Source organism: Paralichthys olivaceus, chromosome 15, assembly GCF_024713975.1.
Source record: "Paralichthys olivaceus isolate ysfri-2021 chromosome 15, ASM2471397v2, whole genome shotgun sequence".
NCBI lineage: Eukaryota > Metazoa > Chordata > Actinopteri > Pleuronectiformes > Paralichthyidae > Paralichthys > Paralichthys olivaceus.
In genome coordinates, this window is record NC_091107.1 from 5,001 (window position 1) to 143,671 (window position 138,671).

General features: G+C 43.0%; 13 protein-coding genes and 1 long non-coding RNA gene across 26 annotated transcripts in view; 5 read left to right on the forward strand and 9 right to left on the reverse strand.

Annotated features, from left to right (window-relative positions):
• Window positions 1-9,173: 9,173 nt before the first annotated feature.
• Window positions 9,174-11,235, forward strand: LOC109643977 (uncharacterized). Its single transcript, XM_020109242.2, has 3 exons — window positions 9,174-9,298; window positions 9,404-9,611; window positions 9,724-11,235. Exons 1-3 carry the CDS (start codon window positions 9,209-9,211, stop codon window positions 11,106-11,108), a joined length of 1,683 nt encoding a protein of 560 aa, XP_019964801.2. The 5' UTR covers window positions 9,174-9,208; the 3' UTR covers window positions 11,109-11,235.
• Window positions 11,236-11,544: 309 nt separating this feature from the next.
• slc23a1 (solute carrier family 23 member 1) lies at window positions 11,545-21,607 on the reverse strand. Its single transcript, XM_020109239.2, has 14 exons — window positions 21,524-21,607; window positions 19,961-20,131; window positions 19,723-19,880; window positions 19,567-19,655; window positions 18,724-18,791; window positions 18,446-18,627; window positions 18,226-18,346; window positions 17,264-17,420; window positions 16,165-16,312; window positions 15,969-16,074; window positions 15,546-15,675; window positions 12,596-12,739; window positions 12,397-12,492; window positions 11,545-12,274 (listed from the first exon to the last, which is right to left on the reverse strand). Exons 1-14 carry the CDS (start codon window positions 21,539-21,541, stop codon window positions 12,030-12,032), a joined length of 1,833 nt encoding a protein of 610 aa, XP_019964798.2. The 5' UTR covers window positions 21,542-21,607; the 3' UTR covers window positions 11,545-12,029.
• Window positions 21,608-26,507: 4,900 nt separating this feature from the next.
• pwwp2a (PWWP domain containing 2A) lies at window positions 26,508-33,568 on the reverse strand. The gene is made up of 2 exons (XM_020106897.2): window positions 30,418-33,568; window positions 26,508-29,411 (listed from the first exon to the last, which is right to left on the reverse strand). Exons 1-2 carry the CDS (start codon window positions 31,344-31,346, stop codon window positions 27,572-27,574), a joined length of 2,769 nt encoding a protein of 922 aa, XP_019962456.2. The 5' UTR covers window positions 31,347-33,568; the 3' UTR covers window positions 26,508-27,571.
• Window positions 33,569-34,042: 474 nt separating this feature from the next.
• oatx (organic anion transporter X) lies at window positions 34,043-41,339 on the reverse strand. The gene is made up of 16 exons (XM_069539778.1): window positions 41,202-41,339; window positions 40,654-40,845; window positions 39,476-39,640; window positions 39,322-39,395; window positions 38,570-38,699; window positions 38,377-38,480; window positions 38,137-38,291; window positions 37,857-38,025; window positions 37,631-37,754; window positions 37,431-37,546; window positions 36,689-36,743; window positions 36,386-36,545; window positions 36,152-36,260; window positions 35,941-36,019; window positions 35,048-35,175; window positions 34,043-34,855 (listed from the first exon to the last, which is right to left on the reverse strand). Exons 2-16 carry the CDS (start codon window positions 40,678-40,680, stop codon window positions 34,693-34,695), a joined length of 1,758 nt encoding a protein of 585 aa, XP_069395879.1. The 5' UTR covers window positions 40,681-40,845; window positions 41,202-41,339; the 3' UTR covers window positions 34,043-34,692.
• A 5,919-nt stretch (window positions 41,340-47,258) lies between these two features.
• LOC109642212 (deoxycytidine kinase 2) lies at window positions 47,259-49,757 on the reverse strand. Its single transcript, XM_069539363.1, has 8 exons — window positions 49,516-49,757; window positions 48,865-48,983; window positions 48,707-48,790; window positions 48,452-48,561; window positions 48,188-48,335; window positions 47,909-48,024; window positions 47,666-47,765; window positions 47,259-47,584 (listed from the first exon to the last, which is right to left on the reverse strand). The coding sequence occupies exons 1-8, from the start codon at window positions 49,616-49,618 to the stop codon at window positions 47,558-47,560; spliced, it is 807 nt and encodes a 268-aa protein (XP_069395464.1). The 5' UTR covers window positions 49,619-49,757; the 3' UTR covers window positions 47,259-47,557.
• A 225-nt stretch (window positions 49,758-49,982) lies between these two features.
• Window positions 49,983-52,987, forward strand: mat2b (methionine adenosyltransferase 2 non-catalytic beta subunit methionine). 2 transcript variants are annotated; one of them, XM_069539362.1, is made up of 7 exons: window positions 49,983-50,094; window positions 51,267-51,461; window positions 51,546-51,660; window positions 51,741-51,893; window positions 51,963-52,156; window positions 52,229-52,342; window positions 52,529-52,987. In XM_069539362.1, exons 2-7 carry the CDS (start codon window positions 51,273-51,275, stop codon window positions 52,703-52,705), a joined length of 942 nt encoding a protein of 313 aa, XP_069395463.1. In that variant the 5' UTR covers window positions 49,983-50,094; window positions 51,267-51,272; the 3' UTR covers window positions 52,706-52,987. The 2 variants fall into 2 exon arrangements, with proteins under 2 accessions (XP_069395463.1, XP_069395462.1); XM_069539361.1 differs by having other exon boundaries at window positions 50,018-50,201.
• A 656-nt stretch (window positions 52,988-53,643) lies between these two features.
• Window positions 53,644-55,353, forward strand: pfdn1 (prefoldin subunit 1). Of its 3 annotated transcripts, none has more exons than XM_069539365.1 (5): window positions 53,644-53,813; window positions 53,955-54,076; window positions 54,645-54,811; window positions 54,994-55,078; window positions 55,210-55,353. In XM_069539365.1, the coding sequence occupies exons 2-5, from the start codon at window positions 54,044-54,046 to the stop codon at window positions 55,291-55,293; spliced, it is 369 nt and encodes a 122-aa protein (XP_069395466.1). In that variant the 5' UTR covers window positions 53,644-53,813; window positions 53,955-54,043; the 3' UTR covers window positions 55,294-55,353. The 3 variants fall into 3 exon arrangements, with proteins under 3 accessions (XP_069395466.1, XP_069395467.1, XP_069395468.1); XM_069539366.1 differs by having other exon boundaries at window positions 53,655-53,813; window positions 53,958-54,076; XM_069539367.1 differs by lacking the exon at window positions 53,644-53,813 and having other exon boundaries at window positions 55,213-55,353.
• Window positions 55,354-55,434: 81 nt separating this feature from the next.
• Window positions 55,435-58,527, reverse strand: ttc1 (tetratricopeptide repeat domain 1). Of its 2 annotated transcripts, XM_020106891.2 has the most exons (8): window positions 58,388-58,527; window positions 57,437-57,904; window positions 56,940-57,000; window positions 56,731-56,843; window positions 56,620-56,656; window positions 55,885-56,033; window positions 55,744-55,798; window positions 55,435-55,672 (listed from the first exon to the last, which is right to left on the reverse strand). In XM_020106891.2, the coding sequence occupies exons 2-8, from the start codon at window positions 57,893-57,895 to the stop codon at window positions 55,548-55,550; spliced, it is 999 nt and encodes a 332-aa protein (XP_019962450.1). In that variant the 5' UTR covers window positions 57,896-57,904; window positions 58,388-58,527; the 3' UTR covers window positions 55,435-55,547. The 2 variants fall into 2 exon arrangements, with proteins under 2 accessions (XP_019962450.1, XP_019962451.1); XM_020106892.2 differs by lacking the exon at window positions 55,744-55,798.
• Window positions 58,528-62,373: 3,846 nt separating this feature from the next.
• tmprss15 (transmembrane serine protease 15) lies at window positions 62,374-73,255 on the reverse strand. Of its 2 annotated transcripts, none has more exons than XR_011246153.1 (27): window positions 73,020-73,255; window positions 72,822-72,946; window positions 72,368-72,435; window positions 72,026-72,168; window positions 71,319-71,444; window positions 71,126-71,245; window positions 70,821-70,917; window positions 70,516-70,619; window positions 70,219-70,359; window positions 69,995-70,147; window positions 69,801-69,906; window positions 69,562-69,712; window positions 69,339-69,480; window positions 68,963-69,052; window positions 68,746-68,871; window positions 68,522-68,665; window positions 68,303-68,413; window positions 68,081-68,204; window positions 67,502-67,597; window positions 67,275-67,324; window positions 65,849-65,920; window positions 65,569-65,745; window positions 65,105-65,286; window positions 64,657-64,752; window positions 63,450-63,589; window positions 63,189-63,243; window positions 62,374-62,585 (listed from the first exon to the last, which is right to left on the reverse strand). XR_011246153.1 is itself a non-coding variant. In XM_069539354.1 (27 exons), exons 1-27 carry the CDS (start codon window positions 73,129-73,131, stop codon window positions 62,470-62,472), a joined length of 3,135 nt encoding a protein of 1,044 aa, XP_069395455.1. In that variant the 5' UTR covers window positions 73,132-73,252; the 3' UTR covers window positions 62,374-62,469. The 2 variants fall into 2 exon arrangements, 1 of the variants encoding a protein (XP_069395455.1); XM_069539354.1 differs by having other exon boundaries at window positions 65,601-65,745; window positions 73,020-73,252.
• Window positions 73,256-73,599: 344 nt separating this feature from the next.
• On the reverse strand, window positions 73,600-87,609 carry csf1rb (colony stimulating factor 1 receptor, b). 4 transcript variants are annotated; one of them, XR_011246155.1, is made up of 23 exons: window positions 87,374-87,511; window positions 85,621-85,856; window positions 84,425-85,423; window positions 83,942-84,247; window positions 83,322-83,458; window positions 83,057-83,219; window positions 82,560-82,938; window positions 82,153-82,268; window positions 81,951-82,059; window positions 81,481-81,641; window positions 81,302-81,411; window positions 81,011-81,137; window positions 80,612-80,716; window positions 80,419-80,529; window positions 80,040-80,199; window positions 79,333-79,394; window positions 77,165-77,253; window positions 76,837-77,005; window positions 75,594-75,705; window positions 75,340-75,439; window positions 75,148-75,274; window positions 74,967-75,078; window positions 73,600-74,883 (listed from the first exon to the last, which is right to left on the reverse strand). XR_011246155.1 is itself a non-coding variant. In XM_069539355.1 (22 exons), the coding sequence occupies exons 1-22, from the start codon at window positions 87,426-87,428 to the stop codon at window positions 74,822-74,824; spliced, it is 3,093 nt and encodes a 1,030-aa protein (XP_069395456.1). In that variant the 5' UTR covers window positions 87,429-87,609; the 3' UTR covers window positions 73,600-74,821. The 4 variants fall into 4 exon arrangements, 2 of the variants coding, with proteins under 2 accessions (XP_069395456.1, XP_069395457.1); XR_011246154.1 differs by lacking the exon at window positions 85,621-85,856 and having other exon boundaries at window positions 84,425-84,691; window positions 87,374-87,609; XM_069539355.1 differs by lacking the exon at window positions 85,621-85,856 and having other exon boundaries at window positions 76,883-77,005; window positions 84,425-84,691; window positions 87,374-87,609.
• Window positions 87,610-91,795: 4,186 nt separating this feature from the next.
• LOC109642778 (platelet-derived growth factor receptor beta-like) lies at window positions 91,796-107,121 on the reverse strand. Of its 3 annotated transcripts, none has more exons than XM_069539358.1 (29): window positions 106,947-107,121; window positions 106,596-106,650; window positions 106,399-106,490; window positions 105,797-105,856; window positions 105,617-105,711; window positions 105,341-105,536; window positions 105,012-105,269; window positions 102,450-102,580; window positions 102,272-102,353; window positions 102,076-102,150; window positions 101,772-101,955; window positions 101,582-101,697; window positions 101,385-101,496; window positions 101,209-101,308; window positions 100,991-101,099; window positions 100,643-100,737; window positions 97,748-97,880; window positions 96,843-96,947; window positions 96,176-96,280; window positions 95,983-96,085; window positions 95,597-95,700; window positions 95,187-95,302; window positions 93,662-93,784; window positions 93,464-93,575; window positions 93,119-93,218; window positions 92,911-93,016; window positions 92,724-92,823; window positions 92,437-92,575; window positions 91,796-92,354 (listed from the first exon to the last, which is right to left on the reverse strand). In XM_069539358.1, exons 4-29 carry the CDS (start codon window positions 105,852-105,854, stop codon window positions 92,240-92,242), a joined length of 3,072 nt encoding a protein of 1,023 aa, XP_069395459.1. In that variant the 5' UTR covers window positions 105,855-105,856; window positions 106,399-106,490; window positions 106,596-106,650; window positions 106,947-107,121; the 3' UTR covers window positions 91,796-92,239. The 3 variants fall into 3 exon arrangements, with proteins under 3 accessions (XP_069395459.1, XP_069395460.1, XP_069395461.1); XM_069539359.1 differs by having other exon boundaries at window positions 106,596-106,644; window positions 106,947-107,105; XM_069539360.1 differs by lacking the exon at window positions 105,797-105,856 and having other exon boundaries at window positions 106,947-107,086.
• Window positions 107,122-110,459: 3,338 nt separating this feature from the next.
• On the forward strand, window positions 110,460-127,122 carry LOC109642777 (arf-GAP with Rho-GAP domain, ANK repeat and PH domain-containing protein 1). 2 transcript variants are annotated; one of them, XM_069539369.1, is made up of 26 exons: window positions 110,460-110,540; window positions 111,399-111,481; window positions 111,570-111,601; window positions 111,842-112,282; window positions 112,673-112,771; window positions 112,856-113,048; window positions 113,131-113,244; window positions 113,436-113,540; window positions 113,951-114,011; window positions 114,110-114,230; window positions 114,569-114,833; window positions 115,438-115,637; window positions 119,465-119,550; window positions 119,662-119,844; window positions 119,956-120,024; window positions 122,603-122,702; window positions 122,831-122,887; window positions 123,933-124,056; window positions 124,196-124,295; window positions 124,409-124,610; window positions 124,869-124,914; window positions 125,039-125,217; window positions 125,327-125,440; window positions 125,659-125,764; window positions 125,918-126,059; window positions 126,255-127,122. In XM_069539369.1, exons 2-26 carry the CDS (start codon window positions 111,399-111,401, stop codon window positions 126,294-126,296), a joined length of 3,264 nt encoding a protein of 1,087 aa, XP_069395470.1. In that variant the 5' UTR covers window positions 110,460-110,540; the 3' UTR covers window positions 126,297-127,122. The 2 variants fall into 2 exon arrangements, with proteins under 2 accessions (XP_069395470.1, XP_069395469.1); XM_069539368.1 differs by having other exon boundaries at window positions 110,461-110,540; window positions 125,327-125,530.
• LOC138413767 (uncharacterized) lies at window positions 120,299-124,172 on the reverse strand. Its single transcript, XR_011246156.1, has 2 exons — window positions 123,906-124,172; window positions 120,299-120,783 (listed from the first exon to the last, which is right to left on the reverse strand). It is a non-coding gene; the product is annotated as an uncharacterized lncRNA (long non-coding RNA).
• Window positions 127,123-131,701: 4,579 nt separating the features above from the next.
• The window catches only part of LOC109644389 (A disintegrin and metalloproteinase with thrombospondin motifs 2-like), a 17,926-nt gene continuing 10,956 nt past the window's right edge, over window positions 131,702-138,671 (forward strand). Inside the window, exons 1-5 of one of the 2 annotated variants that reach the window (XM_069539371.1) lie at window positions 131,702-132,024; window positions 132,495-132,985; window positions 134,762-134,936; window positions 138,050-138,147; window positions 138,236-138,319. In XM_069539371.1, the coding sequence (XP_069395472.1) occupies window positions 131,826-132,024; window positions 132,495-132,985; window positions 134,762-134,936; window positions 138,050-138,147; window positions 138,236-138,319 (1,047 nt within the window). In that variant the 5' untranslated portion in view covers window positions 131,702-131,825. The remainder of the gene's footprint in view (window positions 132,025-132,494; window positions 132,986-134,761; window positions 134,937-138,049; window positions 138,148-138,235; window positions 138,320-138,671) is intronic. The other variant, XM_069539370.1, reaches the window with a different exon arrangement.

A 138,671-nucleotide genomic window follows, 5' to 3' on the forward strand; every position in this document is an offset into this window, starting at 1 on the left:
GGGGTAGCCAAAATCCAGAGTCTCTGGCATCCCCGAAAATAGCGTGTCCGCAGAGCCGGACGCGGACACACTTGGCTATTACCCCCTTGCCCTGAACCGAACCCTAAAGTCGCTACAGTCTGCACCATATGTGCTGACGCCACACACGTGATGCTCAGAGTGGGCCCAGTTGATTGCCATGTACACAGTGGTGGCGTAGTTTGCACTGGGCTAAGAAATCCTCCATTTCCTAGTCTCCTCTCTGAAATACAACAATAGAATGAAATACAACAATACAATTAAATACTTGTACTACAAATAATGGTAACCGTACTGATGACATGATGGCCGTGTGATTGTTAACAACAGTATGTAATAATAATAACAGTATATAATGATAACATTTATAATATATTCAGGAGGAACGATTTTCACCTCCACACTTGGGACATTTTCACTTCTGACTGCTCCATTCGCTTTTAATGGGGAGTCATTTTTCACCAATATCTCTGGAACCGTAGGTCGTAGAGACTTGGAACCACGATCTGTCTGACATTATTTGACCATGCTGAACACACCAGTCTTGTCCCAGAGTCTCTATGACCTTCACAAAAAAAGTTATCCTGAAAATGACTCATTACTGCCCCCTGGTTTTCACCGTTAATACCCTTCCAAAGGTCGTACAGACTCGGGGATGGTACCAAATGGTTGGGGATACCCAAATTAGTGGAGGCGGAGCCAACTTTCAAGTCTCTACGACCTTCAGACAAATGTTATTCAAGAAGGGCCCACTTCAGTGTGGTTATCATCCTGTACCCTAACCCTAACCCTAACCTCAGTGTGGTTATCATCTTGTATCCTAACCTTAACCATGTCCCTAATCCTAAACCTAACCAGTTTATCTTCTGCCCTAACCCTAACCCCCTAACCTCAGTGTGGTTATCATCCTGTATCCTAACCCTAACCATGTCCCTAATCCTAAACCTACCAGTTTATCTTCTGCCCTAACCCTAACCACTCTATCCTGTATCCTAACCCAAACCGGATTAAAACTAAACGTGGGCACTTAATTCTTGAAAAACTGGAAAACCAAAAACATTTACCCTAACCCTCTTCTTAGATTATGTATAACAAAGTTAGTTGAACACAACCCAGGGCTTGATCAACCCTGGCGGGGCCTCCCTTCGGTAAGGGTGTCTAGTGGTAATGGCCGAAACACCCAATGATCCTGAGGTCCACTACTGATAATATGTTCAATTAAATAATATTAGGAACCTATAATAAATACTACAATCAATAAATGAATCCAAACAGGTGAAACAATCAATAGAAATCAATACATTTTAAAATACGTATGTCCAAAACCTAAGAAACATTAAAAAAAACTAAAACACGTATAATGAAGGATTAAAAATGACGGCAAAACTTAACTGTACTGTGAAAAGACGTATGTCTTAACACAAAGAAACAGAAAAATCCTTTCTTCTTAAAAGCTAACTCGACCGGGGGATATGTGAGAATGGAGAGTATTGATAGCGTACATGGGCCAGTGCATTGCCTTTGGCTCCCCATTTCAACTGCCCAGTCGTCAGATGTAGCAGGAGGAGTCATCGAGATATCTCAATAAACCTAACCCCCTAACCCTGAGAAGAGTCTGCACGAGCACCTGTGATTAATTCACACACAAATAAATAGACAAACAACAATCACACAGTAAGCCAAAATGAAGACGGTGGAGGACCACTGTGAGATATGGAAGGCAACAAGGCCATCCCTGTCAGAGTATCTGGGACCAGGGAGCGTCATCCTGGGGGAAGGACAGAGCACCCCCCGCCACCCTTTATAGGACACAGGCTCAATTCCCCTATCCTAACCCTCGCTCTCTCTGCAGCTACAGCCTTGTCTGTCAATCACCTCCTAAAATAGAAACCTGCAGTCTGACACCCATTCTCTCTCTCTCTCTATTTGGTTCTATGTCTCTCAACCACCTCCCCCCTCTCTCTCTGGACCTGCAGTCTGTCAGCAACACTCAACAGTCTGACTCCACCACTCTTACTCTCACTCTATGTATCTGAACTTCTTTCTCTCCCATAGCACAGTCATTGTCAGTTTTCTATCAGAAAAACTTATTTATCAAAGAACAGGAAAACTTTAACTTCCCTGAACCAGAACCAGCTCTGATGGACTAATTACCCTAAAAACATTGTGGGAAAATATTATATCATGAAATATTGATTTAAAGTTTCAATTGGGAAAACATGAAAAAGAAATCCTGCATCTGGACCAAAAACCTGGATGACACCTGGTCCACGACTCTGACTACTTCAGCCAAGACCAGGATCTCTATCAGGATCTAAATATGAATCTATGATTGGAAGTGATTCCGTCAGTTCCTGTTGAATCATCATCAGAATTTGATCCAGGAACAGGTGAGAAAAAGTTCAAAATTTTTTATTGATTAAATCTATTGATATCCCTAATACGTTTTTTGAATATATGATTTTAAACTTAAGTTGGGAAAACAACGTTTGTGCATATATGTATATGTTCACATGTTTTTTCTAAATAAAGGTTAATTTTTTTTAACTTTCACTATTTTTACATTACAACTGGAAACTTTCAGTATTTAAAACTAATGAATTGTACATGAATACAAATTTAGAATTACAATAAAATGGGTTTCGAGTTTAAAATTACTTATTCTGTTGCAGAAGTGACATCATGTTTTGATTGGCTGTTGGATAAACTAATCACTTTGGTGATGAGAGCATGAATATAAAAATGTATCTAAATGTGAAGATCAAACAAAAATAACCAGTAAATCAGAAATTGAATACAATTAACAGTGTCTGTGTGTGTGTAGATGAGGTTTAACCCTTAAAAATTGACAATAATCAATATTAATTAATGGTAATGGGCTTTTTGAACTGAATCATTATTTTACTCAGGTAATAAAATGTGGAAGGGCAATAAAGAAACAATCACGATGACAAATGATTCATCATATGATAAAAACAAACTGAGTTTGTGTCAGAGAAAATAAGATTCACATTTGTTCACTAACCCCAATCTTTGTTTTTATATTTTCCAAATTTTCGACAGAAACAGACAAACGTCAAAAACCTTCAGATTAAAAAGAAAGAACTACAATGAGCAGCAGAGGAGGAGGAGGAGGAGGAGGAAGAGGAGGAGGAGGAAGAGGAGGAGGAAGGAGGGAGGTCTTCCTCAGTGCTCACCGCTGCCCTGAAGTTGATCTGCTGCCTCATCATAATTCACGACTTCCTCCTGAATTCACCTGTACTCGTCCGTCTGAGGCCAATTACCTGGACATCTCCTCCAACATTCACTCTGAGGAGGAAGAGTGTATCAGTGACTGGTCAGAGGAAGATCTTTCCCTCTATTTCTCTCCATCAGTCATCCTCCCATCAGACGATGAAGACTCAGGTCCAGAGAGCAGCTTCAGGTGTGTTGATGTTGCCGTTGAAACACAGGTAAGGCTGATTTTCATTTTATTCTCATTTTGTGTTAAAGACACTTTTATGGAGTCTTCCTACCAAACACAATGCACTTACAAACAAAGTCAATGAATAGACATGTTTCTATAACTCAGTTAAAATATTTGAATTCAGGCAAAAAGTTCACGTGACACATTGTCATGAAATCCAATCAGGGCTAAGAATGAAACTGACCAGACTCAGGTGATCACACAGGCCACTGGTCAGCCAGTGATTTCAACATTATTGCCAATTAACAGTCTTAGTTCAGCTACTTTTACTTAACTCATTAATAGACTGAACATGTTAATAAACTCATTGTTTGAGTTGAGTTTGATATAGACACTGAACATGTAATAATATTTCCACAGAACCTTCTTCTGTTTGACCATTTTTTAATTACATTCGATTTGAGAATTATTGACGACACTGGTTCTGGACAGAAATTCTATTATAGTCTGTGTTTATCTGATAAAACTGCTTCCTTCTACACTTACCTCTCAGCCATGTGTCAGTACAAAACAGGAAACTTTACTCCCACACTAGTTGATAACTTTGTTAATAGAACAGCAGCCTCATTAAAAACAACCCTTGACGCTGTCGCCTGCTAAAAAAGAAGAAGGTGAATCAGAGGAGATCAGCTCTTTGGTATAATTCTCAAACACGTGTTTTAAAACATCACAGAAGCTGGAGAGGAAGTGGCGTTCCACCAGTCAGCATGACTTTCACCGAGCCTGGAAGGATCGCCTGATGAATCACAAGAAAGCACTGAGAAATGCCAGAACCTCTTATTATTCATTATTAATAGAAGAAAATCAGAACAACCCCAGGTTCCTCTTCAGCTCTGTAGCCAGGCTGACAGAAAGTCACACCTCTACTGACCCATCTATTCCTCTAACTCTGAGAAGCAATGATTTCATGAGCTTCTTTACAAATCAAATTATAACCATCAGGGATCAGATCCACCACCTCCTCCCCATGAAGAGCACAGATACATTGTCTGGTCCTGGAACCATAGAACCAGATTTATGTTTGAACCACTTCTCTTCTGTTGACCTTCCTGAACTGACCTCATTAGTTTCATCATGTAAACCAACAACTGGACTTTTAGAGTCTGTCCCAACTGGACATTTTAAGGAAGTTTACCCCTGATTGACAGTTCCATATTAAATCAGATGAACATTTCTTTGTTAAACAGCTACGTACCTCAAGCTTTTAAAGTAGCTGTAATTAAACCTCTGATAAAAAGATCCAGAGGTCTGAGCTCATTACAGACCCATATCAAACCTTCATTTCTGAAATCCTAGAGGAAGCTGTTGCTAACCAGCTGTGTGACGACTCAGATAGAAACGGTTTGTTGGAAAACTTTCAGTCAGGATGTAGAATCCATCACAGCTCAGAAACAGCTGTTAAAAGTCACTAATGACCTTTTCATGGCCTCAGATGATGGACTTGTCTCTGTCCTCGTCCTGTTGGATCTTTATGCAGCGTTTGACACCATAGATCATAAGATCACAGAGACTAGAACAACATGAAGGGATCAGAGGAACATCAGACTGGTTTAAATCATATTTATCAGATAGATTTCAATTTGTTAACGTCAACAATGACCCCCCCCCCCATGCAAATGCAAGTTAGTCATGGAGATCCACAAGGTTCTGTCCTTGGACTGATACTCTTCACCTTATATATGCTCCCTTAGGCAACATCATGAGAAAGCACCACATACACTACCATTGTTACACAGACGACACCCAGCTGTACATTTCTATGAACCCTGATGAATCTAATCACCCCATATATAAAACAAGTCTCTAGGACAGCTTTCTTCCACCTGCACACTATTATGAACATTAGAAACATCCTGTCTCAGAAGGACGCTGAGAAACTCATCCATTTGTTCTCTAGATTAGATTACTGTAACTCTTTATTATCAGGACGTCACAGGAAGTCTGTGAAAAGTCTCCAGTTGGTCCAAAATGCTGCAGCACAAGTGCTGACTGGAAGTAGAAGGAGAGATCATATTACTCCTGTCCTAGCTTCTCTACATTGGCTCCCTGTAAAATCCAGAATATCAAGATCCTGCTCCTCACATTTAAAGCCTTTTAAAAATCTAACCCTTCATAATCAAAGAGTTCATAACACCATACTATCCAGATAGATCAGTTCGCTACCAAAACACAGGTTATCATGTGGTTCTAGAGTCTGTAAGAGTAGAACAGGAGGTAGAACCTTCAGCTACCAGGCTCCTCTCCTGTGGAACCAGCTCCCACTCTGGGTTCTAGAGTCAGACACCATCTCTACATTTAAAGTTAAATTAAAATGTTCCTCTATGATAAAGTCTATAGTTAGTTCTGGACTAGTCCTGAACCGTCCTTTGATGAATAAGGTAGGCAAACAAAGCAAACAAAAAATCCAAAATAAAGGCAAAAACTTTAGCAAAAACAAGAGAGACACAAGGAAACACTAGAGACTTACTGGAAACAACAAGGAGTGGTGAAAAGACACAGGGACATGGAACAGCATCTCACAACAATGAACTGACAAAGACATAGGGAAGCACAAAGACTTAAATACACACTGAACTAACGAGAAACTGGAGACAGGTGGCACAGGACAAACAGGTGAGCCTGATGAGGGCAGGAAGTCCAGGGGGACAACACACACAGAGCAGAGACTACAAAATAAAACAGGAAACAGATGAACACAGAGAGGAGCACAGAGGAACATGGAGAGGAACAAAGAGAGGAACACAGAAATGAACACAGAGAGGAACACAGAAATAAACATATAGAGGAACACAGAGAGGAACACAGAAATAGACATAGAGAGGAACACAGAGAGGAACACAGAAATAAACATAGAGAGGAACACAGAGAGGAACACAGAGAGGAACAAAGAGAGGAACACAGAGAGAAACACAGAGAGAAACACAAAGAGGAACACAGAGAGGAACACAGAGAGGAACACAGAGAGGAACACAGAGAGGAACACAGAAATAAACATAGAGAGGAACACAGAAATAAACATAGAGAGGAACACAGAAATAAACATAGAGAGGAACACAGAGAGGAACACAGAGAGAAACAAAGAAATTAACACAGAGAGGAGCACAGAGGAACACGGAGAGGAACATAGAGAGGAACAAAGAGAGGAACACAGAAATGAACACAGAGAAGAACACAGAGAGGAACACAAAGAGGAACATAGAGAGGAACAAAGAGAGGAACACAGAAATGAACACAGAGAAGAACACAGAGAGGAACACAAAGAGGAACACAGAGAGGAACACAGAAATGAACACAGAGAGGAACATAGAAATAAATGTAGAGAGGAACACAGAGAGGAACAATGAGAGGAACACAGAAATGAACACAGAGAAGAACACAGAGAGGAACACAAAGAGGAACACAGAGAGGAACACAGAAATGAACACAGAGAGGAACATAGAAATAAACATAGACAGGAACACAGAAATTAACATAGAAATAAACATAGAGAGGAACAAAGAGAGGAACATAGAAATAAACATAGAGAGGAACACAGAGAGGAACACAAAGAGGAACACAGAGAGGAACACAGAGAGGAACACAGAAATGAACACAGAGAGGAACATAGAAATAAACATAGAGAGGAACACAGAAATGAACACAGAGAGGAACACAAAGAGGAACAAAGAGAGGAACACAGACTTGAACATAGAGAGGAACACAGAAATAAACATAGAGGAACACAGAGAGGAACATAGAAATAAACAAAGAGAGGAACATAGAGAGGAACACAGAGAGGAACACAGAGAGGAACAAAGAGAGGAACAAAGAGAGGAACAAAGAGAGGAACACAGAAATGAACACAGAGAGAAACACAAAGAGGAACACAGAGAGGAATATAGAGAGGAACACAGAGAGAAACACAGAGAGGAACATAGAGAGGAACACAGAGAGGAACATAGAGAGGAACACAGAGAGGAACACAGAGAGGTGCACAGAGGAACACGGAGAGGAACAAAGAGAGGAACACAGAGAGGAACACAGAAATGAACACAGAGAAACACAGAGAGGAACACAGAAATAAACGTAGAGAGGAACACAGAGAGGAACAATGAGAGGAACACAGAAATGAACACAGAGAGGAACAAAGAGAGGAACACAAAGAGGAACATAGAAATAAACATAGAGAGGAACACAGAAATGAACATAGAAATAAACATAGAGAGGAACAAAGAGAGGAACATAGAAATAAACATAGAGAGGAACACAGAGAGGAACACAGAGGAACACAGAGAGGAACACAGAGAGGAACACAGAAATGAACACAGAGAGGAACACAGAGAGGAACAAAGAGAGGAATACAGAAATGAACACAGAAATAAACATAGAGGAACACAGAGAGGAACATAGAGAGGAACACAGAGAGGAACATAGAAATAAACAAAGAGAGGAACATAGAGAGGAACACAGAGAGGAACAGAATGGGACACAGGAAGCAAAACTTAAAACATGAATCCAAAAGTAAGAAAACACAATCCATGAAGTGAAAACTCTCTTTTACACAAGAGGACTAAAAACACAGGAGACATGAACCATTTGGCATAAGTAAAGCATCTTTTGTGTTCATGTACTTTAATGATTTTTGGTACCTGTTTGATTTGAATTTAGATACTGTGAAGAGTGGTTTGTTCTTAGTAAATCTACATTGTGGATGAGAAAGGTATTAGTGTGCTGCATAATATTTCCTTTTTTTTACCCTAACCCTCCTTTTTGAAAATTCCAAATTTTACTATGTTGTAATAAACAATAGATGCCTGACAATCTTAATCATGAATCCAGCTTTGAAAATTTTGAAAAATAAATGATCTTGTGTTTCAATTTCTAAATCACAGTAAAAAACTAATGTTTTAATGTAAAATCTTTGTCTAATATATATATATATATATATATTTATCCTCACAGTGAAGAGAGTTTCTTTAGTTTCTTTAGCAATAGAGAGAAGTATCCAGTTATGATTCTGTTTATAATTTCAATCAAATAATCGAAGTGTGAGAGATACAATTGTTCTTACATTTACAGATGAGGTAACTGTGAAGTAATGACACTGTAAAGCAGAGGGCCTCTCAGTGAATTCATCATTGTCTTTGGCATTGCTTCAGTAACTCTTGAATTTTGTCAAATTTATGACAGAATCCATGATGCTCCAGCAAATTACCTCTTGGATCCATCAAATGCAAAATAGTTGAGCAAAATAATTTGAGGCTTTTTAAAGACTTGTAAAATCAACTTGATATTGGCCCATTTAAAACTTCACCAGGAGAAAACACAAGACCTATGTCCACTGCTACGATGGTATCATTACCTGTCTGTTGCTCATGTGCGTACAGAGGAAGTTAGTGCACAGGCGCTCGCAGGCGTCCATCTTGTCTGCAGACAGGTCAAACTTAATAAGTAGAAACAGGAAGTAAAGCCAATAACAGACACTTCAGAAAACAGTCTAAAAATAAGACAGAAAATAAAAAAGAAATCGGAGAGTGATTAAAAAGACAAAAACTAATTTAAAAAATTTTTAATTTTCACTTTTAGTTTTTGATGACTCATAAACATCATCAAGCATCAGAACTTTTCAGAAATAAACATTTACATTTAATTACATCAGTGTTTTATTCATCACACACCTGTCTATCTCTCTCCCTACCTGTGTGTCTCTCTACCTGTCCCCTTTGTGTTTTTCCTGTTCAGGTGATGGGGCAGGGTGGGGAGGGGCTAAAGATGGTTCCTAAACGGCAGATTCACCTGAAGAAGAAAAACAAGACCAAGAAAATGAATGATGAGGTAAAGAATGATAAACTACAGGTACCTGTCTGTCTGTCTGTCTGTCTACCTATCTGTCTGTCTCTGTCTCTTTACCTATCTCTATCTGTCTATCTACCTGACCAGGTGATACTGAAGAATGAACCTTTTGAAGGGGGACGAGCAAACAGTGATATGTCAACCAATGAACTGTTCTGTCCAATTGTCCATCATCGCCCTGATCTGTTGCTACGACAACACAGTATGCCCACCTCATTCCCCACACGTCCGATGATCTGCAGTGATGTCGACAGCTGTGGGGTCAATAGGGGCCTATATGCAGGAGCCAGTCCAGGTAACTACATCTGACCTTGTTAGAGAACTCCACCTTTTCCTGTGGTGCTCAGGTAACTGTCTGTGATGAGCGTGGATGGTTTATTCTGGTCTATTCCTATTTCTGGTTTCAGGGTTTCTGATTGGAGGACAATCAGTGGTGCAGAGACGTTTGCAAAAATCTGTCTCCCTGGATGAAACAAAAACAAAGATGGCATCGTGCATCATTAAGAGTGTGCTCTCCAAAAAGATGCAGGTTGAGGAGATCAACACGAAAACATCATACCTGAAGAAGAAACTTGCAGCGTTACCTCCGGGAGGAGGAAAGGAGGAGGGGCCAGGTGTGTTTAAAGCTCCGGTTCACGTGGTGAGAGATGTCAGAAGTTTGGTTAAAAACACATACAGCCTCTCGTTCTCAACAGCAACAACACCTGAGGAATTCAAACCAGCAAAATTCAAGGTGGTTGGTCAGGAGAACAGCCCACCTCCTACCTACCAACAGGCCGTAGGGGTCAAAGGTCACTCCACCAGAGGACATGTTTCGAAGGTTGCTGCATCTTTCAACAAATCCTGTGACAGAAATCAGTACAATACATTGAGTCATCCAATCACACAGCAGAGACAAGGCAGCGAGTCAATAATAGGCAGAAGAAGGGGAGGTGATGTCATGCTTTTAGAGCCACCCCCATCCACATCTGCAACTGTTGGCCTATCAGAAAGAGCTGAAGGTCACCAGGCAGGGGCCTCCATCCTCTTTTCTGCTCCTCATTCCCCCTCCTCCCCCAGACACCCCCAGGTAAATCAGCAGGAACAGCCTTCCCCCCAAGGTGTGTCTTCTCAATCTGTCCCCGACCCCCCCCAGCAGGTCCAAACCTGTTTCTACACGCCCTCCTCCCAACATCCTCACCTGAGGAAAGTGAGCTACATCCGCACCTCCCACAACTCCATCCAGAACACCCACCTCCACCAGAGCAGGTCACCTGGAGACACCTCGGACCAGACCAGGATGACTTTCCCTCCCCCAACTACCAGGATGGCAGCAGACCACAATGTGAGTGCAGTGACCCCGCCCACATTAAAGAATAAGCAGCAGCCTTTTCTCTGCAGTTTCCCGAGTTCCTTACCTGCACAGGTGAGAAATGACTTCCTCATTGACATCCCAGGTTCTGCTGTAACACCTGGAGTGGTCTTCGGTGGCCCTGCTCCATTTCACATGATGTTAGAGCCAAATGGGCGGTATTGCTATGTGTATACACACCCACAACATCATAGAAAGATGCTGTTGGATCCAGAAACTGGACAGTTCATCCAGGTGTTCCTACCTGGAGCAAGCCCCACCCCCAACACTATGTTCCCCGTTTGTCATGTCAACCCCGCCCCTGCTGTGATAAACCCCACCCCCACTATGCTACAGACGAGCAGAGTCCATCCAGCCATTCTCTCAGTGATGAGGTTCCAGCCGACCCTGTACACCACCCCCTGTCTCCCCATTACCCTGCACACACACACGTCACCATGATGGCTATACATATATATATATATATATATATAAATAATTACACACATATAAATAATTATACTGTTTTACATATATATGTTACAGTTACATCTATATGTATGGATAGATGTAACTGTAACATATATATGTGAAACAGTATAATTATTTATTATTATTTGTATAAATGCAATCCAACATTATCTCAAGGCACTTAAAATAGTGAGGTCACCATGATTTTATTATACTTCACATTTTTCTTTTTGTTGATTTGATGATTGATTGTTTGATAATTGATTGATGATACAACCAGTAGTAAAGGGTTAGGGATTAGGGTTAGACGAATTGACGAGCAGATAAAGTGAAATAACCTTTATTGATTTTGTCTCCTCATCTTCTCATGAATATTCAGTAGATTTTTATAAAAATGTACAAGAATAAATTCAACATGTTTTGTCATGTTTTGAAACATTTGTTTTTATTTCAGTCAAAACAATTTTTTTTTACACAAAACTTTCATGAACATAATATTTTTCTGTGTTTCACACATTTAAAAGAAGTATTTCACATTTGAATTTGATACAAAACAAAAACATAAAATATAAACAATGTACAAAAGACAGTAAATTATGATTATGGAATCACTATTGTTTTTTATTTTAACATAATTTGTGATTAACTGACATTATTGATGCACATCATTAAACACCTGATGGTAAAAATGATTTGTGTCATTTTTGTGATACTAACAGGTTTTAGTTTGTATTTTTTACAGTGTCATCACACACTCATAATAGTACAAATATTTCTATTATATAAAATAATCTTCATTATCAAGATTTCATTTGATGCATAAAAGTTTGTGAAAACACAGTTACAACAGACACTTTGTTTATGGGTTTGTACTTCCTTTCCAACTGGTAGGTGTGATTGATGACAACACAGTCACACCTTGGTGCTGGACAGGTGGACGTCAGCTGCTTCCTCTCCGATTCTTCCTCGCTCTTCCTCCTCCTCAGGTATCGATGGATCATCAGACGTCCTGAAACCTTTGAAGGAGGGGCTGATGGGAAATCGCCTGAGCCACTGAATCCTCCTGATGACCCCCATCCCCAGAGGAAGATCATAAGAAGAGCAGGAAGAGAAAGAGGAAGCTCTCCATTCAACTAAACCTCGCTCCTGTCTGGAACCTGAAGACACCAAAAAGAGATACACACACACAAACGGACACGACACAAACATGTAACGGTAAATAATCAGGGTTTGTGTAAAACATATGATTAGTTAATGTATAGAGTCGTGTGTGTTTTACCAGGTATTGTGTTGTCGAGACAAAAAGCCAAAAAACCTCCAACGAACATCTCAGTGGACAAAAGAACCGTCAGAATCTGATCAAGCTCTGCAAGACCTGAACACACAGAACTGATCTACATCACTTAGATGTAAACACAGAACTGATCTACATCACTTAGATGTAAACACAGAACTGATCTACATCATGTAGGTCTCACCTGTGTGGATGGCCTTGGGGTGTGCTTCCAGGTAAGTCGGCAGCATCAAGCCAAAGAACATTGAGAATCCGAGAACAAACAGATTTCTGGACGAGTTTAAATCCACCAGCTGCAGGTTTGACAGACCAACAGCTGTGATCATACCTGACAAACACATTAGTTGATAACTTTGTTAATAGAACAGCAGCCTCATTAAAAACAACCCTTGACGCTGTCACCTGCTAAAAGAGAAGTAGGTAAATCAGAGGAGCTTAGCTCCGTGGTATAATTCTCAATCACAGGTTTTAAAACATCATAGAAGCTAGAGAGGAAGTGGCGTTCCACCAGTCAACATGACTTTCACCTAGCCTGGAAGGATAACCTGATGAAGCACTCATAAATGCCAGAACCTGTTATTATTCATTAATTAATTCATATTCATCCTGAAACCATAGAACCAGATTTATGTTCGAACCATTTCTCTTCTATTGACCTTCCTGAACTGACCTCATTAGTTTCATCATCTAAACCAACAACTTGTCTTTTAGACTCTGTCCCAACTGGACATTTTAAGGAAGTTTACCCCTGATTGACAGTTCCATATTAAATCAGATGAACATGTCTTTGTCACACTCAAGACCCATCTGTTTAAAATTGCCTTCTCCATCTAAACCCACCTCATGTCACTGTGAAATTTTATTCGGTTTTAATGTTTTATGATGTATACTTTTAATGACTCTATTTTAATGTATTTCTTTTTAATGTTTCGCTTTTTGGGTTTTAACTATGTACGGTGTCCTTGGGTGACAGAAAGGCGTCTTTGAAATAAAATGTATTATTATTATTATTATTATTTGTTAACCAGCTACGTACCACAAGCTTTTAAAGTAGCTGTAATTAAACCTCTGATAAAAAGCCTACGCCTGATCCAGAGGTCTGAGCTCATTACAGACCCACATCAAACCTTCATTTCTGAAATCCTAGAGAAAGCTGTTGCTAACCAGCTGTGTGATGACTCAGATAGAAATGGTTTGTTGGAAAACTTTCAGTCAGGATGTAGAATCCATCACAGCACAGAAACAGCTGTTAAAAGTCACTAATGACCTTTTCATGGCCTCAGATGATGGACTTGTCTCTGTCCTCGTCCTGTTGGATCTTAGTGCAGCGTTTGACACCATAGATCATAAGATCACAGAGACTAGAACAACATGAAGGGATCAGAGGAACATCAGACTGGTTTCAGTCATATTTATCAGATAGATTTCAATTTGTTAACGTCAACAATGACCCCCCCCCCCCCCCCCCCCCCCCCCCCCCATGCACATGCAAGTTAGTCACGGAGTTCCACAAGGTTCTGTCCTTGGACTTATACGCTTCACCTTATATATGCTCCCTTAGGCAACATCATGAGAAAGCACCACATACACTACCATTGTTATGCAGACGACACCCAGCTGTACATTTCTATGAAGCCTGATGAATCTAATCACTTAGTTCAACTTCAGGAACGTCTCAAGAACATCAAGGCCTGGATGAGCCAGAACTTCTTACTTCTAATTCAGACTGAGGTCGTTGTAATTGACCCTCAACATCTCAGAGAATCACTGTCTGAACAGAGAGTCACCTTGGTGTCAGTTTGTCCTCCAGCTCCACTGTGAGGAACCGTGAGTTATGTTCGAACAGGAGGTAGAACCTTCAGCTACCAGGCTCCTCTCCTGTGGAACCAGCTCCCACTCTGGGTTCTAGAGTCAGACACCATCTCTACATTTAAAGTTAAACTTAAAACGTTCTTTTTTTTCCCTTTAAATGTTCCTTTTTGATAAAGCATATAGTTCTGGATCAGGTCCTGAACAACCATCCCTTAGCTATGCTGCTATAGGTCTAGACTGCTGGGAGACCTCCCATCATGCACTGAACATTTCTCCACTTCTCTCTGTCTCTCTCCCCCCCCACACTCATTTATTTATTTGATAACATGTCAATGACTATTTCACTTTGTATTCCCATAGTCCCTCTCTCATTTTCCTCCCTACTATCACTCTCCTCCTCTTTTTCTCTGCTCACCCCCGGTGGAGGCAGATGTCTCCACATTGAGTCTGGTTCTTGAGGTTTCTCTCTGTTAATGAGGAGTTTCTCCTCCACAGTCTCAAAGTGCTGCTCATTGTTCACCTGTTGGTTTCTCTATATTAATATGATTTTAAGGTCTTGACCTTCTATGTAAAGAGTCTTGAGATCATGTATATGATTTGGCACTATACAAATAAAATTGAATTGAATTTGGTTTATAGTGATATCATTAACACACCTGGATTGTTGTGACATCACTAAAGCCTAGTTTATGCTTCTGCGTCACGTCTACGCCGTAGCTACGCCGTAGCTACGGCGTAGACGCAGACCCCTACACCGTAGCCTGACGTGCGCCTCCCAAAAATCCTAACTACGCGGACGTCGACGGGGACCGTAAGCGCTGTGATTGGTCCACTCAGAACGTAAGTTCCGGCAGTTGCTTTTCCGGTCTTTCTTCCTCGTCGTAAAAAACACCTCCGCAAACGTTTTCTTTGTAGCTTGCGCTTCAACATTTGCAATATAAGCATTTGTTCTTCAATATTGATGAGCTCCAACAACAAAAACAGCTGCTCCACCTCGGTCGCCATTGTTTACTGTTGTTTACTTTACGGAAGAAAAAGCGATGATTCGGCTATAACCACACAAACACACCGCTACACCCCCTAGCGGCATGGCGGTGAATTGCAGAGCAACGCGTTCCCTCGACGCAGAACTTCGAATGCTCAACGACCTACGGCGTAGGTACGGCGTAGACGTGACGCAGAAGCATAAACTAGGCTTAACACACCTGGATGTTGTGACATCACTAACACACCTGGATTGTTGTGACATCATTAACACCTGGATTGATGTGACATCACTAACACACCTGTATGAACATGTGTGAGCTTTGATGTTGACTCACCGAACAGTGTGCAGAACATCCCTCCAAGAATCGGATCTGGCAGTGACGCAAACAGAGCCGTGAACTTCCCGACAGATCCCAACAGCAACATAATGCCGGCTCCATACTGCACCACCCGCCTGCTGCCCACCTGCACACAGGTTCAACGATTCAAACATCCAAAACGCCAATTGAGGCCTATTCACCAATCAATGATCAATGATCTGTAAATAAAAATGATCAGCGACTGTAGATAAAGATGAACAACACCTGTACATAATAAGATCATATCTCACATTCAATCACTGCCATCTTGTGGTGATGACATTATTTGCAGTCAGATCTTTATTCACAGTCTATGATCTGGTCTATAACAATCGGTTCAGGACCGGAAAATTTCTATCAAACAAATGAATCCTTCCACGTGTCCATGATCTCGGTTACCTTGGTGATGCCTAGAACGCCTATATTTGGACTTGAGGAAGTGGAGCCATTTCCTGTTCCCAACAAACCAGCAATGATACAAGAAAGTCCCTCAATGAAGATTCCCCTGAAAAAACAAACACTGTCACACAGCAGCTGGGGGGCACTGTGGGTGAGTTTGCAGGTATTCTAACTTCCTGTTTACTTCCTATCTCACCTGTTGATGGCATGGACTGGAGGAGGTGAGGCTCCAGAGAGACGAGCACAGGCATAATAATCTCCAATGGACTCCACGATTCCTGCCAGCGTCGCACTTAGCATTCCCAACACTCCGGCTACCGTAACCACTGGCAACCCCCACTGACCTATCAGCGACCACAGGCATCATTATCATCATCATCATCAACATCATCATCATCATCATTATCATCATTATCATCATTATCATCACCACCATCATCATCAACATCTTCATCATCATCATCACCATCTTCACCATCTTCATCATCACCATCTTCACCATCATCATCATCATCACCATCTTTATCATCATCATCACCATCATCATCATCATCTTCATCATCATCATCACTATCATCATAATAATCATCACCATCATCATCATCATCATCATCATCATCATCGCCATCTTCATCACTATCATCATCATCATCTTCATTATCATCATCATCATCATCATCACCATCACCATCATCATCATCACCATCTTTATCATCATCATCATCATCATCTTCATTATCATCATCATAATCATCATCACCACCATCACCATCATTATCATCACCATCATCATCATCATCTTCCTCATAATCATCACCATCTTCACCATCGTCATCATCATCACCATCTTTATCATCATCATCACCATCTTCATCATCATCATCACCATCACCTTCTTCATCATCACCATCTTCATCATCGTCATCACCATCATCATCATCATCATCATCATCTTCTTCATCATCATCATCATCATCTTCTTCATCATCATCATCATAATCATCATGATCATCATCACCATCATCATCATCATCATCATCATCGCCATCTTTACCATCATCATCATCACCATCATCATCATCATCATCACCATCTTTACCATCATCATCATCACCATCATCATCATCATCATCATCACCATCACCATCTTTACCATCATCATCATCATCACCATCATCATCACCATCTTCATCACCATCATCTGACTCTGACTCAGGAATTAAATGACCTTTAATAACCTCCACCATTTCTGAAAACGCAGTGAAAGTTTTGAGGCCTGTGATTGGTTGACTCACAGGGATAGGGTACCCGGAACCAGGGGGATGAGGTCATGATGTTTCCACGGGCGTCTGTCCGAGCTTTGTGTCCGTACTGATCAGGATCACTTGGTAACAGGTCGGTCAGAGTGAGAATGTAACAGACGAGCCAGACCAACATGATGGCGAGAATAATCTGAAAGAAAACACATGAAAACTTCAACTGACAGACGTGATCAGAAGTGAACAGGTAACACACAGACTATTAAACTTAATTCATCACAACATGAGCAGGAACCACATTGAAGATTTACTGAAGAAGAATAAAAAGAGTGAAGCAACATCAGGGTCAATGTTTACACTGACAACACACTGCTTCTAGGGTTCATGATTTATTATCACTTGACTATGATCAATTAAACTTATTGAATCATCTTTACTGATATCAAGTCATTAAATGAGATGTAATAAAGTTAATCTATTTGTTCATATTGTTGTCTTAATCATCATTTTACTATGAGGGGAAGTAATGTGTGTGTGGTGTGTATCAATCATAATGTATAAAAGTTAAGATAAAATAAAATAATCCTTTATTAGTCCCACAATGTTGAAATTTGCAGTATTATAGCAGCAAGAGTCAGCAAGTAATAAGTAACATGCAGGACTTAAGTGGAAGGAATATAAATAAATTAAGAAACATGTGAATATAATTAAACCAGTATATACAGTGTAAAGAAAGAATATATGCAGAGTGAGGATACACAGTGAAAGGATTGCACATGAACTGTTGATGGTGCACCAACAGACAGCACAGTTTAAGTAATAAAGTGTTAAGGTACAGTCCATAATGGTGGTGCATGTAGTTTTATTGGGAGCAGAGCTCGTTGTACAGTCTTTCTGCAGCAGGAAGGAATGACCTGCGATACCTCTGTGTGTGTGTGTGTGTGTGTGTGTGTGTGTGTGTGTGTGTGTGTGTGCGCATGTGTATGTGTGTTATTTACAGGAAACATCTTGAAGATCTGGACTCGCGTTGATGTGAGACCTTTCTTACGGCTGTAAACAGGAACAGGAAGTGATGTCGTTCTCAAGTACTGAGCAAACAACACGATGAGCAAAATGCACCTGAGACAGAGAGACAGGTTCCTGTCAGACAGGCAGACAAGTGGAGAGAGAGGTGGACAGACAGACAGAGAGAGAGAGACAGACAGACATGTGTCTCACAGCGCTGACAGGCCCCAGTGAGAACCAGCTCTGTCTCCAGCTGTGGTAAAGACGGACAGGCCGATCAGTGAGACAGTTGGTGTGATGGTGAGAGGACCAATGAATTCCAGCAGTAAGCCCGGCAACCCACAGAGACCGATGACAAGCTCCAGTACACTGGACACGATGATCGCCCCCTGGATCTAACACAGGAAATACACTTGATCACATGATCCTTGGCCCTCTGAAGACGACCCCACCCTGCCCTACCTCTGTGTAGAAGTGATGTCATCATGTACCTCTCTAATGCGCGGTTGCCAAATGTGTTCAGTTTTCAGTGGAAGGCTCCAGTTCCCATAAATCTCCTCTGTAATAATTAAAACAAAATGATCATTATTATGATTGTTATTATTATTGGAAGTTATGATATTACTCCTGTCTTAGCTTCTCTACATCGGCTCCCTGTAAATTTCAGAATATCAAGATCCTGCTCCTTACATTTAAAACCCTGAACAATCAAACACTTCATATGTCAAAGAGCTGATAACACCATACTATCCAGATAGATCAGTTCACTCCCAAAACACAGGTTCTCCTGTGGTTCTAGAGTCTGTGAGAGTAGAACAGGAGGTAGAACCTTCAGCTACCAGGATCCTGTCCTGTGGAACCAGCTCCCACTCTGGGTTCTAGAGTCAGACACCATCTCTACATTTAAGATTAAACTCCTATAGTTCTGGATTAGGTTAGTTCTGAGGGAGAATTCCCATCATGCACTGAGCACATCTCTCCTTCTCTCTGCCCCCACATTCATTTATTTATTTTACTGCTACACTTACTTTGTGTTTTTTCACCCCATACTCTCTCTCTCTTTCTCTTTTCTCATCCCACTCTTCTCCTTTCACCAACTGGTGGACCACACTGACTGGTTCTTTCTTCCACTAAAATAGTTTTTTCTTACGGTCGTCAGAGCTGCTCCTGCAGCTAAATTCTATCCTGTTTTGTATTATTACTTTTTCTTTTCTATATAAATGTAAGCCATTATTATTATTATTATTATTATTATTATTATTATTATGATTTGATGCTATACAAATAAAACTGAATTGAATTAGAGAGACAGGCAGGTAGAGAACATGTCTCACCATCACTGGGACACTTCCAGCGATCCAGACTGAGGATCCCCTGAGCAGGAATCAGGAAAGCAAACGCACTGGCCTGAAACAGAGGAAGTCTACACACACACATACACACTGTGACACTCTGACTCACCCGACTTACTCTGATTTGCAATGACTCACCTAACTCCCATTGTGGTCTGGATCAGGGTCGTGATTCCGACTGTGGTGAAAATGGTTCCAATCAGCTGACTGATGGTGTTCTGGTCTTTACCGACACACATGGCCTCTGCCAGGAGAAACGGAACTGCCACTGTGCCGCTGAAACATGTCAGGTAATGCTGAAGACAGATTAGAGCAGAGGTCAGGTGACATCATCAACAACTCACTGTCATTGTTCATTGTTTGATCCCAGTCTTACCTGGAGTCCCAGTAAAATGCACAGGTACCAAGGTGGAACGTCCTCGATGGTGTAAATCATGTCTGTCACATTCTTTGTTCCTTCTGGCTGCATCATTTTTCTGTCTTCTCTCATTGGCTTGTTGATCCTGTTGAATGTCTGACTCTGACCTTCTGCCATGTGATCACAACTCTGATTGGACAGATGGACACACACCTCTTATTACAAATATGTCATTTAAAATATTTGGTTATAGTTTTTAAACAGAAGTACCTGATACATAAACACAGTTGGACACACCTGCACTCCCCAGAGAGTTTTAGTCCTACGAAGCTTGTTCCCATGTTAACGGGGTAAATCACCATGGTAACTTATGCTGAACAGCTGACCTGCTCCAGGTTAAATCAGAGATAAGAGATCAAACAGTGTAAAGCTCCACCCACTGACCATTCCCTTCCTTTGAACCATGACATCATGTTGTTATCGTGGAGCTGCTGTGGATCGTTCCAGTCTCTGAGGAGGACCAGGGTCTTCAGAGACCCACAAGATCCTTTGAGATCCTGTGAGGAGTTTCTGAAAGATCTAGATTCTCCTCAGAGGATGAACCTTTGTCAGCTGCTGGAGCTTCAACAGAACCAACCTGACCCTTAGGAGCAAAGTACTCACAGTACCACAGACTGTCTACATGTACTTCACGTGTTACCTGTTCACTGTGGCTGATGCAGAGGAGCTCAACATTTTTGCGGTAGGCTAAGCGCTGCTCAGCAGCTCGGTGCAGGTCACAGGACATATTGTGTGTTGTGTTGTTTTTGTTGAGTCTGGCTTCAGTTTGTTTGTCCCCCCAACACTGCACCCCCCCAATAAATTTTAGCAGTGAGAGGTTTGCAGGGACAATTCAACTGTTGATGTGTGAAAGATCAGGTTGGTATTTGTTTCTTTTTATCACTTTTTATCTTATTTTTATCCGTCCGGAATTGAACCCATGACTGGAATCCTCAGGCAGAAAGACAAACACCACAGAAGCAGGATGATGGTAAGAATTTAGCGAGTCACAATTAAGGTTTCAATGCACGGCCATGTGATTCGGGGGCGTGGCTTTGATGGGAGGGCCAACCGAAGGGGTGGGATGAATGATTTCATTCAAAGTCTTGCCTGTTCTGTATCTTTTGCAGCTTTACCAACCTGAGCTTTAATTTTCTGTTTCTGGTCTGTACTGACAATAAACACTTCATCCATCCCCATAAAAAACTTCCAACAGCAGGATTTCCCACACAGTCCTGCTCCTAGTCCTACCTCAGATATGAAACACTTCTGGTTCCATCTCCTTCACCTGACTCAGACAAAAGCTGTGTGAATTTTTGCTGCAGTTTAATTTAAGTTTTAAACTTTTAGTCTGGACGAACAAGAAGTTCCTGGACATTGAACATTAGCCTATTTCTGTGAACCAGGTTTTTATGGCCCATGATCTGGGGCCCTGGACCAGAGTCTCCCCTTAGTGACCGCAGGTGTGAAACAGTAACCTGCCGTACATTTCACCAATGAGTAGAAATTAGCAGAAAAAATAATAATTAGTAATCAGTTTACCTTCTGATCGGTTTCCATTTCACCTGCTGCTGTTTAACTCCTGGACGTCCGAGCATCGAAATCTGGAAAGACACACAGAGAGGGGGAGGGGGGGTGTTAGTGTTTAAGGTGAAAGTCCAGAAAGATTACCAAGCTTATTAACACACGCAAAAGACGTGTCTCCATGTGACAGAAACTTCTCGCCTGTTCAGGTGTGTCACTTCCACTGATACAACAGGTTCAATGATTATTGATTACCACTGAGGTTCAATGACTTCAGTTTCACATGTGCAAAGAGACAACATGTTGACCCAGAGAAACATTCACACTGTGTAGTTGTTTTGTATTGTTTTTCCAGTTTTGTATTTAGTAGTTTAAATAATGAATCTCATATTAAGCGTGAATAACTTTTCCTGAAACTTGCACAAAATTCAGATGTCTGAGAAATGTATGTGTCAAATGGTTTTCATGCATGGGCGTATACAATTGACTCAATAGCGCCCCCTAAAGTGCAGCACTTTAGGAATGATGAAAAGATTTGTCAGAGGGCGTGTGCGTGGCATGGCATTGAATTTCAGTGTTCTGCAGCGAATCAGGAAGTTGTTGTAACTTCAGTGTTCATAATTCAATCTGGGTTAGGGTTTGATAAAAAGTTTGATAAAAATCTGAGCCTAAACACATCTGCATGCCAATATTCAATCACAGCCATAGTGCTGGCAACGAGAAATGTGTTGCACTCCTCCAGCTGGCAGGTTGACCACATCCAGCTGAAATTTGGTCTGAAGACCATTTAGACATGGTTGATAATAGGTTATGAATGTGGGCATTGTTGTTAAACACTTTTGCCGAGGCAACACACCGAAAGTTGATCAGAATCGGCTTTACTTGCAATGTATGTGTACATGTACTAGGAATTTGACTCCGGTGTAACTGCGCTCAGTGTATTTGTCACAGACACACCATTAACAACAGACTACAAAACTATAGAAAATGTCTAGCAAGATAAGCATAACTGCTATGTGCAGAGTTAAACTGTACAATACAGTAGTGCAACGGAAAACAAGATGTGCAAGAGTGGACAATAAACATTTAACTATTATACGGATATGGTGGAATTGTGACCAGAGGACAATAGTGCAGTGGTGCAGAGTGCAAAGATGCTCGAACAAATATGGATCATTAACAAACAGGTTACTTATATACATGAGGTGATGAATCATATGTTACAGAATGCAATGTTGCTGTATCCAGTATGGATTATTATGTACACAATGCATATATACAGTTTATACACAAGGTAGATGAATCTTATCACAGTAGTGCATTATGTATATATGTGCATAATATATATATAAAGTCCACCCAGATTTATATTGTCAACTGTGTGTTTATATTTAAAAAAAATATTTGTACTTGATTCTTGTTGTTCTGGGTTGTTCCCTCATGGTTGATGCCCTCTTTATTTATAAAGATATTTTCTAGTCTTGATGACACTCAAACCGCTTTACACTACAGTTTGCCATTGACCCATTCATACACACATTCATACAGTGCATCTATTAGCAGCACTTTTCTATGGGGCAATTCGGGGATCAGCATCTTGTCCAAGGACACTTTGGCATGCAGATGGGAAGTCAGGAGATTGAGCTGCTGACCTTCTGGTTGGAGGATGACTGCTCTACCCCTCAGCCACAGCCGCCCAAAAAATATAAAGTAATATTGTCAGACATATATACGAGTAAAAACTTTTATTATAAGTAAGGTTATTTATATTGTCCTGGGATTGTTCCTGATGCTGTATGACTGGTTAAGTGTTCATCAGAGTGACTGTGGGAAGAAGCTGCTATTATGTCTGTTTGGTGTACAGTGCAGAGCTCTGTAGTGCCTACCAGAGGGGAGAAGTTGGAACAGGTTATGTCCAGGGTGAGATGGGTCTGCAGTGATGATTCCATTCTGTTTCCGACTCTGGACGAGTATAAGTCCTGGATGTAGGGCAGGATTCTCAGAGTCCAAAGTCTGTTCTGTTCTGTTTGGTGGCTGAACCAAACAGTGATGGACGTGCAGAGGACAGGCTGCACATTTAATCATGATAATAATAATACTATTTTATATTAAACATATAGATTAAATTATGTTTTAAATTTACATATATCATGTTGTATATAACACATGTAGATTTATTCATGTTTCATATCAAACATATACACTTAATCATGATAATAATAATAATATTTTGTATTAGACATATAGATTTAATCATGTTTCATATAAAAAATATACATTTAATCATGTTTCATATTTATATATATATCATGTTGTATATAACATATGTAGATTTAATCATGTTTTATATAAAACATATACATTTAATCATGTTGTGTATAACAAATGTAGATTTAACATGTGTTATATATAACATGTAGATTTAATCATGTTTATATATAACATGTAGATTAAATTTTTTATATTAAACATATAGATTTGATCATGTTTTCAGTGGATAATGAACATGAAGACAGTGAACATGTAGACAGACAGAGAACGTGTAGACAGTGAACATGTAGACAGACAGTGAACATGTAGACAGACAGTGAACATGTAGACAGACAGAGAACATGTAGACAGACAGAGAACATGTAGACTGACAGACAACATGTAGACAGACAGTGAACATGTAGACAGACAGAGAACATGTAGACTGACAGACAACATGTAGACTGACAGAGAACATGTAGACAGACAGTGAACATGTAGACAGACAGAGAACATGTAGACTGACAGAGAACATGTAGACAGACAGTGAACATGTAGACAGACAGTGAACATGTAGACAGACAGAGAACATGTAGACAGACAGAGAACATGTAGACAGACAGTGAACATGTAGACAGACAGTGAACATGTAGACAGACAGAGAACATGTAGACTGACAGAGAACATGTAGACAGACAGTGAACATGTAGACAGTGAACATGTATGTAGACAGTGAACATGTAGACAGTGAACATGTAGACAGACAGTGAACATGTAGACAGTGAACATGTAGACAGTGAACATGTAGACAGTAAACATGTAGACAGAGAACATGTAGACAGTGAACATGTAGACAGTGAACATGTAGACAGTGAACATGTAGACAGTAAACATGTAGACAGACAGAGAACATGTAGACAGTAAACATGTAGACAGTGAACATGTAGACAGTGAACATGTAGACAGTGAACATGTAGACAGAGAACATGTAGACAGACAGTAAACATGTAGACAGTGAACATGTAGACAGTAAACATGTAGACAGTAAACATGTAGACAGTGAACATGTAGACAGTGAACATGAAGACAGACAGAGAACATGTAGACAGTGAACATGTAGACAGTGAACATGTAGACAGTGAACATGAAGACAGACAGAGAACATGTAGACAGTGAACATGTAGACAGTGAACATGTAGACAGTAAACATGTAGACAGAGAACATGTAGACAGACAGTGAACATGTAGACAGTGAACATGTAGACAGTGAACATGTAGACAGACAGTGAACATGAAGACAGACAGAGAACATGTAGACAGTAAACATGTAGACAGTGAACATGTAGACATTGAACATGTAGATACTGAACATGTTAGAACATGTATTGATATAGTTTTTTAATGACGTTGTGGTAACTTTTGGTTTCTCTATAGTTTTTAAGGCCTTCTATGTAAAGAGCCTTGAGATAATGTATATTATGATATGATGCTATACAAACAAAACTGAAGTGAATTGATGTCCACAGATTAAATTTATTTTCTCCAAATGAAAAACAGGATTCAAACTTTTAAACATTAATAATATAGACAATTGTTACTGAATTCAAAATATATTTAAATAAAATGTATATCATAACATTTTCTAAAATAGAAACCTGATGTTTCTATTTAAGGTCAAGTGACTCTACATTTTATTTGGGGGGGGGGGGGGCAACCAATCGGGATTCACACCACAGAAATTAAAGATCGACTGACACACAACAGACACACGAGTGGCCAGAGTGTGAACAGTTTAACTAATTGATCACTAATCATTAATGATCTGATTGTACAAAGCAAAATAAAATTGATGTCACCAATATAAAGCTGTTGTCATGGATATGCTGAGTGAGTTCAATCTCTTGATAGATATAAATTCTTAAGTAATCATTAATGTCCATGTGATTGATCATCAGTCATCATCATGTTTGGATTCCACCTACATCCTCTCAGCCAATCACAGCACAGGATTCTCTGTCAGCAGCTCTTCAAAGTCTTACTGCAGAGAGAGAGAGAGAGAGAGAGAGGCGTCACTGATGAGGTCATCAGCAGGTGATTACATGATCAATCATCAAAACGCTGCTATATTCACCTGAACCCTGGATAAATTCATTATGTGATTATATTTAAATTCATATTTTGTAATCAATAACTGATCAAAGTTAACCATCGAGAATCGTGATAAGAAATAGGACACCAACATAAATTAATGTTGTGAAATGATCATGTGTATTTTATCATGAAAAATAAACAAGACCGATCATTGGAATATTGATCATTAATAACTCTAATTCTAAAAGTTGTCTTTTTTCACTTTGCACTTTTTTATTATAAAATCTGGAAACATGAACCCACCTGCCACTTCAATCAATGTAATGAAATGTGCCAAAATACAAAAGCCATTAATTATCCCTCACTATTTACATTATCCAGTAATTATCCAGTACCACTTTATATCATACAGTAATTATCCAGACGCTTTTGGTGTTTTTCCCTCCAATCAGCAACAAGTAGAAATTTCAGTTTTTATCTAAGAAAGTCTTCCAACACGCTTCATCGACATGAGTTATTATTATTTTGTTACTGATGTTTGTGGTAAAACCTTTGGACACATTTTTACCAAACTGTTTGCAGGTGAGAAAATCTGCTGCCACTCCAACAGTCAAAGCACCAGAGAAGAAGAAGAGTTTAAATGACGAAGACGATGCAAAGAGAAGTTTGACAGTTTATTAATAGATTTAAAACAACAGAAATAAACATGTACAGTTTCTTTTGATCGATTGATTGATGAATTGATCAGTTTCATTGTTTCAGAATCTCTGATCTGCAAACAGACGGTAAAATGAGTCTGAGGGAAAATCACCTTCATCATCATCAGTCTAACAGCGTACTTCCTGTCCGTCTGTCTGCTCATCTGTGAACTTCAAAATAAAGGTCTTTAAATAAACATCAGCAGCTGAATCTTTTCTTGAGAAACTTCCTGAGGAACAAACAACCCGGAAATGATCCAAAATCCGCCTGTAAATCTGGTTAATCCAGATTACAGGGACCTGGTCTGGTACAGGACTATAGGGACATGGTCTGACAAAGGACAACGGGGACCTAGTAAAGCTCCTGTTGGATTGTGGGAGATCAGAATATGAACCAATCAGAGAACAGATGATGTCATTGAACCCTGTTTGGGAACTCGGGCCTCAAATTCTTCTTCAGAAAAGTTTTCAGTCAGGACAGAATGTTCAGGAACCAGGAGAAACAGGAAGGAATCAGTATGTCAGCATTTCACATCGCCATCACTGAACTGATAAAGTCCAGGTGTCACGTTATCTAATCAATAATTCAATCAATCGACCAGTGTCTAGAAACCACCATGTTTGGCTTATAACGAAGTCAACTTATTTTGTTGTTAATGTATATTTTGTGATTCTCCTTATTGATTCATGATGTGTCATCATTACTGTCACTGTGACATCACTATGATGAGTAACTTGGCAAACTGTCTCTTTCATGAACTACAAAAAGATGATGCTGACGAGATGGCGAGTGGAAACGCTCACACCTGATGAATAAGCCATACCCCCTGATCACCTAACACTGGTTACCCTCAGGTTCCACCACCTCTGCTGACTAGTTAGCCTCAGGCTCCGCCCCTTCCAATCAAACAAATACGTCAGTTCGTCAAAAAACTGTCCCGGGCAGAGGCTTCTCCCACTACCTGAAGAGGGTGAGGCAATGATGGGGGTTAGAAGCGTGTGGGGTTGGGGGTTGTTTTATCAGATGCTACGTCTCGAACTGCGTAAGCAGGGCTCGGACTTCAGGCGTTAGCTGTTTGGCTGCACTAGCGGCCTCTGCGATAGCACGACGGTACGGCCCCTTTCTCTTCCTATCGAAGCGAGACTGGAAGGTCTCCAGGAAGGGGGACAACTGGGCGAGCGGCAGGAAGGAGGTGGTGGGGGAACCGAACCAGGAGACACGCGCCTCCTGCCGCACCGCCAGTCCTGTGTCACCACGCCGCACGACCGTGATGCCAAGCACTCGAGCCGGCCACCAAGGGAAACCGTAGATCTTTGCCCAGACGATGTCACCTACGCACACAGTCCGGCCATCTGGAAGAGGACACTTGGACACAGACTTAGAGAAGACAGTGGAAGACGAAGACGACGAGGACGAGGAGGAGGATGTGGAAGACTTACGACGCCTCTTCAGTTCACCTCCCTCCTCGTCCTCCTCGCCACCGCCAACCTGTGGCTCCTCGCTGTCAGATCTAAGGGGAGGGATGATGGGTGAGGAAGAAGGGGGGTAACGAGGAGCTAGTAAGGAGGGAGAGGGGGCAGGAGCAAGAAGGGAGGATGAGGAGGGTGGGTCTCCAGTGGGCGGGGGGTCAAAGGTCTCTGAGGAGCCACACTCTGAGTGGGATGAGTCCAAGGACGAAAAGGAGGAGGAGGAGGGGGGTGGTGGTGGAGGACCCTCATCTCCCCCCCTTCCTCCTCCCTGATCTGTACAGACTTCATGTGTCTCCACGACAACACTGACTGCACAGGTGGAGGAGGGGGGTGCTTGAGAAAGAAATGGCAGGGCGGTAGGCTGGACCAGGTCCGATGTGGGGGCAGGGTTTAAAGCGTGTTTGGGAGGCGATGAGCGAGTGCTCTGTTTGGGTGGGGTAGGTGGGGAAGCCTGGTTATCATCGGTACGATACCTTTGAGGTTTGAGACGCATTCTTGGCGGCAGCGGCGTGTGAGAGCTGGAGCTGACAGCGGCTCCGCTGAGGTGCTGCAGGCGGCGGGTGAAGTGGACCTTCTGGTTGTGGTTCTGCAGGGTGGCAGCTCGAGTCACAGCCTTGGTGCGGTCTTGGCTCTGACTCTGGTTCTGGTCTTTGGGCTGGCGATGTGGTGGAGGCTGGGAGCTCCTTGCCAGCTTCTTCAGAGCCTGCCGCGCTTTGGAGCGATCACTGGCCGAATCTTTGGCCAGTGCCTTCTTAGAGTTCAGCTTCAAACGGATGTGGCCGGACGAGGATGACGACGACGAAGATGATGTCACGCCCCTCAGCACACGACGAGAGGATGATGACATACAGATCCCTGATGATGCCCGTCTGTCAGTGGCCGTTCTTCCACCTTTGTCATCGCTCTTTAGCCTCTTGACCTCTGAGGAGATTGGTCCCTCAGCCACCCTCCGCCGCCGAGACGCCTCCTCACACCTCAGATCAACTAGGCCACGTCGTGCCTCCCTGTTCCCGCCTGATGCCACCACGCCTTTGCACTTGTCACAGAGCACTTGGCGGGGGCGGAGCTTGATGGCGTTCATGATGGAGGTCGGCTCCTCGCAGCGATAGCGCCGCTTTGGCCGTCTGATCTTTCGTGGCAGTGGCTGAGGTAAAGCCTGGTTGTAGGTGTCCCTGATGAACAGAGGAGGAGGGTACGGCGCCCCCTCCTGGAACAACGGTGGTGGTTTGGCAGTCCAGGGGTGATGGGGAGGGGGGGTTGGGGTGCTATTGGTGGCCTGTTCCTGTTCGCTGGACGTGTCATCATTGGTAACAGGCGTTGACTGAAGAGATGTTTGAAGTCGACTCCGATTATCTCGTTTTGGAAACACCGTGATCGGGATTCCGTACGGTCCAAACCTAAAAAAAACACATACAGAGTGAGAACCGTAAAGATTCAAACACAGCTGACCAGGTTTAAAACAAGAACAAATCATATTCAATCTTTCATCTGGAGGTGACATTACAACTTGCAGGATATTCTTATTATAAAGGTTTGATTTGCCATCGCCATCAGAACTGATGCTTCTCCGATAATTTGGGAAATTAATTATCCCAAAGAATGAACTACTGATGCTACATCAAGCCTTGCCACTCCAGACCACCAGGCAAGTACTATAAAAAAACATGATGATATATACCAATAATTGTTGTGTTGTGTTCACTTGGAGATTAAAAACTACACATGTCGACATTGAGGATTTACAGAAAACACTGTCAGGTTCATATTGTTAATTTGACAATTATGAATTGATGGAAACAGGAAGTGAAACATCAGCAGATGTAGTGAGTAAAAATAGAATTATAAACATGAAATGAAACGAACAGTTTAACTTTAAAACAACCAGAGAGCAACATCTTGTTCAACTCTGCCGCAGAACAACCTTGTTTAGCTTCAGACTCCATCAGCTGACCTGAATACTGCTCACTGATTGGCTTCAGAAATTAATAAGGTCATGTTCCAGTTACTTCTGGCTAGTTTGAAACATGATAAACCTTTAGACATCAGACGATTCATGGTTTCATTCATAAGCATCATTAAGACAAATCATCTAATGATGTTGGATCATGTGATCGGTCACTATAGAAACCAATGATCAAAGTATTTAGAGAGCATGAAGATCAGAAGTCGACTGATCTGAGCAGCCTTAAATTAACGTTTATTTTCCATGATAATAACTTTTGTTATCTTTTATTAACTATTTACACAACAAACGAATTAATAAATGATTAAGTTTAAAAATAACTATTATCGATTCGTTGCACAGCAGATTGATTGATCAATTTATTGAGTGTGATGACCGTCTCCTGTCACGACGTCATGTTCATATAATAAATAATAAAACCGATATTTAAATGTTTTCACCTTCTGGAAACGTCCATCAACACCCCGGAAAAGACCTTCTCCCCCCTCCGGAAAGACACCACCAGCGCGTCATCGATGACGTGGTCCAGGCAGACCCGGACCTCGGAGCCGGGACTCAGGTCCTGGAAGGAGACGAGTGGACCGGGTTCGAGCAGGAGGCGGGGGGATTCCTCCTGCTTGTCCGTCATCAGGCGTCTCTTAGGGGACCGGCAGGGGGGGGACGAGTCCAACAGGCCGCGAACCGGCGGTTCCTCCTTCCCCGCCGAGTTTTTAATGTACCCGGTCTCCGGGTCCAGTCCGTCCAGGTTGACTGGGCCCGACAGCCGGTCCGCGTTACCATCCAACAGGGCGACCTCCGCGGGCCCAGGCCTCAGCTCCGGTTGGACAGGGACCGTGTATCCCCGGTCTCGTCCCACTGTCTCGGCCCGGTCCGTCGTCACGTTGGTGGTCGGTACGGCGGGTTCGGCCAGAGACAGCCCGGCCTCGCTGACGGGTGACGGAGCCGGGAAGGAGTGCAGGAAGACGGCGGAGGGCTGCGGGTCCGGAAGGATGCTGCGGTACACCGCCTGGACAGCCACGTTCCCGCCGCCCTCGGGATCTCCCGGTAGTCCGGGAGAGATCCGGTCCATGCTGACCCGGTCTACCGGGAGGTTGTTGATCAGTTCGTCCCTCACGACGTTCTCACACAGAGCTTTTCCCGCCGCGGGCTCCAGCTCCGGCCTGACATGGCGGCGCTCCTCCCCATCCCCTCCATCCTCCACACGGACAACCAGCAGCTCCACAGCCGGGCCGGACTCCCGAGGCCCCTCAGGCTGCAGCGGGACTCCTGGAAGTCCCAGGCTCGGTTCTGACGGGCCTTCGTCGTCCGTTGCCGGCGTCGAACCTGTCGAAACCGCCGCAGCTCCTGGCTCTGCAGCCACGGCCGCCATTTTCTTCCGCTGTGACCCACGGAGCTTTGTCCCGCCCCTGACGACGCGGCCAGATGCGCAGGCGCTCTGCCATTAGCTGGAGCGCCCGTCAGTTAAAGGACGAGCGGCAGAGCGTCCTCTCTGATTGGCTGAGTCTTTAAGGCGTCAGATCGCCACTAGGGGGCGTTAGTCTTTATAAGAAACGAAAACATCAGGAGTGAAGATACATTTTCAGCTGATCAATCAATAATTGATTTATTAAAAAAAATATCATTCAAAACAACATCTGATCCAATTATGTGAAAAATAAATAAAAATGTATTAACACTAAAACATCATGATCAATATGTGATCAGAATTCTTAAATATAGTAAAACACATCATATTTAAACGGACAATAAGTTAATCATCTAACCAATCAAGTATCAATTAATCCATAGTAATCAAGATAAATGATTGAATTCATTACAAATCATTAAAAACTGTTAAGACACAAGTCTTTATATTATGGTGTGTTAAATCATATCACAGTATATGGTTTTTTTTCTTCTAATATGTCTTCTTGTGTTTTTATTTCTAATATGTCTTTTTATTATGTCATTAGTGTACCTGCTGCTATGAAAACTTCATGTCCCCCATGGAGGATTAATAAAGTCATCTATCTATCTATCTATCTTCAGAAGTGGTACAAGTGAACGTAGGCAACTGGACTTGTAAAAAATATTTCTCACCGTCAGAATGAAGGAACATGTTTTACATATACACTCCTCAAAAAAAGTATGGAAACCTTAATGTTCACAGTCTAAAGTTAAATTTCAGAGATCAAGGTGTCCATTTAGAAGAACAAGTGATTGTGAATCAGTTTCTCTGTTTTGGTGCAAATCAAAGTCACAACAGGTTCAATGAGACAAAAGTAAACGAGCCCCAACAGGGAATGTTTTTAATGTGGTGTCCACAGACAGCTGCTCTCTCCTGGTCCTTCCTGACTCACTCTAGTTCTGTGTTCTGCTCGGGTCCTCGTCACTACTGGTAGCATGAGGCGCTACCTGCAGCACCATCAGGGTGCACAGGTAGTCCAGCTCCTCCTGGAGGACTCATCCATACCTGTGGTCACAAGAAGGTTTGTGTCTCCCGCGAAGTCTCCAGAGTGTGGAGGAGACATTACAACAGGAGACGTTACACCAGGATAGCTGGACAGCATCAACCCAGCAGCAGGTATCTGCTCCTTTGTGTGAGGAGGAACAGGAGGAGCACTGCTCTACAAAATGACCTCCAGCAGGTGACTGATGTGTTTCTGACCAAACTGTCAGAAACAGACTCCAGGAGGAGACATGACGTCCTCTAGTGGGACCTGAGCTCACAGTCCAGCACCAAGCAGCTCCATTCACCAGAGAACACCAGGACCAGCAGGTTCACCACTGGAGCCTTGTTCTCCTCACAGATGAGCAGGTTCACACTGAGCACATGTGACAGATGTGAAAGGATCTGGAGAAGCTGTGGTGAACGTGACGCTGCTGTAACATCATCTATGACCGGTCTGGTGGAGGGTCAGTGATGGTCTGTGGAGGCAGATCCCTGGAGGGTCACATAGACCTCCATGTCACAGCCAACGGTTTCCTGACTGCTGCTAAGTACCAGGATGAAATCCTCAGAGCGACTGTCAGACCGTATGCTGGTACACTGGACCTCTGTGCATCCAATGCTACCAAGTCCGTCCACAGACAGTCCAGGAGCTCATTGATGATCCAGGTCAGACTCCACCCTCCGACTCATCAGGAGCATCATGTGTTAGGAGAACATATGGGCACCAGGAGGCCACACCCACTGAGTCACTTGACGACTTGATTCACACACGTTGGATCAGCCGGTGGTTTCAGTTTGTTACTGGGATGTTCAGGTTTGAATCCAGCCTCACTGGGTTGATGGTTTTAGTTTCCTTTGTTTCGTTGTTTTGTCATTTTGTTCTCAACTAATTCTACAATGTTCATCAGTAAAGATTTTACACTTGAATCATTCATTAAAATCTGATGTGTCATTTAACTGTTCCCTTTAACAGTTTTTTTGAGCAGTGTCTAAGACAAGAGTTAAAACTCATGGTCTCCAAGACTTTAGAGTTGTTTATATTCACAGAAGTCTTTTTTTATTTTATTGTTGCTTGTCTCCTATTTTATTCTTTACAGTACTTTGTTCAACTGTGATTCTTTTTTAATGTGTCATAAAAATAAACTTGACTTGATACTTTCTCTTCATAATCTTATCTTCACTATCTTTGAATTTCATTCTGGTAAAACAGGCATTCAGTCATCATCACAGTTCATATTTACAGCTATAATTATTCATTAAATAGTTACAAGCTTCTACTCTGTAAAATGTTTTTACAGTTTTATTCATATTCTGTGACATGTAACAGAGAAGAATAAATAAAGTTGAAAGGTTGTAACATCAAAAAGATTCTATAAATTTAGGTTTATTAATAAATGATGTTATGATAACATCATTACAACATAAAGTGTGTGATAGGGGAATAAGCAAGTGTTCCAGGGTCAGAGTCTGAAAAGGTTGGATGTGAAAACAAATCATTAATTCAAAACTTCAACACAAAAGCACACGTTTGACTCCAATGTAAATTAATATCTGTGGTTCAGCACAATGAAAATAACCCCTGACCTTCACCATAAACTTTATTTCATTTCAAAGCAAAAACAACAACAATCAGATTAATAATAATCAGTTTTATTAATGTGTTACAGCCTCATACATATACTATTGATTCATCAGTATTAATATTGCCATATTACACTTTTTACATTGTATTATCGCAATGCTCTGGCAACATCATATAGATCTAATCAATAATCGTCTGACTGATCACATGATTATTCTGAACTCTCCTCCTTCATCACTGGTTCATCATTATGATTACAGCTTCGTGATTGGTTAAGATTCAGTCCTTCTATCTGATTGGTCAGGGTTGAGTCCAGGTATGAGGAAGTGAAGTCGAGGTTTGTGGTTGCCGTAGTAATAGTTTCAACAGCATCAGTGTCTTTGTGTCATCACATCACCATGGGAATATCAGAAATTGAAAGTTCATTACCAGTTTAATAAAAACTTTCAAATATTTATGAAAAAAAATCAGCAGCAACTTTCCATCTCAGTTGTTGTTGATTTCCTATTATCATTGTTAATGTCCCCTTAATTTAAGAAAAAAAAAGACACAAAAGGAAATTCTGGACCAGCTGTGGATGTCTACAGTAACCATGGTGAAAACTGTAATACTCTCTGATTGACATCTCTATGGTTACAGGAGCAGAGTGCTCCCTACTCTTCCCTCCTGTTCTGATTATGTGATGTGGCAGCATCGGATTGGTCAGAGTGCATTGAGGCCGGTTCCTTCTGTTTCCTTTCGCTCTTTTAAAGTCACACCCTCCTTTGAGACCATGCCCCCACAGGATTTAATGAGGTCTTCAGAGATCATGCCTTCTCGTAAGGACACGCCCTCTTTCTGTCGAGTTGCAGGGCTTCTTCCAGACCTATAAAGACAAACATTATTATTTCTGATATGTTGTTATTGATCAGGTTGGTGCCAAATAAAACTATCATTCTGGTTTAGGATATATCATTGGGGAATGTTAATAAAGCTAATGCTGCTGAGCAGTTAACACTGCATTTAAGCTATTGAAGCTAACATGCAGAGTAAGGCTAACTGTTAGTCATTAGCTTACCAGTTCTCCTCCACATCTTGGATGGTGTCTGGCAGCGGGATGTTCAGAGTCTCTGGCAGAAAACAAGCAAAGCCTCCAGCCAACACTGCCGCTCCCCCATACACCACACTGGGTAGAGCAGGGAATACCTGGGAAATGTAGTCATTGGTGCTGTCAGTAATATGACCTCAGTTCTATAAAAGTGTGTCTCTGTGTAAACCTGTTGTAGGTTCCTTAACAATGAAGCCATGAGCTTGACGCTCTCACCCTCGTTATCCACCTCGAACTCAAAGGAAAAACTCCACAAAATCCTCTCGTTAGTTTTCTTGATTTACTTCAAAAAATAAAGCAAGATACAACAGTCCAGCATGACGATACACAAAAATGAGCGAGAGAAAGACAAATAAAAAGAGTGAACGAATGAGGTCAAATAACTATATGGCTCCGCTCCATGATGCCTGACGTGACTGCCCACTCAGCTTAACCACCGACACTGATCAATCCGCATTAAAGGTGCTATATGCAATTTCTAAACCTGCAAATATCCATACACATTTCAAGTCAAGTCAAATGAACTTATCAATATGAATTATCTAACTGTAAATAATGTAAATAGCTAGATTTTTACCACAATCAACACAAATATATTTTAACACATGAACTTAAATTATTATTCAAACATTAATGAACTCAAATAGGACCTAGGCTCCTACACCTGTCAAACATGTTAACTTCTATATTAGTTAACATCCCATTGTTCTTTATGAAACCTTCGACAGTCTATGTTAAAATGTATGAAGTCGGACCGTGAATGTATTTCGTGGAATTTTAATCACATTTGAGTCATAAAAGTATTGATTGATGGATTCAGGATGTGAGAATTTTGGAGAAACAATATTTTTCTGTGATGTCACCTCGTCCAGAATGAGAACTGCGGGCGCCGCCATGCTGCCGACTCTCGCCATGGTGGAGACGAAACCCATTCCTGTCTGCCTGAAAACACAAACACACATAAAAACAAACACTGCTTTAGCAGCGGTTGTCAGTGTGTCAGGATTGGAACCTGCAGCTCCTCTCTCTGAAACATACTTTGCTCAAGGGCAGTGTCTGTGTTTTGTGTCTCACCTGATGACAGTGGGGTAGAGCTCGCCACTGTACAGGTAGGCGGTGGTGAACGACGCAGAGGTGAAGCCTTTACCAAGACACGCAAAGGTTGTCCTGACTACCTGCATGTCTGTGGGGGGGTAAAACAGTCTTCTTATGAGGGTTTTGTGTTTTATGTGTGTGTGTGTGTGTGTGTGTGTCTGCATGTCTGTGTGTTTGTATACGTGTGTGTGTGTGTTTGTGTGTTCTCGTCACCTGTGGGGACAAACATGTTGGCGAAGATGACGGCAGCTGATAGGAAGAGACAGACGGCCTGAGAGACCCGCCTCCCGAAGTAACTGAGCATGCCCAGAGCCAACAATTTGGCAGGAAAATCGACGGCTCCAAAGATGATTTGCATCAGGTAGATATTTACCTGAAACCAGTAAACAACCAATGGAGGCCCAGCACAGTATAAGCAGCCAATAGGAGGAGAGGAAGGGTTCTTTATAAATGCAACACATTGTCAACCCCACATTACGATGGTAACCACGCCCCTAAAGGTGTCAAGAGACTCACCCCGAACTTCTGCAGGTCCATCGCCAAACCATAGTATGCAAAACTCGTGGAGAACCTAAAAGACAGACAATTGGCAGACCGATAGTAGATAACAGATAAGTAACAGGTCAGGTATCAGGTGAGTTCAGGTAAGTGCAGGTGAGTTGCACACTGGACCTGTGTCCAGCTTGGTTTACATTTCTGTGCCCATGTTAACAGATTAGAGCTGAGACAGCGGCGGCTGCTGCTCATATATGCTGCTCAGCCGCTCTTCTAGAGAACAGAGGTCTCGCTGTTCTTATTCTGCACGCTGTGCTCAGCAGAATAAACATAGATCTTCCACCACAGTGTTAATGCTCTGTTCAATAATTCTTAAGACATATCTTTATTGTCTGTCCAATATGTCCCGAAGGTAAATGTTTGCAACACTTCCAGTACCCGTTTTCAAAATAAAAGCACTCCTGCGTTTCTGTTCAATATCATCGACCTGCAGAGCCGGAGAGCCCAGTCCCCGTTCTGGACGTACACATGCATAAAGTTCAAAAGATGTGAAACTGGTGGCTCTACAACTAATGGTAAGCTCTGAATGAAAATGAATATAGTGTAATTTAACAAAGAAGCCGAATATGAACATTATTTGAGTACAGGTGAGAACATGTGATGACACATGAGTCAGGGGATTTCAGGTGAGTCAGGTGTGTACAGGTAAGTACTGCTGAGTACTGGTGATTTCTGGTGAGTCGGGTGAGCGGAGGTGACTTACCAGACAGCCATCAGACAGACGGAGATGCGTCTCATCGCTTTCGTTTTCAGGAGGTCGTACGCTGTAAACGTCGAACGACTTGACTCCATCTCTTTGATCATGTGTGAGTTCATAACCTGCAGGTCACATGGTACTGATGACAGCTGCAGATGTGATCATACACATTGATAATATGTTACATGTGACAGACAGACAGGTACCTCCAGCGTTAACTTGTCAATCATCTCTGGTTTTCCATTAATTCGAGCGACTCGGTGTAAATTCTTCAACGCCTTCTCAGACTGCCGGTTCAGAACCAACCAACGGGCTGACTCTGAGAACCACCTGACCAATCCGAGAGCAGACATGTAAGAACCACTTGACCAATCAGAGAGCAGACATGTAAGAACCACCTGACCAATCAGAGAGCAGAAATTCTCCACTGACCAACTGTAGGCGAAGAATAGAAAGTATGGCACACAGACGACGACCTGCAGCTTCCTCCAGTCTCTTAACCAATCAGCGAGTCCCGCTAAGACCATTTGACCAAAGGTGAAGAAGAATGACGTGAGCGTCCCAACCAGTGTTCTCTCTTTGGTCGGAATCCACTCCACCTCTAAAGGACACACACACAAACACGCACACACAGATGATCACATCATCAGAAAGACGAGGACAGACAGGTATGAAGATAGACAGACAGACAGGTAGAGAGATAGACAGGTACTCAGTGAGACTCCATTGAGGATGATGCCGGACACCGCCATCCCGCTCAGAAACCTAAAAATACAGTAGGCAGTGTATGAGGGAGAGAGGGCGGCGCTACTGCCCAGCACTCCCAGCTGCAGGTACGACCAAATGAGGACAGATCGCCGCCCAAACCTGAGAGACAGAGAGACAGACAGATTCTTACTGACAGACACACAGGTACGTGAGACAGGTTCATGTTTTAACAGGTGAATCCCACCTGTCTGACAGACTGCCGTAGATGATGGCTCCCGCCAAAACTCCGCCCATATAGATGGTCTGAATCATCTGCTTCAGAGGACGCAACGAACACACCAGGTCCCACTGAGACACAGACAGGTTCAGACAGACTGGTTCAGCGAAACAGACAGGTTCCGACAGACAGGGACAGAGAGACGTCAAAGATAAATTACCTCAGAGACAGTGGTTGCGAGGAACTCGGAGCGGTCAAATGTCCAACCATCCACACATTCTTCTGTCTGTAGCTGGCTAACATTAGCTGAGTTGTTAGTGGCTAACAGCTGCCACTGCGGCTCCACAAACCTGGGCAGGTATAAGGAACAGGAAGTGATGTCGTTAGGGGCATTCGACTTACTCGTGGTCACTCGTGGTTTAATTTCATTAAATTTTCAGCGAAACAAAGTTCTCAATCAACTTTGTTCATTGTTCTTAGGATTCCCTTAAGATTCATTTCATCTGCAACAAAAAAATAAAAAGCTGTGGGATCATTGTTCTCGTCTCTGATGCTGCGAGGAGTAAAAGTCTTTGTTGCTTGAAATTTTTTTATTTTGCAATAAATTAAAAAAAAAACTGAGTTCATCAGTAAAAGAAAAAAACTCCTCGTGTTACTTTCTCTGTAACTCCTGGACTGAAATTTTCTTTTTTATGACATCATTGACCGGTGGAAAATCTCCCAATGAATTTTTAATGAACTTGTGACATATTCCAACCTAACGACAGATTTGTCTCAAGGTCGAGCTGCTGCCCTCTCTCCTCTCTACCATTTAACTCCTGTCAACGCAGCGAGGGTAGCATATGAATAAAATATATATATTGCTCAGTTAGTGACCATCGGTTGTAAACTACTTGTCATGATGCATTATGGGAAACAATGTGTGCACTGTATGGGGATTAAAAAATGTCAGGGAATGGTTCAGGTTGTCACCTCCTGCAGCGGTCCAGTCTATTTCCAGAGGAGTCCAGAGGAATGAAAACCTTGAGCAGCTGCTTCTCGTCCACCTGAAACAACCAATCACATTCATCACATCTATCAGGTGACCTAGTGGGGAGACAGGTGACTTGGTGGTGAGACAGGTTACCTGGTAGTGAGACAGGTTAGAGAAGCTGTGATTGGCCGGCAGGGTGCAGTGGTGGGCGGGGATTCCAGAGACAAAGTTGTTGAGCAGGTTCTGACTCGCCATCAACAAACCAGGTAGACTGATGAGCGTGACATGGAGCCACTGGTACCTGCCGAACCCTCCCACCTCACCATGACGATGAGGGTGGGACACGTTAACATGAATCATACATGTGGTCCGTGTTTGTCTCACAACAGACACAGTTACATACATTTCTGGGGGCAGTGTTGAGTTAGAGTACAATTAATAATCCAAATACAGTTACTTTCTTGTATTTAACCTGCTACATACATAGAGAGAGAGACAGTGAGACAAAGAGAGAGACAGACAAAAAGAGAGAGAGAGAGAGAGACAGAGACAGCCAGACAGACAGACAGACAGAGAGAGAGAGATAGATTGACAGACAGACAGACAGACAAAAAGAGAGAGAGAGAGAGACAGTCAGACAAAGAAAAAGAGAGAGAGAGAAAGACAGACAGAGAGATGGACAGACAGACAGACAGACAGAGAGTGAGAGAGAGAGACAGACAGACAGACAGAGAGAGAGAGACAGATAGACAGACAGACAGAGAGAGAGAGAGACAGACAGACAGACAGAGAGACAGACAGACAGACAGAAAGAGAGAGACAGATAGACAGACAGACAGAGAGACAGACAGAGACAGACAGACAGACAGACAGAAAGAGAGAGACAGATAGACAGACAGACAGAGAGAGAGAGAGACAGACAGACAGACAGAGAGAGAGACAGACAGACAGAGACAGACAGACAGAGAGAGAGACAGACAGACAGACAGAAAGAGAGAGAGACAGAGAGACAGACAGACAGAGAGAGACAGATAGGTGTGAATTAGTAGATCAGTCGCTCGTTATCGACTGACTGACGCTACAGGAGGTAAAGTGTTTTTTAACTCGAACCCTGACATCACAGACGAGCTGATACTGCACTGTCATCAGTCACAGTAATGATGTCGTCAGTAACTTTGATAATGTGGCAACATCACTGTGACATCAGAATGTTGATTAGTGATTTTTAAATTTTTCATCAGCTGATCAATGATTGATGAGAATTATTACTGGACTGCAGTAATCAGATAAAAACCATACAAGTAATCAGATTACATTAATGGTACATTTACCTCGTCCAGCAGTTCGGCGAAGCCCATCGCTCTCTCTCTTTCTTTATTCTCGTTTTTATTTCACTAACTTTTCAAATATTCTCAAAACAGTTCATATTTATAAATCAACTGTAAAATGATTAGAATTGATAATAATAATAAAGATAATAATGATAAAGATGTTTTCAGAGCTTCACCTCCATCAGAAAAAACCTGGAAACAAAATTTAAAAAAAGTTACATTTCTCTTTGACGACAAAGATTTATCTGGTCAAACTGTGGAACTGTGATGATGTCTTCACATGTAGAACTCTAATGTTCACATGTAGAACTCTCATGTTCACATGTACAACTCTTATGTTATGTACGCATGTAAAACTCATATGTTCGCATGTAGAACTCTCATGTTCACATGTAGAACTCACATGTTCGCATGTAGATCATGTAGAACATGAACTGGCGACTGAAAACCTTCAAAACTTTACAATGTTTCCAGACGTGCGTGAAGTCTGTGAACTCGGTCTGCTGAAAGTTCTTAAAGGATTAAAGACTGAATGAAAACATACTTACATTCTGACGGACGAGTGGACGACTGAGAGAGTGATGAACAGAACAAACGGACAAGTGGAGGGGGAGAAAACAGATGACTGGACATTAATGAGTGACTGCAGAGGACGAGAGGAGACCTTGTAACCTGATTGACCCTCTGTCTTTTCTCTCTCTGTTTTTCTTGGCTCTACACATTCATTGTTCAGTTAATGGTTGAACTTAATGTCTCCCTCTCTCTCTCTCTCTCTCTCTCTCTCTCTCCCTCCCTCCCTCTCTCTCTCTCTTCCTCTCTCCAGGTCTTTCCACCAGAGCTCAGTGATTGGTTGAAAACTCATCCTCTTGGTTTGTTTTCGTGTTCCTGCTCCTTGCTGAGTTTGTGTCTCGGAATTTGTCCAACTGAATCTGAGTCAACAAACGACTCAGCGTGCTCACACCAGACGACATGATGCGACAGCGGGACGATGAACTGGACTCACAGATGAAGGTGACATGGATGAAAGGCCTGATGGGATGGATGGTGGCATTCTGTCATCATGATGCTACAATTCTGAGGTTCATGTAAAACAGTTATATTGAAAAATCTATAACTTCCTGTTGAAGGGGCGGAGTTAATAACACGTCCTAAACAACACATTTGTGTGACGTAGTCAAAGTATATACAAGTGTTGATATTGCAGTTCCCATCAAGACAGGGACACATCAGTATTTGACCCTATCACTGCTTCAGAAACGAGGCCACTCTTGATTGAAGGATTTAACTCAAGCAGTTAAAAATTCATTAATAAATTCAGATTATGAGGATCTTATCCTAACTAAAGCAAGAGATCTAATTAGTCTGCTCTTGTCCTTGGCAGTGGCAGCAGCGTACCAGTGAGCACACGTTAGAGAGAAATATTCCAGGTAACGGTGTGCGTAATCCTCACTGGTGTAATCCTCGCTGGCGCAAGCGCACCGGCCCGTTTTCCTCACCTCCGGCGTTTCACTGCGTGAGCAAAGGTGAGCGCACCTTTGACCAGAATGTCCAAAATTTCCAGTGTTGGGAGAAGAAAAGTCGGAAATAAATCCTCTGGTGTTGTAACCCTGATATTCATGAGCTCTTGTGTAGTGAAGGAGCTCCGGGTACCATCGCAAAAAACAGAATTAAAACACAAAATAAAACAAACCAACGCACACCAATACACCAAGGCAACCATCCGCGGCGCCATCTTGATTTATTCCATTAGCTTTTCAAACATTGGCTCCCTGTAAATTTCAGAATATCAAGATCCTGCTCCTCACATTTAAAACCCTGAATAATCAAACCCTTCATATGTCAAAGAGCTGATAACACCATACTATCCAGATAGATCAGTTCACTACCAAAACACAGGTTCTCTTGTGGTTTTAGAGTCAGTAAGAGTAGAACAGGAGGTAGAACCTTCAGCTACCAGGCTCCTCTCCAGTGGAACCAGCTCCCACTCTTGGTTCTAGAGTCAGACACCATCTCTACATTTAAAGTTAAATTAAAATGTTCCTCTTTGATAAAGTCTATAGTTCTGGATCAGGTCCTGAACCATCACTTAGTTATGCTGCTATAGGTCTAGACTGCTGGGAGAACTCCCATCATGCACTGATGATGGAGGCAGATGTCTCCACACTAACTCTGGTTCTAGAGGTTTCTCTCTGTTAATGAGGGAGTTTCTCCTCCACAGTCTCAAAGTGCTGCTCATTGTTCACCTGTTGGTTTCTCTAGATGAAGAAGATTTTAAGCTCTTGACCTTCTATGTAAAGAGTCTTGAGATCATGGATATTAGGATTTGGCGCTATACAAATAAAATTGAATTGAATTGAATTGAATTTGGTTTATAGTGATATCATTAACACACAATTGAATTGAATTGACTGTGGAACATGTTTTCCTTCAGTCTGATCTGAAAAGGAAACGTCCTGTAAAGATGATGTTGATTAAACCGATACAGGACATTTTAATTAATTACCTGATTATGTTTGGTACACTTTCTTTGCAGGTGTAGTTATTTAAAAGTCATCGGATAGAAGAATGAACTTAACACATTTGCTTAATCTCGTCAATGTACTTTTTTCTTTACTGGACTTCATGCTGATTGAATTATTTATTTTTTTAGTTTCATTTGTGGTTGTTGTTGTTTACTCCTCCATACTGTAAACTTTGATACATAAATAGAAGTTTATGGTTTGTACTTGAAACCATTGTTCTAAATGAAATGCACTTCCTGTTGAATGAGTGGGGTTAATAATCATTTCCAGGTTAAGGGGCGGATTTACAGGGTTCCACTGACCGCAGGTTCCACTCAACTTGTTATCCTGGATAAAAAATAACTTCAGTTTAAGAAACATTAACGATGTCAGATGAACGTTCGACCTTCTGTCCCTCATCGTCTTCACCTCATGTGATGCTTGTCTCCATCATCCAATCACGCGCTGTAAAAACAGACTTCATTATTCTCTCAGTTGTTGATCAATGACTGAAATGTCGCTTTATCTTTAAGGGATGAGGAACAAACACTATGTGGACAATGTCTTGTCTGTCCTGTTTGTCTCATTCATCTGGTTTGCCTTGTCCATCTTGTACACCAGTTAGTCTTGTCTGTCTTTTGTCTTATTTGTCTTGTCTGTAGGTTGGTCGCTTTCGACAAGCTGCCGTGATGGGCTGAGCCAGCGTAAACCACGCCTCCTCATGTTGATGTGCTTGTTCACAACACACTGAGCGTCCCGCTCGTAATATCCTGATATACCAGAGGAGCTGAGTTGTAAAGGTTTATTCCACTTAAATACTACTGCGCAATTCTATGATGCTATGGTTTTGTGACAGCGCCACCTAGTGAATTGGAAGACTGGCTGCAGTTTCAGGGAACTCAACTGTGGGGTCTGGTGCCGGCTCCGCTCCCCGGACAGGAAATAACAAAGGACTGATTTACAGCGCAGTCAACCCTCTTGTGACAGCAGTAAGTGACTGATTTGCATTATCCCAAAAAAGTTTGAATGCATGGGTCTTGCATGATTTCGCTGTCAAAATATCTACCGGTATGTGTACGACTAAATCACACAAATTCCTACTAATGCTACATGTGTGGGGAGCCTATTTGTTGTTTTAAAGGTAGTTAACGTGACACCAATGATAGCTAGCTCCGCAAATTCTATGCTTGGCATAACTTTTTTTTGTCGATAATGAACGTAAAATGTTTGTTCTGTGTGTTTGGCTTTGAAAAGAGTTTATTCATAGGAAGCCAGTGCAAAACTCTGAGAACTGAACAGACGTGTTTCTGTCTTAGTTTGAGGAACCGGGCGGCAGTGTTTTGAATAAGCTGCAGTTTAAAAGAAAACAAAGAAAAACAAAGGCATGAATAAATAAATCAAAGTCCTTAAAGTTTAGCTAAATTTTAAAGGTGGTTATTATTTGAACTAAAATTTGCATTTATTTGCAGAGCTGGATCTGCCCGATGCATTGATGTGGAAGAGGAACTTGTCTCCTCCATCAGTCTGGTTCGTTGTGACCACCTAATTTGTTTTGTCCATCTTGCCCATCTTGTTTGTCTCACCCGTCTCATTTGTCTGGTTTTTCTCATTTGTCTCTGTTGAGATGTCCTGCGTTAGTTTGACTGAATCTCAGATTCAAAATGCAAAAGTTCTGACTAAACATTAGCAGATGAATGAACCTGTTTTATTTAAGAGTAACATGTCTGCGACTGTCGTGGACACAAACGTTAGACAGAACAAGGCTCAGAGGAAAAGAGCTGAAACCTGGACACTGCGCCCCCTAGAGGACAGAGAGGACACATCTTCTGACTTAAGAACAAAAGAAGTCAATGAAGTTCAGTGACTTGAAGTGTCTCTCTCCTCAACACCCATTTGAGGAATGTTTGACACCTGTAGATTTGGACACATGGAGATTTGGACATGTGTAGATTGGACACGTGTCATATGTTCGTTAAAGGATCAAATCATCTGAACAATTCAACCTGTAGAGTCCACACAAATATTCATTAACAAGGACAACAGCTGTCTGTGTGTCTGTGTGTGTAGAGATGTTGTAACTCTGGTGACATGTTAACTTCTGGTTAAAATAAGTTAACCTCAGTTAAACTAAACAGATCATAAATAGAGTTCTGGATCTGTATCATCCCCTGGTGGCTGACTGCAGTATGGGTCATAAACCCTGCCTACTCAATGTTATGTAAAGTTAGTAGTTAGTAGTAAAAATAGGCTGGGACATCATGATCGTGGATTGGAACCGAGTATCGAGGTCCCGCCTATACAAGCTCTTGAAGAATCAGTCTCAGTTGTGAAACGGGGTTTGAGAGGTGCCAGTTCACCTCCTGGGCACTTGCCCTTGAGCAAGGCAACCCCCCAATTGCTCCCCTTCATGGCTGCCCACTGCTCCGTGAGGTCACTGTGTGTATTATGTTCCGTGTGTGCTGTGTTCACATGGATGGGTTGAATGTAGAGGTCAAATTTCCCCATGTTGCATGTAGTGCTGTGTGTGCATGATTGTGGGACAATAAAAGGAATCTTAAAAAAAAAAAGTTGGGATTGATAAAGACAAACTTGATTGGAGAATGTGCACATTCCCACGCTAACTCTGACTCGCGTGTATGACAATCTTGGAGACGGGATAATGAGGATGCAGACGTGAGGTGGTGAACTGAAGCAGATTATTGATCCACTTTATCATTGAAATTAAAACCAACAAGTTGTTTGTACTTGTGCCAGAAAACAGTTCCATAAGAACCTTCAATTGAAAAAGATATAAAACAACCTCCAGCCATTTACAATCAGATAATAATGAACAGCAGAGTCATTAATAGTTTAAATAACATCTTCCAACACTGTGCGTGTATCATTAACAACGAGTGTTTGTCAACTCTCTGCAGTGAATGTGACTGGAGATCACTCACAAAAATAGTGTCCACTACTGTTCACTTTCAAACTTCTATTTTCAAATAAAATTCCAGAGTGGAAGTTAGGACCCACAGTGTGAAGTCATCAGTCCAATGGCTCTGAATGTATAAATACTGTGGTCACACTTGTGCATGACGCTGCGTGATGGATGCACGCGTATGAAAGGATGAGGAGGAAACGAGGGGTTCAGCGATTGATAGAACAGCTGATATAGATTCTATAGATCTGGGATCTTTGTGCTGAACTGAGTCCAGTATTAGATCAGCCGACCGAACCGAACCATCCCAGTACAAACACAAGCACATAATAGTAATTCTGTTAAATTATATATATTAGGGACGTCACAGCTGTCTCTGAATTGAATAACCCTAATCCTGCAGTTTGGATGATTCAAATACAGGCGATATAACAAGTTCCCTCACATTCAGTGTAGTGATTTTTTTTTGACTGTCATGACTCACCATGGAGACCCATTGGTCAGCAGAATTTAATATTCATGAGGTGCTTTGCATTGACCATTTATGATTGATCTGGATGTCCTGCAATTTTCTCATGCTGAACAAAGACAAAACCAAAGTTTTGGTGTTTGGAACAATAGGGATGCTTTAAATGAGTCCTTAGCATCCCAGGATCTACAGTGCACTCTTTTTTAAGATCTTGGACCTTTGTGCAGCACCCTGAGACAACTGTTTGTTGTGGTGCTGTGCAATATATATAAATTTGATTGATTGATGGAACTTAACCCTAACCCTGCAGGGAGTGGGGGGGTGATGAGCTTCTAACACGTGACACAAATATAAAGAAACACAAACAAATGTCTCTGGAGACAAAGTGCTGACACACACATAGAAGACACAGATGAAGACGTGAAGACAGTTTGTGGTGATGAGAGCTGACGACGGTGTCAGGTGATGTAAACATGATCACATGATCACTTCCTGTCTGTCTGCTCCACCTCTCACCTGAAGAACAGGGAGGATCTGATGCTGAACGAGTCTGAGCAGAAAACCTGCTGCTGAGTTGTTCAGCTGTGAAACACGAACTCTGTCAGGCTTAGGTATTACTCTGTATTACTGTGATACTTTGTAACTGTTGTGTACTGTAATACTCTGTGTGCTGTAGTTGGAAAGTTTTGAAATAAAGTTTGAAATGAAAAGTGAAACCAGTGTGACATCTTTATTTACCTGAACGCATTGTCATGGTTACTCAACACACACACACTCTGGTCTGATGACACAAGTGGCGACAATCAGTCAAACTAACATGAAGGTAAAAACCAGGTTTATCCTACAAACACTAATATAGGAACACACACACTTTAAAATGTTTCTACAAAATATAAAAAATAAATATGTACATGAAGAAAAAGAGGAAAACTGATCGAGTTCTTAAAAACCAAAAGAAACACTGAATCTGACGCAGCGACTGCTCACATCCTGAGCTGTGATTGGTGGATGAATCTACAGCGTGGTGAGGAAGTCTTTGACCTGCAGCAGGAAACACATTCCAGTTACTAAATGAAATAAAATATAAGTTTCAACAGAAAAATTTACAAAATTGAAATAAACCTTGTCGATGATGACTTCCTGTTTGATTCGATCGTTCTTGAAATCGTCGCTAACATCCAGAGTCAGAACAGGAAGATCGTTCAGATAATCAAAGTCCAACCTGGACACACACACACACACACACACACACACACACACACACACACACACACACACACACAGTGGTTGACTGATCTCATTTGGATTTGCATGATCAATTACTGATCAAAATGTGACAGAAGTGTGTCATTGGTGTGGAGTTACCTGAGGCTCCTGTGGTGAAGCCACGCCTCATGTTTGAAGTGAAGCTGCTCCAGATACTCAAGAGGTAGTCCCGCCTCCTCCCCACGGCCCCGCTGGAGCAACCGCTGCATACAGCGCTGAAATATACAGACTAATACTGAGGACCACGAAGGTAGCGCTGACAAATACAGACTAGCAGAAGTAGGATAAGCAACAGTATTATATTAGCGGCAGTAGCATTAGCGGCAGTAGCATTAGCGGCGGTAACAGTAGTATTAGCATTTGCATTAGCAGTGGTACCTGTGGCTGTGCTCTTAGGTAGATGATGGCGTCCAGGTGGATCTCAGGTGTGAACTGCTTCAGTAACCAGGTGTGCCAGTCCTGATAAACACTCCACTCAGTGTCCGAAAGGTTCCCACACTCAAACAGGTTTGATGCAAACACGTACCTGAACGCAGAGTAATCTATTACCAAAGTAATCTATTAGAGAGAGACAAGCACAGAGTACACAGGGTAATCTATTACCTGTATGCACAGTGATCATTACCTGTAGTCATCAGTTACCTGTCAGAGTAAACAGAGCGCTCGTAGAACTGAACAGGTTTTTCACTTTGTTGAAGTTTGATCGACGGCGACTGAAGCTGAGAACGAACTCTGCTGAGACACGCATAACTCTGAGAGACAGACAGGTAGAGAGAGAGAGACAGAAATATTATCACATCTATAACAATTACTATAAATATTCTCATTATTAATATGGTTATTATTATTGTGATTCATATTGTTGTTGTGGCTGAGGGGGCAGGGTCAGGAGCTCACCTGGAAGGTGTAGGACCAGCGGCTTGGTTTATCGTACAACATCTGCAGAAGGTTTCCTCCGCTCTTTTGAGATGAGCTCAGTTCCTGAAGACACAGGAAGTCGTCAGCACTTTATTGTGAAAGGACAGGACGTGTGATGACATCATTGCTGCGCTCACCTGGTAAACATCGTCGCTCTCGTTCTGCACATTGCACCATTTTCCAATCGGTTCAGGAATCACCTCCCAGTCCTCTGACGCCCCCTGGAGGAGGCGCACAAATGTCGACTTTCCTGCAGCTGAGAACCACATAAACAGACGGGACAGACAGACAGAGAGAGGGAGGGAGATGGAGACAGACAGAGAGAGAGGGAGACAGGGAAATAGACAGAGAGAGAGAGAGACAGATAGATGGACAGAGAGAGAGACAAACAGATATAGAGAGAGAGAGAGACAGACAGAAAGGCAGACACAGAGAGAGAGAGACAGATAGATGGACAGAGAAGGAGACAGAGAGAGAGAGAAGGAGACAGATAGATGGACAGAGAAGGAGACAGAGAGAGACAGACAGATGGACAGAGAAGGAGACAGAGAGATAGACAGAGCGAGAGAGGGAGACAGAGAGATAGACAGAGAGAGAGAGACAGATAGATGGACAGAGAGGGACAGAAAGACAGAGAGAGAGAGAGAGAGAGAGAGAGAGAGAGAGAGAGAGACAAAAACAGCCTGAGATTAGCTTCGGTCCTCAGGGGAGCGGAGTTTCTCTGGAGTTCAGCCGGAGAAGCCTCATGTTCCCGGGGTTAAACACACACACAGACCGGAGGAACTCACCGATGTTTCCCTCGATGGAGATTTTCTTCTCTTTGCGCCAGGAGCTGTCACTCAGCGTCGGACTGGCAGGACCACGGCACAGCTTCTTCGGTGGTGTCGCCATGTCTGATTGACTGATATCGGTTGTTAATCGGTGATCGGTCTTTGTCCTCCGCGAGACGAGAAACTGACTGACTGCGCGCGAGCTGCTTCGAACATCGAATCTCCGCGCGCTGTCACACTTCCGTTTCCGGGGTCAGGACGAGGACTGAGTGTCAGTAATCAGTGTCTCGATGTCAGCAGTTCGAATCTTTATGTACAGTCAACGGTCTAAATCATGATAACCAATCATCATAATAACAAAAATAATAACTTGTTTTCCAAGTGTTTTCCTGTGATCTTTCAGTTACAGTAATTCAGTAATATTATACATATATATTTATAACATATGTTTTACAATATTATTTTACTATATGTCTTTTTAAATCTACGAATTGGGACAGCGCTTCAAGAGGCCGTTACGTGATCAGGAGTCGTCTTGGGAAACTGTGACGTCATCAGTAGTCGTCGATGTAAACAGAAGCGACTAAAGGTTTTCCGGTATGTTGTACTAACATTGTTGAGTTCTGAAATAAAGTTACGAAAGTGACAAGCCTGTAATATAAAGAGATAACATCTGTGCTAATGCAGGAGGATTACATTTCCAGGTAAGGAGACGTTTTATCCCCTCCGGACTAATATATATATGTATAAATATATGTATATATATATGTATATATATATGTATATATATATATATATATAAATAAAATGATATAAAATGATGTTCCACATTAATCCAGTGGAAATGAAAAAGTTTCGATGCTCGACATTATTTCACATTTAAATCAAAAGCTCACAGCTTCAGGTCACGAGTCTGTATGAAACTTAAACTGGTTCACTGACATCGTGTTTCTTGATGCGACATGAGATCAGGTGAAAATACGTGATTATCGAGAATAAATCAGTAGTAACGATGTAATGTTAGCATGCTAGCGTTAGCATCGGCAGGTGTAACTAGTTTTTAATGTTGTTGTGAAAACAATTATTAAACATTATTCTCTGCGCCAGTAGTTACGTCATTGTCGCAGGATTATGATGTGCAACAACACCGCCTGTCGGTGGTAATTTTTAAATATTTATTTGACTTAGTATTAATACTTTTAGGTCAAAAGAAGTAATTATATGAACTTGTCATGTTTTACTGCCACAACTCACAGATCTTTGTCAAACAAACGGCATCAGAAATAGTCCGGGGAGGTTTGTCATAAAACTGACTGTAAATGACTGAGAGGCTGTTCAAGTCCGTCTGTGAAAATGACACCAAACATGATGGATCGTGATGGAGGTGGATCATGATGGTGGATCGTGGACTGTGATCATGGACCATAGGTCCTGATGGTGTCAGCTGATGGTGGACCATGATCATAACAAGAGATCTTGATACACAACATGTCTCCTCATCTTCTACTATCAGTAACTCCTCAGTTCATGTGTCTGCTCCTTCATCTCTATCAGACAAGTCCTCATGTAGAAATACTTTAAACAGAAAGTTACAAACTGTTTCTTCTAATTTCCTGTTCTAGTGTCAGACTCAGTTTGTGACATCATGAATCCAGGAAGTGTTTTGATTGACAGTAGTACTGATGTTGTACTGATGTAGTACTGATGTAGCCTCAACATTGTACTGCCTTATCAACGATGTAGAATTAAAGGAGAACTGTGTGTTGCAGGAGGACATGGCTTCCCCTGATCTGAAGGTCCTAGTTACCGGGGCAACAGGTCTGTTAGGTCGAGCTGTGTGCAGAGAATTTGAGAACAGCAGCTGGTTGGTCATTGGGACTGGATACAGGAGAGCCAGGCCCCGCCTCCTCCGCTGTGACCTCACCGACGAGGACGCCATCAGACAACTCCTGCACAAGTACAAGGTGAACAGATGACTACCTGTCTGTCTGCACCTGTCTGTCTGTCTGCATCTGTCTATTATTTTATCTGAACTGTCTCTCTCTCAGCCTGATGTGATCGTCCACTGTGCCGCAGAGAGACGTCCAGATGTTGTAGAGAGACACACGGATGCAGCTGTTAACCTCAATGTAAACGCCACGAGCACGCTCGCCAAGGAGGCAGGTCAGCGATCACAAGACACGTGTCAGCAATAACATGTGTTTCCACGTTACATATGTTGAACATGTATGTCATGTGTGCAGCTGCATGTGGAGCGTTCTTCCTCTACATCAGCAGCGACTACGTTTTTGACGGACGGAATCCTCCGTACGGAGAAGACGACGTCCCGAACCCACTCAACATCTACGGACGAACAAAACTGGAGGGAGAGAGAGAAGCACTGAGGCACTGTCCAGGTACTGTCCTGTCTGTCTGTCAGTTTTTTCTACTGTCTGTCTCCCTCTCCTCACCTGTCTGTCTCTCAGGTGCGGTGGTGCTCAGGGTGCCCGTTCTGTTCGGGGAGGTGGAGTCAGTGATGGAGAGCGCCGTCACATCGCTGTGGATCAAAGTTCAGGAGGCGACAGAGAGCTGCACCCTGGATCACTGCCAGCAGAGGTTTCCCACGGACACCCGAGATGTCGCTGCCGTCTGCAGGAAGCTGTCTGAGAGAGCGAGACAGGTGACTATCAGAGAGAGAGAGAGCTGGGTAACTTTCAGGACCTGTCTGTCTCACCACCTGTCTGTCTTTCAGGACCCGTCTGTCCGAGGAATCTTTCACTTCTCATCTAACGAGCAGATGACCAAATATGAGATGGGCGTGGCCATTGCTCAGGCCTTCCAGCTGCCTTCCAATCACCTGATTCCTGTAAATATGTTCATCAATATGTTTATTGATAAAGTTTATTTCAACATTATTACATTAGTTCAAGTGTTTGCAAGAGTTGTAGTTTTAATAACTTTTAGTGTTTATCGTTTCATGTGGTATTGACATGTATTTACGTGTGTTTGTGTGTATATGTGTGTGTTTTTGCGTTTGTGTATACGTGTATAGTTGACGGAGCAGCCCGCCTCCTCCTCAGCTCTTCGTCCAATCAACAGTCGTCTGAACTGTTCTCGTCTTCAGCTGCTGAATCTGAACGTGGAGCCGCGACCTTTCACCTCCGCTATCAGTGACTGTCTGTGGCCGTTCACACCCGACAAACACTGGAGACAGACAGTTTTCCACTGAGAGACAGACAGTAATGAGTTTCCAGGTTCATATTGAAACAGAACCAGTGTGAGTCCAGATTGTATCAATGTGAACAGATTGAACAACATTTTATTTCACTTGGAACAATCTCAAAACTTTAACATAAACCACAGGAAGTGACTCTGACTGTAGATCTGTGTCCGTCATCTTTGTTTGCAGCTGCAGGTGTGAAACAGCACAACTATGACCTGACGCGCGCATGCACACACACACACACACACACATACAACTTGACAAAATAAAAGTCTCTTTTCCTCCACAGCTTTCTTTCCACCTGTTTTATTTACTCCACTTGTCTCTTGCTTCCACTGTGTTTTTCCTGCTCTCTGCTGCAGTGGTTTAAGTAGCATTACACAATAAAATAAAATGACAACCTTGTATTTGTTTATACTGTATTTATGACATGTTATAAATATCAGGATGTTTTTCTGATCAATGATCAATAATATTCAGATCAGATTAACGATGTAGTAGATTCATTTTCCAGCTCAATGATTCTGAAAGTTAAATCATCTTGTTGTTATCATATATTTGACGACGACATGCTTGTCTCTATGTTACAACAGCTCAAAAAAAACTAAGACAACAGTTAAATGACACATCAGATTTTAATGAATGATTCAAGTGTAAAATCTTTACTGATGAACATTGTAGAATTAGTTGAGAACAAAATGACATAACAACGATCAAAGGAAACTAAAACCATCAACCCAGTGAGGCTGGATTCAAACCTGAACATCCCAGTAACAAACTGAAACCACCGGCTGATCCAACGTGTGTATCAAGTCATCATGTGACTCAGTGAGTGTGGCCTCCTGGTGCCCATAAGTTTCCAACACATGATGCTCCTGATGAGTCGGAGGGTGGAGTCCTCGGGGATCTCCTCCCAGACCTAGATCATCACTGAGCTCCTGGACAGTCTGTGGACGGATGCACCGATACATAACGTCCAATAGGTGCTCAACTGGATTTAGGTCAGAGAAACGTGAGGGTCAGTCACTGGCATCAAGACCTGTCATCCAGGAACTGTTGACACTCCGGCCACATGAGGCAGTGTCCTGCACCAGGAGGAACCCAATCCTATGATGTATGTATATATATATATGTGTGTTTATATATTGTGTGTGTATTTTTTTATATTATATTAATATCTTTATGCGCATTGTATGGTTTTATTCGATTATTATTATTATTAAATACGTAAAACTCACATAATCTCATCAACTAGAAGAACAGCAGGGGGCGCTAATAAACGTCACCTGCCGGAAATATTGAGGAAGAAGAACACGCACAGTTTCCGGTTGAGACTTGTTGAAGATGGCGGCGACGATTGACCTGGAACTAAAGAAGGTAAAAAATGTTGTCTGTCTATCTCTGTGTCTCCGTCTCCCTCTCTGTCTTTGCCCGTCTCTCCTCATGTGTGTGTCTCTGTCTCTCTGTGTCGCCCTCTGTCTCTCCTCCTGTGTGTCTCTGTCTCTCCTCCTGTGTGTCTCTGTCTCTCCTCCTGTGTGTCTCTGTCTCTTTGTGTGTGTCTCTGTCTCTCCCTCTGTGTGTCTCTCTGTCTCTTTGTGTGTGTCTCTGTCTCTCCCTCTGTGTGTGTCTCTCTGTGTCGCCCTCTGTCTCTCCTCCTGTGTGTCTCTCTGTCTCTTTGTGTGTGTCTCCGTCTCTCCTCATGTGTGTCTCTCTGTCTCTCTGTGTCGCCCTCTGTCTCTCCTCCTGTGTGTGTCTCTCTGTCTCTTTGTGTGTGTCTCTGTCTCTCCTCCTGTGTGTGTCTCTCTGTGTCGCCCTCTGTCTCTCCTCCTGTGTGTCTCTGTCTCTCTCTCATGATAATTAATTATCAGCTGTTTGCAGTGCATGGGTTGTAACTGGCGCTGATTGGTTCTTTTTTTACTCTGATTGGCTGTGATTGGTTCCTCAGGCCTTCTCCGAGCTGCAGGTGAAGATGATTGACACCCAGCAGAAGGTGAAACTGGCTGATCTGCAGATCGATCAGCTGACATGTGTCCACAAACATGCTAAGCTAACACACGCAGAGATCACCACGTTGCCTGACAACACGAGACTCTACGAGGGAGTGGGTCGCATGTGAGTCTCCATGACAACCAGTTTATTTACACACTGAGATCACATTATGTATGATATCAGTGTCACGCTTTATAAGTCTGGTTCTTCAGTTGTTTCATCTCTATTGCAACAACGTGACAGGAAGTGAGCTAATGTTATGTTTGAGTGACAGCTGCTCATTGACTGGTGTTTGTGTGTTTCAGGTTCATCCTGCAATCGAAAGAGGAAATCAACAATCAGCTGATGGACAAACAGAAAACAGCTGACGAAAAGATCAAAGAGTTAGAGGTACACCATGTGTGTGTGTGTGTGTGTGTGTGTGAGAGAGAGAGAGTGTGTGTGTGTGTGTGTGTGTGAGAGAGAGAGAGAGAGAGTGTGTGTGTGTGAGACTCCAGGTCCTGACTGTGTGTTTTTTCCAGCAGAAGAAGGTGTACCTTGAACGCAGCGTGAAAGAAGCTGAAGACAACATCAGAGAGATGCTTCTTTCCCGGAGAGCTCAGTGATCGGCACCAATCAATAATCGTCATTGTGTTTGTTCTTCATATTAAAACTTTGAAGCTTCACCAAGTCTCTGCTTCCTCCTTTGACAACCAATCAATAACCAGCTTCTATTGACAAGGTTACTGAAAACACTTAACAGGAAATTGTTCAATTCAACTTTATTGAAGTGAAAAATAGAGCTGTGACATCATGATGACATCAGGGTGGGCGCTGACATCATGATGACATCAGGGTGGGCGCTGACATCATGATGACATCACCTGTGTGGGTTTTGGACGAAGTTGATCGAGTACAATCCCGACTGATCCTGGTTCACCTGGAAGTTGTTGGTGGAAAGTCCAAACGGCCTCAAGATCATGTTTCCAACATCCTTCAGTTTACCTGAGGGGACATAATGATCAGTGATGGATCTTATTGATTAATTATGTTAATTACTGTGGTGCAGAACATACCAAGCATCTCCTCCTTCAACTTCTCATTTCTCTCCTGAATCTGCTGAGGTAATCTCTGAGAGACAGACGGGCCAGAGTCAGTTTATATTCACACTGAATCATTGATGCAGATCTGGTTTGGCCAGCAGTCAGTGAACTCACCATGCAGGCCTGTCTGGCACTGGCCTGGGTCGGGTCTCGCTCCAGAACCTTCTTGTAGTCGTCCAGGGCCTCATCCAGCTTATCTGTCTGTTCATATAGCTCCGCTCTCCTCAGCAACGCCCGCACATAGTCTGGATTCAACTCTATCGCTACGGCAACCACATAATCAATATACTGATCAATCAATCAATACAAATGGTCTGAACTTATTACTCTATAAAGCCTAGTTTATGCTTCTGCGTCACGTCGACGTAGCCTGACGCGCACCTACAAAAAATCCCAACTACGCGTCGCGTTGACGTGGACCGCTCGCGCTGTGATTGGTCCCCTCAGAACATAAGTTCCGGCAGTTGCTTTTTCCGGTCTTTCTTCCTCGTCGTAAAAAAAAAAAAAAACAACCTCCGCAAACGTCTTCTGTCGCCTGCGCTTCAACATTTGCAATATAAGCATTTGTTCTTCAATATTGATGAGCTCCAACTCCAAATACAGCTGCTCCACCTCGGCCGCCATTATTTACTTCTCGGAAGAAAAAGCAAGGATTCGGCTATAACCCCTGAAACCATACAAACGCACAGCCACACCCCCCTAGCGGCATGGCGGTGAATTGCAGAGCAACGCGTTCCCTCGACGCAGAACTTCGAATGCTCAACGCCGTCAACGTGACGCAGAAGCATAAACTAGGCTTTACTATAGCAACAAGACTTAATCGAGGGATCCGGTGATGTCATCACTCACCTCTGGTGCAGTCTGAGATCGCCTGCTCCTTCAGCTCCTGACAGAGAGACACCATTAGCATCATGCTAATGTCACTGTTAGCATGTGGTTAGCGTGTTAGCATGTCGTTACCAGGTGCAATCTGGCTGCAGCTCTGTTGGAGAACAGTACAGATCTTTCTCCACGGAAACACACAGGACATAGAACCAGAGCCTCCGTGTACGTGACGTCTGCTGCCGTATAATCTATAGACACCAGATCATAGATAATCAGTGACTGTATATAAAGACCATCAGTGACAGTATACTGCAGCCCCCACAAGGGGGTGATCCAGAACTCACCTCTGATTTTAAACTGGATGTTTCCCTTTTCCTTCAGAATTAAACTCTGCTGTCGTCGACTCTGAAACACAGACAACAGATGAACTCACGTGAAGCATCTTTACACACTTATCCGTTTATACGAGAGGATTATTTTAGAGAATTTAAATAAACTGAAAACAGCAGTTTGATGCTTCAGTCTAAAGACGCCACCTGGTGGAGATTTTCCCACCAGGTAACAAACCCATGGCAAACAATGAACATGATTTATCTGGACTGTGGTGGATACTACCTTTTCACCTGGAGTTTAAGTATCAGCTGATACCATAAATGATCTGAGGTCTGTACTACAAAATGAGTTCAACATATCCAGAATATCTTTCCAAGACCTAGCTGAAGTTAACCTACCAACCATCACTCCCCTGGAGTGAACGTCGTTCACATTCTTATATTATAATGATAATTAACTAAATTTATCTCTATCATCTTTTTCCTTTGGTTGCATGATCAGTTGTTACCTCTCTCTCCTCGTCTGTCAGCTCTTTCTCCACCTCGCTCAGATAGTCATCATCAAACTCAACATCCTGGCTCTTCTCCTCCTTCATCTCCGAGTCCAAGTCCTGCAGCCTGTCGTCCTGCAGCCTGTCGTCCCGCAAGTCCTGCAGCCTGTCGTCCTGCAGCCTGTCGTCCTGCAGCCTCTCGTCCCGCAGGTCCTGCAGCCTCTCGTCCCGCAGGTCCTGCAGCCTCTCGTCCCGCAGCCTGTCGTCCTGCAGCCTACTCTCTGCATTGTCTCTTGTTTCAATCAGTCTCTCAGATTTTTTGGGATAGTTTTCTGACTCTGGTTGGGTCTCCTCCTCCTTCCCTCTCAGGTCTGGAGGCTCCATCGACTCCTTACAGTCATAGAAGTCATCATCATCATCGTCCCCGTCCCCGTCCTCTCTGTGTTTTCCTCCTCTGTATCTCTTCTCTGTGCTCATACTGAAGCTCTGCAACACCATAATCAACAAATCAATATCATTTATCAAAACTGACGCTTCACACGCTGGGTGTGTTTGACAGCATCGAATATTTTCATGTCCTGGTGAAGAGGAGTTCACAGCAGATTTCAGGTGGATGTTAGAGAAGATACAGAAACTAAATGAACTGTTTTTACAGAGCTACAGCTAACTGCTAACAGCTACAAACTAGCTACCCACAGCTAACAGCTACACTCCAATTGTATTTGTTTAGCCCATATTCACAAATCACAATTTATCTCATAGGGCTTTAACAAGGTGTGACATCCTGTGCCCGTAACCCACAACGCTAACAGCTACACAGAGCTAGCAGCTACAAACTAGCCATACAGCTAACAGCTACAAATTAGCCACACGCAGCTAACAGCACACTGCTAACTATCAGCGGCTTTAGGCAAAGTGGTTGTGACGCAGCGTTGTTGCTGTTCAATAGAAGTAAAAAGAAGACATCACCTGCTAACAGCTGTTAGCTCAGTTTGCCTTCCGAGGACACGCTCCGATGTCACTTTCGGGCCCTCTTCTTTTTGTTTAATGGCGGATGCACCTAACGTGTAAGGTGCATTACCGCCCCCCACTGTGCTGGAGTTTAGTCTGCAGAAACACGTAACAATAAAAACCTTGAATCTTTTAAAAACTCAAACTTTATATTTCCCTTCGTTGGTTTTACTCGTTTCCTTAGCCTCTTCTGTAGCTTTTCCCCTTCCCCTTTATTTCTGATGCTACATTACGTCACATTTCATTTAGCTGACACTTTTATCCAAAGTGACTGACAATAAGTGCATCAACCATGAGGGACAAACCCAGAACAACAAAAATCAAGTAAAACTAAATTAGAAAAAAAGTCAAACTACAAAGTGCCCCATGTAAGTGCAACTATATATATATATATATATACACACACATATACATATATATATATATATATATACACACACACATATATATATATATATATATGTATATATGTGTATATATATATATATATATATATATGTGTATATATATATATGTATATATATATATATACACAAGCTCTTCATGAGACAGAATCCCGTAAAGCAGCCGGACCTGACTCTGTCTCCCCATCCACCCTGAAGCACCAATCAGCTGTCTCCAGTGTTCAGACATTTTAACACCTTACTGGAGACATATCAGGTGCCAGCCTACTTCAAATCCTCCATTATCATCCCCATCCCCAAATAACCAAGGCCATCCTCCAGCACCTGCACCCCAGGAACCTACGCAAGGATCCTCTTTGTGGACTGTGGAGGTAGCTGGGCCGGCGTGGAGACAGGACCAGGTGTGGAGATTGCAGTATGCGTTGATGGCACAGCTGACGTACCTGGAACTGGAGCTGCCCCTTCAATCAGCTCCAGCGTTAAGCGGGGACGTGGAATCGGAGGCGCGCTTGCCACCATTTTCAGCAATGCATGAGGAGGCAGAATCGAGGCTGCACTCAATAGATAGATAGATAGAGTACTTTATTCATCCCCGGAGGGAAATTAAGGTGTCATAGCAGCTTGTGTATCGGAACACAACAAAACACAATGCAATAGAACAAAACAAAACAAAACATTTAGGTAAAAAGAACAGAAACAGAAACACAAGATGAATAGGCAGACAAGTAGTGCAGTGGCAATATGATGATAATAGTAATAATGATATGATGGTAATGTTATTGTTAGACAGTATATAAGAATATTAGTACAGTATATATTTATATATATATATATAGTATACAATATAACATAATATATATTTATATAGACAGTAATTATACCAATATAATAGCAGTATATAGTAATAATGGCAGCAATAGTATATATAATAATAATAATAGTAGTAGTAGTAGTGATAATAATAATATAATAATAGCATGTACACATGTATAAATATGTGTATATAGACTTGTAAATCCGAAGAATATACAGAGAATATGCAGAGTATGATATAATATGATATGATATATAATATATAGTAGGGTATAATTATAAGTACTTGACTATACAATATACTGGCAGTGTAAGAATACGTGGACTGGATGTGCAAAAGACAATATTATTGTATAAAAAGGTCTGTAATATTAAAGTGGTTTAAATTAACACACGTAGTGTAGTGCAGGGTACATGGTGCAAAGGTGACAGGTATATTAGTGCAGTTCTGTGATGGTGGCTCTGACAGAGGTAGATGAGTTATAGAGTCTTATTGCGGTTGGGAGGAACGATTTCCTGTATCGCTCCTTAGAGCAGCGGGGTTGGATGAGCGTCTCTTTCAGCACCCCAACCAGGTCAGCAGATGCTCCATTAGCGCCTTCTTCCACTCCGCCTGCCTCTGGAGCACCTCCAGCCCCTGTCAGTTCTCCGCTGCCTGCTCCCGGTAAGCAGCCACATTGTCCTCGGCCAACCGAATCAGCGCAGTCTCCAACTGCAGAGCCGCGTCTCTGGCTGCGTGGAGCCCCATGTTGGGCGCCACTGTGGCAAAGGACCATGCCACAGGGCTCTCCCACACACAGCCAGAGACATGGGTGTTGCTTTTCAGCATGATTCACCAGCTCTTTTAGCTGGCACCCCAGCTTTTCAGCTCAGCAATCTCTTGTGTGTCTCCATCACTCAGAGCTCTGTGACTCTGTGCGTGTCTCCTTGAGGCAGCTCTGCAACCTTTTGTACCAGAGGATCAATCAGCTAATAGCTCTCACCTGCACTGATTGATCCTCTGGTCCAGGTTAGGGTGCTCTCCCGGCTTCTTCCACATGGACGTCAGCTCTGCATTCAACACCATGATCCAGATCAGCTCCAGGACGTGCTCTTACAGCTAAGTGTGTCTGACTCCATCTGCAGGTGAATCACAGACTTCCTGTCTAATATGAGGCAGCGCATGAAGCTGGGGAAACATGTCTCAGAACCCAGGACCATCAACACCAGATCCCCCAAGGCTGCATTCTTTCCCCTCTGTTCTTCTCCCTTTACCAAAACACCTCTAGTCACCAGTCTGTCAAGCTCCTGAACTTCACAGATGACACACCCCTCATCGGACTCATCTCTGGCAGGGACGAGTCTGCTGACCTGGTGCATCGACAACAACTTGGAGCTCAGTACTCTCAAACCAGTGGATTTTAGCTGACCCCTCCCACCCTGGACATGGAGTCTTTAAGCCACTTCCCTCTGGCAGGAGGCTGGAAGCCATCAGGACCAAAACCTCACGCCACAAAAACAGTTTCTTCCCGACTGCTGCTCCTCATCAACAAGACCTGGGACTCTAGCTGAACTGCACTGATGTCCCTACATGTGACTGTGACACTGTGACACTTTACAAATAACAATAACTGTATATTTTGCACAATTCCTCTCACTAATAGTTTTTATTTTTTATTTTGCTTATAGTATTTTAATAATAAATACAATTTTACCTACTTGGTTTTTGAGTATTCCTTTATCCTTCTTTGTTAATAAGTGCAAATCAACTTCTCCAAGTCCAAGGTTGGGTTGTAGAAAGTGTCACAGTGGGACTTCATTTCTTGTCCACTACTCCCATGTCCTTCAGCCTCTTCTCAATCCTCTAACCAAAACTCTTTTTTGTCTTCTTCTCCCTTTTCCTGACATGGTTCCAGTATGCTGTTAACTGGATGAGTATGGGTATGTCCCCTCATGTTCAGCAGATACATCAGACCAATTCTACTTCCTCTTGTGCTTCTTAGTCTGAAGCAACTCATTCCCCCCTCCTTAAGTTAGAAAACTTTGTGTTCATCCTACCTGGTTTATCTGCACTGAAGATTTGATTTTCATCAGATGAAACAGAATTTTCTTTATTCCTGTGTGTGGTTTATATACAAGTTTGAATGATTTACTGAACTGATGTTATTGTTTCAGTCTCTTAGTCAACCGACACGATCTTCAGACCTCACAACTCACAGCTTTCAAGATAAGAGATCTGTAATTGAGCTCAGTATAAATAAATTACAGCAACAAAACAAATGTGCTTTTACTCTGAAGACAAATTGCCAAACACAAAGTGATTCTGTGACTTTTATGAAGTTCCTTTGTCTGTCTAAGTCTCTGATAAAATACAAATCTCATTGTAAAGATAATCAACAAAAAGTTGTCGACCACTGCTGTAGTTTATCTGAGGACTGGAAGAAGACTAAAGACACACTGCCCCGCCCCCACTGACTGATACAGACAGAGACAGGTAGATGTTTCTATTGTGGAACTTGTTTTGATGATTTGCTGCTGTAATGAGTGAATTAATCAATAAAGTTGAGCTTATCTTATGTTGTTATTGTACTCTCTCAGCTCACAGTACTTTGTACCAAGGTCATTTTGTAATAAATTAAAGTTGATGATTTAAAGTAGATTTTTTTTACAGTGTACTTAGACGCAGGCTGAAAAAGTATTTTAATTAATTATGGGAAACAGAAAAAAAAGTGACACAGACAAGATGGCTGACAGAGATCATCAAGAATGATGTCCTCGTTAGTTTATAATTAAAGAGGCAGGGTGAACAACATGTGATGAATCCCTAGGAGTCCAGTAGGAGGGTCATGGGGAGAGAGAGGAGCGTCTGGTCCGGGCGATCCAGGAGCTGAAGGCAGAGACTCGGGCATAGACTCCAGGTCTCTGAGGTTGTCCACAGCCAATCCCAAATGAGGTCACACCTGGCAGGAACCAATCAAAACATAGCAATTCTTCAGTCCTCGGCAACATGAAACTTGACACCAGGGAGGGAAATCCGTCCTTTCATAAATGAGTGGAGACAACTACCAACTACCACATAAAGGGTACTATTACTATAATATTATTTTATTATTAGTTGAGTATTAGTTTTATAATTAGTATTAAACTCTTATGATACAGCTTAGAGATTTTAATGTTTATCCCAAATCGTTGCCAACGTTGCACAAAGCAGTCGCTTAGATCGCCTGCACCTCGGTCTGGATCTGCAAGTTCTATAACGCAAAGATGATAAAATGGTTTTGTTGTCTCTGCGTTATAAAACCAGCAGGTGTCCCCAGGGTTGGGGAAGTAGTAACTATGGTTAAGTCAATGCCCGCTGAAGACACACTGGTTAGATGTGTGTGTGTGTGTGTGTGTGTGTGTGTGTGTGTTTGTGTGTGAGTGTGTGTGTGTGTGGATGAGCCTTGATAAAATATAATATAAGCTGAACAAAGAAGAAGAAGAAGAAGGAGGGCAAACAGCAGCCTGAGGGCAACACCTGGCCAGTGAAACTGTGTGGCCCCTGATTTTAGGGAGATACTGACCAATCAGAGTCCAGTATCCATCTTCTAGACATATAAGTGGACCACCAGAATCACCCTGGAATGAAACACATTAAAACTTTATTAATAAAACAACAAAAACATTTAATGTGCGGACGACCAACCAATGAACTCTAAGATCAATTCATGAGAACAAAAATCAGGTGCCATGCAGGGCCTGATTCAACAAGCTGGTTTACACCTGAGACCAGGTGGGACTTGGTGAGACCAAGTGAGACCAGGTGAGTCCAGGGAAGTGGTTACCTTACAGGAGTCTACTCCACCCTCAGGGAACCCAGCACACAGCATGCTGGAGGTGATGTTGTACTCTGGTAACTGACGCTTACACTGATCATGAGCCACCAGGGGAACCGTTGCCTCCTGGAGAACATCAGGAAGAGAACCTGAGAGACAGACAGGTCAGAGAGAGAGACAGGTCAGACACACAGACAGATCAGAGAGAGAGAGTGTTCTGACTCCTGTCAGTGTCTTAATAATGTTTAGTGGCCCCCTAGTGGCATGTCAGGGTTTTGCGCCTGGAAAAGTCTGACTTGAGAAGTGCACTAAAACACATAGCACAAGCAGGCTGTGCTCCACCACAGAGTGGTTGTTGTCTAGGCCTTGGAGTTGATCCATCAGTAAGTATGGCTGCTGTTAGCTCATTTAAGTTGTTGAAAGTGCATTAGAGTTTAAAAAAAACTTTGTTTTAGTTGGTAAAATAGTGCTTACAATGCTAATGCTAACAGGTTTGTAGCTATTAGCATAGGTGGATTCAATTCAGGCCTCATTCATGTTATATGTTATGTTTATGTGTGAACTATTATCACCATTTACTGTGTTTACGCTGTTACTTGCCTGTTAGAGCATACTGTAAAAAGATGTGTGTATGCCTCATGTAATATTGTGTTGTACTTACCTGGTTTATAACCTGAAAAGAAAGTGTGACCAGTGTTGTTACATATATTTAATTTCAATTGTAACATTATGTTTATTTTCATTGTGTTGCAGTTTTACAAAAAGTCTCAGAAGATTTCAGTAAATTGTTCTCAACCTGGAATCACGCCTACTGGGTCTTTCTTGTTAGCTATCTGTCTACAAATACAGCTCATGTATTATCCAGGACAGAATAGAGAGAGACAGAGAGAGAGACGGGTCAGAGAGAGAGACAGATCAGAGAGAGAGACAAACTGCAACAGAGTAAAGCATGTTGTGTAGTGAAGGTGGGGGAGTCTCTGGTCCTCAGGACTCAGCTGAGGAAAGAAGAGAATCTGCAGCAGAGTCAATACGTCACTTCCTGTCTGTCTGCTCCACCTCTCACCTGAAGAACGAGGAGGATCTGATGCTGTTGTGAACGAGTCTGAGCAGAAAACCTGCTGCTGAGTTGTTCAGCTGTGAAACATGAACTCTGGAGAGTTCATGTCTGAAAACAACTATAGAAAGAGAGAGAGAGAGAGAGAGACAGGTGTATCACCCTGCTCAGCGTCTCGTCCCCATCCAGCGATGAAACAATGTTTTCCTGGTTTGACGTTTTGACCTTCGGCAGGTAAACACAGTGGCTGGATCAACTCTGAAAGACATGTTTTTGATTTATCGTGACAAACAGGATTTTTACTTTTCTGGTGATGTGACAAAATTCTTTGCAGAGAACAGTTCTTTGTTCATTAAAGGAAACTCGTAGTTGTTCTTGACCAAACAGCAACTTCCTGTTGGTGATTGTTGTGTATTATAAAACTCTTACTTTGAAGGTTACTTATTTAATAAGGATAGAGTTATACTGAAAATTGTATTTCATACCATGATTTGAAATCATCAGTTGAAATTTAAAATAAACCTGAGTGAATATATTACAACAATAAATCGATGAGATATTTGCAACAATATAAAAGGTTTTTCACTAAATCAATGCTGTTGTTACTGACGGGTGAAGTTGATTGGCTGCTCCAGATGCATCATGGCGATGTCAGCCTGTTTGCTTCGTCTGTTGTAGTGTCTGTTAATGACGATGCGATCGACTCGTCGGGTCTGAACCTCCGCAGGGTTCATGTCGCTCTGAGAGTGAAGCCCGAGAACAGCGGTCCAGGACTGGAGGTGGACATTTTTCCTGTGAGGGGGGAAGTGACATCATGTCTTGATCATGTGTTTATGTCTTTGTGAGGACACCTACTGGACAAACACAAGAAGCTTCTAAACAGCTCTGCATCATCACAGTGATTTTAGCGTCACCTACAGGCTGCAGTCCTCAGAGAGACAGTGGGGAGGAGAGGAGGGGGAGAGAGAGGCAAGAAAGAGACCGGGAACACTTGAGCAACATCAGGTATCAGCTCTGACTAGTTCTAATGAAAACAATAACAGTGTGAAGACGTTATTGATTATTAATGATTACCGACAGATGGACCGACATGATGAGTCTCTCACCCATAGACACAATGAGCAGCAGTCAGCAGCCAATCACTGCCAATCATAGAGGCTCCACAGATGTGACGTCCTCGCCACTGAAGAGACGCAATCCATGGCCACGACCCTTTCACTGCATTAGCTCCACCCACCACCCGGCCCACAGCTGACAGGAAACACAAAACGCAAAAATTAATGTACAAACTCCAAGGAAATGTCAATGACCAGGATCAGGTCTGGCAGTTTAGATCAAACTTTCATCTTCTTACCTTGACCAGGCCTTCTCTCTTCAGATTGGTTTGTCTTCATCGTTGTATCAGTGACTCGACGAACCCCACAAGCTAAAACACAGATAATTGGTTTATCACTTCACTCAGCCTGAGACCCCTCCCACTTTATCAGCATGTCGTACTAAGATCAAACAGAGAATTTGTTAACGATAACCATGATAACTAACTTTAACAAAAGTAACAAATAGTAACGATAGTAACTAACAGTAACTAATAGTAACAAATGGTAACAATGGTATCTAACGGTAACAGTAACTAATGGTAACCATGGTAACTAACAGTAACTAATAGTAACAAATGACAACAATAGTAACTAACGGTAACTAATAGTAACAAATGGTAATAATAGTAACTAACGGTAACTAATAGTAACAAATGATAACAATGGTAACTAACGGTAACTAATAGTAACAAATGGTAATAATAGTAACTAACAGTAACTAATATTAACAAATGATAACAATGGGAACTAATAGTAACAAATGATAACAATAGTAACTAACGGTAACTAATAGTAACAAATGGTAATAATAGTAACTAACGGTAACTAATAGTAACAAATGATAACAATGGTAACTAACGGTAACTAATAGTAACAAATGGTAATAATAGTAACTAACAGTAACTAATATTAACAAATGATAACAATGGGAACTAACGTTAACAATAGTAACTAATGGTAACCATGGTAACTAACAGTAACTAATAGTAACAAATGATAACAATAGTAACTAACGGTAACTAATATTAACAAATGATAACAATGGGAACTAACGTTAACAATAGTAACTAATGGTAACCATGGTAACTAACAGTAACTAATAGTAACAAATGGTAAACACAGTAACTATGGTCTGTGTGTTTATTATAAATCATAAATCAGAGTTTGATTTGAACACGTGATTCCTTCGATATGAAAACAATATGAGTACATATCAGCCAGTGGGGGGGCAGTGTGTCTTCAGTCTGTGGACAGAGTTGAACATGGGTTCAGGTGGACACGTGTTTTTTTTCATTGGTTCTAGCATTTCAATTTAATTTGATTATGGCTGTTTTTAATAGTCAGATTTTTTTATTCACCATTTGAATCTTTGTGCAGGTTATTATTATTGTATCCCTCAGTTTTCATGGTTTCATAGTGCAACGATGTGTGTATGATTTTTAATGACCAGTTAAATAAAAGGCAGTGAATCTTCTTTACCAGGAGGAGGAAGTGCTCAACTAGTTTTGGTTCATTTTTTAAATGAGGTGGTCGGAGGTGCAGTAGATGGCGGTAATGCACCTTGACGTTGGATGCCAACTGCCAATAAACTGAACAATGAAGAAAAAGAAGAAGGCTCTTCTAGTTCTATGTGAAACTTATTTCAGATATACCAATGACCTTTGATGGAGAACGATTACTTACGTTGGTTGTCACATTTTAATGAAATCACTTCCTCAGTGGGGCAGGTTCTACTGTAAAAAAACAGTTGTTACATCAAATTAAATGAGTAAAATAAACACATTGTGTTGTATTTTATATAATAATTACATATAAATATATAAATATTCAACTGGTTCTGGTTTAGTTATAGATCTGATCCTGGTCTTGTTTCTGATTCTATTTCTAGTCCTTGTTCTGGTCTTTAGTACCTGATTGTGGTTTCCATGGTTCCATTGCTGGTGACTGTGATGATTGTAAACGGAGAATCTTGTGGCAAAGAAGGAAAAAGAGACGCTGCCCCTGACCTGCAGAGGTACCGACAGGTGAAGTGATACAGGCATTGACAGGTGAAGTAAGACAGGCATTGACAGGTGAAGTGAGACAGGTACTGACAGGTGAAGTGATACAGGCATTGACAGGTGAAGTAAGACAGGCATTGACAGGTGAAGTGAGACAGGTACCGACAGGTGAAGTGATACAGGCATTGACAGGTGAAGTAAGACAGGCATTGACAGGTGAAGTGAGACAGGTACTGACAGGTGAAGTGATACAGGCATTGACAGGTGAAGTAAGACAGGCATTGACAGGTGAAGTGAGACAGGTACTGACAGGTGAAGTGATACAGGCATTGACAGGTGAAGTAAGACAGGCATTGACAGGTGAAGTGAGACAGGCATTGACAGGTGAAGTGAGACAGGTACTGACAGGTGAAGTGAGACAGGCATTGACAGGTGAAGTGAGACAGGTACTGACAGGTGAAGTGAGACAGGTACTGACAGATGAGTTACCTGTAGCCCAGATATCGACAGGTGAAGTGAGACAGGTGATGGTTCCAGTTCTCAGAACAGACAGTAAACAAAGTGGAGATGAATTGAAACTGGAGACGATTTGACCCGTTCACCTGTAACACAACTAACACACACACACACACACACACACACACAGAGAAACTGTTGCTAGGAGACGGGATAACATGATATCATTGATCCTGTATTGATCATCAGTCTCACCACAATCAGCTTCATCAGACGCGTCGGGACAATCGACCACAGCGTCACACTGACTGTTACCATGGATACAACTTCCTGTCTGACACTGGAAGTGACCGGCTGCACAAGGAGCTGTTCACAAACCACGAGACCCATAATACATAATATTAATAAATAATCAATAACACAGCTATGTTCTGTCGATATAAACTGCAGTCTGACCTCTGACCTCTGACTCACCTGGTGACCCCAAGTCAACCCCAGAGGTGAAGTTGGCACTAAATCCTCGGCTGTGACTTGAGACGTCTATGAAGAACCACACTGTCATCTGATTGGTTGTGGAGAACAAGTCATGGGTGGGGCCATCATTCCCGGTGAGGACAGCTGAAAAAAATAAAAACATGTAAAAATGTGAAGAGGAAATGGAACGATGCTGAAGAGCATTATGGGTAATACCTCCTCACCCAGCAAGGTGGAGTTTGATCCCGCCCCGTCCCGCACCTCTACGACATCATAGGTTGCTTCAACATCAAAGTCCAGGAAGTGGAGCTGAATGTTTTGACCCTCCACCGTGTGGAGAGTCCACAGACCTGCAGCAAAGCATCATGGGTAACTGAACAACGCAGATGACAGGTAAACATAACATCACAGATCACATGATATCACAGGACTTGTACTCACATTGAGCCTTGTTCCCGTGGGATTGTGGGTAGTTTGGCGAGCTAAAGGTGGAGTTTGGCTCCCAGAGGTCAAAGGGCCCTCCACAGTCAGCTGGGTCAATGAGAGCAGAGGGGATGCAATCAGATGAAAAGAAACTGATCAAAAGGATTTCATTAGTAAGCTTTGAGGGGACGTAGTCTAGCAACGTCTATAGCACCTGACAAAGGGGCATAGTCTGAATCTCACCTGGTACAAGGGGTGTGGTCTGAATTTCACGTGGTACAAGGGGTGTGGCCAAACTCGCTTCCTAGATATGGGGATGTGGACTATGTATCTTGCAAGGGGCATGGTCTTAATCTTGTCTGGGGTGTGTTCTGGGGTGTGGTCTTTGTCTCACTTGGTATAGGGGCCGGAGTGGTCATTGGCGGGACATTCGTTGGTTCAGGAGGATTGGGGCCACAGGGATTGGCAGTCAGAGTGATGTCATCCAGGCCAATGTCATTCCATATCCCTCCTTCCTTCAGGGCCTCAAACACCACCTGCAGAGGTCAGAGTATATACACCAACCAATCACCTATTGGTGAGGCTCGATAACATGATCACTCGGTGATGTCACTGACCATGCCCTTTGTTGTCAAGTCTAGGGTCACCTGGCCGTAGTTCCAGTTGTCGCCATAGTTACCATCTCTCTGGAACACTACGGTAACTGCAGGTTTTGATCGCAGCAGCAGAACTCTGAGACATTGGACATCGTCTCCGAACATGTGGTACCTGTTTTTTGTTCATATTGTAGTTGTTTACATGTTTTTTTGTTGTTTACATGTTTTTTGTTGTTTACATGTTTATTGTAGTTGTTTACCAGAAGCTCAGACACATGGGCTGTGTGGGAGGATTCAGAGGGAGGCTGTGGATCCTGAAGCTCTTCAGCCATTGGCCGGGACTCCAAGGTGTGACGAGGTAGAAACCTGACAGAGTTGAACTGATCAATAATCAATAATGTATCAATAACAAACAGCCCATTTCATTTGATGACATCATCCACATCAAACCCACCAGAGCCGTTACCCAGCGTGTGGTCCAAACTTGGTCCGGTCAGCGGAGGAAACGTGGAGCCATTTGTTCGAATCCAGTCTCCATCGTCATCGTCCTGCTGCTGCCTCCAGAAACAGATGCCTTGCTCAAAGGTGCAGGTCAGTTTCTGTTGATCTGAGACAAACAAACAAACAGTCAATCAGTCAACATGATCACAGAGTATAACCTGAGGTGTGACGTTTTACCAGAGAGGCTGGACAAGTTGGTGGCGCTGTAGGTGGCATTGAATCTTGACAGGTTGGTGACATCATCAGCGATAAACTCCACAGTTGATTGGTCCGTCAGCAGCCAAACCGTCCTAGGAGGGGCGGAGCCCGAGAGCTCAGCTACAAATCAGATCAACATGTCGTCAGGTGACCTAAGTCTTCTTCTTTATTGGCTGGTGGCAACAAATGTCAAGGTGCATCACTGCCATCTACTGTATTGGTGCACCGTTCATGGAGGTACTGCAATACCAAGTCGATGCTTCATAGTTAGTTTACCTGTGAGCAGTTTGTTTGGTCCAACTCCTTCATAAATCTTCAGGTTGTTGACGTTTGGTTGTGTTTCATGAAAATTGACCTGAACCGAAAAACCTCGATCGACTCTAAAATCAACACAAACATTGATTAAAAACAAGAGTTGGAGAGTATCAGAGTAAAAGCACAGTTCAGTCATTCTAACAGGACACATGTGTAGTAGCTGTATATAGTGTGTAGACAGTGTTTGTATTTATTCTTTATTGTGTGTACTGTGTGAATAGAGTGTATTGTGTGTGCAATGTGTACAATGTGTGTAGTCGTAGCACCTGATAATCCAGCGGCAGAAAGTTGTCTCAGAAATGTTGGATGAGCTGAAGGAACCTGTCGGTCCTCTCAGCACAAACTGTCCGTCACATACTGTTGCTATGGAAACAGTATGATGATACTATCAGTTGTCTTAAAACAACATATATATATATACATTATATATATTATATATATATATATATATATATAAAATAAATTATTATTTTGATATAAAGTGCTTTGAGTGGTCATCGAGACTAGTTAAAGTGTCAAATGTAAAAATACAGAGCATTTACAATATAAAACTTTATCAATAAGTACTGACCACAGCGAGTGACATCTTCATCTGAGGCATCGGGACAGTCGTCGACCCCGTCACAGAAACAATTGATCAGAACACACGTCAATCGATCAGCGCAGTGTTTCTGATGAGGAGGACACATCGCTATGGAAACCAAAGCAAACATTAGAGTGTACACTGTGTGTATGATGTGTGCGTTAATGACTTGTGTTGTCACCTGTTGTAGGTGTGATGCTCGTCTGTGTCTCAGTCATCTGCATCTCCGTCGTCGGTGTCTCCGTCGTCAGCCTCTCAATCGCTGTTGTCTCCGTCGGCGGCGTCTCCGTTGTCTGGTCTCGTTTCTCTGCAGAAAAAGTTTCACTTAAACATAAAACTCACTCAAAAGTTTTTTAATAGAAAGAATCTCACTTTTTTTTAATATGTTCTAATTGTATCTAATCTGTTCTAATCTGTTGTAATATGATCTAATTTTATCTAATCTAAACTAATCTGTTCTTATCTGATTGTATCTGTTTTAATCGGATCTAGTCTGTTCTAATATGATCTAATCTTTGTGAACATGATCTAATCTCATCTACTCTGATGTTTTCTGATCTAATTTGTTTTAATATGGTGTAATCTGTTATAATTTGTCTAATATATATAATCTAATCAATTATGTTCTACTCTGATCTAATCTAAACTAATTTGTTCTAATCTCGTCTAATATGGTTTTATATAATATGATCAGTTTTAATCTGATCCATTCTGCTCTAGTCTAAATTTATATTTTTTCTAATTTGATCTAATCTGTTTTTATGTTATCCCTTCTAATCTGATCTAGTATGTTCGAACATTATCTAATCTCGTCTAATCTGATGTATTCTGTTCTAATGTGATTTAATATGTTCTAATCCCGTCTAATCTCACTGTCACTTTGTTTACCTGTGATATGGATGCTGCTCCTGTCAATCACCAATCCTCTGTTCTCTGCCTCTGTAAGCCCCACCCCCAGTTGCTGCCCCACTTCCTTCACGTCGATAAAATTATAAAACCAGAGATCAAAGGACACGGCCACGCTGCCTTGTCTGAAAACAAATATCAATAGATTATCAGTCAATCACTCAATTATGACTAATAGACTGATAATCCATCAATCGAGTAATCAATATCAAATCAAAGAGTTAGTGATTAACCAACACATTGTGATTTATCAGTTTTAATGTCATTGGTCAGTGTATAAATGTGATTGATCTGTTATTAATTATAATTGATCAAATTTCTGACCTGAAGTTTAACACCTGACAGGACTTGTAGAGTCGCCTGAGCTCAGTGAGGCCAAATGCCTCAGACACCTGTCGACCAATCAGAGGTCAGATATGTTTATAGGGGTTAGTTAAACGTGATCAGATCAGTATTGCTCACCTGCTCAGAGTGAACCATCATTCTTCATTGAACGTATCACAGACACATCACCAGCTCGTGAGAAGTCTTGTGCATGGTGTGTGTTGCCAGGCAACAACAACATGGATGCTTCTGAGGCTAACAAGCTAGCATGCTAGCAGGTTGATGATGTAATGCAAAATGTTTACATGTGACCCTCATGAGGTCAGATTGACCATAAACCTGACCCTCACTGTCTTTCAAAATAAAGGCTGATAACTGGAGGCCACCTTTCGCCCTTTAAAATAAAGGCTGATAAATAAAGCTGCTGCTCTTGGTTTTCTTCCTGTTTTCTCACCAGCTGTTGGACATCAAACGCCAGAGATTTAAAGGTGGGACTGCTGCAGTTCGTCAGCTCCTCAGAGAACTCCGCGCCCTGTGTGATCACCATCCGACCGCTCAGCACCACAGGCTCAACGGCACCTCGGCACAAACACATCAACACTCGTCATAGGGCTCCTCTGAGGACAATCAGTTAATTGATTTATTAATTTACCTTCAGAACCGAGACTGATCCATGAAACCACGATCAGTCCAACACAACAGATCATAAGAAGAAAAGAAATGACAGCGAGACACAACTCCAGAGACGACAGACGTTGCTTCATCCTGAGGACTTAATGGAAAATACACAATCAATAAATCAGCTGCTGCTGCTTGTTCCTGCAGACCTCAGTTTCCTGTGAGATTCTAAAATCTGACGTCCAAGGATCCGACTCTGACCTGTGATCAGTTTTATTGGGCTGAAAATGATTAATGACTTTATGATACAGCAGCTGATAATGAGCATTGATATGTGTGTGCTGGGAACACGGAGCAGCAGGAAGTAAACTTTGTTATTCCCATGATTTATGTGTTAAAACTGTTTTAATGAGTTTGAAGTCCAGAACTGTCGACAATCTGTCAATCAAACAGCAGTAATGTCCCTGACTTCAGTAAAACAGTTCTTCAGATCCACATGTTTCAACACAAACGGTTTGTTTATCACAATCTAAAGTCCACAGGTGAAAACTTGTGACCCTGCCCCCTGTACTCACCTGTCAGGTAATAACAGATGATGATGTTCACAAACAGACTAGCTTGAAACCAACTTTATTGATTCTGATTCATTTTGACAGTTCATACATTTACAACATATGTAGGATTTCAGGTAATATATCAATCAATAAAAAATCAACAACATAATCAGATTGGAAATTATAGAAGATCTATAACATAGAATCAATAAATGAGATGACGATTAGGGCATAATTTTAATCTGAAATCCTGATCTTGGTGGTCATTTCCTGTGCTAAATCTGAATATCAGCGATCACTGACTGTATATAAAGATGATCACTGACTGTATATAAAGATGATCACTGACTGTATATAAAGATGATCACTGACTGTATATAAAGACGATCACTGACTGTATATAAAGACCATCACTGACTGTACATAAAGACCATCACTGACTGTATATAAAGATGATCACTGACTGTATATAAAGACCATCACTGACTGTATATAAAGATGATCACTAACTGTATATAAAGACGATCACTGACTGTATATAAAGATGATCACTGACTGTATATAAAGACGATCACTGACTGTATATAAAGATGATCACTGACTGTATATAAAGACGATCACTGACTGTATATAAAGACGATCACTGACTGTATATAAAGATGATCACTGACTGTATATAAAGATGATCACTGACTGTATATAAAGACGATCACTGACTGTATATAAAGACGATCACTGACTGTATATAAAGATGATCACTGACTGTATATAAAGATGATCACTGACTGTATATAAAGACGATCACTGACTGTATATAAAGATAATCACTGACTGTATATAAAGACGATCACTGACTGTATATAAAGACGATCACTGACTGTATATAAAGACGATCACTGACTGTATATAAAGACCATCACTGACTGTATATAAAGATGATCACTGACTGTATATAAAGATGATCACTGACTGTATATAAAGACGATCACTGACTGTATATAAAGACGATCACTGACTGTATATAAAAGAACCACTAGTGGGCGACCTGCGTGATTCCAGTGAATACACAAAGTCAAAGTCACATGATGACAGCATTCTCTAAGATGAGTCTTTATTGAGTTGCCATGACAACGTGTGAAAACAAACCTTTGATGTTTCACACTGAATCTTTCAATAAAGGTTTCATGTTTACCTCAGTTAATCCATAAAGTTTTCAGCAGTGATAAGAAGGTCTGGTTCTTATTGGTTAATAAACAGTGATAAACTGGTTTTGACTGGACGATCAAGAAGACTGATAAATGTTGTTCATCTTTGTCTCCTCCTCCTCTCCATCGTCATGGCGCTCTGAGGATCCGAACAGGAAGTGATGTCAGGTTCACAGGTAAACTGTGTCTTAGAAACAGCTGATGTTGTCGTGTGTTCATTACCTCTCTGTCCGCTCTCTTCTTCTTCTTCTCTCTTCACCATCTCTCCCGTCACCTCCTCCTCCTCTTGTTCTTCTTCTTCTTTGAACTCGTCAACGTTCCTGTACGCCCCCACCTGAAGAGACACCTGCCTGTCAGTCAGAACTGAGGGAACATTTCCCCCTTCTCTCTAACTGCTCCTCACCTGGTGGCTGTGATGTGGCGACATGTCATTGGTGGAGGGGAGGAGCCTGTTGATGAGCTGACCGATGGTTTTGAAGGTTGGTCTGTGGGCGGGCTCCAGACTCCAGCAGAGCATCATCAACTGATACCTGCGAGGACAGGTGAGTCAGATTTCAAAATCACTTTATTAACATTCAATCATGTGTCATCTTACATCTCAGCTGGAGCGAAGTCTGGCTGAGACATGTGGCGGCCATCTTTGATCATCTTGTAGAAGTTGGTATCCACGGCAACATTTGGATACGGACTCCTGCCTGAGGGTGGGATAATATGATGATGTCAATCTGATGTTACAGGTCTGATGCAGGCTTCCCAATAGCAACAGTGGACACTGCTGTCTTCAGAGATATTCAACCAACTGAGCGACCGATTAATAATCAATATGATCAGCATGAGATCAAAAATTACCCAGAGAGAAGATCTCCCACAGCAAGACGCCATACGACCACACGTCACTCTGCAGCGTGTAAACGCACTGAAAGATGCTCTCCGGGGCCATCCACTTCACCGGGAGACGAGCCTGTCACAATATAACACAGGAACTTTCACAATAAAACACAGGAACTTCCACAATAATACAAAATGATTTCTCACAATAAAACACAGGATGTGTCACAATAAAACACAGGATGTTTCAGAATAAAACACAGGCTGTGTCACAATAAAACACAGGAAGTTTCAAAATAAAACACAGGATGTGTCACAATAAAAAACAGGGCGTTTCACAATAAAACACACAATTTTCAGATGACAGTGTTGTCAGCTGGGGCCTGTACTACGAAACAAGTTCAACATTTTAACTATAAATATACTTAAACTGATTTTCAAATCTTTACAATTACAATACAACACTGTGAGTCTATCTCAACTGTATAATGACATCAGTACACACACGTACAATGAGGTTTGAAAACAAGTCAGATACTTAAAGAAAATCAGTAGAAACCCATAAAGAACTATAGAAACTAAAGTTAAGACTTGTGTATAATGTAAAATGTAAAATGTAGATTGTGTTGAGCTCATCATCAGCCACAGTGAACAGGTAACACGTGAAGTACATGTAGATAGTCTGTGGTACTGTGAGTACTTTGCTCCTACGGGTCAGGTTGGTTCTGTTGAAGCTCCAGCAGCTGACAAAGGTTCATCCTCTGAGGAGAATCTAGATCTTTCAGAAACTCCTCACAGGATCTCAAAGGATCTTGTGGGTCTCTGAAGACCCTGGTCCTCCTCAGAGACTGGAACGATCCACAGCAGCTCCACGATAAGAACATGATGTCATGGTTCAAAGGAAGGGAGTGGTCAGTGGGCGGAGCTTTACACTGTTTGATCTCTTATCTTCAAACCAACCTGGAGCAGGTCAGCTGATCAGCATAAGTTACCATGGTGATTTACCCGATAACAAGGGAACAAGCTTCGTAGGACTGAAAACTCTGAATTAAACCTGAAGTTAACCTCAATTAAACCTGAATTAAACCTGAAGTTAACCTGAATTAAACATGAAGTTAACCTGAATTAAACCTGAAGTTAACCTGAATTAAACCTGAATTAAACATGAAGTTAACCTGAATTAAACCTGAATTAAACATGAAGTTAACCTGAATTAAACCTAAAGTTGGTTATAACCACAAATTCATAGTTCAGGGCCCTGCACCTGTTGCTGTTGTTTGCTGTTGTTTACTCTGACAATGTGTACTGACGTTTCCCTGGACGATGTAGCTGTCGTCATGGTGAATGTCTCGAGCCAAACCAAAGTCACAGATCTTTGCAACACGACGATGAGTCAACAAGACGTTCCTCGCCGCTACGTCTCTATGGATACACTGAGTGATCGACAGGTGAGAGAGAGACAGGTGAGAGAGAGACAGGTAAGAGAGAGTCAGTTAAGGCTCTTCTGCTGATATCTGATTGTAACAATCAGTGTGTGTGTGTGTGTGTGTGTGTGTGTGTGTGTGTGTGTGTGTGTGTGTGTGTGTGCCTACATTTCTGTCAGACAGGAAGTCGAGACCCTGAGCCACCTGGAGGGAAAAGGCCATGAGGTCACCGACAGACAGGCCGTCTGTGTGCACACCTGAGGGAAAGACAGAGGGTGAGACAGGTCTGACATCACAGAGACAGACAGGTGAGGTCAGGGGGATATTCTATCAAAGTGATGTCTGGTTTATTTAAGTGAGAGGGCTGATCCGTGGCTTTAATGACTTCCTGCTCAGTCACTATGGTAACTTATACTTCAGAGCTAGCCTGGGGGGTATTCCATCAAAGTAGTTAAACTAATCCTGACTTTAAGTGAAAAGTAGCTTGAATTAGATTCTACTTCCACTTCAGGCTCAAGCCATTCCACCAACACAAATAATTCAGGTCACGACGACCAGTCGTCTCCTGCAGTAAAAAGTTAAATTCAAAGACATGTGTAACCTGAGTTATTTGGCATGAACTCTTTCTTCCTGTATTTCTGTATCTGCAGATAAAGTCATACTGGCTCCATCTTCCTACAAACACAACTCTGAAGTTGGTAAAGATGAAGATAATGAATCAGTTGTTTTAACCCCACTTCACGTCTCTGACCACTTCTTTATCTCTTACTCTCTACCACTCTCATAATCTGACAACCCTATCTCATTAACAGACTGTTCCTGTCCGTCGTAACCACTACTCCCTCTCTCCCTCCTCTCTGGCCTCATCTGACTCTTTCTACCTCATGCATCCTGACTCTGCCACAGACATTCTCCTCTCTACTCTGTCCTCCTCTCTTGATTCTCTCTCTCCTCTTATTTCACAAGAGGTGCGCAGGTCCTCCCCAGCTCCATGGTTGTCTGAGTCGGTGCGCACACCAGTGGCCTCCTGCCAGCCTGTCATGAAGTGCTTCGAGCGACACATCAAAACTCACATTAGCTCCTCCCTTCCCGACACATTGGACCCTCTTCGGTTTCCACAGACCATCGCCCTGGCGACCCACCCAGTGCTCAGCCTGGACCAAGGGACTACATATGTGAGGATGCTCACTGATTACAGCTCAGCATTCAACAACATTATTTCCTTATAACTCGTCTGGAAGCTCGTTGATCTTGGTCTGGACACCTGCAGCTGGACATATGACTTTGTCGTATATTGGGGTTGCGATGATGTGAAGATGATGAAGGAATCTCCGATGACACCGTCTTGATTGTATAAAATGTTTATTACAAAAAAGTTCAGCATCAATACAAGCAATGCAATCTGCATATGGAGAGATCCGAAGCCAATGTGAATCTCTCCTGCCTGGAGAGAGATTCGGGGCCAATGTGAATCTCTTCTGAGGGGGCAACTTCAACTCCTCGTTTATATAGGAGTGTTGTTTTCGTTATTTTAAAGTAAACACATCTGGTTTCTATCCAGCTCTTCTCGGTTATCCAGTGACAGGAAGAGAGGCGACACTAGCTCAAATTTAGTGTAGCACTTAGAACTGTGACCTAATGCCCTACCATACGTTCAGGCTTTCTCCTAATTCCTCAAGACCTGTGGACCTCAAACCTAAAGATACATTTCTTTTATGGGGAGGACTACACATAGCATTTCAGACACCACAACTTCCTGACAGGCAGGCCCCAGGTGTTGAAGCCACACCTTCTCCCAACTTATTTTTATATTATTTAACTATTGCACTGCTGAGCTGAGCGGTTTTACAAAACCTTTCATTGTACTGTTGACCATGTGTTAACTGCATCTGACAAATAAAACTTGAACTTGAAACTTTCTTGGTAAATATGCATCTGAATTCTTCATAGAGCTCAATGATCATCTGTTGATCTGCTGCAGAAAAACACACCACACAGCTTTTTGTGTCTTTCAGGGCCATAGTGTCCTCTTTTCTACAGACGATTATTCAGGGCTTATAAAAGCCAGGATAGAATCAGCCTTGATTAGACCCAAATAAACTGTGTTGAATTTTCAAGTGGAAGTTGAGCTAATTTAAGCTGAACCTTTTCACTTGAGCCAGGAATAGTTTAGCTACTGTGATGGAATACTTCCCACATGAGTTAAGGTGTGTTCAGGGCCCTGTACTATGGCGAAGGATTTGTGGTCCCTTCTTATTGTGATAAATTACCATGGTAACTTATGCTGAACTTATACAGGCGTCTGGTGTGTGTTCAGGTGTGTTCAGATGTGTTACCTTTGTGGGTTTGAACGGGCATCATCTCCTGATACTCTGAACAACATGAGATTCCACTGTCACTGAAACACACATGATTGGATGTCAGACATCAGCTGATGTCACTCAGTGATTCCACAGGTCAAAGGTCAGGACTGTTTGAACTCATGCTGAGTTCCAGACAACTCAGATGTTGGAATTTTCTGACCTCCTACTTGAAAAGTGCAGTGGATGCCTCACAGTCAGAGACATAGATCCTGTAGCTGAGGCCGTCAACCTTCTGTTGGACTCTGGTGTTTTCCTTTGTGACAGTGTTCTCTCCCTCTTAATGCATTGAATGTGTTTCCAAGTATAAAGTCAAATATAATGGTATTAATAATAATAATAATAGTAATATAAAGGCGTCATCTCCCTCCTCTTTGTTTCTGTATGAACGGAGGCTTCTCTGGTTACAGTTGAATCATCTCATCACGAGACAAATACACATTATTATGGTCAGACATGTTTGTTTACGTAATGTCATCACTGTGCACCACTTGGAAGTCAGAACTCAGAAACTTCAATATCCACCATCTGAGCTGTCTGGAACGCAGCATCAGAATGCCTTTATTTGTCATTGAAAGCTATGCACACAACGAAAATGAAATAAATTAACTATATCAAATATCTTTAAGATAAATGATTTCTGTCATATTTCAATCAGTGGGTTGAGAGAGAAGAGCTCAAACCTCCTGACTCGGGTGTTCTGGGCCGCATGGTTCTTATAGAACACCTCCTCCTCAACTTCATTCACGGTCAGAACGGACGTCATGAAGTTGTGTGCGTGAGCCCGTAGGAAGTTGAGCAGGTCGCCATGGCTACAGTACTCTGTGATCATCAGCATGGGGCCTGATGGGGGTCAAAGGTTACAGCGTCAGACAGACAGTAAACCTTCTGACTTCCTGTCAGTGGCTCTCAGCTCCAAGATGATTGGTCCATACTGATCACATGAATCTTTGAACACTTCACATGCTCATGTTTTCTTTTTTCTAAATTTCACTCTCACATTAATCAAACAAACAGGATGTAGTTAAGCTGGGGACAATTTCCAGTAGCAGATGAATTTACCTCCCTGAGTGCAGGCTCCCAGCAGGTTGACAATGTTGTCATGGTAACCAAGATGACTGAGGATCTTCAGCTCGGACATCAGAGCTTCACGTTCCTCTGAGAGAGCGCTCGCTGTTCGTTAACAAATCAGATGACATCATCTCATATTAAATAAAAACTATAACAACAATTACAAAAATAATGAATAACTGACGTTTGAGCATCTTGACAGCAACTCTGGTGACATTGTCGTCGGTTCCCAGTCCGTACGCTGTTGCCTCGACGACCTTCCCAAACGCCCCAGAACCCAAAACTGCGCCTGTTACCCAGAGACGTCAAAGGTCAAGGTCTGAATCACGCAGACACACAACACACCCACAGACAGACACACACATTGACATAATACATTTCTTAGCCCCTTACCCTAACCTTAACCATCCAAACCAAACTTAACCTGACCCTTACCATAAAACTAAGTCTTAGTCCTCAAACAGCCCCTTGAAAAAGTGAGGACCAAATGTGAGGAGACAAAATGTCCTCAATCTTTAGGGCTATGCTTAAAATGGTCCTCACAAATATATATGCACAAGAACACACACACACAGTTGCATACCCAGGCGGAGTTTGTCTCGTGGAAACTCCCACTTGTGGTTGTACGGCAGCTGAGTGGGGTCAACGAAGGTATAGCTGTTTCCGTCTGTGCTCTCGATGATCTTCCAACGAATCTCATATTTTGGTTTCTGATAAAAGAAGATTTATGTTCCACCACTTCTTATCCTCTGTTCCCTCCACAGGGTCATATTTTTACCAGACACATGTAAACATGGGGGATCAAACATGTGACATCTGTTTTATTTGATGATCCTGGAGATAAACTGAATTTTCATCATCTCAACAAACGCACCTGTCTCCACTTGTAAGAGACGACCAATAGCAGCAGGAGGAGGACGGCGGCAGAGGTCAGAGCTCCAATCAGAGGCAGAGTGAAGAATGGTGCTGGTTCTCCTAAAGAACCTGAAAACAACAGTTTTATCAACTCTGCATGTCGAGTCACGTTCAAGGTTCTTTAAGAACGAGACTCACGAGGACTGAAGATGTGACGTGACTGCCCCAGCTCATTGGAGGCGACGCACTCAACAGTGACATCATTATCAGCTGGCAGATGGAGGTGTGTCGTCACCGCCTCCTCCTCCTGTGATGTCACCTGAGCTGGAGGCACCTGATAGGTGGAGATGTCTCCACACCTGCAGTGTTATCTTACGTTTTATTCTTTATGAACTGAATTATTTCATCTCTTTTGGTTTGAACAGGAAGTTTGTTGTTACTCAAAGGTTTGTCAGATGTTCACATGTTATTATGTATTAATTTGATGTAATAACAGCTTTACATACCGAATCGATCTCTGTCTAACACACAATTACCCTACAACTTCCCCTGTAGCGCCATCCTCAGGACAAAGTTTATGTTCAGCTGCTGTTCAGACTCTAAGAAATAGAAATAATCTGATTGCGTAGAACAATAGTGTTGGAAGATCTCGTGTTGGTGTTACATACGTGTCCTGGATCCCAGGGCAGGTGTACCAGAGGATTGTGGGTAGAGGATATCCAAAGCTGCTGCAGGCCAGTGTGGTGTTCTGCAGACTCACCTGAGCTGTGGGAGAACCTGGAGGAAGACATTTCATATTAACAGGAAGTCAACATTTATAGATGTGATTATCAGAAGGAAAAACAAAGAGAATGAAGTAAAGTTTCTTACGGTAAATTCTCAGATCCACATTCTGTGACCCACTGAAGAATGAGTTTGAGTAATGAAAGGTGTATCGACCCTGATCTTCCTGACGGATCCGCCGCAGCAGCAGGCTCGCCTTTGACCTGAAGCATGAAAAATACCACCTTAAAAAACTTTAACAATAAAAATACCACCTCAACAAATGAAACACCAACAATACCACCATAACAAACCTTAATACCAAAAATACCACATAAAACAAACTGCAACATGATGCCTCAACACTAGATGTCACTACATTCTACACACTGAACCTTCAAGGTTGAATTTTGTGGTGCAGCAGGTTTCTGCAGTAGAAATCCAAAAGCGTGTAATTATTAGCATTTTATCGTGTAATCATTCACATGCTAGTCTTTACTTGTTAACATTCTAACCTGTAGCCGTTAGCAGTGTAGCTCTCCTGGTACAGTGAATCGTTGTTATCGTTGTTGACGTGTGTCGTCCAGTCATGGTTCCTGATTGGAGGATATGCCTCTATCATGAATGTTAACGTAACATCTCGACCTTCATGTACCTCCACTTTGCTGCTGCTGCTAATGTTAGCATTGTTAGCTTTATTTATATGTGTGTCATTTGGGCTAACATTAGCAAACTTTTTCCCATTGACTTCCAGTGAACCACTGCTAATGTTAGCGTCTAGCTTCATTGGCATGTTGCTAACATTGGCAAACAGGTCCCCGTTAACTGCTATGGTCCTGGTGTTAGTGTTAGCATGCTGCGTGGGCTGCAGGTAGATAATCAGGAAGGGCCGCTCTGGTGAGGAAGAAGAGGAGAGAGTAACCACCAGTCTTTCTTTCTTTCATCTTTTCTTTCTCTCCTTGTTATTTCAATGTTTCGTTTGTTTATTTTTGTCTTGGTTTTATCTTCTTACCCAGAACTCTCAGCTGTGTGGTTGCCGTGGCAACTCCAGCTTCATTGACAGCAGTACAGGTGTATGTTCCACTGTGATTCAGTCTGACAGCAGAGAATGTCACCGTGCTGTTGACGGACAGGCGCTGGTTTCTATAGTGACGGCTGACGCTCGTGTTCAGAGACTGGAACAAAGCAAAATATTAATGGACATGAAAACAGTCAACCCACAGGTGATGTCTGACCCGTTACCTCTGACCTGTGACCTCTCAACTGTGACCTCTCACCTGTATGTGTGGGTGTGTCCAGGAGAGGTTGTAGAAGTGGGAGGGGTTACTGCTCAGACAGGTGACCTCAAACTTTTCACCTTCCAGAAGAACTATTTCATCCTGACTGACAGACAGGCATGGTGGATGACGCAGCCCTGCAGACAAACAGGTTGAGAGTCAGGTAGTCAAGTACACAGACAGAAAGACAGACAGGTGGACAGACAGGTAGAGAGACAGGTAGACAGACAGCAGTCACCTAAGACTTCTTAATATACAATGTCTCCTCATCTTCTACCATCAGTAACTCCTCAGTTCATGTGTCTGCTCCTTCATCTCTATCTGACATGTTCTCATGTACAAATACTTTAAACAGGAAGTTACAAACTGTTTCTTCTAATGTTGTAAATCTGTTGTGTTGATGTCTTCAGTTCATCAGCATCTATTGTCCTCGTGTCCTGGAGACGGATCCTCACATGTGACTCTGAGCTTCATTTACTGCTCAGAAAGTGTCTCTGTAGTTTGACTCTTGTTGAGTTAAGAACAGAGGACGTTTCTGCTTGTTGACATCGATGAGACAAACTGAATATGAGACAAATAAACTGTGCGTGATTGATTGATTGATTGACAGGTGGACTCACTCGGCACCACCAGCAGGTCGACAGGTCTCGATCGGACCTGTTTTCTGTCCTTCCAGCCTGAACAGACATAGCGTCCATTGAACGACCTCTGTACGTCTCGGATCAGGGCTCCTCTTCGGGGGTCAAAGGTCACATTCATTCCCTGGGGCAGGCCCTGCCCCCTACCTACTGTGCTGGCCTCTGATTGGAGGGTGAAGTTTGCGATGGGTGGGTCGGTGAGCAGACAACTGATCAAGACGTCCTGGCCTTCTTTGACGGGAGGGATCGAGCGAAGAGTGACGAACACACTGGACAGGTCAGATGGGTCTGACAGAGGGATGATGGGAAACTGGAAGTCATTTATCACCAGTAAAAACTGTCAAGAGCTTGGTCACAATGTTTTTCTATAGTAAACAGGACACAGATCCCCAAACCTCCGAAAATACACTTTTAATTTGGACCCATGTGACATCTGGCAGGGGGTGTGGCCTCAGCAGAATTTACCTCTGACGTACAGGTGGATCCAGGTGTTCAAGTGCTCCAGGCTCAGGCCAGTGTACCCACAGCGATACGTCCCGGTATGTCTCGGGACTGAACTCTTCACCTCCACAACGTCTGAGAGTTTGTCCTGATACAGAAAACGAAATGCAGTGCTGGACCAACGGACGGAGCCATTACCACGGCAAATGAGAGAGAAGGGGGAGCCAGCCGTCAGAACCATCTCAGTCTGATTTTGCATGAAGATGGAGTTCAGACGAATCACTGGAGGATCTGCAAAACAGCAACAGTAAATCTGATGTTGCACAAACAAGAACTGAACATGACAGACGGGTGGTGGAGACAAACAACGGAGCTAAAAGAGACTCTTGAGCTGGGGCTGTTTTTGTCTCTACCAGATGAGTTGTTTGTTGTGTGTGTGTGTGAGCGTGCGTGCGTGTGTCAAACATGTAACAATGTAAAGTAACGACCTCATGGTGAAAACGAAGGATGACAATTAAATGCTTGTTCTGCCCCCTAATGGAGGAAAACTGAATAACACAGGAAGTAAAATACAGACACACTACAACTGAACAGATGATGATGTCACAACTTTATTTCATATCATAGGAAATCACTGAAATAACATCTGATTAAAGTGAAATCATCGAGGAAATAAAATCAGGCATTCAGAGAACTGCTCTGATGTCAGTAACTGAATATAACTGTAATAAAACAGGGATTCTACATTCATGTTAAATACATAATCATTGGTTGATTAATTGAGGACAGTTTAACCTTATTGGTTGGTTTTCAACATATGTCACTGTCATTTCAAATAGATCATTTCATTGACTTTCTGCAGAAAATCAGAGGATCTCATTGGACGGCAACGGCAGGTTTTTTGGTGATGTCGTGCAAGTGGGTGGCAATTCGAGACGTCTGCAGCAGTAAAGCCTGATGGTTTTCAACAAGAAGACTCTGGTGACGAGCTACGTTCTGCAGATCCCGGATCTGCTGAGAACCCTAAGGACACAACAACATCCAGCATTAGCATGCTAATGTGTACCCTGATTAGTTTTGTTAAAGTGAATCTGACTACTGGTTAATAAGATGAACAACCTGTAATTAATCACTTTAGCTGAAGAACCGTTCAAGTTACTCAGATAATCCTGAGTCCTCAGCAAATTTAGATAAACTAAAATAAGCTAAACTAGACTCACCTGAGTTCCCAGCACAGTGAGCAGTTGGACCACCTCACCCTGATGTTTAGCGGCCTCCTTCTGGACCAGGACCAGCTGTGTCAGCAGTTCCAGGACCTTTGACCTCCACATGGCATCAAGCTGTTGATCCTCCAGTCTGGAGGCAGAGCTTGGATCAGTGGGGTTGTCATATGATTGTGCAGGAGGGTGAGCTGCGGCCATCGTCATTGGATTAGGTCCGTTGTCATGGTGATCACCTGGAGTAAAGACGACTGAAGTCAAAACTTCAGTTTTTTGATGACCCGCGAAGGATTCTTGACTTTTGACTTTCAAAATAAAGATCATGTTATGTTTAGATTAAGAGGGGGTCGTGCAGGGGGGTGTATGTTGATTGACAAGTGTCTCAGCCAGTGGCTAAGGCCACTCACTGCTACAGCAACGTTTTAAGTCATTTTAACGACGGACGGACATGTGATGTGGACAGACAATCATCACCAACACGAGCCTCAGACACGAGCATCACCGATATTTTTACCGACATAACGACTCTGGAGGAAAAGAACTTGAGGTAACTCAGACTCATCACAGACAATCAATGATCAATCAATGACTGACTAATACACAGATACATGATCAACAGAGAGAAATAGATCATGTGACAGTTGAAGACGTCATCGTGTTTCACAATCTGAACATTTAAAACAAGAAGTGAAACTGTGTGTGTGTGTGTGTGTGTGTGTTTGGGTGTTAAAGAGCATAATGTCCCATATGAGGTTTGGCAGGAGAAACACACTGGGCAATGGAAACAGGGTCATCAGTTGAAATTACACAGGGCCGACAAAGACAGGTTGTGTAGATGTTTGATACAGGTTGTGTTGATGTTACACACAGGTTAGGTAGATCCGTTGTTGAGTTTTGTTTGGGGGAAACTCCTGCAGTTGGGAGGGATTGGGGCTCTGATGAAACCTCAGAGTCAGGAAACACATTTTCTACCAGAGACCACATGTACACACATTCACACACTCTCTCTCACACACACACACACACACACACACACACACACACACACACACTGGGATACTGTGTTCTCCCACTTCCTTGTCTTACTTCTTCTTTGTTGAGGAGGTGGTGGAGGAACCGGTTACTTTTGCAACATGTGTACATCGAGAAGTGGTTTAAATAACTTGTTCATAATAAAGTGATTATTTAGTAAAAAACATTTAAATCTGTTAATAAACCATTATTTAACTTTTTAAACTGTTACAATAATTATTAATGATAATGATAAACAGTAAATAACGTTTAATAAACTGTTTGTAAGTTCTGCTTGTGATTTTGGTTCTTATATTCCTGTCTCTCTCTACCTGACTGTCTGTTTTTAATTTGGTGAGACAGGGTGGACTCTCTCTAAATGCTGGTTAGTTATTTAGTTAGTGAGACACAAGGTCTATTGATAAACGATCAATAACTAATCATCACCCCCATTGAGTTTGGTTCTTTTTTCCAGTTAAAACTGTTTTTCTCTCCTCAGTCGTCACATTGAACTGTTGGTTTCTCTAAAATATTCTAAACATGTAACGAGCCCAAAGATCATGTATGATATGATTTGGAGATCATGTATGATATGCCACAATACAAAAACATTTAATTGAATTAGCCTTTTATATATAATGTTGTTGTTTGATGTCATTACATGTTTGTTTATTTTCCTTCACACATAACAAATAATTCACTCGTTCATTAGTGAGAAAAGAATAAACAAAGAGTTTCTGACCTGTGATAGAGCAGCAGCAGAGGACGACCGACATTAACAGAGAATGGAGCAACATCTCTCTCTCTCTCTGAGATGTTCTTCAGTTGAGGTCAAACTGAATCTGAAAGAAACTTCCTGAAACTCAACAAGATCAATGTGACTGTCTGTCTGTCTGTCTGTCTGTCTCTATCTGTCTATCTATCTGTCTGTCTGTCTGTCTGTCTGTCTCTATCTGTCTATCTATCTGTCTGTCTGTCTGTCTCTATGTCTGTCTGTCTGTCTGTCTGTCTGTCTGTCTGTCTGTCTGTCTCTATCTGTCTATCTATCTGTCTGTCTGTCTGTCTGTCTGTCTCTATCTGTCTATCTATCTGTCTGTCTGTCTGTCTCTATCTGTCTGTCTGTCTGTCTGTCTCTATCTGTCTGTCTGTCTGTCTCTATCTGTCTGTCTGTCTGTCTCTATCTGTCTGTCTGTCTGTCTGTCTGTCTGTCTCTATCTGTCTGTCTGTCTGTCTGTCTGTCTGTCTCTATCTGTCTGTCTGTCTGTCTGTCTGTCTGTCTGTCTGTCTGTCTCTATCTGTCTATCTATCTGTCTGTCTGTCTGTCTGTCTGTCTCTATCTGTCTGTCTGTCTGTCTGTCTGTCTGTCTCTATCTGTCTGTCTGTCTGTCTGTCTCTATCTGTCTATCTATCTGTCTGTCTGTCTGTCTGTCTGTCTCTATCTGTCTGTCTGTCTCTATCTGTCTGTCTGTCTGTCTCTATCTGTCTATCTATCTGTCTGTCTGTCTGTCTGTCTGTCTCTATCTGTCTGTCTGTCTGTCTCTATCTGTCTGTCTGTCTGTCTCTGTCTGTCTGTCTGTCTCTATCTGTCTGTCTCTCTCTCTCTCTCTATCTGTCTGTCTGTCTCTATCTGTCTGTCTGTCTGTCTGTCTGTCTCTATCTGTCTGTCTCTCTCTCTCTATCTGTCTGTCTGTCTCTGTCTGTCTGTCTCTATCTATCTATCTGTCTGTCTGTCTGTCTGTCTGTCTGTCTATCTGTCTGTCTCTCTCTCTCTATCTGTCTGTCTGTCTGTCTGTCTTTCTATCTGTCTGTCTGTCTGTCTGTCTGTCTGTCTCTGTCTGTCTGTCTGTCTCTATCCGTCTGTCTCTCTCTCTCTATCTGTCTGTCTGTCTGTGTCTGTCTCTATCTATCTATCTGTCTATCTGTCTGTCTGTCTGTCTCTGTCTGTCTGTCTGTCTGTCTGTCTGTCTGTCTGTCTTTCTATCTGTCTGTCTGTCTGTCTGTCTGTCTGTCTGTCTGTCTGTCTTTCTACCTGTCTGTCTGTCTGTCTGTCTCTGTCTGTCTGTCTGTCTGTCTGTCTGTCTTTCTATCTGTCTGTCTGTCTGTCTGTCTGTCTGTCTGTCTGTCTGTCTGTCTTTCTATCTGTCTGTCTGTCTGTCTGTCTTTCTATCTGTCTGTCTGTCTGTCTGTCTGTCTGTCTTTCTATCTGTCTGTCTGTCTGTCTGTCTGTCTGTCTTTCTATCTGTCTGTCTGTCTGTCTGTCTGTCTGTCTGTCTTTCTATCTGTCTGTCTGTCTGTCTGTCTTTCTATCTGTCTGTCTGTCTGTCTGTCTGTCTGTCTTTCTATCTATCTGTCTATCTGTCTGTCTGTCTGTCTCTGTCTGTCTGTCTGTCTGTCTGTCTGTCTTTCTATCTGTCTGTCTGTCTGTCTGTCTGTCTGTCTGTCTGTCTTTCTATCTGTCTGTCTGTCTGTCTGTCTTTCTATCTGTCTGTCTGTCTGTCTGTCTGTCTGTCTGTCTGTCTGTCTTTCTATCTGTCTGTCTGTCTGTCTGTCTGTCTGTCTGTCTGTCTGTCTGTCTTTCTATCTGTCTGTCTGTCTGTCTGTCTGTCTCTGTCTGTCTGTCTGCCCCCCCCCACACTCATTTATTTATTTTATATAACTATGTTTCTTTTTTCTCCCATAGTCTCGCTCTCAATTCAATTCAATTCAATAAGCTTTATTGGCATGACTGTGCACCACAACAACAAAACAATAGACAAGACAAAGCATTACCTCAACAAAACAACAAATCAAACTACACTATACATCAACCAAAACTACACTATACATCAACCAAAACTACACTATACATCAATAAAACTACACTATACATCAACCAAAACTACACTATACATCAAGAAAACTATACTATACATCAATAAAACTATACTATACATCAATAAAACTATACTATACATCAATAAAACTGCACTATACATCAAGAAAACTATACTATACATCAAGAAAACTATACTATACATCAATAAAACTATACTATACATCAACCAAAACTACACTATACATCAACCAAAACTACACTATACATCAATAAAACTACACTATACATCAAGAAAACTATACTATACATCAATAAAACTACACTATACATCAAGAAAACTACACTATACATCTAGAAAACTATACTATACATCAATAAAACTATACTATACATCAACCAAAACTACACTATACATCAACCAAAACTACACAATACATCAACCAAAACTACACTATACATCAAGAAAACTATACTATACATCAATAAAACTATACTATACATCAACCAAAACTACACTATACATCAACCAAAACTACACAATACATCAACCAAAACTACACTATACATCAAGAAAACTATACTATTCATCAACCAAAACTATACTATACAATTATAATACTACACTATACATCAATAAAACTACACTATACATCAATAAAACTACACTATACATCGAGAAAACTATACTATACATTAATAAAACTACACTATACATCAATAAAACTACACTATACATCAATAAAACTACACTATACATCGAGAAAACTATACTATACATTAATAAAACTACACTATACATCAATAAAACTATACTATACATCAACAAAACTATACTATAAATCAATAAAACTACACTATACATCAATAAAACCACACTATACATCAATTTTTTTTAAAAAAGGTGTGTATCATACAGAGGCAATTATTACTTATTAATTAGTCTCGCTCTCTCTCCCTCTCTGTCTCTCTCTCTCTCATTGCAGAGAAGAGCCTTGAGATCATGTATATTATGATTTGGTGCAATATAAATAAAATTGAATTGATTTGAATTGACAGCTCCTCCAAAGTGAAGCCAAATCAGCTTCATTGCCCCCTGATGTCTAAGTCAAGTAAAGGTCATGAACCTCCTCCATGTTAGCAGATGGGAAATGGACCAAACAAAAAAATCAAAGTAGACGTTAAATAAATGTTTAAAGATGTTTCTGTCATTTCAGCTCGTTCTTCTCTCTCTGATGTTTGTTCAAGTGTTTCTGATCAGTTTGGTTTAATTAGTTATTGATGATATAAAAACAGGCGGAGACGTCATGATTGACAGCTGACACTGACTCAGAATTGGTCGAGACAGTGTATGGGCGTGACCTTGATCAATCAGTCAATCAATCAAATGTATTTATATAGCACAGTATCACAACAAACAGTTGTCTCAGGGTGCTACACAAAAGTCCAACTTGTTCCACTCCGAGCAGGCATGAGCAACAGCGGGGAGGAAAAACTCCCAGGTGGAAGAAACCTCCGGCAGAACCGGGCTCGGAGTGGACGGCCTCTGCCAGGATCGGTTGGGGTGATGGAGAAAGAACAAGTAATACAGGGGAGCAAAAGGAAATGAAGGAGGGGGGTGGAGACAGTGTCAGGTCAGGGGCTTGAATCCAGCCCGGGAATCTCCACATGGACGTTTGCATGGTCTTCCAAGGGTGCGTTGGTCCCCCCGGGCACTCCGGCCTCCCTCATGGTCCAACATGCGCAGTAGTAGGACCCATGGCTCCAGAGGTGAGAGGTCCTCAGGTGAGAGTGCTGTCGGTTGCGTGACCCTGCATGTCAGCCCTGCGACAGACCGGCGACCTCACTAGGTCCATCCCTCACCAGGACCCGAGCCAGGACGGGCTCCGGAGAGCCGCACAGCATGGACCAAGGAGGGGAGGAGAAGACCCAAGGAGTTAGAGATATGTAATAAGATATAACAAAATAAACAGAGAGTGAAGAAGAGAGAAGGTGCTGGTGCCTGATGGGTAATCCCCCAGCAGTGTAGGCCTATAGCAGCATAGCCATGGATGACTATGGTTCAGGGTTGAGCTAAAAGCTTTATCAAAAAAGAAGGTTTTAAGTCTAGCCTTGAATGTAGAGACCGTGTCTGCCTCCCTCACTGAGAGTGGGAGCTGGTTCCAAAGGAGATACCACGCCTCCACCCCACAATCACTACTGCACAGACTCTGACTTTATACGACATTATCACCACAAGATGGCAGCATTTGTATCAGAGATATTTTAGCTTCATTTTTGTACAGAAAAATTTTTGTACAGTGTCATCATCTTAATTTTTAGATTTTATTTTATATAAAAACAGACTCAGACTTTGTTTCTTCTTGTTTAATTAAAATATTCAGTTAATATGAAAACTTGATACAGAATAAATGAAGAATAAAGAGTTCAGATCTGATCCAGGACCTGCCTCTCACCTGCCGGTCACACCTGATCACATCATCTGACAGTACCTGTTCTACGAAGCGAGTTCAATATATCCAGGATATCTTTATGTAATCCGACGGTTTTCCTCTAGATATGAGAGCATGCACATAAAAGGGGCGGGGTTTACTCCATATGACCAATCACAGACATGGACAGTTTGACTGACAGCAGAGCTGAGGATCAAACTGTTGTATAATAAAAATCAGCGAAGAACAAAGATCCAGAACAAAGAAACAGTTCCAGCTTCTAAACGCAGAACAACAGCTGGTGACACATCTGGGATTGAGCTGGTTTTTAACCCTCTGCTCTGTCTGTCAGGCATCAGCAGCCTCACAGACAGCTCTCCTCCTCTTCCTGACAACTGCAGGGAGACAGCTTGTCGGCTTCCTGTTTACCCTCTGAGGATGTCACTTCCTGTGGTTGTGGTGTATCTGAGTGATGGAGGCTGCAGAGGAAACATCATCATAACTGATTTCACAATAAAAGTGTTTTCTCTTCAAAATAAAAGTGGATGTGAAATCTCGTACCTGGCTGCGTCCAGCGCAGTGCCGCCACTCGTTTCTTGGGTGATGTCAGAGATGTGGATGATGTAAGTCCCAGGGGAAGGGCCCGCCTCCTCCGGCCCCACCTCTGACAGGTGACGTTTCACAGGAAGGGCGGGGCTTTCTGTTAAGAAGAAGAGGGTGGGGTTTGTATTTAGTACAAGTGTTGAGTTGTCGTGTACTTGTGTTGTCTTGTTGATGTTGTGGTGTGTTATCTGTGTATGAATATGTTGTGTGCAAGTGCTATGTTGTGTGTGTATATGTGGTTTTACCGTGTGTGTTTGTCTGATCCTCAGTAGACCTGATTACACTTCGTCTTGATCGAACAACAGATGGATCTTTCAGGAAGTACTCTGTGAGCCGGACGTAACACTGACACACAACAACAACACAACATGAAGGTCCCGGATCAGCCGTGTGATACACTGATAACACTTGTGTGTCTGAGTGTGTTTGTACCTTGTTGTGTTCTTCAGGCAACAAGTTTCCAATGGAGATGATGAGCGAAGAGAAGGACGGTCTGAGCTGAGGCTCCGACTCCCAGCAATGTTTCATCAGCTGGAAGCTACAGACACACAAAGCACAGACATCTTCATACTAATGTGAGACTCTTTAAAGTGTGTTGTGTGTCTCAGGTGAGTGTTTTGTGTCACGTGTTGTGTCGTACATGTGGTGCGGAGCGTGTTCAGGTCTGCTCATCCTGTGTCCTCTCTTCAGAGCAGAGTAAAACTCTTGGGTCATGGAGAGGTCGGGGTACGGGCTCTCACCTGGGACAAAATACATACTACGGTCATGTGAGCCCTCGCCGCTCATTCACTTTGAATCTGAGCAAGTGACGTTAAAACATTCACTTCCTGTATTGAACTTTTCAGTCTAGTTCACACTGATCTAGACTGGTTCAATCTAGTTCACACTGATCTACACTGGTTCAGTCTAGTTCACACTGATCTAAACTGGTTCAATCTAGTTCACACTGATCTACCCTGGTTCAGACTGGTTCACACTGGTTTACCCAAAGAGAAGATCTCCCACAGTAAGACTCCGTAGGACCACACATCGCTCTGAGAGCTGTAGATGCTCTGGAAGATGCTCTCTGGAGACATCCACTTGAGCGGCAGGAAGTTCTGAACAACAACAGGAAGTAAATGCTGTTTGTGTGCCAGTGTTTATTGATCATGGTTACTGAGGTTAATTCAATACGTTAACTGACGTTGCCTCTAGCGATGTAGTCCTGGTCCTTCATCAGGTCCCGTGCCAAACCAAAGTCGCAGACCTTCACCAGCTTTCCATCACAGACCTGGACGTTCCTTGCTGCCAGGTCTCTGTGGACACACTTAGGGACACCAGGACATGTGAATGAACATGTGTTCAAACGAAACATGCTAACACACAACAATGCAAGCTAAACTGTGACAGAACATAACAGAACCCAACACAACATACTAACACATGAGAAAATATGCTAACAAACAACACAACATGTTAACATGTAACACAACGTGCTAACAAACAGGATTTCAATGAGTGGCCATTGTGAAAAGAGCATTTGGCTTGGTAACTTTACAACCAGTCAGGATAAGAGTCAGAACCTCAAAGTCCGAGCTCATGGTTTTCTGCTTGAAAACAGTGGATTCTTCTCGGCAGGTTGTGTGTCTGGGTTGAGTTGCTGCCTCATGTGAAGGAGTTGAAATATCTCCTGGTTTTGGTCACAAGTAAGAGGAAGATGGAGCGTAAGATGGATAGGTTGATTGGTGAAGCATCAACAGTAATGCGGAAGTTGTACTAGAGCGTTGTGGTGAAGACAACCGAAAGAACATCGCAAATACAGGTGGCCAGAATGAGTTTTATCCATTGGGTTTCTGGGCTCAGCCCAAAAGATGGTTCAGACATCAGGGAGTTCGGAGTGGACCCGCTGCTCTCTCACATAGAAAAGGGAGAGTTGAGGTGGTTCAGGCATCTATTCAGGAGCCTCCTGGGCACCCTCCATTGGAGGTTTACGCCCAACAGAGAGGAGACTCAGGGGCAGACAGATCACACTGGAGGGACTATATATCCCATCAGGCCTAGGAACACAAAAAGGGATGTCTGCGATACCCAACGTGGCCAACTACCTCTGCAGCCCGAGTACGGATAAACAGAAGGGTGGAACTCAACATGCTAACAAACAACATGGTAACATGTAAAGGCTAATTTATGGTTAACATATATATGTATGTATATATATATATATATATATATAAATATATAGGGCTCTTTACATAGAAGGTCAAGACCTCAAAATCTATAGAGAAACCAACAGTTACCAAGATGAGCAGCACTTTGCTGAGTTGGTAAGAAACTACAGGATCTACATGATGTTTCTTCACCGTAGACACAAGGAACTTTATCACAACCTTGTCCATCATCGTTTGTTGTTATCAGAGACTCTGTGCTGTCCTCTAGTGGATGTATTGCTTAACAACCATACAAACATATAGGACATGTTATGGTGCATGCACATCGAAAGCTACATTAATTTTTGCAATGCTCTAAATGTGCGATCCACGATGCAGGATCATTTGGTTTATTTGGGTTTAAATACAATTTAAATACAACAGTATTCGTGAACCCACCATTTGTATGTGGAGAGTGATGTTAAATAGTTTGAAGCGGACGTGTCTCTTTGAAATGGACATATACATTAGCATAAATTAGCCTTTACACAACATGCTAACAGTCTATCAGTTTGATCATACGTTTCTGGAGGAGAGGAAGTCCATGGCTTGAGAGATCTGGTAGGAGAAGCTCAGGAGGTCATTGAGGCTGAGGAGAGGAGAGTCATTGAGGAGGAGAGAGGATGCCTCCTGCTGGTCTGAAGGAGAACAACAGGACGAGTCATATCACTCCAGCTGCTTATCAATCGTGATGAATTTATATAAGAGATGAGAGAGTGCTGAAGCCCCCGCCCCTCCTATCATAACTTCAACCCCCAAATAAATAAATGAACACAAATTTTGAAGCTCTCCACGTGAATGAACAACGTGGTGTAGAACTGATCTTTATAAGACCTGTTAATCAACAACAGACCCCAGAGACCCCATACTTCACAACCAGGTAATACTACATGTGACAGATGACAGGTGAAGTTGCGGTCATGTCTCATCACCTGGTGCTGCATACGGTGACTCGTGTGGGGACTCATGTGGTGCCGGTTCGATGTCGGCAGTCTCTCTCTCTTTATTCATGTCCATGTAACCTCCATCACTGTCACTGCAAGGAGAGAGACGTGAATTCTGTGTGTGTGCGTTTGTACAGCTGTCTTTGTGAGGACCAGTTTTAACATTTAACCTACGGAGTGAGGACATTTTGCCGGTCCTCACTTTGTGACCCCCCTTTAGTGGACCATTAAGGGTTCAAGACTTGGTTTTAGGGCTAGATTAGGTTTAGGTTAAGAGTTAGGGTAAGGGGCCAGGGAATGCATAATGCCAATGAGTGTCCTCATTAAGAGAGCTGTACAAACGTGTGTGTGTGTGTGTGTTTGTGTGTGTTGACCTCTTGTTGTGTGGGTCACTCAGCAGGAAGTTGTTTTTGTTTCTCTGCAGGAAGTTCACCAAGTCTCCATGGCGACAGAACTCAGTGATCAGATAGACAGGTCCTGAGCAGACAGACAGGTAAATCTTAGTTCAGAGTGAAATCCTATCTCTCCCCTCACTTGATGAAAGTATTTAAACGTGCACGTGCATACCTCCTCTCGTGCAGGCTCCCAGCAGGTTGACAATGTTCATGTGAGGACCGAGATGAACGAGAACCTTCAACTCCGACATCAAAGATTGAACTGCTCCACTGTTTTCTGAACACACATAAACAGACACACACACGTATATATGCGTGTGTATATATAAACTTTTCCTTCAACAACTCGACCGAACGCACCTGAACCCAACACCTGACCTGGACACAGTCAGACAGGCAGCAATGGTAAAAACATTGTTTTGTGAAGGGCAGTAGGAAGAGTTCTTGCCCAAACTAAATTACAATACGATGGGTATAAATTAGGCTATACTTAAGAATGACTAACCCTCCTTATTATAACAATAGATTCTGTTTTACTGATGACCCAGTCAATGTGTTCTCTCCAGCTTAAGGTTTCATCAACAATAATTCCCAGAAATCTTGTACTTGAAACTTGGGGCATCTCAACTGATTCTATTGAAATTTTAGAAAGCTCCTTGACAAGGTTTTTTACCAATGAAACTGATGGTGAGATATTTTGATATTTAAAAATAGAGAGAGCTAGGGTTGTGTCATCTGCAAAAATTATTGGAGAAAGCATATTGGAGACATGACACACACACACACATAACATAATGAGTCAGGTAGAGAGACAGACAGGTAAAGACAAACAGACTCACTCTTTAGCATCTTCACAGCTGCTTTAGTCGTAGAATGAGAATCAATCAAATCAGAAACTTTTCCTTCAACAACTCGACCGAACGCACCTGAACCCAACACCTGACCTGGAGACAGTGAGACAGGCAGCAATGGTAAAAACATTGTTTTGTGAAGGGCAGTAGGAAGAGTTCTTGCCCAAACTAAATTACAATACGATGGGTATAAATTAGGCTATACTTAAGAATGACTAACCCTCCTTATTATAACAATAGATTCTGTTTTACTGATGACCCAGTCAATGTGTTCTCTCCAGCTTAAGGTTTCATCAACAATAATTCCCGGTCATCTGCAAAAATTATTGGAGAAAGCATATTGGAGACATGAAACAAACCATTAACCAATGGATAGAAACGTTCCAAGAATGGACCCTTGAGGAACCCCACAGACTAGTGTGGCTTTGCTGTAATAGAAACTATTAACAAAAAATAGTTTCCTGTTCGAAAACTACCTTGAAAACTATATTTAAACAACTTCCCCATTAATTATGATGGTCAACTGTATCAAAAGCTTTTGAGGAATCTCTGAAAATACCAAATATAAATCCATATAAGTAGAATGGCCTTCCCAGAAACCATACTGATGTTTATAAGGAATTGAGGTGGTCTATAGATGACAAAGGATCCTTTCAGTACAATTATTTTGAAAAACATGGTAAAACAAATATAGGTCTGTAATTATTTAAATATTTTGGATCATCTGCTCTAAACAAAGGAATTACTTTGGCAACTTTTAAATCTTTTGGCATAAGGCCTGTTGTCAAGGTCAGAAAAAAGATGTGAGCAAGTGGTTCAAGATTCACAGTGTTTGACAAGTTCTGCAGACATTTTGTCACAATTAGCTGAAGGTGTCTTTACTTTACTGTTACCTAGTACTATGTTTTCTCGTGGTATTTCCCAGACAGAGTTGTAGGGCAGGTGGGAGGGGTCAAGGTAGGTGTTCTGCTGTCCATCAGGACTCACAGACTCAATCACTTTCCAACGAACTTCATACTGAGGTTTCTGTCAAACAGGAAGAGACGAAAAGAATCAAGGTCACAAAAATAAAAGACTCCAGGCAACAGACCAATCAAAGCTCACATTTTTTCATTCTGATAAATCCTGTTCATGTTTTTCTGTCATCACACATTCATTGCTCTGATTAGTTGGAAGTCTGCAGCTCCAGAATTTTTAATTTCCTTTATTAATCCCACAAGGGGGAAATTCTTTTTACACTCATTTTTACATTTTTATACCTGCAGTTTAACCCAATCCCACACACACACACACACACACAGAGGGCTCAAAGACATGCACATTGGAGAGAGATTGTAGAATAGAGTGACGGTCAGCCCCAGGAGAAGTGCCCTGTGAGCAATTGGGGGGTATGGTGCCTTGTTCAGGAGGTGAACTGACACCTCTCCAGCTACCAGTCCACCTGCCATGCTTATGGTCCATGCTGGACTTGAACCAGCCACCCTTCGGTTCCCAAGCCGTCTTTCTTTATGGACTGAGCTACTGCTGCCCATGTTGTCCTGGTAACCAGACAACAATACTGCAGTTCTTCCTTGACAGTAATTGTGTTGCCCTCTGACTTGGTGACATCACCTGTGAAAACCATTGGGGTCCCGTGGGTGGAGGACAGTGTTGAGCTTCTCTGTTGAGTGACAGTTGTTCCAGGTTGACAGCAATGACTTAATTCACTTGTCTTTCAAACCATCAGATGTGTTCCCTTGTTCTTAAAATGTAAGTGGACTGACCAGAGTTACTGACGACCTGAGAACTGAGCACCTGAGGGCCTGGGTACTTGAAGACTTGAGGACCTGAGGACATCACTTCCTCCTTCTTCTTCTTCATTGTTTGGTTTATTGGCAGATGGCAACCAATGTCAAGATGCATTACTGCCATCCGCTGTGTGTTTCAATATCCTACTTCGTCTTCTTCCCATTCAGACAGATTTTCCTTCTTCCTCTTTGGTCCACTGTTGGATATCAACCTAATGTGTTGGAGTGTGACTCGCAGTTAACCAGGTCATATTAAATCTTCTGCCTGATCCTGTCTCTCTCAGATAATAAAGCATTCTCTCTTTTCTAATGATAAAAGTTGTTCTCTCCATGTTTGTAGTTTTCCTCTTCCTCATCTTTTCTCTTCTCTAACATCACAGTGAAGCATCAGGCTCCACTGACTCCTCTGTTTGTCAGGGATCATCCTGTAGCATGTGTTTATGCAGGGCCTGATCTACTAAAAATGTGCGTGTGTAAAAACATGTGCAAACTTGATTTCACCCACAAAAAAACATGCAAGCTGATCGACTAACAGTGCGCACTGAGGTCTGCGTGGAGAATAACATGCGCTGTTCATTTAGCACGTTTGCCTTAATGAATATGCAAAATCTGCGTTTCTACCTGAGTGCACAAATAGATGCGAATACTTTAATTTAGCACACGCATTGTGATTTACAAAGCCTGAAAAAAGATTGTGGTAGTTGTGACTGCGTCTTTATTTAAAACGTTTGAAAGGAAAGTGCTAATCGGCACAGCGCTACGCACAGATGGCTGCAGTTATTGTGGTGAGGAGGAGATGGCAGGAAGAAGACAGAGAGAACGGATTCTTTCTGCTCGTGTTAGCATGTTTGGATGGACAGAAGCAAAAACAATTCCTCTCCTGTCAGGGCACTGATCGTCACACCAGATACAGCTGACCAGCTGCCTGGTGTGTGCTGTGTGTGCAACAACGGCCCGAGTGTCGAGCCTGAGTGCTCGTGCCACAGAAGACACAGCCCTCACTTGCCGCGCAATATTGGTGAGAGGCATCTCTTCCACCGAGGTTTTATTATGAGCTATTTATTTTCTTATGTTCTGCCATCTACTCTTAATTTCATTGGTTTTTGTTTTACCCACATCATTTACTTTCTTGCAGATACTCTCCCATATTGTGTTTCTTTAAGTTATATTCATATTTCTTTGCTCAACAGCATGTTTGTTTGCCTCTTCCACTAACACATCCAGTTCTATTGCATTAAATTTAATTCTGCTCCCCGTAATGCTCCATGGCAGAAACCAGTAACACACGCAAAATTTAAATACTACTGCCTCCACCATGTTTGCAACTGTTATCATTTGCCCCATCTACTGTGTTGGTGCACCGTTCCTGGAGGTACTGCAATACCAAATCCTGTGTTGTGCCATAAGTTTATGTCGTGGTTGTTGTTTGTACTAAACCTTGGGTCTAAACCTTTAAATGACCAATAACACAGGTATACGACCAGGTGTTGCAGTACCTCCAGGAAACGTGCACACAGTAGATGGCTGTAATGCACCTTGACGTTGTTTGGCACCTGTCAACGAACAGAACAAAGAAGAACCTTTAAACTTAATCTTTGGACTAAACCCTGAGTCGAATACTGAAGCAGAAGAAGTTTGAAGGAGAAGATGGCAGTAATGCACCTTCATGTTGGTTGCCACCCGCCAATGCAACAAGCAAAGAACAAGAAGAAGAAGACGAACCCTGAGATGAGCATCTTTCTCAGACTGTTGCTGGGTTTAAATGATCTTCTAATAAGGTCCTGATTGTGGTTCTCTGTCGGGTCTGTTTGGTTATTTTGGTTTACACCTTGACTCATGTGACCCAACGACCCCATAGATCAATGAACTGCAGATTAGGACTGTGAAGTCAGACAATGATTTAGGACTGGTTTAAGACCTGGAGCTTCAGTCATAAGAAACTGTGGGATGAGAGGTGAAAGATCAGGACTTCACCACCAGGAGGCCATTCTGAGTACTGACTTTTCTCCAGAGGATGATGAGGACGATTAGGAAGAAGACAGCGATGATGACCAAAACCAGAACTGTTGCTAATACTGCGACCTGAGACATGAGAGCTGGAGACAGGACGAGAGACAGACCGGCAGACAGGTACAGAGAGACAAACAGAGAGAGAGTCAAGCAGAGTCCTACGTCAGTATTTCATCTGTCCTTCATCTGTCTTTCATCAGTACTATATAAGTACGACATCAGTACTACATCTGTCCATCAGTACTACTTCAGTCCTACATCAGTACTTCATCTGTCCTTTATCTGTACAGCATCAATACTACATCAATACTACACTAGTGTATTGGTGTAAGTACTCACAGGGCGACAGGAGTCTCAGGTCTCTGACTCGTCGTCCTGCCGAATTTTTGACTTCACATCGAACAGCTGACAGAGAGGTGAGAGCCTGCAGAGTCAACTTACTGTGAACCTTTACACACACACACACACACACAGACACACACACAAACAGCTGTCAGTCATCTTTATTACTTCTCCTCCCTGATGATGATGATGTCACTGATGACATCATTAGTTACCTGGGTGACTCCTCTGTCTACTTCACTGACGTTCTCCTGCAGGGACACGCCCTCTGAGGCTGCTGATAGGCTCCTCCAGCTGCCTGTCACATTACTGCACCTGCATGAGACCCTGTTACTATGGCGACATATGTGTGTCTAAACGTGTGTGTTTGTGTGCATCTGTGTGTTGTTACCTCTGTGAGCTGTGACATATATACCAAGTGAAAGAAGGAGGTGGAGCTCCCTCACTAACACACAACACTGCTTTACTGCTGACCTCAGACAGAGACGTGATCCTGGGGGGTGCTACACACACACAAAACAAAAACACACACAATTAAAGACACAATACTCTAAATACACACACACAGAGGTGAACAGTCTCTCTGACCTTTGACCTTGAGGTTGAAGCAGACCTCCTCAATGCCGTCGTCATTGGAAACAGATGCTGTATAACTTCCTGTCTGATCCATCTGGACTCGAATCAGTGTCAGCGTGGTCACATACCTGCACATCAATCAGTCAATCAATTAATCAATCAATCAATCAATCAAGCAGTACTACCGTGACCTCTGACCTACCTGCTGCCTGTCAGGTGTGTGGTTGTAATGGAGGTTGTTTCCATGGAAACAGTCTGGTTGTCTCTGGTCCAGAGGACAGTTGGAGCTGGATAAGCATCGATTTCCACACTGAGCACCACCATGTGGTGGAGGAAAGATGACATGTTAGTGTCACCTGACGGCCACAGGTAGACATAACCTCGCTCTGCCGAGAGAGAGAGAGAGAGAGCAATCTATTATGTGTGTCTGTGTGTGTGTATTTCTATGTCTCTCTGACCTTTGTCAGTGTGTGTGTGTGTGTGTGTGTGTGTGTGTGTGTGTGTACCCAGAACAGTGACTGTGATATTCTTCTTCACGCTTTGATCTTGTGTTGTCTCCTGAACTTCACACTCATACACACCTATGGGACAGACACACTTATCCTATCACCATGGCAACACAAAAACACAACAAACTAACTTTGACTTAATGTTACCATAGCAACTGTCTCTACTGATGTTGTTGATGTACAGTTCACTTACCAGAGTCTGCCACTGTAGCCATGGAGATGTTAACGAAGGAACGAATCTGATGGGGCAGAAAGTCTGTAAGAGGTTCAAATTCCTGAAACAACACAAGACAGAGAGTCAATCAGAGTCCAGACAGACAGAGAGATAGAGAGGGAGAGACAAACAGACAGACAGACAGACAGACAGGTACTTGTCTGCGGGGGAAGGTCCAGGAGAAATAAACCATCTCTAGATCTTTAACTGTACAGTTGACTATGAGAACTTCGCCCTGCTTCAACACACTGCTGGAGACAGACAGGTCCACATCCATCACTCGAGGCACTGAGAGACAGGTAGTGAGGGAGACAGAGAGAGGAACAGAGAGACAGACATGTTTAGATTAGATTACAATAAATAAGATAACAGCACAACCTTTTAACAACCACAACCATATTTGTTGAATTCTTTTTCAGTAATGTCAACACAGTGAAATGTTTTCAATTGTGTCAGAATAGTCTTTGATTGGCTTTGATCATGTGGTCTGTGTTGGTGTTACATTTGATTGTGTTATTGATGTAAGTACCAAGAAATTTGAATGAGTCCATAATTGTGATGAGTTGACCAGAGATTTTTTAATTGATCGAGATGTAAATGGGGGATTTGTGTCTGAAGTCCATAATGTGTTTTGGATGTGTTGACCTGAAAATTGTTGTCCTGGCACCAGGTGACTGTGTAGGTGACCTGCCCTTGGTATTGATCTGTGTTGTTGTTGTTGGTGATGAGTCTGATTATGGTTGAGTCATCTCATCTGCATGTATGGAAATGGTGACTGAGTTGTGGTGTGATGTGGTTGGTGTAGAGGGAGTAGAGCCATGAGGACAGGACGCAGAGGGCGGGATGATATATTATTGATCATAAACCTCCACATTTTTCTCCACTGGAAACTCCAGATCTAGTAGCATAGGCAGGGGTTCATGTACACAATGTTCATGTATTGCAGTTTATTGGAGAGATTGGCCAGGTTTACTGTTGTTAAAGGCTGAAATCGATGATACATGTCAGGTGAGTCCAGGTGTTGAAGGGAAAGATTGAAAGCATCCTCAACAGACCTGTTGGCACAGTAGATAAACTGGTGGGTGTCCGTTAAAGGGGTGGTGACAGATTTGAGAGGGGAGAATGTGATATGCACAAACAACTTCATGACAACGGATGTGAAGGCAATTGTCCTGAAGTCATTCAGCCAGAAGATCTTGGTTGATTGTGGCTCAAGGATTACGGTTGAGTTCTTGTAATTTTGTTGTACTGTACCCTGGTGGAGGGGGCTGTTGAAGATTGGGGTGAATATTGGAGCGGCTTAAGGTGCAGAGTGTTTCAGAACAGCTGGGTTGATTCTGACAGGGCCAGCTGCCTTTCTCTTGTTTTTTTTAGGATGGTCCTCATTTTCTTCTCCTGGATGTAGAATGGGGGTTGGGGTGTAGCTTTGGGGGGAGGACTATTTAAATCTCCCATAGAGGTTCTCAGATTAGCTTCAATGTTTGGTGTAGGGGAGGGGCTTTTGTGTAATTGGTCATAACCTTTATTTTTTGAAGGTTAGGGTTAGTTAAGGACAGTTTTCATCCTCCAGTTATATGGCATAATTTCATATAGCTTCCTGGCTGTTTACCTGACTTCATATCTAGCATTGTTGTAATGTTCCTTATCTCCACTAATGACAGCAGAGTTATTTTTCTTGCAAAATATTAGAATATCTTTTGAGAAGCATTGTTTCGTATTTTATGGAGAAATCAGGACAGGGAATGAGACTGTTAATGCTTGGAATGTCTGAGTTGTGTGGGGAAGACATGTCTATTATCAGGCTCTATGAGGATGGATGGAGTAGCTGCGCTAGATCTATGGGGCAGACAGGAAAGGGGCAGCAGAATGATGAGTGACTACTGGCTGGATCGGTGGTGCCGGTGTGGCTAGTGAGTTGTTATTGCCACATTCTAATATATGTCACTACCTATGTGTCTTTTTTCTCCCATAGTCTCTCTATCTCTCTAACTATTATTATTATTATTATTATGAATAACAACAATACTTCAGTAATTGATTATTATATGAATTGTGACTGTTATCAATAATAATAATAACTTCTTTACACTGTTGTTTACATTTTATCTAGTCAGATCTGATGGTGCTCCAGTGCTCTTTCTCTCCTCTCCTCCCCACTATCTCTCTCTCTCTCTTCTCTCCCCTCTCCCCTCTATAAGAGTGGTTGATGCGTGGTCCTGCGCCCGTACTGAAGTTAAATTCTAAATGTCATTAAAATAACAGAAACTCTAGGAAGATGGTATCGTCTGCATTTGATACTGATGAATTCTAGATGGGGTGACCATGAAGCAGATACCACCACCTTTGGGTTCATGAATAGCATGGCTGACCTGTTGGTGCAGTGTTGTGTGAAACCTGGTGGTGTAATGGTTTGGTCTGGCATGCTCTGATCATGCCAGGTCTCAGTTAGTCAGATGGCAGAGCAGTCTTGATAATTCTTTGGATTAGGAGGAAGAGTTCATCAGATTTTAGTCATTTTAGTCAGGAGCAGGGCTGCAAGTGGTGGTTTCCTGAACCTGGAAAAAACACCAGCTCCATCAGGTGATCTTTAACAGACATGATGACTTTGTGACACATAATCAGAACCTCACGCCCACCATCTTGTCAGCAGAAGGACAAAATTTGTTGAGATCAGATTAATTAAGACGAGGTCTGGTCAAACTAAATCTGATTCACTCACCTACAATGCTGAAGACGTAGTACACCTGGGACTCTCTCTCCTCACCTCCATGGGCAGCAAAGCACACGTATGACGTGTCGTTCAGACGACCTGTGAAGCCACGGCCTGGCTCGTACATCCCAGTAACTGGCGTCCTGCTGGGACGTTCGAACAACAACACGCTCAGTTGCGGGTCGGACACGACACATGGGATGGTAACTTCCTCCACCTCCTTCATCACCACACCTGGACCCACCGGGACAAACCATTCATCTGGACCTGGGGGGATGGACACATGAAGACAGGTCTCACAGGTGGTGAGGGTCAATTTCTGTGGGAAATATGGTCACCTTTTCCAGGTATGAAAACGTCAACGTCTCTGCTCTGATAGGACGATGTCTCCTCACAAGTGTATCTCCCAGAATTCCTCCAGGTGACGTTTATGAGCTGCAGGATGCTGCTTGACCCCCGAGTCTCCACGATGACTTCGTCTACCAGAGTGTTCTGAGGTAACCGCCATGTCACCTGACTCCACCCAGAGCACACCTGAGGAGAGAGACAGGTACCTGAACCCCCCTGAAGAGACAGACGGATATCTGAACATACTTGAGGAGACAGACACTGACCACAGTCAAATTGGAGTTTGAGACCAGCAGAACTTTAGAGGCTGATGGGAGCAGCTCCAGACAGATGGCCCCTTCAGGATGAACCAGGAACACACCTGCAGACAGAAAGGTAAACAGACAGACGGGTAGACAGACAGGTATCAGTCCACCTGTAAGTTGTATTTCATTTTTGTAACCTACCAAGCAGGAGGTGCAGCAGGTTCAGACTTCCTGTTTGCCCTCTGATGGAAGACATCATGGCTGTAACACAGAGATTTTAAAATAAGAGCCTGACCCTAACCAAGGAGATTTCCCCCAAAAATATGCTGAACTGTCTGTTTTTAATTATATACATTTAAAACAATTTTTGCTTTACTTGAGTTTTTTATGTAAAATTAGTAAATACACAATTACAATTAATTTACAAACTCAGATTAATAATAACTCTGATAAACACAATGACCAGATTAAACAGGTTAAACAGATTAAACAGGAAAAAGAAGCTTGAGTCCAAGCAACCAATCAGAATACAGCTCAGTGTATCTCGGCCAATCACAGGTCTCACACAGCGTGTGATGGAGGAATGTGAGCTGACCACAGAAGAAGAAAAATAAACGTTGAGGTATTTCCTGTGGGCAGTGGGGGGGGGGGCACAGCCAATCAGAGCACAGCAGCTTTCTGCTGCTAAATCTGATCTGAACAACGCTGTGATGTCACTGATGATGTCACCGTCAGCCGCCATCCTGTCAGCAAATACATCACAGACAAAAAGAGATGGAGAGAGACAGATGTGTGTGTCTCACTTCTCTCTCACTGCTCCATGATGAATGTTGTTTCTTGTCTCTTGATTGGTTCAGATCTGATGAACGACAGCTGTCAATCACAGACCCTTGACCTTGAAAGAAAAACATCAGCTGATAATTGTCATGACAATATTATTTATGTTTATCTATATTCAATCAGATTTCTCCTGAAATTCACGACTTAATGTCTCACTTACAAATCATCTGGATCGCCCCCTGGTGTCTGGCTGCAGAATAGGTCATATACTACTCCTCCATGTTAGCAGATGGGACATGGAACAAATAAAAAATCAAAATAGACGTTAAGTTAATCTTTGACAAAGATGTTTCTGTCATTTCAGCTCGTTCTTATCTCTCTGATGTTTGTTCAAGTGTTTCTGATCAGTTTGGTTTGAATCAGTTATTTGATGATATAAAAACCTGCTGAGACGTCATGTGACTGACTCAGTGACTCTGGTTTTTGTAGTTTTTTTAGGAGAAACACAAACAAGCTAAATCAGAAGAATTTTCTCAAACTGAAAGAAAGATAAGATGTTGTTTCTTCAGACCTTCTGTTTCTGCTGCTGATCTTCTTCTCCTTCTCCTTCTTCTTCACTCCTCTTCTTCAGTCTCATTCCACACACACCACGAATGGAAACCACCAGACTGAGTCAGAGAGAGAGAGTCTGCAGGAGAGAGGGAAGGAAAAGAGTGAGAGGCATTTACATAGAGTAGAGGAGAGAGAGAGAGTCTGTTTTCAATCTGTCTCTCTGTCACTCCCCCACCCCCAACAGGAAGTCAACACACAGACACACACTCAGTGAAAACGAGTGGAAAACTCACAAAAAGACCTGTCAGTGTCAAGTTTGTGTGTGTGTGTGGGGGGGGGGGGGGGGGGGGGGTATTGAGTATTGATCAGTAATCAATCTGTCAAAGATCAATAAACAGCTTCAGTCTCCAACAAAGACTTTAACATTTATCAAAGGAAACAATCATGGACTGATGACTTATGGATAAGTTATTGAACATTTAAGTAACTGATCTGTTATTGATAAGTCATTGATGTTTCTGTAGCAGGATGGAAACTGCAATGATCCTCTTCCCGATCAGTTGTCAGGATGTGTCTGTGTGGCGCCCCCTGTTGACTTAATGCTGCTGTAGCTGATGACTTATGTTTGGTTGCATCAGTTACACCAGGGGGCGCCAGACAACACAGACTGAGCTTCACCACGTGTTCCTCCTGACGTCAGCTGATGAGAGAGTCATGATCTGAGAGTTACCCATGCTGGTCAAGTCAAGTCAACTTTATTATCAATAATGCCATATGTGCAGGACATACAGAGAATTGAAATTCCATTTCCCTCTTATCCCCGGTGCAAACAGCATTAAACATGGAATATAAAATATAAAAAATATAAGTAATTAAAAGATATAAACAGGCAGTGGCAAATCTAGACGATATAGAGAGCATAAATATGGCAGATATGGTGGGATGAACAGAATTAACGGTATAAATATAAACAGAATTATCAGTGGAATATAAATATGGCAGTATTAACAGAATTACAGTATAAATATAAATATGGCAGATAAAAACAGGATTAAGAGTATAGGCAGTGAGGTCTATCAAAAAATAAGATGTATACAGTGCAAACAGTGTTGTAAACAGCTGGTGTACAGCAGTTGACTGAACACAGTGCAATTGGTTTGCAGAGTTTATATATATATAAACTCTACAAACCAGTAGAGTTTGTGTCAGTGTCCAGTGTTTGTGGGGGCAGAGAGCAGAGAAGGAAGTGGGGGGAGTGCTGGGAGAGAGTTCAGCATCCTGATGGCTTGGTGGATGAAGCTGTCCCTCAGTCTGCCAGTTCTCACCCGGAGGCTCCTCATTCTCCTCCCGGAAGGCAGGAGGCTGAAGAAGGGGTGGTTGGGATGGGTGGAATCGCCATCAATGCTGAGTGCTTTTCGGGCCAGGCTTTCCGGCAGGATGCAGTGCAGCTGCCGTACCACACAGTGATGCAGCTGGTCATGATGCTCTCAGTGGTTCCATGGTAGAAGGTGTGCATGATGGGGTCCGGTGCTCTGGCCCTTCTCAGTCTGCGGGGAAAGTAAAGGCGCTGCTGAGCTTTTCTGGCCAGTGATGCGGTGTTGCTGCTCAAGGAGAGGTCCTCACTGATGTGCACACCCAGGAACTTGGTGCTGCTCACTCTCTCCACAGCAGCACCGTTAGTGGAGGGTGTTGGGTGGAGGCTCTCCGGAAGTCGACAACAATCTCCTTCGTCTTCTCCACATTAAGAGAGAGATTGTTGCCTCTGCACCACGCGGCCAGTTGGCTCACCTTGTGCCTGTAGTTTGAATCATCGTTGTTGTTGATGAGTCCCACCACAATAGTGTCGTCCGCAAACTTGATGAAGAGGTTGCTGTTGTTTGTTGGTGTGCAGTCGTGGGTCAGCAGGGTGAAGAGTAAGGGTCTGAGCATGCATCCTTGGGGGGCCCCTGTGTTCAGTGTGATGGTGCTGGATGCGTTGCTGCCAACCCGTACTGCATGTGGTCTTCCGGTCAAGAAGTCCAGCAACCAGTTGCAGAGTGAGGTGTTCAGTCCTAGACAGTCCAGTTTCTGTATCAGCTGCTGGGGGATGATAGTGTTGAAAGCTGAACTAAAGTCTAAGAACAGCATCCTCGTGTAAGAGTCCTTAGTGTCCAGGTGAGTGAGAGCTGAGTGGAGGGCAGTGGAGATTGCATCATCGGTGGACCGGTTGGCCCGATATGCAAATTGGTAGGGGTCCAGGGAGGGAGGGAGGATGGATTTGATGTGCTGCATGACTAACCACTTGAAGCACTTGGTTGGTCGGTGTTACAGCAGCACTTTTGTCAGACTCTGAGTCTCTGCTTTGACAGCAGCACCTGATGGCTGCCAGAGGAACTGAAGTTTCATTATAACAATTTTTTCATGTTCAAATTTTCTAGATGATTCTGATCAGCGGAGAGAGGTCAACATCTGCCCTGTAGTGGACAACACAATTCCAGTTTGTTTGTCCTCAGCTCTTTGATTCATCACCCAAACCTCCGACCTCTGGATCAAAGGAGTCATGACTCTGGATTCAAATGTTCTCTTCTTCATCACACACACACACACAGTGTATATATATATATATATATATATATATATATATATAGTCACCATACATGAAACACAGTTTGAGTGTGTGTGTTTTATCTGTACACATTCAGGATTCAGTCAGGACTTTAAACTGGTCTGTCTCTGCTTAGTCATTCTGAGTCCTCACAGCAACTGTAAAACTCTGCTCTTCTGTTCCTGTGCTTGTTAAAATAGAAAAAACTAATGACTTCAGCAGGTCAGCATTCACACACACACACACACACACACACACACACACACACACACCTACATTCCTGTGCAGCAGGCTGAACCAGTGAGATTTCTCTGAGTTCACTGTAAAAATATTCAGGGTTAAAACAGCTGCTGCTCTTGAAATGAATTGAACCAAACATGTTCCTGGCATGTTCTGGAGGTTCTGAAAGTGAGAACACAAATATCTGAGTCAGAGATGATGAGGTTTCTAACACATGAAGGACGTGAAACTGGAAGAACACAAATCTCTCAGGATGAAGAAGAGGAGCCGTACACGTAGAAGACGAAGACGTCCACTTGGAAAGACGAGGAGGTTCTAGATGTTTTGGTGATGAGGGCCGACGCCGGTGTGGACGAGCTGTAAACAACAACACTGATCCACAGCAGAGTTTAGACGTCATGTCCCGCCTCCTGCTGCTCTACAGGCTCCAACCCCTCACCTGAATGTCCCCACATGTTCTGGTTGTCTTCACAGGAGAAACACTACACAACATGTCCACTATTTTACACAGTTCATGTCTGAAAACATCTTTGCTTCTAACAAACACATATTTACCAGTTGAACTGGTGATGAAGTAGAATTCAGTTCGACAAGAAACAGCATTAACTGAATAAACAGGTGATGTTCACACATGTCCCCACAAAGAGACAGAAACACCAACAAACACACTGACACACAGTAGATTTAACAGTGACGTGTTTATGAGTACAGCTAAATCTGAAACAGCTCGATCAACACATGAACCAGGAAGAGACACATCAGAGTGGAGGGCACTGACAGAGATCACAGGTAAATCACAGACAGTTAAACTTACAGAAAGGTAAACTAACAGACAGGTAATCTAAAGACAGGTAAACTAAAGACAGGTGAGCTAATAGACAGGCGAACTAAAGACAGGTGAGCTAACAGACAGGTGAGCTAACAGACAGGTAAACTAAAGACAGGTGAGCTAACAGACAGGTGAGCTAACAGACAGGTAATCTAAAGACAGGTAAACTAAAGACAGGTGAGCTAACAAACAGGTGAGCTAACAGACAGGTAAGCTAAAGAAAGGTAAGCTAAAGACAGGTAAACTAAAGACAGGTGAGCTAACAGACAGGTGAGCTAACAGACAGGTAATCTAAAGACAGGTAAACTAAAGACAGGTGAGCTAATAGACAGGCGAACTAAAGACAGGTGAGCTAACAGACAGGTAAACTAAAGACAGGTGAGCTAACAGACAGGTGAGCTAACAGACAGGTAAGCTAACAGACAGGTAAGCTAAAGAAAGGTAAGCTAAAGACAGGTAAACTAAAGACAGGTGAGCTAACAGACAGGTAATCTAAAGACAGGTAAACTAAAGACAGGTGAGCAAACAGACAGGTGAACTAAAGACAGGTGAGCTAACAGACAGGTAAGCTAAAGACAGGTAAACTAAAGACAGGTGAGCTAATAGACAGGCGAACTAAAGGCAGGTGAGCTAACAGACAGGTGAGCTAAAGACAGGTAAACTAAAGACAGGTAATCTAAAGACAGGTAAACTAAAGACAGGTGAGCTAACAGACAGGTGAACTAAAGACAGGTAAACTAAAGACAGGTAAGCTAAAGACAGGTGAGCTAAAGACAGGTAAATTAAAGATCCCTTTAATTTCCCACCCTGTCATCCAGATGACTCCTCCTCCTTCACCTCCTGTCCCCAAACCTCGAGCTCGTTACAAGAGGGCCAGTTTGAGCTCCGCCTCAGGCGACAGGTGAGTTCATCTTGAAATCTACACAACAAACATTTAAATCTATGTTCCAAAAATGTAAAGCTAACGTTTGTTTGTTTGTGTGTTTCAGGAATGATGAAAACATGCTTCATCTGAGCAGAGGTACGTAACTGAGTTGTCTCTGTGGAATGTTTTTCAATGAGAACAGTGGAACCGGTTTGATGTTTGTGTTGCTCCAGCTTTTAGTGTGAAACCAGTTTGAGTGATGATGTCATCTCCAGTGATTGTATAACAGATGTGTTGTATCTGTGTTTTATAATTGTATCATGTTGCTGAAACCTATACTCTGAAATCCACCCTCTTACTATAAAAGTGTCTAAATGACCGTTTCCTCCTCCTCAGATAAAGGTGCTCCTCGTCTTCCTCCTTCCTCTGGCTCTGATCGTGGCTCTGATCGTGGCTTCATCTTCCCGACTCTGGTCGGTGTCACTGACATCATCGCAGCCAATATCCCATCATTGGCTGGGGTCGCTGCTGCTGTCGGGTGCTCAGCCCCCTCTGACCCCCCCTCCACTGACAGCATTGCTGACAGCATCGCCACTAACATACCTAGCTTAGCATCCACTGCTAATGCTTTGGCTAACCCAGCTGAAGCTACATCAAAGCCAGCCTCCTGTCCCACACCTGCTAACACACATGCTGCTAGCATTGTTAGCTCATTAGCAAACATCGCCGATTCATCAGGGATTATTAGCTTCATCCCTTCAGCCCCACCACCCTCAGCTAGTAAACCCCACCCCCCCTCACTACCAAGGATTGCACTTCCTGAAGACCATCACACAGGTAGATCAATCAATCAATCGGTCGGTCGGTTACCATGGGAACTCATTCTCCAGACACATGGTCCAGTGTTAGCATTAGCCTGTTAGCATGGGAGTTAGCAGAATCTTAACTGAGAGAATTCAGGTTTATGAGGGAACTCGCCTCTCATCTGGGTCCCTAACTGCTTCATTTATTTTTTTATTCAAACTTATTTACCGTTAAATGTTTGAGTCTCAAGAACCTGGGTTATTAATTCAGGCACTCTAAAATCTCCCAGAAATTGAATTTGATTGGTTGAGTCACAAGGCACACAAGTATAAAAGTAACTGACCCCACCCCACCAGCACCCTCTGCAGGTCAAAACAAACACACTTCTCCTGATTGACTGTTCCACACGTTCTCTCTGTCCAGATGTTGGGGCTCTGTCACATCTGGTTATGTCATCTCTAGACCCGACTGCAGGAGTCATGCTACCTTCTGTAGAGGGAGCGGCTGAACCCACAGACGAAGGTACCGACCCGCCCTCACTGCACCAACCCCCCAACCCAACCACACACACACAGTCTGACTCCTCTCTGTTGGTTTTGGTTCCAGTTTTAAATCCATCTCTGTCCAACATCAGAGGAGAAATCCCATATGTCACTGTGTTGTCCTGTTGGGATGGTGAGGAAGCTGATTCAGACTCATCCAATGAGGAGGACAATACTGGAGTTAGCCCTGCCTCCTTTGGAGATGATGGACCAATGGGAGGAGATTCCCCCTCGGACACAGCAACACATACTCATAAGTACATAAACTGCGTACAGTACTGAGATAATTAATACGAATACAAGTGCACCGCTGCTGCTGACAGTGCTCTGGTGTTGCAGGGTCCCGCCCAATCCTCCAGGTCGTATCATCCCCTCAAGGCCAGCCCCGCCTCCTCCTTGTGCTATTGGCCAAACAGAGAAGCCTGGAAAACGTGTGAAACAGAAGATCCCAAGGTCCGTTCATGAGTCCCATCAAGACCAGGTCAGACCCCAGGGTGTTCCTGTTTTACCCAGGATGCTTTGGGAGCTGACCTGGTAGGTTTGAAATGGATTATTATGTTTGATGTAATCAAAGTGAAGAGTTCAAACTTTATTGATGTTTGTATTGAACATACATGTATTATTAAACCACGTTTGACCTGCAGAACGGCAACAATCCGAGTGTCCAGGAAGAAGACCGGCAGCGGGAGTTCCAGTCCACAGAGTGCTGTGGTACGGTCCAGCTGGTTGGACGTATGGAAGGGCTTCAGGTAACATCACAGTCACATGTGGCCCTCAGGAACCTCAAGGCATATATACACACACATGGCTCAGGGGTGGCTCAGGGGTAGAGCGGTTGTCCTCCAACCAGAAGGTCAGAAGTTCAATCCCCAGTCTTCTTATCTGCATGCCAAAGTGTCCTTGGGCAAGATGCTGAACCCCAAACTGCCCCAAAGAATAACAAAAAGTGCTACAAATAGAAGCACCGTATGTATGAATGTGTGGGTGAATGGCAAACTGTAGTGTAAAGTGCTTTGAGTGGTCATCAAGACTAGAAAAGCTCTATATAAATACAACCATTTACGCATGTATTTATATGTATATTTATAGTAGGACAAATATCACAAATTATTTTAGATATGATGTATTGACTGATCTGAACATCCACTCTCTCTAACAGGCACAATGTTTTATGGGCAACTTTGGATGGACAGCAGATGTCTCTGTGGAAGAAACGCACAGTAAGTCTGTGTCCCTGTCTGTCCTTGTCAGTATCTGTATCAGTCTCTTTCTCTGTACCTGTCTGTAGAGTGATGGTGGTGTTTGTTTCGTTCACCAGGACCGGTTCAGTGAGGTGTTGTTTCATGTGTCCAGTATCACCAACGTGAAGACACAGGACAAAGGAAGATTCTCTGTTTACTTCAGGAAGAAACATTATGACTTCATGGCTCATAGTGACGGTAAGAATCACAGACTGTCAATGAGCATGGCGTCTCTATCACCCACGGGTGGCTAGCTGCAGTAAAGCTCACAAACAAGGCCTCTGAAAAGGTTTCTGACTGTTTTGGTTTTCATGTGTTATTTAATCAGACCTCATGATTGACATCTGTGACTGAAGCAGCAGCATTGAACATGTGTTCACGGCTTTTAGTTTCATCTGGATCAGTGTGTTGTTGCAGCTCGGTGTAGTAATGTTATCATTTATTTTGATAATCCAGAGGACACAGGAAGGTGAGATGTGATCAATCAATAATCATCAATGCTTTCATGGAGGTGTCTTTGTTCCATTGTTTCTCAGAGGTTCAGGATGGTTGGGTTGCATCTCTGCTGGCATCACGAGGCCAGCCAAGCCCCGCCCCTGCCCAACTGCACGGACAAATCACCATTAAAGATCCACGGAGCCGCGCCTATGCTGCGGTCTGGGGTCACGACCTCTGGATTTACCCCAACAAAGAGGGCTACCTGCTGGGCGTCGCCTCCTTCTCTGTCCCCCTGAACGTGGCCACCGTGAAATCTACAGGAAAACACTCGTTTACCCTCATCACTCCATACAAGAGCTTCAAGTACACACCTGTCTGTCTACCTGTCTGTCCGTGCACCTGTCTGTCTGTCTACCTGTCTGTCTGTGCACCTGTCTGTCTGTGTACCTTTCTGTGTACCTGTCTGTGCACCTGTCTGTCTACCTGTCTGTCTGTGCACCTGTTTGTCTGTGTACCTGTCTGTCTACCTGTTTGTCTGTGCACCTGTCTGTCTGTGCACCTGTCTGTCTGTGCACCTGTCTGTCTGTGTACCAGTCTGTCTGTGTACCTGTCTGTGTACCTGTCTGTCTACCTGTCTGTCTGTGCACCTGTCTGTGTACCTGTGTCTACCTGTCTGTCTGAGCACCTCTCTGTCTGTGTACCTGTCTGTCTGAGCACCTCTCTGTCTGTGTACCTGTCTGTCTGTACACCTATCTGTCTGTGTACCTTTCTGTGTACCTGTCTGTGCACCTGTCTGTCTACCTGTCTGTCTGTGCACCTGTCTGTCTGTCTGTGTGTGTACCTGTCTGTGTGTCTACCTGTGTGTGTGTGTGTGTCTGTCTGCCAGTCTGTCTGTCTGTGTACCTGTTTGTGTGTGCACCTGTCTGTGTACCTGTCTTTTATCTTGCCTCCCCCCTCCCATATACAGTCTGTCGGTTGACTCTTCGAAGGACCTGTCTCTCTGGTTGGACAGTCTGTCCTCGTCTATCCGCAGTGCTCTGTCCTGCAGCCAGGTGGCAATGCGTCTTTTGGAAAACCCCTGCAACAAGGTGTGTGGTGACTGTGGCTCAGCCAATCCTGAGTGGGCGTCAGTCAACCTGTTGCTGGTCATCTGTCAGGCGTGTGCAGGTATGTGAATGAGTGAATGAGTGCATGAGTGCATGAGTGCATGAGTGAATAAGTGTATGAGTGAATGAGTGCATGAGTGCATGAGTGAATGAGTGTATGAGTGAATGAGTGTATGAGTGTATGAGTGCATGAGTGTATGAGTGCATGAGTGAATGAGTGCATGGGTGCATGGGTGAATGAGTGCATGAGTGAATCAGTGTATGAGTGCATGAGTGCATGAGTGAATGAGTGCATGAGTGCATGGGTGAATGAGTGTATGAGTGCATGAGTGCATGAGTGAATGAGTGCATGAGTGTATGAGTGCATGAGTGCATGAGTGAATGAGTGCATGAGTGAATGAGTGTATGAGTGCATGAGTGAATGAGTACTTGAGTGCATGAGTGAATAGGTGCGTGAGTGAGTGAGTGCGTGAGTGCATGAGTGAATGAGTGCATGAGTGCATGAGTGAATGAGTACTTGAGTGCATGAGTGAATAGGTGCGTGAGTGAGTGAGTGAGTGAATGAGTGTATGAGTGCATGAGTGAATGAGTGCATGAGTGTATGAGTGCATGAGTGCATGAGTGAATGAGTGCATGAGTGAATGAGTGTATGAGTGCATGAGTGAATGAGTACTTGAGTGCATGAGTGAATAGGTGCGTGAGTGAGTGAGTGCGTGAGTGCATGAGTGTATGAGTGCATGAGTGAATGAGTACTTGAGTGCATGAGTGAATAAGTGTATGAGTGAATGAGTGCATGAGTGCATGAGTGCATGAGTGAATGAGTGCATGAGTGTATGAGTGAATGAGTGCATGAGTGAATGAGTGCATGAGTGAATGAGTGCATGAGTGTATGAGTGTATGAGTGCATGGGTGAATGAGTGCATGAGTGCATGAGTGCATGAGTGAATAAGTGTATGAGTGAATGAGTGCATGAGTGAATGAGTGTATGAGTGTATGGGTGAATGAGTGCATGAGTGAATGAGTGTATGAGTGTATGGGTGAATGAGTGTATGAGTGCATGAGTGAATGAGTGAATGAGTGTATGAGTGTATGAGTGCATGAGTGAATGAGTGCATGGGTGCATGGGTGAATGAGTGAATGAGTGTATGAGTGCATGAGTGTATGAGTGCATGAGTGAATGAGTGCATGGGTGAATGAGTGCATGAGTGAATGAGTGTATGAGTGCATGAGTGAATGAGTGCATGAGTGCATGGGTGAATGAGTGTATGAGTGCATGAGTGCATGAGTGAATGAGTGCATGAGTGTATGAGTGCATGAGTGCATGAGTGAATAAGTGTATGAGTGAATGAGTGCATGAGTGAATGAGTGTATGAGTGTATGGGTGAATGAGTGCATGAGTGCATGAGTGAATGAGTGTATGAGTGTATGGGTGAATGAGTGAATGAGTGCATGAGTGCATGAGTGAATGAGTGAATGAGTGTATGAGTGTATGAGTGCATGAGTGTATGAGTGCATGAGTGAATGAGTGCATGGGTGAATGAGTGTATGAGTGCATGAGTGTATGAGTGCATGGGTGAATGAGTGCATGGGTGCATGGGTGAATGAGTGCATGAGTGAATGAGTGTATGAGTGCATGAGTGAATGAGTGCATGAGTGCATGGGTGAATGAGTGTATGAGTGCATGAGTGAATGAGTGTATGAGTGCATGAGTGAATGAGTACTTGAGTGCATGAGTGAATAGGTGCGTGAGTGAGTGAGTGCGTGAGTGCATGAGTGAATGAGTGCATGAGTGAATGAGTACTTGAGTGCATGAGTGAATAGGTGCGTGAGTGCGTGAGTGCATGAGTGAATGAGTGTATGAGTGCATGACTGAATGAGTGTATGAGTGAATGAGTTCAATTCAATTCAATTTTATTTGTATAGCGCCAAATCATAATATACATTATCTCAAGGCACTTTACATAGAAGGTCAGGACCTTAAAATCAAAATATAAAGAAACCCAACAGTTGAACAATGAGCAGCACTTTGAGACTGTGGAGGAGAAACTCCCTCATTAACATGGAGAAACCTCTAGAACCAGACTCAATGTGGGCGATCATCTGCCTCGACCGGTTGGGGTGAGCAAAGAAAACGGGGGAAGGAGATGAGAGAGGGGTTGGAAAAGAGGGGAGAGAAGAGAGAGGGATAGTGGGGAGGGGGAAGTAGGTGAGAGAAAAACCGGGGACACTTGGGCGCCATCAGGTATCAGATGTGACTAGTTAAAAATGGAACAACAGTGTAAAGACTATTAATTACTGTGGATAACAGACACATTTGATATCATAATGAATTACTGCGATATTGTAATTAGTAATAGGAGAAGTTGTTGTCCTGAGGTTCTGGAGTGAGAGAGAAAAAGAGAGAGAGAGACTATGGGAGGACAAAGGGAAATAGTCATTGACATGTATTAAAATAAATAAATGAGTGAATGTGGGGGGGGGCAGAGAGACAGAGAGAAGTGGAGAGGTGCTCAGTGGATGATGGGAGTTCTCCCAGCAGTCTAGACCTATAGCAGCATAACTAAGTGATGGTTCAGGACTCACCTGATCCAGAACTATAGACTTTATCAAAAAGGAACATTTTAACTTTAACTTTAAATGCTGAGATGGTGTCTGACTCTAGAACCCAGAGTGGGAGCTGGTTCCACAGGAGAGGAGCCTGGTAGCTGAAGGTTCTACCTCCTGTTCTACTCTTACAGACTCTAGAACCACAGGAGAACCTGTGTTTTGGTAGTGAACTGATCTATCTGGATAATGAGGTGTTATCAGCTCTTTGACATATGCGGTGTTTGGTTGTTAAGGGCTTAACATGTGAAGAGCAGGATCTTGAATTCTATTCTGGATTTTACAGGGAGCCAATGTAGAGAAGACAGGAATAATATGATCTCTCCTTCTACTTCCTGTCAGCACTTGTGCTGCGGCATTTTGGACCAACTGGAGATTTTTTACCAATTTCCTGTGACGTCCTGATAATAAAGAATTACAGTAATCTAATCTAGAGGTAACGAATGTGTGGACAAGTTTCTCAGCGTCCTTCTTAGACAGGATGTTTCTAATTTTGTTAATATTGCTCAGGTGGAAGAAAACTGTCCTAGAGACTTGTTCTATATGTTGGTCAAATGTCCTGGTCGAACATAACTCAAGGTTCCTCACAGTGGAGCTGGAGGACAAACTGACACCAAGGTGACTCTGTTCAGACAGTGATTCTCTGAGATGTTTAGGGTCAATTACAACGAACCCAGTTTTGTCTGAATTTAGAAGTAGGAAGTTGTGGCTCATCCAGGCCTTGATGTTCTTGAGACGTTCCTGAAGTTGAACTAAGTGATTAGATTCATCAGGCTTCATAGAAATGTACAGCTGGGTGTCATCTGCGTAACAATGGAAGAGTCTGTGGTGCTTTCTCATGATGTTGCCTAAGGGAGCATGTATAAGGTGAAGAGTATCGGTCCAAGGACAGAACCTTGTGGAATGAGTGCATGAGTGTATGAGTGTATGAGTGCATGAGTGAATGAGTGCATGAGTGAATGAGTGAATGAGTGCATGAGTGAATGAGTGTATGAGTATATGAGAAAAATAAAGTTTTTATTAAAAACATTAAATCTGAAATCACTGTAAAAAGAGTTGGACATTGATTTTTTATCACAGCATTAAAAGTCAAACTGAAACTTTGATCCTGGAGGAACTAAGTAAAATCAGTTTTTTATTAACATTTTTCTAAATCACATGAACTAAATGAGGAAATGTATTTTTTTTACTCAAATGTAAAGAGTGTAGTCTAAGTGTGAGATGCTAATATTGCTAACAGATCCACTGGTTTGAATGTAGAATGCTAACGGAGTCTGCTCTTAGGTCAGCATCGTGCTCTGGGCAGTAACCTGTCGAAGGTACGCAGTCTGAAGATGGACAACAAGATCTGGACTGAACCACTGATACAGGTGAGGGGGGGGGGGCTGAACCACTGTTACAGGTGGGGGGGGGGCTGAACCACTGTTACAGGTGAGGGGGGGATACAGTCTCTAAGATGTTACCCTTTAATCCTCTTTCAGCTTTTTGTTACCTACGGTAACCGGCTGGCCAATCAGGTGTGGGCGGCCACAGTGCCTGCAGCAGAGCAGCTGATTCCTGAGTCATCTGATGAGGAGAGGTCAAAGTTCATCCAGGATAAATACAGCAGGGGGTGCTACAGACAAGTTCACCCTCTGACATCCTGTCTCTCTCTAATGGACCAGGTTTATTTATTAATGCATGAATATCAATAAACAATATTGATACAATATTGATATATTGAGCAATAAGCTTCTACATAATGTGTATATTGAATGTGTGTGTGTGTGTTTCAGAGGCTGCGAGAGGTGGTGTGTACTGACGACATCGACGAAACAATGTCTCTGATCTGCTCAGGAGCAAAGGTCAGATTTCAAACACACACACACACACACACACGCACAGTGTTCAACACACCAGTGTTTATGTTTTATTAAGTTTTAATGTTTTTAAAATCCCAGTTCAGAAGATGAGTGAGCTTCAGCTCAGGGTGAGAGACGAGTGTGTGACTACGACAGCTGAGAAGCTCACAGGACAAATAAGACTCAACACTCTCCCTTCTGTGTCAAACTCATCTGTGAAACAAAATCATAAACACATGAACCATTTGAATGAAGCAGCAACAACACACTGATTTAAGTCAAGTCAACTTTATGATCAATAATGCCATATGTGCAGGACATACAGAGAATTGAAATAGCGTTTCCCTCTAATCCCCGGTGCAAACAGCACTAAGTGTCCAGTGTTTGTGGGAGGGAGTTCAGCATCCTGATGGCTTGGTGAAAGAAGCTGTCTCTCAGTCTGCTGGTTCTCGCCCAGAGGCTCCTCATTCTCCTCCCGGAAGGCCGGAGGTTGAAGAAGGGGTGGTTGGGATGGGTGGAGTCGCCCGCAATGCTGAGTGCTTTCCGGGCCAAGGTTGTGTTGTAGAGGACATCTACAGGGAAGGGAGGGGAGGGGGGGCACCGATGATCCTCTCAGCTGCTCTCACTATGCGCTGCAGGGTCGTCCGGCAGGATGCGGTGCAGCCGTTGTATCACACAGTGATGTAGCTGGTCATGATGCTCTCGGTGGTTCCACGGTAGAAGGTGTGCATGATGGGGACCGGTGCTCTGGCTCTTCTCAGTCTGCGGAGGAAGTAGAGGCGCTGCTGAGCTTCACTTTTATATTTTATTATTACAGTTTTTACAACAACAAAAAACGAATGTTAAGGATTTGTTTTACAGTAACAGTATATTGTAGAGATGGGGTGTTGGTTTAGGGATCGTGTTTGCGTCTGGTCACATCAACTCATCCTCGTCACAAGCAATATCTTCCCTCGCCAGGCAACAGGGGAAGTATCGCCATGCGTGTCCCACCCTGGACTTACCCCACCTCAATGTCTCCACATGCCTCTTCCATTGCTTGCAGAACCATGAGGTTGGCGGTCACAAACCACCATGTGGTCACTGAAATCAGGGGCAAATCAAAGCCTTGTCTCATGCAGGGCAGTTTGCCATGTGGAAAACCAGAGGCAGCACAAGATGTCTTCTTACAAGGGGTAACACTGTAGATACCGTGGGCACACTCAGTCTCAGGTTGCAGGTGTTTTGGTGTAGGGATTCAAACGGGAATCATCCATTCCAGAAACTGCAACTAGGCATCCCTCTCCATGTTCTCTGTTCAGCCATATACCCGAATGTTGAGGTTTCATAAACCCCGAGCCAGGGTGTCAAAGAATCTCAGACTCTATTTTAATTATAGTTTTGTTTGTGTGGTTTGTTTTAGTTCTGTTTTATTCGATGAGGATATTTTAATATTTTTGATTCTAATGGAATATAAATTGGGATCAATTATAAGTTTTAAACTGAATATTCTTAAGAATTAAAAGTTCCATCCTTTTTGAAAGGGTGAACTTGCAGGATTATGCTCTAATATGATTCTTTTTTCAGTGGTATGAAAATGTTGCGAAATTGTCACAATAATTTTATTTATGAGAATAAGTTTTTGGACAATATATCATCCAACAAAATGTGCTGTCATGACAGACCTACCTTAGTATTTTTAATAATGCACCAAGTCAGAGGTTTCCTTGTTCAGTTGACAGCTTTAGTTCTCTGAGAATTTCTTTTATATCCAAGCAAACTTGTTATTGTAGACTGAAATATTCTAAACTGAATCCATATCGAATCAAATCGAGACCTTGTGAATCTGACCAAATCGATTTGGGAAATCAGAGGTGAAACCCAGCCCTAATCAGCATGTACTTAAAGTAAAGTTTCAGAATAAATATACGACAGGATTCTCAGCAAAGAAGAGGATTAAATTGCAGAGAAGATGATCACATCTAGATCAGTGGTTGCCAACCCGTTGATCGCGATCTACCGGTCGATCTCGACAGTCTTCACTGTGGATCTCTGTAACTCTCTGGACTCAAAGTCTGTGGTCGCGCAGCAGATCAGCTGTGGGTCGGTTGTCTGTTGTTCACACCCGCTGTGTGTCCGCTACTGGCCTCGGAGCAGCAGGTTTATGTCCTGCATTTCCTTCAATACAAGTCGGATTATGCACTGAAGTAAATGTCAGGACTCTACGGTCTGAAGTCCTGAGAAGGAGTTTCCGGTGGCTGCATTGGACAAGTGCTGCAACACACCGAAAATGTCTTGGACATTTTACCATTTTTGGCACTCATTGGAGTTTCTCCACGAAGCTGTTTTGAATTTTGAACACAACACAGAATCAAAAACTATTTGAACCAGCCAGCTACAGCAGAGTGCAGCTAAGCATTGGTTACACATACATGTAACATGCTCACGTCAACCCGTGACATGGTGACATCATCTCATTGTCACAGCAACAGCAGCTCAATGATCAAACCTTGTTGTCATGGAAACATCAGTCTACGTCACAGACAGGAAGAGAACACCTGCTGTGACATCACATGATCGCTCTCATATTACCTGTGCACAGGTGCGTCAGTCAGAGCCTCAGAGCCCCTCCCCCATCCTCCTGGCTGAGAGGGCGGGTCATGCTCTGCAGAGTGAGCTGCTCCGACTCAACGAGTACACAGGTAAAACACACACACACACATACACACAGAGGTAAAACACACACACACAAACACACAGGTAACACACAGGTCACACACACACACATACACACACTCCCCTCTGTATGATTGTTGTTTTTTCTCTTCAGAGGTCCCGCCTCACCAGCCCCAGTCAGTCAATTGGAGACCTGACTCCGCCCCCTCAGGTAGAAACATTTTCGTTTTTCATCTTCTCACTTGTTGTTTCTTCAAATATAGTGTGTGTGTGTGTGTGTGTGTGTGTGTGTGTGAGTGAGTGTGTGTTACCTGTGTGTGTGTGTGTGTGTTACCTGTGTATAACCTGTGTGTGTGTGTGTGAGTGTTACCTGTGTATTACCTGTGTGTGTGTGTGTGTGTGTGTTACCTGTGTACAACCTGTGTGTGTGTGTTACCTGTGTATAACCTGTGTGTGTGTGTGTTACCTGTGTGTGTGTTACCTGCGTATTACCTGTGTGTGTGTGTGTGTGTGTTACCTGTGTATTACCTGTGTGTGTGTGTGTGTGTGTTACCTGTGTACAACCTGTGTGTGTATGTGTGTGTGTGTTACCTGTGTATAACCTGTGTGTGTGTGTGTGTGTGTTACCTGTGTGTGTGTGTGTGTGTGTGTGTGTGTGTGTGTGTGTGTGTGTGTGAGTGAGTGTGTGTTACCTGTGTGTGTGTGTGTGTGTGTGTGTGTTACCTGTGTATAACCTGTGTGTGTGTGTGTGAGTGTTACCTGTGTATTACCTGTGTGTGTGTGTGTGTGTTACCTGTGTACAACCTGTGTGTATGTGTGTGTGTGTTACCTGTGTATAACCTGTGTGTGTGTGTGTTACCTGTGTGTGTGTGTTACCTGTGTGTGTGTTACCTGCGTATTACCTGTGTGTGTGTGTGTGTGTGTGTTACCTGTGTATTACCTGTGTGTGTGTGTGTGTGTGTTACCTGTGTACAACCTGTGTGTGTATGTGTGTGTGTGTTACCTGTGTATAACCTGTGTGTGTGTGTGTGTGTGTGTGTGTTACCTGTGTGTGTGTGTGTGTGTTACCTGTGTACAACCTGTGTGTGTGTGTTACCTGTGTATAACCTGTGTGTGTGTGTGTTACCTGTGTATTACCTGTGTGTGTGTGTGTGTGTGTTACCTGTGTATTACCTGTGTATGTATGTGTATGTGTGTGTGTGTGTGTGTGTGTGTTACCTGTGTATTACCTGTGTGTGTATGTGTCTGTGTCTCAGGTGAGGAGGAGGAGCTTCATGGGAAACTGGAAGAAGATCGTTTTCTTTTCTCGTTAGAAAACGATTCAGCAGCTTGTGACGTCCTCGACCTGCGGGAGGTTCTGTCAGTGTTCATCAAATACGGGTAAACACTTCTACTACTAGTACTACTGGTACTAGGAGTATTACTTGTACTTCAGTACAGATAATTCCTGCGAGCAGTTGAACACAGCTCCTCAGCGTCTGATTGCTGATGATGTCACTTCCTCTTCCTGTGTGTTCAGAGAGGCCCATGAGTTTGAGATGGTGACGTTGAGTGATCAGCTGATCTGTGCAGCTGACGATCACGACGCTCTGATGACTCACCTGGTTCACATCCTGAAGGTAAAGACTGTGTGTGTGTGTGTGTGTGTGTGTGTGTGTGTGTGTGTGTGTGTGTGTGTGTGTGTGTGTGTGTGTGTGTCGGATCCATGTAACCACAGTTTTCTTTTTTCCAGGTGATTCTCCCAGGGGGTGTGTCTTATGCGGAGGTGGGCGGGGCTTCGGCTGTCAGTAAAGTGTGTGTGGTTGAAGTGGGCGGAGCCTCCAGTCAGTCTGACGCCTGGTTGTTACTGTGCGAGGACACCGTCAGCGTTCATCCCGTCCACAGACACTCACAGCAGACTGTGACGATGGAACTGAGCACGCTCCGTCACCATGGTAACCTTTGAGAAGTAAAACATTTTAATAAGACATAAGGTTTAGGTTCTGTTATGTATATATGTTATATACCTTTGTCTACGAGTCTGGTCACATGGGATAAGAAAACAAACTGTATAGTTTTACATAAAGAACTGTGTTCAGTGTATGTGTGTCAGACTGTGGAATTTATTACATATATAATACACAAATGAAACAAAACAACACACATTTTTTTTAATCTCGTTATTATTTTTTTTATTTTATGTCTTCCTTCAGAATTGGACCCATCCAAAAACGTCATCACTATGGAAACAGGAGACAGGTGTGTACACACACACACACACACCAACGATCAAAGTGAAAAAATAAAAAAGTTATCCAAGCGTCCAATTGGCTGAATCAATTGTCGTTATGACATCACAGATAAAGTTTGTTTCTCTCTTCAGGGGCGTGTCTTTGCGTTTCAAAGAACAGCACAGCTGTCAGTCCTGGTACAACCACCTGCAGAGAGCTCTGACCAATCACAGCTCAGCTCGTCAGTCTCTGTACCCGGTGCTGGATGTGGGCTCCAGAGGTTCAGTACCGCAGGGAATCGAACGCTGCATCTCCCACATCACAGCCCACGGTCAGAACTTGTGCTGTAAATCAGGTGTTTTAGATGAAGTGAACCAGGGGCCCTCAAGGGGCCTCAGGGTCCTGCCACAGCTGCCTGAATTAAAACATGTCTGTCTCAGGTTTGAAGGTGGAGGGTGTGTACCGCCGCTGTGGCCTTGCTGCCAAAGTGAACCAGTTGGTGGCGGCTCTGATGACATCACCAAGCTCTGCCCCCCTGGAAAGTGATGAGCAGGGTGTGTTGGACGCTGGTTCCGCCCTCAAACAATATGTCCGCCAGCAGCAGGGTTTAATTCCCAACGTACAGCTGTGGCTGCAGGCCGCAGGTCCGTACACAGTATCTGTAGTACAATTACATGTAGTACTACATGTATTCCAGTAATCAGGGTATCAGAGTAGTATTTCTAAAAGTACTACAGTATCAATCAGAATGTAACAGTACTTTGTGTCTCAGTGGTTTCAGATCAACACTCCAGGTTTAAAGCTTATCAACGGTTACTACGGCAACTTCCTGACGACAACCGAGCCACGCTGAGCGCACTGTTCGCACACTTCTACATGTAATGCACACACACGCTCACCTCACACACAGTAACACACACATGGAAACACGGTAACACACAGTAACACACACACAGAAACTCGGTAACACATAGTAACACACCACAATAACACACACAGTAACACATATTGATGTTTGTGTGTCTCTTCAGGGTCCAGGTGTTTTCTCAGGTGAACAAGATGTCGGCTCAGAATCTCGCTCTGATTCTCGTCCCGTCACTGTTTCACACCTTGAACCAGGATCTGCTCACACTCACCAGAGAGTTCATCATTCACCACGCACTGCTGTTCCTGGTAAACACACACCTGACACACACACCTGGTACACACACACACACACACACCTGACACACACACACACACACAGCTGACACACACCTGACACACACACACAGCTGACACACACACCTCACGCACACACCTCTCACACACCTCGCACACACACCTCACACACACCTCACACACACTCATTCACTGTTTTCTGTGCAGACAGCTGAGGAAGAGGAGGAGGAACAGATCACGGTCTTCTGATGGAAGAAGAAGAAGAAGAAGTGATGGACAGATTAGAAGTGTTGTTTGTGTTCCTGCATTTTAAACTCATTTACTTTATTTACTAGTTTTTCAGTTTTTTGGGTGAAATCAACAATTAGTCTTAAATGTGAAAGGTTTTAAACGTCGAAAGTTAAAAGTCGATCGTCAGCTGCGTCTCTCTCTCTCTCTCTCTCTCTCTCTGTGTTTGGTTTTCTCAAAGAAACCAGATAACGTTTTATTCATGCTCCTGCACTGACAGCGCCCCCTACAGTATGACAAATACAACAATATTTTGTTTTGTCACTTTGACTTTGATCTAGAACTGAGGGAACATGATGGTAGAGTAAACAGTACTCAAGTAAAAGTATTGTTACTTTATAATTATAACAGCTCAAGTAGAAGTAAAAGTACTACTGAGTGGAGAAATGAAAAAATCATAGACATGAAAAATAGAGGAAGTGTGAGGCCCAATGTAACAGAGTAGAAGTAATTTTTCTTCATCATAAATGTAACAGAGTAAAAAGTATTCTGCAACAACACTCAGAAGTACAATTTATTAAAATAACAACTGAAGTACACGTGTTAGTACCCTCGTCTGATCAGTCACTTCATTTAAATGTATTTAAATGATCTGTGGAACATTGTGTTTTTATTATTAAATCAATAATAATCAGCTCTGTGCGATTCCCAGTGTGAGCAGGGCTGCCACAGTACCGTTGAACCAGGTACCTGATGTGTTTGATAAAAACTACAGTTTATCATTTAGATCTTAAAGTCTGAGCCAAAATAATCAAATCATAAAATAAACCATTCTTTTCTCTCTTCATATGTGAAACGTTCTTGTTACAGTCGTTCTAACCCTAACCCTCAAACACCAACAACCAACCCTCAAACACCAACAACCAGCCCGCAAACAGCCTCTTAAAGTTTCAATGCTATCTTTAGACCATTGCATCACAGTCTTTAGCTGGGGCCTGCATGACTTAAGCACAGATTTGTATGTGGGCGACAGATGAACAGTAGAATGATCTGAGTTAGAGAGGAGGAAAGGCTTGAGCTTCGTACGCACTTCTGATATGTGAACAGTGTTATTTCTAGTACCACATTTTGCATACTGGTTCAAACCAGGCAATGCCAGATTGCAGTGATTAAAAACACCAAGGATGAAGATAGGGGCCCCTGGAGTGTGGGTGCATTCAGCCAGGAGATTTGCAGCTTTTTTTGCATTACCACTTGGAGGAATATAAGCAGCACAGATAATGATGTTCCCAAATTGTCTAGGAAGGTAAAACGATCGCAAAGAGAGACAGAGCATGTCTTAGTCAGGGCTGCACATAGTGTCTCTTATCATGACTTGCTTGCACCAGCTATTACTTTGGTAGACATATACGCCTGCATCTCTGCACTTTCCCGATGATTCCTTTCAATCTGACAGTAAGCAGGAGAAGCCCTTCAGCTGAATCAGAGTCTAGTATGCCCTAGAAAAACCACAACTCAGTAAGCACCATAATACACAAGTCTCTGTATTTGTGATGGTATCTTGTGTTTACGAGGAGCTCATCCATTTTTTTGCGCAGCGACCTCATGTTGCTTAAAATCATAGGGGGCAGCAGGGGTTTGTGACCCCTTCAACGGAGCCACTGTTTAACACCTCCTCTCCTCTCCTGGCCCTTTTTCGCAGATGTTGTTTTCCATCAGGCTTCCCTCTGAAGGTCTCCAAGAGAAGTACCCAAGGTGAAACTTCCTCCAGCCGCAGAGCTAGGAAGGCACCTCTGGAGTATACAATCCCAGTTTCCATGTGCACCAGTGGGGAGGGCAAACTCAAAGACAGGAGTTCACCAGTCACCAGAAATAAAAGCACCTAAGTCACAAGTGGTGCCATAACTTCTGCAGTCAGATGTTTTACCATTGAAACCCAGCGTTGGTTTTCATAGCCCAAGTTGGTGACAGCTGGCGTGCTAGCTGGCTAATGCTAGGGTCTTGGTTTGTGAGCAAGTTACCACCTTAGAAAGAAAGTCAGTAACATTAGGCAATTTAAAAAAACATCAGATGTAGGACAAACTTGACATAACACCTACACACTAAATACACAAAGTTAGAGCAGCACAAAGCCTGGGTCGCCAGCAGTGGGTAGTAGGTATCATCAATAGGGGGTGGCTATCATCAGTAGGTGGTAGGTATCATCAATAGGTGGTGGCTATCATCAGTAGGTGGTAGGTATCATTAATAGTTGGTGGCTATCATCAGTAGGTGGTGGCTATCATCAGTAGGTGGTAGGTATCATTAATAGTTGGTGGCTATCATCAGTAGGTGGTGGCTATCATCAGTAGGTGGTAGGTATCATCAATAGGTGGTGGCTATCATCAGTAGGTGGTGGCTATCATCAGATACTAACCCTAACCCTATAAAAGTACACCATAGGCAACAACCCATAACTATAAATAAAGTTTACAGTTCAAACAAAAACAAAAAGTGCAGGGAGTTCCAAGGCTCAGCAGCATCTCTCTCTCTCACTCACTCACTCACTCTCACTCACTCACACTAGGGCTGTCAACGAATATTCTAAATTTGAATATATATTCAAATATTTTTTAAAAACGGAGATTCGATTGTGAAAATTAATATTCGACTTTGGAACAAAACACATCAGCGGTTGCTTTGCGAGTTGGCGCACTGCATGACGGGACAGGCCACAGGAGTTGCACTTGCACAGCGTCACTCTGCTGAAAGTGAGACGCGATCACGTTGCTAGGCGGGTGGATACAAATTTGGGCTTGTTTGGGATCGGTTCGCGGAGTGTTGTAGCCGAAACACGGGCGTTCAGATCCTTCTCCCTGCGACCCTCTGTTCAGCCGTCTCACTCACACACACACAGCTGACGTGCCCCCTAAATGCGCAACACACACTCCCACTACCTTCAGCTCACGTCAGCCACAGAGACCCGTTATTACCGGACTGGATGTCTAACCCACACACATACACACACATATCCTCTTGTCAAAAATGTTTCTCCTCTCTGCCGTGTGTGTGTGAGCAGTGTGCATGCACAGCTCTCACTGCTGATTGGCTGTTACCTGGCTCTGTGTGTAACCAATCAGATGGTGCTGTGGGTGGGACAATGCTGGAGACAGAGAGGCGTGGCTGCATCAGAGCCCAAATAACCCGGTTTGAAATTGATCTCTTATCGGCCGTCGGATTAAAAAAAAGGTCAATGTCCATATGCATAAAAATGCTGAAAATCGGCACTGATAATCGGCCCGGCCGATCCCTAATATCATCAGTAGGGGGTGGCTATCATCAGTAGGGGGTGGCTATCATCAGTAGGTGGTGGCTATCATCAGTAGGTGGTGGCTATCATCAGTAGGTGGTCGCTATCATCAGTAGGGGGTAAGTATCATCAGTAGGGGGTGGGTATCATCAATAGGTGGTGGCTATCATCAGTAGGGGGTAAGTATCATCAGTAGGTGGTGGCTATCATCAGTAGGGGGTAAGTATCATCAGTAGGGGGTAGGTATCATCAATAGGTGGTGGCTATCATCAGTAGGGGGTAAGTATCATCAGTAGGGGGTAGGTATCATCAATAGGTGGTGGCTATCATCAGTAGGGGGTAAGTATCATCAGTAGGGGGTAGGTATCATCAGTAGGTGGTGGCTATCATCAGTAGGTGGTGGCTATCATCAGTAGGTGGTGGCTATCATCAGTAGGTGGTGGCTATCATCAGTAGGGGGTAAGTATCATCAGTAGGGGGTAGGTATCATCAGTAGGTGGTGGCTATCATCAGTAGGTGGTGGCTATCATCAGTAGGGGGTAAGTATCATCAGTAGGTGGTGGCTATCATCAGTAGGGGGTAAGTATCATCAGTAGGGGGTAGGTATCATCAATAGGTGGTGGCTATCATCAGTAGGGGGTAGGTATCATCAGTAGGTGGTGGCTATCATCAGTAGGTGGTGGCTATCATCAGTAGGGGGTGGGTATCATCAGTAGGTGGTGGCTATCATCAGTAGGGGGTGGCTATCATCAGTAGGTGGTGGCTATCATCAATAGGGGGTAAGTATCATCAGTAGGGGGTAGGTATCATCAGTAGGTGGTGGCTATCATCAGTAGGTGGTGGCTATCATCAGTAGGTGGTGGCTATCATCAGTAGGTGGTGGCTATCATCAGTAGGGGGTAAGTATCATCAGTAGGTGGTGGCTATCATCGGTAGGGGGTAAGTATCATCAGTAGGGGGTAGGTATCATCAATAGGTGGTGGCTATCATCAGTAGGGGGTAGGTATCATCAGTAGGTGGTGGCTATCATCAGTAGGGGGTAAGTATCATCAGTAGGTGGTGGCTATCATCAGTAGGGGGTAAGTATCATCAGTAGGTGGTGGCTATCATCAATAGGGGGTGGCTATCATCAGTAGGGGGTGGCTATCATCAGTAGGTGGTGGCTATCATCAGTAGGGGGTGGGTATCATCAGTAGGTGGTGGCTATCATCAGTAGGTGGTGGCTATCATCAGTAGGTGGTGGCTATCATCAGTAGGTGGTAGGTATCATTAATAGTTGGTGGCTATCATCAGTAGGTGGTGGCTATCATCAGTAGGTGGTGGCTATCATCAGTAGGTGGTAGGTATCATTAATAGTTGGTGGCTATCATCAGTAGGTGGTGGCTATCATCAGTAGGTGGTAGGTATCATTAATAGTTGGTGGCTATCATCAGTAGGTGGTGGCTATCATCAGTAGGTGGTAGGTATCATTAATAGTTGGTGGCTATCATCAGTAGGTGGTGGCTATCATCAGTAGGTGGTGGCTATCATCAGTAGGTGGTAGGTATCATTAATAGTTGGTGGCTATCATCAGTAGGTGGTGGCTATCATCAGTAGGTGGTGGCTATCATCAGTAGGTGGTGGCTATCATCAGTAGGTGGTAGGTATCATTAATAGTTGGTGGCTATCATCAGTAGGTGGTGGCTATCATCAGTAGGTGGTGGCTATCATTAGTAGGTGGTAGGTATCATTAATAGTTGGTGGCTATCATCAGTAGGGGGTGGCTATCATCAGATACTAACCCTAACCCTATAAAAGTACACCATAGGCAACAACCCATAACCTAGTGTAGTAACACATTCTTCCTACGTGTGTGAATGTATAGGGTACCCCAGCCTTACCTCAGTTCAGCCTCCCCACCACAAACCTTCTTTGACAGCAAAAGCAACAGAGAGAGAACAAAGCAAAAGAGAGGCTTTTAAAATGGTGCCCTCCGTCTCTGATTGGCTACTTGGCTGGAGTGTGAGCCAATCCACAGATGTTCTGGAGCTGGCAGCCAATCTTCCACTTCTCACCTGCAGGACAAAGGGAGGAGAGAGCGAACCAATAAACAGTGTGAAAAATAAATGAATTTACTATATAAAAAAACGAAATATAGAACGAAAAACACGCTCCGCCACACACTGACACACCACAATCTCCCAGCATGCACTGAGAGAGAAAGAGAGACAGAGAGTGAGAGAGACAGAGAGAGATAGAGACACAGAGAGAGGGAGGAGATAATGACAGAGTGGAGGAGGGGTCACTTAAACAGTTCAGTCTGTTCAACAGTTCGGTCACTGACTGTTTCTCTCTCTCAACCTGTTTCACTCTCAGTCTGTCTCTCTGTCAGGATGGATGACTGTCATCATGGTTTATTAATTATTATGTTTTTGCTGCAGACGGATTTTTTACACTCAATTTACATAAGTGACAACACAGGTGAGTACTACACACAGAACTACACACAATACTAAATACTAAACACGGTACTACACAAAAACTACACACAATACTAAACACAGCACCACATACACTACTAGACACACTATACACATTACTACACAGTACTACATATTATACTACACGCAGAACCACACACAACTGAACACACTAGTATACACAATATATATGTTTGTTATCATGATATTTGATATTGTGATGTTTGTTATGACGATATTTGATATGGTGATGTTTCTGTCTTGATTACATTCAGTTTTTAGTAACTTTGGATAAAAGTCTCAGTAGAGGAGTAAATGTGAATGTTTGCGATCTACAGTTAGATATTTTCTAGAACTCTGATTCCGGTTCTTCCAGTTTGCGTCACTGACTCGTTCATGATATACACTCAGTGAATGAATCCATAAGAAAATGTTCAAACATAAAAAGTTAACTCCTTGTTGTTTTGACAGATTCTCTTCATCAGGTTTTGTCAGAGTTTGGTGTCATTCGTCCAATCAGGACCGACTCAGGGGGACACTTCCTGTCAGTTTCAGTCTCCGCCCACCACCTGCATCACACTAGAAGACATGCCCACAACCCAGAGGACACGCCCAGTGACGTGGAAAATGTCAGACATAAAAGACAGGCACAAACAGACACACCCATATTACAGTTGTCCCTGCCCATGGATGAATCACCATCCAACCAGACAAGTCATAGGTTGTGGGGGAGGGATCACATGCCTGAGGAGGAGCTTTACTACAATGTAACAGTGTTCGGGCGGGAGCTCCACCTGCGGCTGCGCCCGAACTCTCGTCTCATCGCCCCCGCCGCCACCATGGAGTGGGAGGAGTCAGGACAACTTCACTCTCAGCCAATAGGCGACACTGGCTGCTTCTACACAGGCGAGGTGACCAACATGGACGACACAGCTGTCGCCATCAGCAACTGTGATGGACTGGTAGGTGAATACACACAACGTAATGCACGAAAATATAATATAAATAAATGAAAACGACACAAAGGTGGCGAAGTGATGGCCAAATAGACCCCACCTCTCTCTCCCTCACTGTGACCATAATAAGTCATCTTTAACCTAACTAACCCCTTAGTATTTCAGTATTTGAGTATTTGAGTATTTGAGTTACAGGCTTGTGATGTCATTGCTGTGTCATCACAAGTTGTTAGCCTCCCAGAATCAGGAATGCCTCTGATTGGGCAACATGGTTTCAGGGTTTGGGTTATATCGCCACCTGCTGGCAGTAATCCTCCTGTATGTGTTTTCACGTGGTCCGGAACAAACTGAATTTGAGTTTGTGTTGCCCAGTTATTGATTACCATGGAAACAGCTCTCCTGGTTAGTCTGATTAGTCAAACGAGTTTTGTTCAGTCGACAGAACCAGAGACGTCGGCTTCCTTGAGTTCTTTTTGTTTAAAAACTTGTGTATGAATGTTCTTTAGATTAGTTTCATCACAACGTTTATCTCTGGATGTCAGCTCATCTCTATTTCTTTATTTTAAAAACTGATGTGTTACATAATTGTTCAAGTTAAAATATGGATAATAATAAAACAGAATCTTCAAAAAAACCTTCATCATCTTCGACAGTGATGAAGCTGCAGATGGAGGCAGATGTTTGGACAGATGTTGATGGTTATTAATGTGACCTGCTGTGAGTTTAAAACACAGAGGAAAGAGCAGAAAGACGATTTGAATCCCTGTTGAGTGACCAAATAAAATTGTCTTTAGTCACAAATCTGAGCCTGAAAATGATAAAAACCTGAACAGCAAAGAGAGTAAAAGTTATTTACTGGTTCTTTTTCTCAGGAACATTTTCAAAATAAAAATATCCACCGACCAGTGAATAGAAACAAGTCAATGGGTCTGAGAGTAGATATGACTTCAGGCCAAACACTGCAAACCATGACGGTCTGAAGCCACGTTGCCTCAGTGACATCTGTCTGAGTTTACCCTCACTTCTTACAGCGTGGGCAGAGCCACTGATTTCATCCAGATGTGGAGAGGAGGGAAAAAAATAACACGAATATTTTCCTGCTGCAGCTAAAGCAACAACTGCTGATTATACAGGGTTAGATTGTAGATGATAGATGGTATATTACAGATTATGGATTATAGGTTATAGATTATAGATGATTATAGATAGATGATAGATTGCAGATTATACATTGTAGATTTGTTTATAAATGATAGATTACAGAATATAGATAATAGAAAAGCTTTAATAAATCGGTTTGAGTTTGTCTGGATCATATGAAAACTCCTCCCTTCATGCTCAGTCAAACCCGTAGAGATTGGCCAGAATGTGACTGAGATCAGGTCACATGACCTCCAGGATCAAACTGTATCTGCAGCCAGATGGAAACAACAAGGGTGAGCGAGGATCAAAGTTCCTTCCTCGTTCATCTGCATCAAAATGTCCTGAATCCTGTTTTTAATTAAACAAAATCTTTCATTCTGTAAAGAATCAATAAATAACAATAAAACCCTAAAGCTGACAGTAAAAGCTTGTGGGTCTTACTGCAAACAAAAAACACCTGAAGTTAAGAAATGATTTGCATCACAGACTGTAAATAATAAAATGATGACATTACTGCTCCCCAAAAGAGAAGTCAAAGCATCTCTGGTGGCTGCTTATACACCTGTGGGGTTAAAGGTCAGTTTTACATCGTCAGCGGTAATGACACTAGATTTAGTCGCTCTCTGTCTCTAACCACAGGCGGGGATGATCCGAACAGGTCTGGACGAGTTTTTCATCGAGCCACTGGATCAAAGGAGGACAGATGGAGGAGAGGATGAGGAGGAAGAAGGAGGACGACGACACATCGTTTATCGCTCCTCTGCCATCAAGAAACAAATGGCTGTCAATCAAACTGCTGACGACTTCCTCCGAGGTGAGATAACAGAAACGATACCTGTGTGTGAATGTGACCGGACTCAGTATGATCACAAACATGTGTTTATATGTGATGATGACATGTTTTTCTATTTTCATCATTTGCTTTTCATCGATGAGATTTTAACATACATGTTCACTCACATGTATGTGCATGTCTGTGTTGTCACAGTGATTCTGTTTTATTCCTTTATTTACATGTTGGAGTGTAGTCTGTTAAAAATCATCCGTATGATCTGCTGAGTTGTTTCTGCAGAAGGAAAAAATCTAACTGAAAACTTTGAAACTGATCCAGGAAACTTGGCAGACACACATACACACACACACACACACACACACACACACACACACTGCAACGTGGCAGTCTTGAGTTTCCAAGTGTCAGATTCTTGGAGGTTTTGGAGGTTTGGCCTCAAAGTGGATGAATAGTTCAGCTCCTGACTCGCTCGTCTTCTCCGTCTTTGACTCCTGAAATCTGTTAGTCTTCAAAACAACATCAGCCAATCAGTAGAGAGAGTTTTATTTGGCCTCAGTTCACCTCAGAGTCTCTGGTGGCTCAGTGTGACCTCAGAGTCTCTGATCGCAGACACAAACAAATGTTGGACGTTAAACTTCCGAGAGAAACAGAGAAACTGTCACATCTGGATAAAAAATTAAAAACTGTCGACACTTCACTTGATGTTGAGTCTGTTCTCTCTCATCAACTGTTCTGAAAATAGTTTCACTTCAAACATTCACCTGAATGTGTCCCCTGAACGTCTCACCTGAATGTCTCACCTGAACGTCTCCCCTGAACGTCTCCCCTGAACGTCTCCCCTGAATGTCTCACCTGAACGTCTCCCCTGAATGTCTCACCTGAACGTCTCCCCTGAATGTCTCACCTGAATGTCTCACCTGAATGTCTCACCTGAACGTCTCCCCTGAATGTCTCCCCTGAGTGTCTCACCTGAACGTCTCCTCTGAACGTCTCCCCTGAATGTCTCCCGAGTGTCTCACCTGAACGTCTCCTCTGAACGTCTCCCCTGAATGTCTCCCCTGAGTGTCTCACCTGAACGTCTCCCCTTAATGTCTCCCCTGAGTGTCTCACCTGAACGTCTCCCCTGAATGTCTCCCCTGAGTGTCTCCCGAGTGTCTCACCTGAACGTCTCCCCTGAATGTCTCCCGAGTGTCTCACCTGAACGTCTCCTCTGAACGTCTCCCCTGAATGTCTCCCGAGTGTCTCACCTGAACGTCTCCCCTGAACGTCTCCCCTGAATGTCTCCCCTGAGTGTCTCACCTGAACGTCTACCCTGAAGTCTCCCCTGAATGTCTCCCCTGAGTGTCTCACCTGAACGTCTCCTCTGAACGTGTCCCCTGAACGTATCCCCTGAATGTATCCCCTGAGTTTCTCCCCTGAACGTCTTCTCTGAATGTCTCCCCTGAGTGTCTCACCTGAACGTTTCCCCTGAATGTCTCCCCTGAGTGTCTCCCCTGAGTGTCTCCCCTGAATGTCTCCCCTGAGTGTCTCACCTGAACGTTTCCCCTGAATGTCTCCCCTGAGTGTCTCCCCTGAGTGTCTCCCCTGAATGTCTCCCCTGAGTGTCTCCCCTGAATGTCTCCTCTGAATGTCTCACCTGAATGTTTCACCTGAACGTCTCCCCTGAATGTCTCACCTGAATGTCTCCTCTGAATGTCTCCTCTGAATGTCTCCCCTGAGTGTCTCACCTGAACGTCTCTCCTGAACGTCTCCCCTGAATGTCTCACCTGAATGTCTCCTCTGAATGTCTCCCCTGAGTGTCTCACCTGAATGTCTCCTCTGAATGTCTCACCTGAATGTCTCACCTGAACGTCTCCCCTGAATGTCTCCCCTGAGTGTCTCACCTGAACGTCTCCCCTGAGTGTCTCACCTGAACGTCTCCTCTGAACGTCTCCCCTGAACGTCTCCCCTGAACGTCTCCCCTGAACGTCTCCCCTGAACGTCTCCCCTGAGTGTCTCCCCTGAACGTCTCCCCTGAACGTCTCCCCTGAATGTCTCCCCTGAACGTCTCCCCTGAACGTCTCACCTGAACGTCTCCCCTGAACGTCTCCCCTGAATGTCTCCCCTGAGTGTCTCACCTGAATGTCTCCCCTGAGTGTCTCCCCTGAACGTCTCCCCTGAACGTCTCCCCTGAACGTCTCCCCTGAACGTCTCCCCTGAATGTCTCACCTGAATGTCTCACCTGAACGTCTCCCCTGAATGTCTCACCTGAATGTCTCCTCTGAATGTCTCACCTGAATGTCTCACCTGAATGTCTCCCCTGAATGTCTCACCTGAATTTCTCCTCTGAATGTCTCACCTGAATGTCTCCCCTGAATGTCTCCTCTGAATGTCTCACCTGAACGTCTCCCCTGAATGTCTCCCCTGAGTGTCTCACCTGAATGTCTCCCCTGAGTGTCTCCCCTGAACGTCTCCCCTGAACGTCTCCCCTGAACGTCTCCCCTGAATGTCTCACCTGAATGTCTCACCTGAACGTCTCCCCTGAATGTCTCACCTGAATGTCTCCTCTGAATGTCTCACCTGAATGTCTCACCTGAATGTCTCCCCTGAATGTCTCACCTGAATTTCTCCTCTGAATGTCTCACCTGAATGTCTCCCCTGAATGTCTCCTCTGAATGTCTCACCTGAACGTCTCCCCTGAATGTCTCCCCTGAATGTCTCCCCTGAATGTCTCCTCTGAATGTCTCACCTGAATGTCTCCCCTGAATGTCTCACCTGAATGTCTCCTCTGAATGTCTCACCTGAATGTCTCACCTGAACGTCTCCCCTGAATGTCTCACCTGAACGTCTCCCCTGAATGTCTCCCCTGAATGTCTCCTCTGAATGTCTCACCTGAATGTCTCACCTGAACGTCTCTTCTGAATGTCTCACCTGAATGTCTCACCTGAACGTCTCCCCTGAATGTCTCCCCTGAATGTCTCCTCTGAATGTCTCACCTGAATGTCTCACCTGAACGTCTCCCCTGAATGTCTCACCTGAACGTCTCCCCTGAATGTCTCCCCTGAGCTGTTGTGTGTGGTTTATATATATGTTCACCGCTGAAAAACAAAAACACATGTAAAAACAACTTTGATTAAATGATCATCTGTCCTCAGGTCCTCTTTTAGGTTCTCTCAACGTTAACCAGAAAGTGTTGTCTCAAACATCTCGAAGAAGACGCTACATCGAAGAAGCGGAGCTCTTTAACATCGAGGCTAGTGAACAGTTTCTCATAAAGGTTGATGTTCTGAGGTTTGACCAAATATTTTAACTTCTCCTCCCTCTCTCTTCTCCTCCTCCAGGTGTTGTTAGCAGTGGATTATTCTGTTCTTCTTTTCCACGGCCGAGACCACATTCAGAAATATCTTCTGACGCTGATGAACATAGTAGGTGCAGACATAAACACAGGTTAATAATTCTGCATTAAGTTCTGCAGTAAACAGGCAAAGCCATAAGTATGCATAGTGTCCCAGATCTGGCCCAAACCAACACTTTGCACATGTCCAGTGAAGAGGGGACAACCCAGACCCAAGAGTCAAAGCCAGTCTCCTTTGAACTCGTCGGCCATGTCTGAATCCAAGAACCCTAATTCACGTCTTTTTGACAAGGTCAATGATCCTCCCTTTGATCTCAAACCTGGAACCAGTTTACCATGGTTACCCGACCTCACAACAGTGCTGCGCAGAACTCAACACCATGAAATTGTTGATCTGGTTGCCATGGTAACACCATGATGGT

What these genes read in the sequence shown, in the direction of transcription:
- LOC109642777 (XM_069539368.1), top strand. Translation starts at nt 111,399, where the DNA reads ATGACTCCTCCTCCTTCACCTCCTGTCCCCAAACCTCGAGCTCGTTAC. An exon ending in TCCTGAAGACCATCACACAG is followed by an intron (nt 112,283 to 112,672) that starts GTAGATCAATCA and finishes CTCTCTGTCCAG; the next exon opens with ATGTTGGGGCTCTGTCACAT. An exon ending in CTCCCACATCACAGCCCACG is followed by an intron (nt 125,218 to 125,326) that starts GTCAGAACTTGT and finishes TGTCTGTCTCAG; the next exon opens with GTTTGAAGGTGGAGGGTGTG.
- pwwp2a (XM_020106897.2), bottom strand. Translation starts at nt 31,346, where the DNA reads ATGGCGGCCGTGGCTGCAGAGCCAGGAGCTGCGGCGGTTTCGACAGGT. An exon ending in TTGATGGACGTTTCCAGAAG is followed by an intron (nt 29,412 to 30,417) that starts GTGAAAACATTT and finishes TGTTTTTTTTAG; the next exon opens with GTTTGGACCGTACGGAATCC.
- tmprss15 (XM_069539354.1), bottom strand. Translation starts at nt 73,131, where the DNA reads ATGAAGCAACGTCTGTCGTCTCTGGAGTTGTGTCTCGCTGTCATTTCT. An exon ending in CCACGGGAACAAGGCTCAAT is followed by an intron (nt 68,872 to 68,962) that starts GTGAGTACAAGT and finishes GCTTTGCTGCAG; the next exon opens with GTCTGTGGACTCTCCACACG. An exon ending in GGGACGAGACGCTGAGCAGG is followed by an intron (nt 63,590 to 64,656) that starts GTGATACACCTG and finishes TCTGTCTCTCAG; the next exon opens with GTTCTCTTCCTGATGTTCTC.
- mat2b (XM_069539362.1), top strand. Translation starts at nt 51,273, where the DNA reads ATGGCTTCCCCTGATCTGAAGGTCCTAGTTACCGGGGCAACAGGTCTG. An exon ending in AACTCCTGCACAAGTACAAG is followed by an intron (nt 51,462 to 51,545) that starts GTGAACAGATGA and finishes TCTCTCTCTCAG; the next exon opens with CCTGATGTGATCGTCCACTG. An exon ending in CACGCTCGCCAAGGAGGCAG is followed by an intron (nt 51,661 to 51,740) that starts GTCAGCGATCAC and finishes TCATGTGTGCAG; the next exon opens with CTGCATGTGGAGCGTTCTTC.
- oatx (XM_069539778.1), bottom strand. Translation starts at nt 40,680, where the DNA reads ATGGGCTTCGCCGAACTGCTGGACGAG. An exon ending in TCGCCGAACTGCTGGACGAG is followed by an intron (nt 39,641 to 40,653) that starts GTAAATGTACCA and finishes CGTCATGGTGAG; the next exon opens with GTGGGAGGGTTCGGCAGGTA. An exon ending in TGGACCTGCAGAAGTTCGGG is followed by an intron (nt 36,546 to 36,688) that starts GTGAGTCTCTTG and finishes TACTGGTTTCAG; the next exon opens with GTAAATATCTACCTGATGCA.
- slc23a1 (XM_020109239.2), bottom strand. An exon ending in GGCAACCGCGCATTAGAGAG is followed by an intron (nt 18,628 to 18,723) that starts GTACATGATGAC and finishes TTCCTGTGTTAG; the next exon opens with ATCCAGGGGGCGATCATCGT. An exon ending in CCAGTCCATGCCATCAACAG is followed by an intron (nt 16,075 to 16,164) that starts GTGAGATAGGAA and finishes TTGTTTTTTCAG; the next exon opens with GGGAATCTTCATTGAGGGAC.
- csf1rb (XM_069539355.1), bottom strand. Translation starts at nt 87,428, where the DNA reads ATGTTGCTCCATTCTCTGTTAATGTCGGTCGTCCTCTGCTGCTGCTCT. An exon ending in CGACCTGCTGGTGGTGCCGA is followed by an intron (nt 83,459 to 83,941) that starts GTGAGTCCACCT and finishes GTTTGTCTGCAG; the next exon opens with GGCTGCGTCATCCACCATGC. An exon ending in TGCCCTGGGATCCAGGACAC is followed by an intron (nt 81,642 to 81,950) that starts GTATGTAACACC and finishes ATAACACTGCAG; the next exon opens with GTGTGGAGACATCTCCACCT.
- LOC109643977 (XM_020109242.2), top strand. Translation starts at nt 9,209, where the DNA reads ATGGGGCAGGGTGGGGAGGGGCTAAAGATGGTTCCTAAACGGCAGATT. An exon ending in CCAAGAAAATGAATGATGAG is followed by an intron (nt 9,299 to 9,403) that starts GTAAAGAATGAT and finishes CTACCTGACCAG; the next exon opens with GTGATACTGAAGAATGAACC. An exon ending in ATATGCAGGAGCCAGTCCAG is followed by an intron (nt 9,612 to 9,723) that starts GTAACTACATCT and finishes TTCTGGTTTCAG; the next exon opens with GGTTTCTGATTGGAGGACAA.
- pfdn1 (XM_069539365.1), top strand. Translation starts at nt 54,044, where the DNA reads ATGGCGGCGACGATTGACCTGGAACTAAAGAAG. An exon ending in TACGAGGGAGTGGGTCGCAT is followed by an intron (nt 54,812 to 54,993) that starts GTGAGTCTCCAT and finishes TGTGTGTTTCAG; the next exon opens with GTTCATCCTGCAATCGAAAG. An exon ending in AAAAGATCAAAGAGTTAGAG is followed by an intron (nt 55,079 to 55,209) that starts GTACACCATGTG and finishes TGTTTTTTCCAG; the next exon opens with CAGAAGAAGGTGTACCTTGA.
- LOC109642212 (XM_069539363.1), bottom strand. Translation starts at nt 49,618, where the DNA reads ATGGCGACACCACCGAAGAAGCTGTGCCGTGGTCCTGCCAGTCCGACG. An exon ending in CTCCATCGAGGGAAACATCG is followed by an intron (nt 48,984 to 49,515) that starts GTGAGTTCCTCC and finishes TGTGGTTCTCAG; the next exon opens with CTGCAGGAAAGTCGACATTT. An exon ending in AGAGCGACGATGTTTACCAG is followed by an intron (nt 48,791 to 48,864) that starts GTGAGCGCAGCA and finishes CTGTGTCTTCAG; the next exon opens with GAACTGAGCTCATCTCAAAA.
- ttc1 (XM_020106891.2), bottom strand. Translation starts at nt 57,895, where the DNA reads ATGAGCACAGAGAAGAGATACAGAGGAGGAAAACACAGAGAGGACGGG. An exon ending in GATCTCAGACTGCACCAGAG is followed by an intron (nt 56,034 to 56,619) that starts GTGAGTGATGAC and finishes TGGTTGCCGTAG; the next exon opens with CGATAGAGTTGAATCCAGAC. An exon ending in GTGCCAGACAGGCCTGCATG is followed by an intron (nt 55,799 to 55,884) that starts GTGAGTTCACTG and finishes TCTGTCTCTCAG; the next exon opens with AGATTACCTCAGCAGATTCA.
- LOC109642778 (XM_069539358.1), bottom strand. Translation starts at nt 105,854, where the DNA reads ATGATGTCTTCCATCAGAGGGCAAACAGGAAGTCTGAACCTGCTGCAC. An exon ending in GGACCTTCCCCCGCAGACAA is followed by an intron (nt 102,354 to 102,449) that starts GTACCTGTCTGT and finishes GTGTTGTTTCAG; the next exon opens with GAATTTGAACCTCTTACAGA. An exon ending in GGCTACAGTGGCAGACTCTG is followed by an intron (nt 102,151 to 102,271) that starts GTAAGTGAACTG and finishes TCTGTCCCATAG; the next exon opens with GTGTGTATGAGTGTGAAGTT.